Raw genomic sequence first — 144179 nt, forward strand, 5'->3', positions numbered from 1 at the left:
ACAGGTTTCTTTAAATTGGGCGGTGAGTAAACACACAATGAAAGACAGAACAGCAATTTCAGAAAAAAGCAACAGTAAGTTCTATTGTACAAGACAATATAAGGTACATTAAAAAGATAAACGAACATAACAGAACCTAAACATATCAGGAATTAATTTCCTTTTTTTAAAAGGAAAATACAAGAATTGGAGGATACAACCTTTAGTGGTGCAGAGTCCAAGTTGCTCACTGTGTTACCCCAACACTTAATTGTTCAACTGTCCATGGATGCACTCTGTTCCCCGGACACTCGTTCCCCTACAGAAGTCGTGTCAAATTGTTGAATCCCTGTCAGCGTCTCTTCGTTGTTCCTTTTTCTTCCACTCTGGGCTCCTTGTGTTGCTGGGACCTAGGCACGCCTCATTTCTTGTCTGTCAGCTTTGCTGGGTCCTTTCATGCAGATTCCCTCTCTCGCTGAACCCACATCCGGCATCTCTTTGTGGAGCTGTCTCTTCCTCCCTGGAAGTGTTGCCGTCCTTGTGCCTCAGGTTGTGCCAGCCAGGTACCCTTGTCTGCCTGCGAGCCCCTGTGCCCTGTCCGAGTGTCTTGGCAGCATTTCCTGTGGACTGTCCCTCCTGCCTTCTGCTGCCCAGGAGTTTATATTTACTTCAGTCCCTGCTGTTGTCAGTCCTGGACAAACAGTTTAATCAATGGCACATCTAAATTGCCTGGGTTTAACAATTAATGAAAACACAAGTTAACAAAATGTATGGTTACCAAACATTAATAAGTACAGATATGCTGATTAGGAACCAATATTTCCAAGCCAGGTAAATACAGGCATCCTCCAAGGCCAAACTTCAAAGCAGTGACTCCCTTGCAAGACAGCAAACCCCATTAATAAGTACAGATATGCTGATTAGAAACCAATATTTCCAAGCCAGGTAAATACAGGCATCCTCCAAGGCCAGACTTCAAAGCAGTGACTCCCTTGCAAGACAGCAAATACCATTAATAAGTACAGACAGCCTTTTAACTTCTCACCCCCCAGTCCCAACAGTGGGTGCTTAATGGAACCACCCAGTGCACAAAAAAATGTAAAAATGTCCCCCTCTGACACCTATATATATTATATAAGCTGTATAGTAGCCCTAAGAAAGAATGTGATTCCTGTTGACATGGAATGCACAGTGAATTGCATACTGTACCTCCCATACATACATAGCTGTAGTTATGTAGTTACTTGCAGTAAAGGGACTACGGTTCATGTCCCAGGTCCTCTCTGTGTGGAGTTTTTATGTTCTCTCTATATCTACATGGGTCCCTCTCAGTGCTCCAGCATCCTCTCACATCCAAACACATGCAGGTTTGGTGAACTGGTGTTGCTAAATTAGTCTTAGTGTTTGTGTGTATGTTTACCTTGCGACGGTCTGACACCCAGTACAGTGATTGATCCTGCTATGCGTGGTTAGCTTGCTGGGATAGTCTCCAGTCTCTTGCAGCTCTGCTCAGGATTTAAAGGGATTATACAATGGTATGGTAAATAAATAAATAAATGCTAGCACAGAGAAATAGCAGTTTAAAAAGTTAAAATGGGCTTAATGTGCTTACAATGGTAAATCTGTCTGTTTCGATTATATCATGCATTTACAAACCTCTATTCACCAGATAAGCCATAAATTTTCTAGCCCTTTCATCACTCTTTTTTTTTGTTCTTTTTGCCTTTGTTCTTAACAAATTCCTGCCCTGTTGTGAACGTCAAATGATATGACACACTGATGTACACCGATCAGTTTACTATTGCGCCAGTCGCCTGCCTTTGTTCAATGGATATTTCTGCCCTATTGTGGATAGAGTCACAGACGCAGGATGGATGGATGTCTTATCTCTTAATATATATAGAAATGTGTGTGTGTGTACATATTATATAAGTGAAGGTTTGCGATACGTTTTGCATATTTGTAGCTAGAAATCCACAAAGGGAGAAAATGAGTCACGTTTCTTAAAATAATTTTTTATTCCTAAGCTTTTAACAACCTGCCAGGTGTCATCAGAAAAAAAAAAATGGTTAGACATACAGGAATCAAAGGCAATATACAACAAATGATGAAAGTGGGGAGCGAGTGTAAGGGGGTGGATTAATAAGGTTGGGTTTGGAGAGTGTTGGTGATAAAGTCCTTTTATCATTTGGACGTTTTTCTTTTTAAGCCTGTATACTCACTCACTCTCTCTATCTCCCCATCTCCCCCTGCCCTGCCTCCTCCCACATAAAAGTGAAACAGAACAAACTTTCAAAAATTAATAAAGAAAAAGGTATTTCTAGCTAAGCAGAGGCAAGGTATACTCCAAAACTCAGAGGTAGACCAAATCCCCACTCCTGATGTGATGCTCACACTCCCGTCAGTCCGCAGCCTCTGTCTCGGATTAGCATGAATATATCGCTCCTGCAAGCGAACTATGATTCTTGGCACGATGAGAGAAGTCGCAAAATAAACTGGAATGTTCAAAGAAATTCTAGAACAAAACCTGACCTGAATCTGTTAATTAGTTCTCTCGTTCGCTAGCTAAGCAGATGTAATATCCGTCCCGAGGCTGGCGTGTGAGTAAGGAGGGCCGTGTCCAGCTCCCTACTCCTGATGTAACGCTTCCCCCTCCCCTTGGCCTGCAGCCTCAGTTTCAGAATAGCACGACAATATATGGCTCTTTCAAGCGAACTATGATTCTTAATGCGATGAGAGAAGTCGCAAAATCAACCGTAATGTTCAAGCAAATTCTAGAAAAAAACCCGATCTAAATCCATTAAGTAGTTGCCTTGTTTGCTAGCAGAGGTAAAGTACACGCCCCAAGGCTGGCGCGTGAGTGAGGTGGGCCTCAACCCTTCTCCCCTCGGCCCTTTGCATCTCTCTCGGAATCACGCAAATAAATTGGTACTGCAAGCGAACTATGATACTTAGCGCAATGAGAGGTTGCAAAAATCAACTGGAAGGTTCAAGCAAATTACAGAAAAAAAAAAAAAAAAATCTAAATCCATTAGTTGTTTCTCTCGTGAAAAGCAGACATGCAGACAAACACACATTGGATTTTATATTATATATTATACCAGGAACGGTGTACTGCACAATAACATGCAGTGAATACACTTGGCTTATAGTTTTCCTCCTCTTTCTCTGTATGTTTAGCATTCGTTTGCTTAGAGGTTGATACGCAACGCAGTATCAGGATTCAACTACAAACACTAAATATTCAGCTAGGGGGTGAATGTACTGTATGTGTCTGCATGAAAACAGGAGTATCTATTGAATGAGTAATATACAGTATTTAATTAAAATATTTACTTACTGTATCTACTGTACGAGGCAATGCTGTATTCTGCACATCACTTCTCTGAATTTCTAATTCAAAGTTTTTATAAATAAAACAAATCTTTTACATAGTAATGTTGCCTAACAAGCAAATGGAGTATAAAGTATAAACTACAAGGCACAATAGCATAATTTGAAAATTAAAAACAGTATGTAGATTTAAAAATACCTTAATAAAATATTTTCAAAATTAAGAAAACTATAAGGCTCAGTAACTACTGTATAAAAAGAGGAACATAATAGCAGATGTGACGAACGGCCGGGTCTCGACACCCCTGCTGTGTATGTTCCAGGGGAGCCGCCATGGACAGCTCAATACCTCCCCCGGGGCGCTTGGTGGCAGCCTCCCTGGCCTACGTTGATTCCCCAACCTCCCGCAGGGCTCCATGGGAGATGGAGTCCTCCACAGCTTGGTTGGGGCCTGGGGTGGCTGCTAGGGGGTGCTGTCTCCTTCCAACAGCCCGGCTGGACGAATCTACAGCCCCACCCGGAAGTGCAATTAGGACCAGGTGGTCAAGCACCTGGAACGCTTCCGGGTGGGTTATAAAAAGGGCCAGCCACCACCACTCGGAAGCCAGAGTTGGGAGGAGGAGGACTAAGCCTGAGGAGGAGTGGTGGTGCCAGAAGAAGGGTTGTTGTGATTACTGTGAGTGTATTGGGACTAGTTGGGCCTGTGGGACACGGAGAAGGCGTGCTCCACGGCTGAAGAGAAATAAAAGTCTGTTTGATTCAGTACGTGCCTCTGTGTCAGTCTGTGCTGGGTCAGGCACTATATAGCGCCTTTCACACATAATAATGCAAATTAAAATAAAAATCTCTTTTCTTTTTTAAAATCATCTTTCATGATAGAGCAATGTGTCATTGGTTGGCCAAATATTTAGAAGTATAATCCTACAAAAACACAGAGTAAACAAATTCTTAGACAGTACCGATCCATGAAAATCTTAACACCCAGGTTCACAGTTCTATTCCTAGTGGGGTTTTTTTTATTATGAAATAGATTTAAATCATTTAATGCTATACCACTATACTGAATTAACCAAATACTTTTCTGCAGACAGACCCATGTGTCTTGTCTTAGTTTGTTCACGGCATCATATTACAAGACAACCGGCTGCAGTTGATGATCTTGTCGCCTATGTTTGTTACATGACTTAAAATCACAGATTGCATGACTCCATTTCAACTTTCAGCATAGGTTCACATTCCCAAAGTGTTGCGGGCTTGCACCTTTTTCTAAAAGCCAATAACGTGCTGCCTGACCATGCGATGCTGTAAGAATACTTTCCAAGTACAGAAAGCTTAACCGCAATTCCAAACCTGTTTTGTTGCGGCATGTTGTCAACCTGAGTCACTGGGGATGTTAAACTACATGCCTGAAAGTCATCAGCTCAATAAAATGATGTAAATGAAGTCTGCAATTGAAAACCATTAGAAAAATTGTGTAGAATGACAGGGACTTAAGGACATCTTACTCACAAAAAGAAAAAAGAAGTGGCCTTTTATGTGGCCAGACTGCTATTTGGAGCTCTGTACAGAGAATGAAAGGTAAACAGAAGTTTCCTGGCAATTAAAAAGACAGCCAACCTTTTATTTAATCAGTTCCATCAATGGGCCATTAATCCCACCCCATGTCTCCTGTAATACTGTGCTACATCAGAACACATTTTGCTACAAAAACACTCTGTATGCCCTGGTTACATAGATATGCTTGATCACACCTTGTTTGCCACATCACAGGATACACGGTGCCTCTCTAGGTGAGGTTGTCAAAGCCGATATACTCTTTCAGTCAACAAATACATCATTTTTCTTCTTTGTAGATTGTGGCTTTTACATTTATTTAGAACACAACTTTTGTCACCAAGTTTTAATTTTTGCTTAGTATGTGGCCTTACCTTGTCTGGCAAGATTCCCATTTTTGTGAAGGTAATGGATTTTTGTCCTTATTATTATGATTGGAGCAATCACAAATTAGTTGGCTCACTGTGGGGTTACTCTGGACTTTTTCACCTTTTTTCACCTGAAATAGCTTTCAATTTTTATTTTCTTAGAACATTAGAAATAGTTTTGATGAGAACAGGCCATTCAGCCCTACAAAGCTTGCCAGTGTTATAAACTTAATTCATCCAAAATAGCATCAAGCTGAGTTTTGAAGGTCCTTAAGGTCCTACTGTCCACTACACTCCTTGACAACTTCTCTCTGTAGTTCTCTGCATGAAGAAAAACTTCCTAACGTTTGTGCAAAATTTCCATTTTCCAACTGTGTCCCCGTCTTCTTCTTCAACACATTTTAAAGTTACATCCTCAATCCAATGTACTAAATTCCTTTCAAATATTAAACACTTCAGTCATGTCATCTTTTAATCTCCGAGTGCTTAAACTGAAAGGTTTCCACTCCCACTTTTTAGTTTCAGACATTACAACATATTTTCAAATGTTTTAAATGGTGCAGGAGAAAGTCACTTAGGGCAGGATGGACTTAAACATCATATTTGTTGAATATTTATATATTTACATTAGTTGTGACTTTAAAAAATGAACAAAAAAATTGAGGAAAAAAGTACCCTTTATTGGACATTAATTTTAGTAACACAGAATTCCCAAGGATCCCCTTAAACTTCACCCATTGTCCATCCATCCATTTTTCAACCCGCTGAATCCGAACACAGGGTCACGGGGGTCTGCCGGAGCCAATCCCAGCCAACACAGAGCACAAGGCAGGAACCAATCCCGGGCAGGGTGCCAACCCACCGCAGGACACACACAAACACACCCACACACCAAGCACACACTAGGGCCAATTTAGAATCGCCAATCCACCTAACCAGCATGTCTTTGGACTGTGGGAGGAAACCGGAGCGCCCGGAGGAAACCCACGCAGACACGGGGAGAACATGCAAACTCCACGCAGGGAGGACCCGGGAAGCGAACCCAGGTCCCCAGGTCTCCCAACTGCGAGGCAGCAGTGCTACCCACTGCGCCACCGTGCCGCCGACTTCACCCATTGTGGCTGACTTTAATCAGTTAGGTAAAAGGCCCTAAGAGCAGTTCTGCGTGGCTTTAAAACATCACACGTTTTATCTGCCCACATAAAGCAACAAACCAGTACAGACAGAATTAGGAAGGAAACAAGTCCAATTAATCAAGGCATTTCAGTAAATGATTATGTGAGTTAAAATAAGCTAATCGTAGAACACATTTTATTTGTTAAATATATCTTGAACCCACCACTGCTTTATGTGTTTAACATAAATTTAAGAAAAATGCCAGGTAATTAAACTCTGCAGATATTCAGACTATAGATCAATGGTACATTCCTGTTCAGTATAGTCAGTCAATGATAAATAAATGAAATGTCATGTGGTAAAGTCGGCCCTGTGGCTCTGATTAACATCGGATCTTCTGCCACATTATCCATCTGTCTAGTATATGGCTGTCTTAGCTTTCTCCAAGAATTTAACGTTCTCTTTAACATTCTTTATTTATGGATTTTAGTGTCTACAGTCCTCTCGTTGTGACTTTATGAATTCTGCAATGTCAAAACCTTCTATTAACTCTAACTTCATCCATCCATCCATTTTCCAACCCACTATATCCTAACTACAGGGTCACAGGGGTCTGCTGGAGCCAATCCCAGCCAATACAGGGCGCAAGGCAGGAAACAAACCCCGGGCAGGGCGCCAGCCCACCGCAGGGCAGAGTTGGAGAATGGCAAAGTAATTTCTGTTGCCTGCCTGAACTCTATCACTTTTGCTTCTCCCCTATGTCATTATTATTATTGAAAAAGTTGAAGACTTCCCCAGAATTTCCTGTCCCTGTCAGTAAATTCTAGGGAACTATTCTAGTCTCTGATGTCAGCACTCATAAATACTTTGTTTTCATTGCATTCACCTCAATTCCAACTTTTTAGGCTTCTCTTTTCAGGCCTAGGTAAGTTTATTTTATGGCTTCTGCATTTAAGGCAAGAATGCCATATCATGCCATATAAAATTAAAAAAATGTAACAAGAAGTTGTTAAATGCAAAGAAAAACAAACTAAAATTAGATAAGAATAACAATGCATAAATATGATACAAAAATAATGCACTCATACATAAGATATATAATTAAGAGAAATAAAGTGCTTAAATAAATGATCTTTTTTTTAAGTCTCTAAATGACAGTTCGATGATAAGGTCAGTTGGCCAGGGTGGATAGAAAAAATTTAAAAACTCCAATTAACCTGGTGAAAAAAAAAACAAAATTTATAGGTGTTCCAGGTCAAAATAAATAGCTTTTTACAGATTTGCCCCAGGCGGATTAAAGCCAGCCCTGGTTTTACCCTCTCAATATTTTTTTAGAATAAAATACACATTTGAGCATTAGTAGATTCTGGCACTGTTGAAATTTTTATTAGTTCTTTTTACTAGTTATAATTCTATAAAACATACAATAAACACTCAAATGACAGGATTCCCACTGGTTTTGAATTTATTGAACTATTTTTTTAATTATTCCGAAATTTACTGGTATAGTTTGTGACAAAATTATTTCCTTCTCAGTGATTAAGTCACACTATCTTAAGATAATTCTGGGATCTCCCAGGTAAATTAGCAAATCCCCAAATTTAATTGGAAATTAGATTTTTTGTGTTTTCTTAGTTCTATTTCTAGATGAAAATCTACATCTTGGTTAACTTCCTTTTCTGTTAGTTCTATTCCCTAAGTCTATTTAGACTTACCTGATTTTTATCATTTGGAATCCATTTACCAAACATTAGGCTCTGTGTGTTATCAGGACCAGAAAACAATTCAATATGGTATGATATTAGGGAGAATTTAGTGATTGGATTTGTTCACCAGTTAAACAGTTCAATTGGATTTTTCTTTGACCATTGACTATATAGCAACTCAACAAGATTACCTTTAAGAAAAATTAGCCACTTTCTCTAATCACATCTTTCCTAAACCAAATAAATAATTCAACAATATTTTAAAAATTGGATATACAAACTGCTTACAATCTCATCTGCAGCAGGGAAGGTGACGAAAGAAAAACGACGTTTAATACTTCATCTGGTCATTATGAGTATTTGTGAGCCCATGTGACATTACCAGTGCTCCAGCAGTTTTTAGTGATTTGTCAATGACATATTTCAAGAACTCTTGAGTATTTATACTGTTTTATATCAATAATATAACTTTTACATCATCTACAAAGATTTGTTATATTGTCAAAGTTCAAAAGGTTCTCTCAGGATTAAAAAACACACACACACACACACACACATATACTGTATGTAGATAAAGTTAGAAAACAGAGTGTTCCACCAGTCCTATATTATTTAAGTTATGAGATTTTACTGATGGGGATTAATTATGCATTCTTACAATATGCAAGCAGTTAAGAATTGGTCTGTGCCTAGAATTGAGCAGATTCGGTATTTTCTTGGCTTTGTGAACTAGAATAGACTTTTAATAATTAAATTTAGAACCATTATAATTCAAATATTAATTTGACTAAAAAGTCACAGTAAAGCAGCTCAGGAAGCCTTCAGGAACCTTACAATCTATTTAATTCTACACTCTCATTGTTCAAGAACTCAAGGTGCATACTTCTAGTAGTGGGTTGGGTACACTCTAGTCTATCCTGAAACAGGAAAATTGTGCCCATGTGGATTTTTTTCCAAAATATTTACTTTTGCCGACTACAATTACAATATCAGTAATTTGAAATGATTAGTCATAAAGTTGGCCCTTGAAGAATGGAGGGAATAGCTGGAGTGAACAGAGTTGCTCTTCTTTATTCTCACAAACCAAAAAAAAATTATCCAATGTAAAAACAGTAAAAAGGCTTAAAAGCTTGGTAGGCTGTGTATTTAAGTTGTTTTAATATTGAAATCTCTCATTGATCAGACTGACTGCTCTCCAAGGGTGGGAGTGGAGTTGCTAGATATCTAGGGCCTCACACTTTAAGGGACCCTGAGACAGCCAAACACCATCACAGAACTCTACAATGCACAATACCTTTCCACACATTAATAAATAAAATACATATTTTAACAAATACTGTACATATTTTTACTCACTATGAAGCCTAAAATTAGTGGAAGAGCAGATGAATTATTTAAAAGTGGAGGTACCTCCACCACATGCTAACTACATCATCAGTTGCAAGCTGAAAGTTATTACCGAATGCAGCATAACTTAATTAGCTTCAAAAGTAAAGTTACCTGGTAGAAAATAAAAAAAAAAGTTATCCAGTGGAAAAAATGGCAAGCACAAGTAGAGATTTCAGAAAGGTTACTACAGTGGATGAAAGGGGGAAAAAAGGAAGCAGGATAGGAAATACAGATATGTGGAATTTAGAGTGTCTTTTGAAAAATTTATGTGAACAGTAGAAGGCAAGGGTGCTTATTTTGACAACAAGAATGTTACTGAGACATTTGAAAGTACCAGCAAGTCTAAATCATTATATTCCACACCAAAATGTCAAAATCATAAAAAAAAAAAAAAAATCAGGAAAACAAATGGTCAACACACCAGGAAAATAAGGAGAACACATACGCGCGCGCGCGCGTGCACACACACACACACACGCACACACGTACATACGTACATACACACGTACGTGTACACACGCACGCGCACGCACGCACGCACACACACACACACACACACACACACACGTACACACGTACGTACGTACACACGTATGTACATACGTGTACACACATACACACACACACACACACACACACACACACACACACACACACACACACACACACACACACACACACACACACACACACACAAGGAACCAATGCATACCACCACAAGAGCTAATGACACTGCAAAATAGCTTTGGCAGCAGGTGTCTTAAATAGGGCTTATCAGGTAATTGCTGATTTACATTGGGATGAGTCACATGCTCTTGTAGTAATTGTTTTAATTATCTAATGAAGGCAACATCTGACAACAATACATGACCAGAACCAGGGTGAGGGAATAAAGACAAGTGGCGAAACATCATAAAACATAGACTGATAAGGCAGCTGGAAAGAATTTAAAAAATGACAACTAATGAAAATAACAGAAAAACAGCTGCAATCCTGACACTCACCCATGCTCTAAGACAGTGTTTCCCAAACTCGGTCCTGGGGGCCCACTATGGCTTCTGTTTTTAATTGAACTCCTGGGCTAATTAAGTGAACTGATATTTCCCAAGTTCTGTGTTTTGGGAACAATAAAGAAATTAGAAAACTAAGTTTGGTAAAAAAAATTATATTAAAATGTACCAAGACATTATATGGGAATAATGTATTTTTTTCTTTTTAACATTATTTTCATCTTGATTTTCATTCTACTTTTCCAGTGGTTCTGTTTAATTAATCCATTATTTGCTAAATAGTGGGTCTGACGCTAAAGTACTTGCAGCCTTTGATTATTCAGTGTTGTTTGCCAGCGTGTCTGCTCTGCTCGTTTTAATTGTCATTATTAAGATACAATGCAGGGGGAAAAACTGCACAGAGAAAGGGCAAAATATAATGAGAGTTAAGCATTTATATCTATAGCAAAAGCAGAAATATTTCTAAATGTCTTATAAATATAAAAATCATGCTGCTGTGCTTTTCTGAATGTAGAATAAAAGAAAAAAAATACCAGCTAATTAAATGAGAGCAGTGCTACAAGGTGTTGTCACTGATTAGGAAGCTGGTTGGAACAAAAACTTGCAGTCACAGGGGGGCCACAGGACCGAGGTTGGGAAACACTGCACTAGGAGAAGGATATCTTTTAGGATAACACAAAAAATACTTAGTTTTTCTTTTATGTGCATGCTTATATTTTACTGTTTATTTGGTGACATCACATTCTACACTGCTTTTTTATGGGAGTCACCATTATAGAGTTTGGTCACTATGACTTTGCAGAAACATGGTGCATGTTATGTGACAAGTGACGTATTGCCAGACATATAAAACATGGCTGTATTGTTTTAGTTATCTAAAGATTATAGCAAATTAAAATTATTGACTCCAAAAATACTGTTTGAGCAATTATGTTGAAATAGAATTTACATTATGACTTTTATTTTGTTTATGACTTTAAATCTAGCAGTGTAACTTGAACATTGATGAATGATCTTTTGGCCTTTAGTGATTCTAACCTTGGCTACCTTTGACTTCCCTTCTATAGCGTTCCAAAAATCTCTTCCACTTAATCTATTGCTTATTTTCACTCAGACCTTTAAAGAAAGCTACCGGCAATCACAACAGTTGGCCCCAGGGTCATCTTGATTATATTCTTGAATTACACACTCCCCTGTTGCTTGGTGGGATGAAAACCACAAGTTCCCATTCTTTGGCTGGAATGTGACTTCCAACTTAGCAGGAATTTACTGTCTATTAGTCAATGTTTCCTCACCAGTTATGTCATTTTCATTGTTGTCCTGTATTTTAGATATTTCCTGTTCCATTTTCTTTTTAGGTTCAATTTTGTCCTGTCCTATTTTAGTCTGACCAAAGCAAGGATGAAGTATGTAATCAAGTTCCTTATACACAGTAAGACATTTTCTCATTGTGCTGATGCAGAATGAACTGTGAGCAAGGCCTCAAGAATGAAATATTTATAGATCAGAGCTGTGAAAATAGACTTGTGTGGCACTTAAAAATGTTGCGGTTATATCCGAGAAGCAAAATGTTCCCATAAGAAACAGATGTATTTTTTTTTAAATGTGTGGGGCTTGGCATCCAAGTCAACAATATACTGTGAGATGGGGTTATACTTACAACTGTAGCTTTATAGGTGTATATGTGTAAAATCCTGAATTCTACATTTGATAGTCTATTTTCTTTATCACACATGTTTTATATGGCAAGTCAGATGTGACAAGATAGAAACAAGAGATGTACAAAATTTGAAGAAACTAGTGTGATGAATGGCAGGCATGGGTCCTCACCTGGCCAAGAGGCCAAGATAGTGAGTTGTCAGTAAGAAAGGCAGGGCATTCCCTGACTTAACCAGAAGGTTGGCAGGAGATGCCAACATAGAAGTGGATATGCTGGTATCCCAGGAGGGGTGGACCAAAGATCCTTACCCAGCCAGGAGGATATATAATGGAGAGCCACCTGTCTGGATTATATGTTCCCCCATTACGCTAGATGGCAGCATCCCCAGGTAACAGTACTCAAAAGCCCACCCACAGAACATGCTGGGAACTGCAGTCTTGTGGGGCAGCTCTGCTGGTTCCCATGGGTGCTGTCTGGGGGTGCTGCAGAGATTAGCAGTCCCTACTTTGTGGGGCATCTACCTGACCGGGAAGTGCTTCTTATATGCAATGTCCTTGCACCGGAAATACTCTCAGGTCTTACCTAAGTAACACTTTATTTTAAATATCAAACAAAGTTGAATTCAATTGTTCTCTCATTCGCTAGCTAAGTGGAGTTAAGGAACATGCCCCGAAGCTGGTGAGTGAGTGAGGGAGGCCCCTGCCCTCAGCCCGCTGCGTGTTTCTTGGATTGGAGCAAGTAAATTGGTACTGCAAGCAAACTCTGATAAATGGCAAAATGAGAGAAGTCTCAAAACCAACCAGAATATTCAAGCAAATTATAGAAAAAAAACGATCTAAATCCATTAAGTATTTTACCCGTGAAAAGCGGACAGACATACAGACAGACAGACATTGGATTTTACATATTATATATTAGTAAACCTTCAAAATAATGTGCAGTTAAAGTCTCAACAGCACTCTCAGCATTTCTGGAGCTTAACTGAGCCAGATAACTATAAGAATCTTCACCAAGCAGCTCTGAAAATGTCTGCTTTGTTTGGGTCTCCATACCTCTGTGAGTCTGACATGAATGTCATGAAATCAAAGTTCAGAACAAGACTGACAGATGAACATTTAAATGACTCCATAAGAGTGAACCTAAGTGGCTCCACTCCACCAGACACCTCTCTTGTTGACTCCATGCAGTGCCAGTCATCTGACTAACTAAAAAACACATCACACATGCAACTGGACTTGTGAAGTGAAGCAGTGACATGTAACAAAATTACAAATGAATAAGGAATATCTGTGTATTTGGAATTGCATTGTTTTGTTTTGACAGCATTCATGTTTTAATTCAATAGTGTGAGATACACTAGAAAATGCATACAGACGTACAAAATGCACTTGAAGGGGAACTAAATATTTTTTGTGATGTTTTAATGCAAAATGTGAGTTGTGGACAGCACATTTTGTAAATGTTCAGGCAAAACAAGCTTATTCAGTTTGTTTGGGTTGAAATAAGCTATGAGAATAAACGTTACAAAACATGAGTAGCTCTCGGCCATTTTCATTTTGTAAAAGTAGCTCTCAGGGGAAAAAAGGTTGGAGACCCCTGCACTAGACTGTCCATTTGTGATGTGAACTGCAAGAACAAAAATACCACTGAACCCAATTCTGTTAATAACATTTTCATTCCCAACTCTAGACATTTTTATTGCAAGTTATATCATGGCAGGCTCAGCAGTTTTGAAGCAAATTCACTAACACATAGAAGACTGCTGTGACATATGGCTGATTGGCAGAAATCATTCAGTACTAAAAAGCTTTCACACTGTACTGCTCTATCAAGTGAGCAGAAGTAGAGATGGATGAGAACATAAAGATGTAGTGAAGGCACAAAGCAACGGTCAAAACAAACAAAAATAAAATCATTTCTAACATGTGTCAAAGTCAAAAAGCAGCTAGGAGGCACACACACACAGTAAAGGTTTAGAGAAGTATCTCCAATCATTGATGAAGCAATACCTGCTTAGCTAACATAGCACTTATGATGTCCTGTGAAGCAACTTCTGGTGGGCATGGCCTCACAAGAGGGATCTAAAATGGCAGCACTCACAGAAAAACAAAATCTACATTGTGGGAATTCTAAAACGTAACACTAAAATAAAACAGTAACCCTAAGCGTGTTATTCCTAAAAAATAAAGGTATAGTTTGATTCTCCATGTTGCAAAATCAGAATAAAAAATAAGGAGAAAGAATAACTTATTTAGATTAAAATAAATTCAGTTCTAATTCACATAGCCTTTCTGGTTGTATGGTTAGCATACAAAGGATTAAACTTTTTAAAGTGGGTGCCTGTTATGAATCACCCTAAGCTGAAGGTAAACACTGTTTAAAAAACACAGTCTTACCCAAATGAAACTTTATTTGTAATTATTTATTTACTAGAATTAAAAAAAAACAAAATCCAACACTCTAATTACAAACCCTAACATTCCAAAATAAAAGGCAAAATAAAGAAATGAAATTAACTAAATAAAACAAAAAAAATTAATATACTAATTACAAAAATGTAAATCTGATAAACAAATAAAGAAAATAAACTGACTTTACTATAACTCTAAAAACAAAAAAGACAAAGCCGCATTTTTAAAAATCCATAAAATATCAAACTTCAAAATCTAGATCCTGAAATTTATACATGGAGAGCACAAAGAGAACAGGAGAACATAATTGCTAAGAACTAATTACACTGCAATGGGGCAGTGGCCACAAATTGTTTATATTGCCTTCAGGGAATTGAAGCCAAGCTGACTTCATGTTGCAGTTTTTTGCTCCAATGTAATACCAACAAAAGGGAGGGAACCATAAAAAACTTTAATTATACAGGTAAAATTCTGTTACAATGAACTTCCAGGAACCTAAAAAATATTTTGTTGTAATGAAAATTTCATTGTAATGAGATTCTGTATTTGTCACTATAGTGCTTTCTTTAACTCGCTTCCAGACGTCTGCAATCATTTCAATAGCTTCTTTCGCGTTAATTTTAATCTTCTCCTGTCTACAAGTTGTGCTGACGAGAATTTTTCTCAGCATTTCCTTGTGAGAATACACTTTCAGGGTGCCAATGATGTCCAAATCCAATTGCTGAAGCACTGCTGTGCAATTGGGTGGGAGAAATTCAATGCAAACATTATCTAAATGAGGAAGCATGTTGTGGGCAGCAGAGTTATCAATCAGAAGCCGAATCATCCTTTTCTTCTTCTTCATATTGTGAGGTTTCTGAACTCTTTTGGGATCCCACCCAATGGAAACGTCACACTGAAGTGCGTCCTGAAGAGTGATTTTGCCACGTCTGTGTAAGATTGTTTGTCCGTTGCTGGGGCAGGGCAACAGCAGGCTTACAGTGGTGCAGTGAGGCACCACAGAAGCGAGTCCTAAAAGATTGGAGTCGCGCTATAAGTTCCTGTCTTACACCCCAAAACATAAGGCAGAGTCTCAGTACTTTAGCAAAACCAGCTTTATTAAGCTTTGAAACAGGAACAGCACGGTTATTTATTATAGCGGGATCTGCCACTCTCCTATAAACAGACACAGCAGCCAGGCAGGGTCGTGGCCAGGTTAGTAGCCAAGTAATCCTGTTCCCTGCATTACCCATCGAGTTTGCTTTGGCGGAGAGGGTTGTGATCCTGCTGTTGCCCCAGCAACTTATAAACAGTCTTCCACAGACATGGTGATTGCACTTCGGGACGCTCTTAGGCATGTTGTCCAGTTGGGGGAGGTCCCAAGAGAGTTTTGAAATCTCACATTTTCTTGAATGAGTGCCACATTAATAGGAATGTTTTTTTTGAATGAGCCTCACTGAACCACATAAAAACTGCTTTTTCGATTTCTTTAAATGCAGCAGTACACATACGTTTGCAACCCGAGATTTTTCTTCTTTTTTTTGCTTGTTCTTTCTATAAAGTTGACAGTGTCGATGGCGAAATTCTCAATTCACTGGCAACGTCTTTTTTTCTTTTTGCCACTTACAAGAGCTGCAAAAATTAAAAGTTTTTTTTTCTAATATGAACTGTTATCGTTTTTTTGTGTCTGCTGTTTCTATAGGAGGGTGACAATGAGTTAAATTCCAATGGATGTTTTTCAAATGTTGACGATCAATAAGCAAAGGGTATCACTGAAATCCACCAAAAACAAAAACAGCAAAAAAACAGTAGAAGCAAAGTCCGAAGAAAAATTTTTTTTTACAATGTTTCTGTTTGGGGATCGTTGTGCATAACTGAGCTGTGACCACAGAACTAACTGCTCTGTGAATGATTCATTCAGGCATTTCAAGGTCTTTTGGACACTTCGTTGTAATGAAAGTATCTGCTGAATGTACTTTGTTGTAACAAGATTTCTATAGACTTGTGTCATATGTGGAAGCTGTCGGGACCATAAAAATGCTTCATTGTAATGAAAATTCTGTTGTAAAGATATTCGTTATAACGGAATTTTGCCTGTATTACTTTTTAATTTAAATAAACAATATATTAAAAAAAAGATACAAAATATTAAAAATACCATACATCAAAACTAAACATTAATTAAAGTAAAAAGCAATAGAAAAATCAAACAGTCCAAAATCAACAAAACCAAAACCATTAACCAAGATTCCAAAACCAAGAAACATAAGCTAAATTTAAAAGCCAAGAAGTTGAAATGAAATGGAACTAACTAAATAGGAAAATGTATAGGAAGCCGAGGAACAGATCAGAATGGCACTTTAATGTCTTAGCATTGAAAACCCTGAACACTTGAACTTGGGCAAAGGGACTGGAGTACAAATACAAATAATACAAAAAAGCAAGATCAATAAAAACAACAGACTAGGGCAAAACACAAAAAGGACAAAAGACCAAAAAGTAAGAGTACAATCTCAACACAGCAGGACATAAGGTCTGTACACTAATTTTAGGTCACATTCCTCAATTAAAGAATACAGTAAAAGAACAAAAAACTACAATCGATAAACCATAATGACAAGTAATTAAACATTAATGAACAATACATTAATTTAAGAACAAGATGGAGAATGAGATAAAAGCATCAAATTAAGCTAGAATACCCAAACAATCAGACAGTCTCAGGATTTATCAAATACTTTAATAGTATGTGACCATTAAACACAGAGACAGAACATATTGCATTACCTCCCTTATGCTTAAAAGTCACTGTTTTAAGCTGCTTGAAGAAAGGTGGATCATACACTGGAAGCAGTTGTGTGATTCCCAGGATGATGAAGTATTAGGGGACACACATCAGAATACAAGAAAACAAAATCTTAATGCTCCATTGTTTTTTCCTACCATGGACTTGCAGCCCTTAACAAGCCCTTATTTCACTTATGACTGGTATTCCTTCTGCCCAAAAAAGATCTTTTCCCCAAATCCTCCCCAGACTTTAAACTTACTAGACACAGGTAATGTGACTTTCTGGTGATGCAGGTCATTGCATTAGCTATTTCCAGAGGTGATTACCAGGATGCTGCAGGTGCTCTACTGATCTACAGTAATGTAGATGTTAAACAATTTGTCATCTATCAGTGTATGAATCACATAATGTGAAATAAGCTCTGTGTGATATTAAAAATGCATTTAAACTTCAAGAGGAGTATAAAAGAGTTTATTGCATGCAAATAAACATAATTTCAGATAATGTACAAGTGTATCAACAGTACTCTACCAAAATATTGAAGCACATTCATGTTTTTCTCTTACACATACCATACAGGAACAAAAGCCAAAACTATTTGTACAGTTATTACATTTGGAAAGTGCACTCAGTATAACATGATAGCAAAAGTTTCAGTATACCTTAAGATGGTGAAGTTTCTGTCTAATCCAAGAGTACAGTATTAAGTACAACTTAATGCCAACTGCAAACAGAGTTTCAAACAGCTTGGAAACAAAGACAAATCAGAAGGTTGAAAAAGAAGTCAAAACAGTTGTTTTTTTAATAAGTTTACAGCTTCAAAGTTATTTGATTTTATCATTAGCAAAAATATCTTCATCTGTGACATGGTTTTCACATTGAAAAATTATGTACATTCCATATTTGTGAATTAAATCTGCATATTCTGTTTACTGTGTGTGTTCATTAAAAGTACACACTGTACTGTGCAAATAAACAAAAAATTTAAATTCTCACTTTTCACATTAGTTGTGTACTTTTTGCTTTGTTTTACATTGTAACTGTTGATTATTACAGTGTACTTATCAATGTAAATAAAATAACCATATAGGTAAGTACTCACGTTTCATTATGATTCCATAGTCAATTCCATACTAAGGTACTGTAGGCCATTAAAGAATATCATGTTAATAAACTGAAAAATCAGTTACACCATGTCGGTAAGTTTACAAGAACAGTTTATAGAGTTCATAGTAATTACTCTTCAAGCCACTTTAAAGATGTGACTAAACTGCTGTCATTTTACATGTTTTATGTTTAATTAAATTCACAAACTATTACATTACGCAGTCAGTACATAACATTTTCCATAGTATACTTTATGTTAAGAACTTCTGTCCCCTAATTGAATTTTTAGGTTTATTATCAACCATTAGATAGATAGATAGATAGATAGATAGATAGATAGATAGATAGATAGATAGATAGATAGATAGATAGATAGATATTTTATTAATCCCAAGGGGAAATTCACATAAACAAGGGTTTACAGTACTTAAGCACTTTAGGGCAAAGTGCTCTGATTAGCATTATCTTTGCAAACTGGAAACATTTTAATGAAATCAGATAAATAAAATGAACAACTATTGATTTTCATATAAACACACTTTCTTTAAATATTCTGTATTTTTGAAGATGGTTAAGGTTAGTAAATATGTTTTATATATAAAATCTTAAAAGTGATAATAAAAATGACAGTGTTATCGTTTATACAGTGCCATAAACACTCAGATTAGCCTCATTATAAATCTTTAAAGCACTGATAATAAACTTTCCAAACCTACAAGTAGGCTCAGTACGTACCTCCAGTATTTAACCCTTTCATTACCTGTGTTATCCAAACAAAGTACAGTAGTTCCCAAACAAGATACAGGATGTGAGATGGGCTAAACTATTCTTTTAACTCTGCTTGGTGCAGAAAACTATGTTTAATAAATGATGTTATGTAAATTATCTCAGCCTTTATAAACCCAAGCACATTCATATTTGTTAGCATTTATCAAAGTGATATCAGGCTGTTCATATGGCAGGGATCTGATGAATAAAGATCATCAATTTGAACCATCTCAATTGTTTTTTAAAAGAAAATCACCCAGCAACTTATGACAAAATCTTTTTCATTAGCTTATTCTTGATTTATTGTTGCACCTACAGATCCTCAAAGAATGAACATTAGTAATTTCTTCTTTTTACCTGAGGCTATAGACCAAAGTCAGTTTTGCATGTTTCGATATTTTGGAAAACACAAAGATGAAGAAACTGACCCAGAGTCATATCCTGAATCAGTAGTGGGAACTTAATCTCCTTGTTCTCCTAGTTGCTAGACTATCTGAAAAGGATATCATTTTGCTCATTAAAAGTGAGCTAAATGACATTTAACACATTTTAGCAATTGTTAGTGTGTCAGTATTTAAGCAGAATTCTAGAAACGGCAGTTATTAAGCAGCTAAATGATTATTTCAATAATCATTCTATTCTTGACAAGTTTCAGTCAGGTTGTAGAACACATCATAATGGTTAAAGTAGTAAATGATTGGCAGGTTAATGCGGACATTGGCCGTATATCTGTTCTTGTTCTCTTAGACTTGAGTGCAGCATTTGACACCATAGACCACAGTATTCTTATAAATCACCTTAAGACAATGGGTGGGCCTCTCTGGCAGTGTCTTAGATTGGTTTCACTTTTACTTAACAGGTAGAAAATACTTTGCTAGTTGAGGTGATTGTACTTCAGAGATACATGATATTGTATATGGTGTACTAGAAGGATCTATTCTGGTTCTGCTACTGTATTCAATCTACATGCTTACACTAAGTCAGATTATCTCAAAACACAAGTTACCACAGCTATGCAGACGACACACACGTTTTACTTATTGATAGCGCCTGATGACCCTGATGCTCTTGGCTCTCTAATCCAGTGTCTTAGTATTTACGTTTGGATGAGTAGTAACTTTCTCAAACTAAATAAGGAAAAAACATACATTTCTGTGATTTTCAAACATGGATATAATGAGGGCATTAGAAATAAACTTGATCCCTTATGTTTCAAAATCAAGGCAGGGGTACAGAATTTAGGGGTAATCATTGGCTCTGACCTAAACTTTAAGTCACATATTAACCAGATTACGAGGATTACAATTTTTCACTTAAGGAATATAGCAGAAGTTGGACATCTTATAACTTTACAAGATGCTGAAATATTAGATTACTGTAATGCACTCCTAAAAGGACTACCTAAGAAAGACATCAATCGGTTGCAATTAGTGCAGAATGCAGTAGCCAGAATCTTAACTAGAAAAAGAAAATGTAAACACATCTCACCGGTTTTAGCGTTGTTACATTGGTTACCTGTGGATGAACACGCCATACCTAGAAAGCACTTGTAAAGGCATTACTGCTGTCCATCAGCAAGTTAATTGGCTGTCAGAATGCAGCAAGCTTATAAATAAACAAAGTTCCAAGGATGATATTGTATGGTTGTTTATTCAACATAATATACAAATCTTCATTAGGAGAATTAACATTTTCTTAATACCCTAATATGTAGTTACTACAAATAGACGTTTAAAACAAATAGTATAATAATATAAACGAATAGGCCACTTCCATCCAGTTCAGACTGAGAGTACACTAATCCAGCACCCACAAACAGTACTTGAGGGTTGAAAACCGAGCATAGTATGGAAACCAGTTTATTTAAAAAGAAAATATTTTGCAGAACGTGTTTGCTGAAGAAGGGTATTGTTTGAAGTTAAGGGAGAACAGCATGTTACAGAGTTGTTGGGGCTGTGGGATTTTGTTAGATAAACAAGCAGACCACTGATTTGCTACACCAGCATGAAGAGCGAAGAGTCTTTTACATAAGATACGCATTCTAATGGAACCTAGCAACATTTACTTTATGAGCTCTTTAAAAATGTACTGATTAAAACAGCAACTAAAGTATTAACTAGGAAATAAGTATAGCGGAGTTAAAACCATTGGAAGAAAGTGAAGGACAAGAGAAAATATCTGCCTACCTCTTTCAAACAAGGGCATTTTGTTTGTCCTGTCTCTTGATTATGCTTTATCCCAGATTATGGCACTGTTGTGAACAACTGAATTTTTGGAATCTGTAATGTTTCTTTATTATGCAAACGTTCAAAATACACATTTATCAGTAAAACACAACAAAACACCATATTCAAAAACAAAACTAAGCTATACAAGAGTTTAATAACCCTTTTGAAAATGTACATTTTGAATTTTATAAATAAATGCTTCTTTTCAAAAAGACAAATCTATTAAGTTTCCAGTTCTTCACTCGAGATACAGAAGTCCATCAAAAATGAGCTTCCTTTTCAACTACTGTAGCTCATGCTTTCCATATTTCAATGCATATACGTAAATCCCTCAATATGAATATCCATGTGAGTGTATATTGATTTTTTTTAAGATTTAATGATCCTTCTTTTAATATTAAAGCTTATAAAGAATAAAAGCCAGAAGTGTATTTTTCTCTTTGGTCCTAGTATGCAAAAATATTTGACAGGAAAAAAATTACTCTACTTGGTTCAAGATGCAGGCAATTTTCTTTATATTTCAGGATGTTTGCCATACAAATTGGTTCACTCATGTAGTTACTGATAAAATTTTGAAGGAATATGTAGCATTGTTCAAAATAATTTTACAAAATATTTCAATCTGTATTCTTCCAAAAATACAGTTAGTTTCCAGGAGCCAAGTCAGTGTCAAACCGACAAATCAATGCTGAATGAACAGCATGAGCAGAAATTCAGTTAACACAGTGTATTGTTCATACTGTATAAGGCTAATTAGATTTATCATACATTTCTTTAGTTGAAAATCAACCACACTCCACAAGACAAGTTGTCCTAAAGATCCCAATCTTGCTGCAGCTTGTTTGCATTGAAATAGATTTTAAAAATGTAAAGTAAGCACAAGGGCAATGTTCACATTTGCAAACTGAAGGACATTAACAAAGCTGACAGCTGTTGACTTTATTTTTAGAAACCTGTAAAATTTGAACGGTAAATAGATATCTAAATATGGTATGTGTTGGCATCCATCATTTTTTTCTCAAGCTTCACCTTGAGTTCAGACACTAAAGCTGTGCTGATGTTGGGATTTTTGCTATAAAGTGACTGTGTGTTAGTTTTGGAGGCCACAGCTCCTGAAACAGTGGGCAAATTCAACTCTATTTTGTTGGGGTTGACCAAGTACTTTGTTGGAGGGGGCAACACAGGGGCACAGGGTGGAGGTGGAGCTGGCAATTCAACATTGTTATTGGAGTTAAGGTTTTCACAGTTCTGATCATGATCAGTAATTATAAACTTCTCTGAAAGGTTGCTGGTACGACGTAACTTGAACCACGCTGTCCTGGCTGTCCTTGGGTGTTGGTCTTTGGGTCTTTTCTTGATAATGCGACGGGCAGGAGTGATCCTGTTGGATTTTTTGTTGCGTAAGAACATGGCTGTCGAGATCAGGACTGTAATGATTACCATAAAGCAAATGACCCCAGCAAGCACACCTAGGGCTTTCAAAGGGTTATCTCTACTTTGCAATAAAAATGCTGCCATAGGGCCCCTGAGCCGAGTCTGTAAAAGAGCACAAAAAGATCACATGTAAAAGAGTCCATAGGACTGAGAAAAAAATAAAGTTAATTTGCTGTAATCTTGGTAAGTGAAGACACATCTCTTTTCAGATGGGGCTTTTGATTTTAAACATACAAAGTTAATATTTGATAGGGTGAAAAATACATTAAATATGTGTAAAACATATTTCTAACTCTCCATTGGGTCATTATATAATGGATTTTGTAAAATCAGTTTAATGACTCATATAATTCACACCTTAAATACATCAAACCCCTCTACATTTTACTCCTACCCTTACTCTGCACAATGTCTTAGCTACATTTTCCTGTCACCAGTGAGCTTCTACTCCAGTGTTGCCTCAACTCACTGACAAAGGATTTTCTAACCTTTAATTTGCTTCTGTCAGGAGTAAGAAAGTGTGCATCCTCACTCAAGACTGCTGGACACAGAGTCCAAAGTATATCTGTGGGTACCTATTGGTGTAGAGCATACTGTATATATATATATATATATATATATATATATATATATATATATATATATATATATATATATATATATATATGGGTGCCTATTGGTGGCACAGATGTCATATCACTCAAACCCATCTTATAAAACGTGGCATTCAGGTAACCCATTCATTTGCTCTCTTCTATTGCTTCCAGAATCGGACAAGTAAAGTAACAATAGCACCATGTTATTTCATTGGAAAACATTTTCACATTTAATGTTTCTTTTTGCATAGTTGAGAGATTTCATAAATCTGTTATGACTATTTTTTCCAGGTAGCACTTGAGTGCCCACAGTGATTTTTAATCTAGGACAATTTCAAAGGCCTATTGAAAATCAAAGATAGATAATATCATAGGCGCCTCTCTGTTTCCTTATAGAATTCTAGCATATTAGTTCCCCGCTCCCCATCTGAAACCATGTGACTGTGCCTATAAAAATATTCATCCCCTTGAGAGTTTTCACATTTTATTACTTTGCAATAATGAATCACATTGAGTTTCAGTTGGCTTGTTAGGCATTGGTTAACAGAAAAATGTCTCTGCAAAGTGGTCAAAATTAATTACAGATATAAAATGCTAAGTAATTGTCTGCATAAGTATTCACCCCCCGTTAACATGAATCATCCCTGCTGCAGCCAGAAGTCACATAATTAGTTCAATGGAGATCACTTGTCTGGGGTTTCTGTTGATTGTTGTATAAATACACCTTATCTGGTAGGCCCAACCTGTGGTGAGTCAGTATTATGGCCTAACCTACACAATGAAGACAAAAGAAAATTCCAAACAACTCTGTGAAAAACTAATTAAAACGCACAAGTGAGATAAAAGAGAAAATGTCCAAGTCAACAAATACCCTTGGAGTCCATTTAAATCAATCATTAAGAAATGTCAAGCATATGGTAGAGATGAAAATCAATGAAAACTCTAAAATCATTCAAAAAGAAGACCAGTGTGGGAGGTCACCAAGAGAGCTATGGTAACTCTGAAGGAGTTACAGGCTACAGTGGCTCAGATTGGAAAACAACTGTACATACAAATACTATTACTTGAATGCTTTACCAGTTGTAGCTTTATCGAGGAATGGCAAAGAGAAAGCCACTGTTAAACAAATGCTCATGACATCTCAGCTAAAGATTGCCAGAAAGCACATGGGAGATCCTGAAGTTAGCTGAAAGAAAGGTCTTTGATCTGCTGAGACCAGCATTGAGCTTTTTGGACATCAAACTAAATCCCTTGTTTGGCATAAGCAAGAAACACTACAGTATGAAAAAAACACAATCCCCACGATAAAGCATGTTGGTGGCAGCTTCATACTGCAAGGCTGCTTCTCCACAACAGGCCGCCGGAAAGCTTGTGAGGGTAGGGGGGAAAATAAAGGCAGCAAAATACAAGGATATTCTGTAGGAAAACCTGACACAGTCTGCAAGAAACCTGCACCCTAGGGAGAATGACAACCTCAAGTATAAAACCAAGGCTACAACAGAATCAGAGTCCAGATGTCAGTGCAATTGAGAATGTGTTGCTGGACATTAAAAAGGCTGTTCACTCGCAATCCCCATGTAACCTGAGAACTTAAGCAGTTTTAGAAAGAAGGATGAGGAAAAACCCAGATGTGCAAAGCTGATGAGGACCTGTTTACATAGACTCAAGGCTGTCATGGTTGCCAAAGGTGCAACTGCTAAATACTGACATGAAGGTTTGAATACTTAAGTGATCGATTATTTTGTTTTATATTTGTAAATAATTTAGTTCACTCTGCAGAGATTTGTTGTCACTTTGCCATTCGTTAGATACATAGAACTTTTTTTGTCCCCAGGGGGAAATTTGGCTTTTACAGGAGGCTTTAAATAAATAAATACATAAATAGATTGATAAATATACACACACACACACACACACACACAATATGGTCCAAAAACACACCAGAATGATCAAAAACTTAAAAACAAAGAAATGAAAACTTCTGACTTAGCAGTGTCAGTCTCAGTGAGGCACTATGCAGATGGATTGCTGTTGGTATAAAGGAGCCCCAGTAGCGTTTCTTGACACATATCTACTGAATAATTCACTGGATGAAAGTCCTCCATGTTAGTGTGTCAGAGAAAGGATGTGTAACATTTTTCATAATGGCACTCATTTTTGATTTAATTCTGTCCTTTGCTCCCATAAATAAGATTCCCATTTTAATTAGCTTGTTAATTCAATGGGCCTCTCTTGAAGTGATGTTGCTTAAAGTCTTTTTCTGTCAATCATTGTCCAAAAAGCCAAAGTAAATGTTACATTACTGTTTATGCCAATAAAATGTGAGAACTTCCAAGGGGTTGATACTTATTTTAGAGACTGTAACTGTTCCACAATGCACATGTATTTCACATGTGTTACTTAATCTTTTCCTTATTAATAATTGCTTCTATTAATTTACCCATGAAGCAAAACGTGATGCGGTCAGTCTAACTATAAGTAATAGATCAACTGCCTTTTTAATAAGAAAAATTGCCCACTGGACAGAGGTCACAGGTCAAAAGCCTCAGGCTTTGGAGGAAAACACAATAAAAATCAATAATCTAATAATCTACCTAAGAAAATGAAGTAGTTATTATTTAGATTGAGCTGCCTATGAACCCAGTAGTGAAAAAAGATCCAAATTAAATTTGAATATATACAGTATAATAAACAAATGACCCCAGCTCAATTTCAGTAACATACATAAATATATTTTACAAACTAGGTCACAACCCCAGTTACATTTACTAAAAGTATTGGTAAATTACTATATAACAGTTGTCAAGATATACAGTACATATCTATTTTAAATCCATAAATTGCAAGTGATAAAAAATCCTCTTTGTATCCCAAACAAATAAAATGAGATATTTTAGATGTTTTAACTGAGGTCAGATTCTTTGTAACTCTCAATTGGAGTAACATTTATGTGGATTGATAGCCATATAGTTTACCTTAATTTAATAATCTGTTGATAATCTAGCTAAATTGTTTAATTTGCTTAGTATACATTATAACAGGGTGGCACGGTGGCACAGTGGGTAGCGCTGCTGCCTCGCAGTTGGGAGATCTGGGGACCTGGGTTTGCTTCCCGGGTCCTCCCTGCGTGGAGTTTGCATGTTCTCCCCGTGTCTGTGTGGGTTTCCTCCGGGTGCTCCGGTTTCCTCCCACAGTCCAAAGACATGCAGGTTAGGTGCATTGGCGATTCTAAATTGTCTCTGGGTGTGTGTGTGCATGTGCCCTGCGGTGGGCTGGAGCTCTGCCCGGGGTTTCTTTCCTGCCTTGCGCCCTGTGCTGGCTGGGATTGGCTCCAGCAGACCCCCATTAGACCCTGCAGTTAGGATATAGCGGGTTGGATAATGGATGGATGGATGGATAAATTATAATATAGAAATTATACAAAGAGTTTCAATGCTATCTGAAATTCATTCTCTTTCTTATGTAGTACTTTTCATAGAGGTTTGCAGCCCAGCATACAAATGCATCTGCTATAAGAAAGAATAAAGATCAGATAACAACTTCCTTCTTCACTTATTACCACAAGAAAATGTAAATACTGAGATTAAGTATTTTTGCCGCATTAATATAATGTAAGTATATTAACTGATGTTCCTGTCCTCATCATATTAATTGTACATATTCACTGTGTACTTCTAGAAATTGAGCAAATCATGTAAGGCTTTATATCTTTCTAAATTTTAGAAATCCATCCACAGGATTATGCCAGTTCTGATATTTCTTTTGCAGCTCTTCTATTGGCAAAAAGTGAACCCCAAAATAATTTTAAATCACTGTTTGTTTTAGGTAAACAATTAAAAACATGTGCTCCTGTACTCTTTTACAGACAACCGCATTGAAAGGGAAATGCAAATTGACAATCTAAAAGCCAACAATGAATGGGTAATCTGAATTTAAGAGGCATTTTAAGGACAAGGTCTCTTGATAATTTTTCTGATTCTGCCCTTTGGATGAATTCGAGACCTTTTCACTGATTTCCAGTATATCAATGAAGAAATAAGAATGGTTAATGAAATGCTGATGATGACCAAACTCATGCAAAATCCAAACACCTTCCATGGCTGATTCCTGAGGCCCAGAAAAAATGTTCTTACCCTTGATTTGATCTAGAAACAACACAAAACAACAGGGCAGTGATACAGTACATAAGGTAAGTGCTATGTTTCACTACATAAGAAGGATGTAACATTTGTTTGACAATTGGCTTTTGTGAATTTCTTCAACCATTGCAAATGTACTTTGAACTTTTTTAAATGTTCTTGTACTTTCTGCTTTGGTTATCATCAGTTTTGGTTGTGTGTAAAGCTTGTGTTTAATATATCAGCATTTCTCTTGATATAAATGAACAGAAACATTTAAATGGAAGAGATGGTTTCCAGACTAACAGCATAACATGCCATTATTTTACAAGGAACTCATGAGATGATACAGACAACATACAGTATATGGCATGTTTTATATATTGTTGTAACATGTATATTGAGGAATTACACAATTACAGACATAATGTTAACTTCTTAAATGCAAATTCCCAGATAATTCTGTGTATTCTATATAAAATGCCCCAAGAACAAATTTGTACAATGTCGTTAATTGGCTCTGAGGCTAGGGATCTGCACTGGTAATCGGAAGGTTGCCGGTTCGAATCCCGTAAATGCCAATAGGGACTCTGCTCTGTTGGGCCCTTGAGTAAGGCCCTTAACCTGCAATTGCTGAGTGCTTTGAGTAATGAGAAAAGCGCTATATGAAATGCAAAGAATTTTTATTATTATCTTTAAAAATATGTTTAAAAATATTTTTTAAGAAGTATTATTTCAAGAGTAATACATGGTTAATCTGGTATTACAAATTAAATTTTGTACACAGACTCACTAAAAGAGTACTTAATATTAAAATTATCAGTTCACTAGAAGCATGGTGGTATTTTTAGAAAATACAAAACTTACTAAGACAATATGCTTGAAATAAAATAAATTTTTTATAACAATAACATTCATTTTGTTTCATAATTGTGTCTGTGTACAGCACTTTAACAATAGCAGCTTTGAAAACTGCTTCACTTAATGACTCTACTAGTATATTTTAGCATTTATGTGAAAATACTTTACAGTATATGTACAAAATATTTAGATTTATTATAAAACGTTCCTATCTAGACTAGGCTGCTTTAACTCCATAACTTTTAAAATAACAATCTGTTTACTTTTCAGACTTTTAATAAAGAATCTACCATCTTCCTTGCATGTCAATGAAGTGTTTCACTGATATGATATACTAGACTTACCTCTTCTGTGATATCAATCTTCACCACTGCTGTAGTACTAAAGGATGGTGACCCTCTGTCTTTAGCTTGAATCACTACAGACCATTTGCAGTCCTTTTGTTTTGTAATATTTTGGACAATATCCAGTGATTTAATGTAAGGCTTCAGCTTGATTTCTCCAGTTGCTGCATTTATGTCAAAAATATTATCTGGATCAGTTTGCATTATGGAATATTCAACAACATTATTTGGCTCCTCTGCATCATAATCTACAGCCTGCAAAAAATAAAAAAGGACAATTTTAAGACCATTAATGACAATGTTAACCCTATGCCAAGCCGTCCAGACTACACTGTTGCATGATACAAGGAACTGCAGGTTAAAAATTGTTATGGAACTAAATGGCCTCTGCTCGGCAGGGAGCACTGTTAAGAAGATTTAACAAAGATCTTCATTCTTAAAGGGAAAACTTTTCTAAATGTGATAGAAGCCTTGTGTGCACAACTGAAAAACTGGAGAAAACTTTAAAGGTGAGCCTGGGAAAAGGGCAATAGGCTTTATGTTAACTAATTTAGAAAGGATTTGTGGGTAGGTGTGTATTGTGACTGAGGAGATGATCTAACATGAAGTAGTTCCTCTAGATATTTTGATTAAACTGTGATAACAGATATCAGAGGTTGACTGGACATGACTAATGACTGGCCACCTAAACTCTTTGGTCAGGATGACAGTTCAGGTAAGGGCTCATTAGCGAAGAGGGATGTGAATTGGGAAAAATAACTGCATAAGAGGAAGAAACAGAGTACAAAACATCTATCAAACATGCAGGCTATGTAGGAATTTACCAGGACTGAGTGCATATGAGAAGAAGGCCACGTCAAAAATCCTAGGAAAATCAACTTGGTAATTTCCAGGTCAAAACTTACTACAATTCTTGGAGATGTCTCTAGCTGGCAAATTAGTGAACAAAACAGCAAAGTTACAGGGTAAAGCACGCAAAACACCATTCCTTCTCATGTATATACACAGACATTTTGAAGTAAAAAAATCATGAGAGACTTGACTGGTTAGCTTTCTTTTCCTTGTGGGGGTTTAGTTTTTCTAAAGTAAGCTATTTGGAAAGAATACATTTAATTGGTTTTAAAAAAGCAGAGCTACTCTTCATGTAAGCAACAAAGGAAAGTGTCAGTGTTGTATAGAGTACCTAACAACCATTAAAAGATGTTTTAATGGAAAGTGACTTAAAAGTAAAAATTGTCCATGATAAAACTTCTCAGGTATAAGTTTTAAAGTGTCTGATATTAAGTGTACTTAAGCATCAAACTACAATTAAATGTAAGATTTTCTCCCTTTTTTTATATACAGTAATCCCTCCTCGATCGTGGGGGTTGCGTTCCAGAACCCCCCGCGAAAGGTGAAAAATCCGCAAAGTAGAAACCATATGTTTATATGGTTATTTTTATATTGTCATGCTTGGGTCACAGATTTGCACAGAAACACAGGAGGTTGTAGAGAGACAGGAACTTTATTCAAACACTGCAAACAAATATTTGTCTCTTTTTCAAATGTTTAAACTGTGCTCCATGACAAGACAGAGATGACAGTTCCGTCTCACAATTAAAAGAATGCAAACATATCTTCCTCTTCAAAGGAGTGCGCGTCAGGAGCAGAGAATGTCAGAGAGAGAGAAAAGCAAACAAATCAATAGGGCTGTTTTGCTTTTAAGTATGCGAAGCACCGCGGCACAAAGCAGTTGCAATGAAGGCGGCAGCTCACACCCCTTCCGTCAGGAGCAGAGAATGTCAGAGAGAGAGAGAGAGACAGATAAAAACAAACAATCAAAAATCAATACGTGCCCTTCGAGCTTTTAAGTATGCGAAGCACCGTGCAGCATGTCGCTTCACAAATCAGCTGCACAGAAGGGAGCAACGTGAAGGTAATCTTTCAGCATTTTTAGACGAGCGTCCATATCGTTTGGTGTGCGAACAGCCCCCCTGCTCACACCCCCTCCGTCAGGAGCAGAGAATGTCAGAGCAAGAGAGAGAGAGAGAAAAGTAAGTTGGGTAGCTTCTCAGCCATCTGCCACTAGCGTCCCTTGTATGAAATCAACTGGGCAAACCAACTGAGGAAGCATGTACCAGAAATTAAAAGACCCATTGTCCGCAGAAATCCGCGAACCAGCAAAAAATCCGCGATATATATTTAAATATGCTTACATATAAAATGCACGATAGAGTGAAGCCGCGAAAGTCGAAGCCCGATATAGCGATCGGCTACAACATTAAAACAACATGCCTAATATTGTGTACGTCCCCCTCATACATCCAAAACAGCTCTGACCCACAGAGGTATGGGCTCCGCAAGACCTCCGAAAGTGCCCTGTGCTATCTGGCACCAAGACATTAGCAACAGATCTCTTGAGTCCTGTGAAAGTTACAAGGATCAGACTTGTTTTTTCAGTACACCCTGAAAATGCTTGATTGGATTGAGATCTAGGGAATTTTGAGGCCACATCAATACATTGAACTCTTTCTCGTGTTCCTCAGACCATTACTGAAAAATGTTTGCTGTGTGGCAGGGTGCATCATCCTATTAAAAGAGGCCACTGCCATAAGGGAACACTATAGTATAGTGTTCTGTTCTGTGTATTATATTGACCCCTTCTTTTTGGCACCCACTGCACACCCAACCTACCTGGAAAGGGGTCTCTCTTTGAACTGCCTTTCCCAAGGTTTCTTCCATTTTTTCCCTACAAGGGTTTTTTTGGGAGTTTTCCTTGTTTTCTAAGAGAGTCAAGGCTGGGGGGCTGTCAAGAGGTAGGGCCTGTTAAAGCCCATTGCAGCACTACTTGTGTGATTTTGGGCTATACAAAAATAAATTGTATTGTATTGTCATAAAGAGACATACATTGTCTGTAGCAATCTTTAGGAAAGTGGTATGTGTTAAAGTAACATCCACATGAATGTCAGGACCCAAGATTTCCCAGCAGAACATTGCACAGAGCATCACATTGCCTCTACAGGCTTGCCTTCTTCCCACAGTGCATCCTGCTGCCATTTCTTACCCAGGGAAACAACACACTCACACTAGGCTGTCCGCATGTTCTAAAAGAAAATGTGGTTCATCACACCTTCTCCTATTGCTCTATGGTCTAGTTCTGATGCTCATTGCCCAGTGTAGGCACTTTTGGTGGTGGACTGGAGTCAGCATGGGCACTCTGACCAGTCTGCAGCTATGTAGTCCCATACACAACAAGCTGTGATGCATTGTGTGTTATGAGACCTTTCTCTCATGGCAGGTATTAGATTTTTCAGCAATTTGTGCTACAGTAGCTCTTCTGTGGTATCAGGCATCAATGAGTCTTGGGCACCCATAACCCTTTTGCCAGTTCAGCGGTTGTCCTTCATTGAGTCACTTTTGGTAGGTACTAACCACTGCCTACCAGGAAGAGCCCATAAGACCTGCCATTTTGGAGATCCCCTGACCCAGTCATGTAATTTTCAAAGTTACTCAGATACTTACACTTACCCATTTTTCATGCTTTCAACTCATAACCTTCAAGAACTGACTGTTCACGTGCAGCCTAATATGTTGCATCCTTGATAGTTGCTATTGTAACGTGTACCAAGATAATCAATGTTATTCACTTCACCTGTCAATGGTTTTAATGTTGTGGCTGTATATATATATATATATATATATATATATATATATATAGTAAGGAACTGCCGGCAGCCCAACCTGGCCAGGACACCCAAGGGATGGAAGGATCAGGGAAGGCAGCCTATTTAGCACATTGCCTCCCCCAGAACACTTGATGGCAGCCCCCCTGAGTTGCAGCAGTGCCTCCGATTCCCTTAGGGCTCCATAGAATTTGGAGTTTGGCGCAGCCCTGTTCTATGAGTGATCCCAGGGGGCATTGCAGGAATGGCTGAGCCCTTTGGTGCAGCACTTCTGCTACACCTGGGTGCCCTATAAAAGGAGCCAGCTGCTGCTTCTCTGGGAGCCAGAGTTGGGTGGAAGAGGATGAAGCTTACCAGAGGAGAAGTGGAGGTGAAAGAGAGTAGAAAAAGAACGTGCTGTGTGCTGTAGACTGCTTTGTACTGTGGTGTTGTGGGGAGCAAGGGAGAAGAGCTTCCCCACATATGATAAAATGTGCGTGTGCCCTGGTATCTGTTGTGTTGGGTGTTTAGGGAGCTGTGTAGCCCCTGGAGGTCACAATATATATATTAAAAAAGTTTTTAAAAAACAAAATATAATTCATGTGAATCGTTTGTAATCAGAAATGTATGTTCGGCATAAATGCAATCTGAACGTGTGACATTCGACATGAGTGGACATCTTGATGATTGTATACTAATTCAGTAGGGTAGGTGCTAATGGGAGAGGCATGCATATTTTTCTGCCTTAAGAGGGAACTAATTTATTCCTGAAAAGTAAATAAGTACATTTTATTAAATAGAGCACTTTTCAAGGAAAAATGTTGCAAAGTGCTCTACAAACAGTAATCACACACTCTCACTCACTCAAAAATGAGATAACAAATTAAAACCAAGAATAAAATACATAGACATACACAATAAAAACACTTTTGTAAAGTACTTAATACATTTAAGTAGAAAACATTTTCAAGTACTCCCTGGCCCCAAAGGAGATCACCATTTTTCTTCAAACAACAATGAACAATATGGAAATTGATAAAGTTAGTTTAACAACATCAGTTATCAAAACAAATCCTAAGAAGATGTTGCCCTTCATTAAATAATGTTTAATAAATCACTTTACCTAGATGTTATGCCTTCTAGTTACACATTCAAAGAAATGGTATTTTAGATTTTCCTGAACTTTTCTAACAAATTCACAATCTGTTTTGGAGCCATGATGCTAAGGAAAATGTAAGAACCCATATAAGCACCACACATGACAAGGTGAATGAACCACAGCACATTAATTCACGAGTAGAAGACATCTCACTGCAGCCTGCAGATCTGTTCTGCATCCCAGATTCTCCATATATACAAATTTTCCTAAAGCCTGGGAAGTCTGTATTATACACAATTGACTGAGCATAACATTGTGTGTATTTGTGTAGCCCTTTTGTTTTCTATTTTAATAGTGCAGTGACAAATGTATCCAACAAAATGTATCAAAATAAAAGTAACCAATTGCATTTGAAAATGTAGTGAAGTAAAAGTAAAAGTACATAGAAAATATTATAGACAAGTAAAGTAGAGTCTCTTGCATTACTATACAGCACTGAAAACTGTTGCACTCAGTTTTTTCAGAAGTAGTAGCAGTAGTAATATTCTCACATGTACAGAATACAGTGAAATTCTTATTGGCATGTCTCACCAACATGCAAAACATTGTAATTTTCTGCTGCCATTACAAACAAATAATACTGTAACTGAAGCTATTACTGTTATATTTATATCAACACATAAAACTTCTGTTTTGTTTATCTTAATTTGTTGTTTAGTGGTGCGTCTAATTTTCAGTCATTTACAGCTTCTCTTGTCTTCTTTAATATACGATTCTTCATATTGTATTTCACACAAAATTTAAAAACATCTAGCTTTTTTCATAGAAATATACTTTAGATTATGTTTTTGAACAGCCAAGGGTGTACAGTGACACTGTAGGAAGCAGAGTACTTCTGGAGTGGAAACTGAGCTGTGTACAGCTTTCTGAAATATTAAAATGTTCAGATATGACCGTGTCTTATATGGTATTATTGTAACACTGTCTTGAAGGTAAGCAAGGTTTAAATCATCAGACAGTTAGGTTCAAGAGAAGTTGCACTGTCCTCATTTTGGCAACAGGGTGTCTTTCAGGTATTGTGTTTGTTCACATTAATTGATTTGAAGTTTTGAAATATTGTCCAGATCTATGTTATCCCAATGAGTAACGGCTGAAAAGAAGACACAGAATGATATTCATTCATCCACCTTCATTCTGATCCCTTACTTTCTACACAGATTCATAAGAAACAAAAGAGTTTCCTGACAGCAGTTGCCACCAAATAGGAATACCCAGGCTATTGAACTGATGCTCTGAGTGGTAATTGTGAACTTATCTCCATTGCACATATTATGATCTATAGGAAGACATCAGCTATCACATGGCTTTGTAAATTAGATTCAACCATTACTGAAAATTGCAAAATCTTCACATTTTCTGTGAGAAACCTCCCAGCAATTTTCAGATAAAACATAGATTTACATAATTTTAATTTTCTCTGAATAATTATAACCTGAATATTTTGAACATACATTTGTAATTTAAATACATCAATCTCCATTTGGTTTCTATTCATTAGTCAATTGATGTTGTATCAAAGACTTGTTTAACCCAATAAAAATGACATATTTCACTCCTATTTGGCATCACTAATGTTACAATATAAGTTATTTCCTTATACAATTTACCAGTATTTTAAAACATTTTTATTGCTTAGTAAATTAGTTTTTTAATTTTATGTCTATTTTAGAATATGTGACTTAACAGCAATGAAAACTATCTGAAGGTGTGTGTTTTACTGTAGAATTTTCTATTTTTCAGTGTTAGGGCAATGAGAACCTGTTGTCAATCTTCTTAGAGTGAAATTCAAGGACCATGGCTAGTGAAAGAAAGAAAGAAAGAAAGAAAGAAAGAAAGAAAGAAAGAAAGAAAGAAAGAAAGAAAGAAAGAAAGAAAGAAAGAAAGAAAGAAAGAAAGAAAGAAAGAAAGAAAGAAAGAAAGAAAGAAAGAAATGTTCATACCTCTACTTTTACTGGTGCCCCAATAATCATTGTTTTTTCAAAAATATTGTCGTTAAACTCAGGACAGTGGTCATTCATATCCAGTACTGTGACAAAGACCTCTGCCAAGCTATACTTCCCTTCTGTATCTTCTGCCTTTACATAGAAATTGTACTTTGATTTCACTTCAGCATCAAGTGAGGCCCACGGTTGTGTGTAAATGATACCAGTTGAGGGATGAATAAGAAATCTGTAAAAGAAAAAAGATGTGTAAAAAATTCTGAAAAATCTGTATTTTTTTAAATTCTTACAGAAAACCTTGGTCATGTTGCTGGACTGACTGAAAACTCTAAGGTGTCCTTGTGAAGTCTGGTACCTTATCCAGAGCTACTGTATATCCTCTGATATTCGGAACTACAGGTGTAGACTGTGGATACTTTCACACCTCCGATCAACAATAACTAAGATCTGATAATGGATGAATGGGTGTCAGGATCTAAGTAAGGTATTTTATATACAATTTAAGTATCATAGGCATTATCTAAATAAATATATTGTTTTGTTTGAAAGTATGATGTTTCAAGTAGTATGCAACAATTATCTTTCTAACTCCTAAGGCAGACTTTGCTTCCCCATAACCATAAAATTGTGGTTAAGTGGGTTCTTAAAACAGACTGATGGATTTGGAGTGGTAGTTAATGCATGTTTAATTCCCACCTTGCACCCAGTGTTCCTTGGTATAGACTGTGCTTCTCTGTAATTGTACACTTTATTAATTAATATTAAGAGACTACTTTATTTATTCTGCAGTGGGCTGGCGCCCTGCCCGGGATTTGTTCCTGCCTTGTGCCCTGTGTTGGCTGGGATTGGCTCCAGCAGACCCCCGTGACACTGTGTTAGCATATAATGGGTTGGACGATGACTGACTGACTGACTTTATTTATTAAAAAATACATTCTTTAAGGAACTGCATATAAAAAATATTTTATATAGTTCTAGCTTCATATTCTACAAAATCAGTTCATCATTTTCTAGCATGTTTTGTTCTGAACAGGGTTGTGGAGGGTGCTTGAACCTGTCCCTGTTAACACAGGCTGCAATGCAGGAACACACCCTGGACAGGGTGCCAGTCCCTTGCAGCATGAACAACCACACACTAGGGGTCAATTTAACGTTGCCAATCCACCTAACCTGCATAACTTTGGACTGTGGGAGGAAACCAGAGCACCCAGAGGAAGCACACACAGGCACTGGGAAGATGTTAAAGTTGCCTTTTCGAATGCTAAGTTGGATGTATGTATATTTATACAATATCATCAGAGAAGCTTCAAAAATTTTTCTGATAAAAAAGAACAATACAACTGAACTAGGAATGACGAATATTGTATTACTTGTAAACATTTTTTGTTATTAAAAATGCACAATGGGCAGCATATGCAAAGATTTGATTCACATAGTGCCATCTTTTTCATAAAAGGGGAAAATGACAAGAATCCTGATTAGCTATGATACTTTTTTGCACCAAAAGATAGATAAATTGTAAGGCATTTTCTTTTTCAAAAATTAAGCTTTGTTGTGACACTAATAACTGAAATCTAATTTAGTTAAAGGTCATTTTTCTGTTTATTGCTTATTAGAAAATATTCTCATATATAGAAATAAATTACCTGCAATTTGCTAAATTTTAGTGTGAGATAAGGCTTCATCTGGTATCATTGCCTTAGTAAATGATGGAAAATAAGACTATTTTTTCTAAAAATAGCTATATGTTTAGCACCATTTGCATTTTCATCTGTCTGTTTTCCTTTCCTTTACAGTTTGTGTCTTGTGAGACTTAACACATTGCTTAGTAGCTGTAAGTTTTCACACACCAATAATTGCACTTCTCCTATGAGGTGCAGACAGTGCATAAATTTGCATATGACTGTCTTCCCATGGTTATCAAATTCTAGAATCTTCTTATCACCAGCTGTCAGATTTCAAGTTAATTGGCCGTGCTAGGTGAAGCAACTGCATTATTCTTTCTCAATCCAATTACGAGATTAGTCAAAGCTTCTAGTGTGAGCCTTAAAATAAGCTCCTTTAAGAAGCCACAGGAACTGCCTGGTGCAGCAGAAGAAAATCTGGCTTATATAGCACACTTTAGAAAGAAGCATCACAAAGCCCTAATCAGAAGGTAAAAACAACAGACCAATGTACCGGAAAGACAGAAACAAGTACAGGGTTCAGAACTCATAAGTCAAACCTAAGAAACAACAAAGGATGTGCAGAATTGTAAATGATTTGTATTTACCAAAAATCGAGAAGTATTATTAGTCATTGATATTCTGTCATCTAGTTGTTTAAAACCAGTGTTACAGTAATAGGGTGGTGGAATCTGTCTCTACAGAATCAACCACACAATAACAGATATTCGTATCAACCAAAGAAACACTAGCATTGAGCTAATGATACAGTGGAATGAAAGTGACAGGCTTTGTTTATTGAGTAGAATCAAGCCATTTCACGTGGTAGCATTGTTGTAAAATTCTTTTAACAGCCATTTAATCTGTAGTCTGTAGACGATACAAAGGCATCGCCAATTCAGGTTGTGCTCAATCGATTAACCTCAAACACTAAAACTTAGAAGCAAATGTGTTATATAAAGAGAAAACCTTAAACTAGTTAGTGTTACAACATGTACCACACTAGATAGACGATATCTTCACCATTATTTTAAAATCAGGTATTTTTGCATCTTTTCTTAGTAGCCATATAGTGTTTTTTGAATGGAGCAACATTGATTAGAATAATTTTTTCTTACTGAAGAAAAAATTGCATCCCGTTGTTAAAATAGCAAGTAGTCCACAGTACGTATTTGTAATTTGCTCTCTGCTTATTCTCACAGTTATGTAAAATCCCATTCTTTTTGCTACAGTATATACTGTAGTAGACTCCTACTTTTTATTAAACTCCTCTCTAATTGTTATCAATAGCCAGTTTTTTGCAAAGCTAGTCAGTATCAGATGGCCCTTTGAGTAGTAGTATATAAAGTGCTTTCCAATATGGGTGTTCATATCATATGGTCAAACATGAGAACTTTTTCCAGCTCACTTTCTCACCAGGCCAGGAATGTGACAGCAAGGTTTCTGGGTCTAATGCTGGAAGTGATATCCTAGTACTATTTTTGATATCAAAATGCAAGGAGCTGCAAGCTTAAAAGAAAGTGTTACATTCTTAAGGGTGATTTTAGGACCACAATATTTCCTTTGATTAGTTACTTTTCTTATCTATTCATTTTTAAGGAATACTTTAATAAAGTCCCTTTACATCCTTTCAGTCAGTCATTGTAAATGCTTATTAGATAAAATACTCTCAACATACGACTCTAGTTACTTTTTTCTTATTATTATATTGATCACTATGTGACCTTGAAGGGCTAGAAAACTGATAGGTGGATGCATGATTATTTCTATCCTTTCGCTTATTGGTTTTTAATTTTACTTCTGTTTTGCAATTTCCTACACTTCCTAATACCCCTTTCTAAAATCCTTTAGTCTTTTTCCAGACATTCATATACTCTTCCACATGTCGTCCTAGGATGTAAGCCCTGCACTGAAACAATTTTTTATATTTCCTAGTAAGCAAACATCCTATCAAATTCTGAATGTGCCTTAGCTGTACCAAATGATTATATTGCCAATACTAATAAATGTTTAATACTAATTATTTGCTTAATTTTTGTTTAATTGTATATCATTTTCACTCTTTGTGCTGTATGCTTACTCCTAGTCAACATCTTGATCAAGACAATACACTTCTGAGAATGTATACAATTCAATACACAAAAAGAGTTATAATTACGCAAGAATAAAATCCAACAGATGTTCAAGCTTTCTTGACTTCTCTCATTGCTTGTTTTATCTCACAACCAAAGCCCCTTAAGTTTGCCCCATCATTGTTCACTTCTGCCGCCACAGCTTTATTCAGCATAACTACAACATCCTTCTTTCAGAATGTATGTTCTATATATCAATTCAAATAACAGAACTGCTTCACTATATTTGTGCATTGCAGATCTGAGTGGGAACTCAAAAGCTGCCCCAACCCAGAATGGATTATACTGTATATCAGAGGTCCCCAGCTCTGGCCCAGGAGGGCCTCAGAGGCTGCAGGTTTTCAGTCTAACCCATTTCTTAATTAGTGACCCGTTTTTGCTCCTAATTAACTTCTTTTGAATTAAAAAACAATAATGAGATACAAAATGAACCAAAACACGACCAGCAAACTGTGTTGATCATACAATATCTGAAAATAAAGAAAGGTGAAGATCTCAGGAATGCTGATCTGCTCAGGTCCCCAAAACATTTTAATAGTGCTGTTAATAAAGAGAAAATCAACAATTTCAGAAAAGTATGCTATTGCACAATGAGAGCAGCTACAAGCCACTGAATTAAAGAATGGGTTTAATTAACAACAAGAATCTGCGCCTAATTAAGCAACTTGTTGGAGTGAAATTAGTTGGAGTTTCAAGCCCTGACTTAGTTGGTCTTCTGTAGGCTCACTCACTTCACATTTCATTTCTGTTTGGGTGCCATTTAATGAAAGAAACGAGGCAATTCAAAGGAATACTTAAGAAATTCAGGGGAACAAATCTTAAAAAAACAGGTCAATTAAAATGAAAGGAAAAAGAGTTAATTAACAGCAAAAACTGGTTACCAATTAAGAAAAGGATTAGAATGAAAACCTGAAGCCACTGGAGCCCTCCAGGACTGGAGTTGGGGACCCCTGCTGTATATAAATGTATTTTATTAAATAAACAAATATAAGTTGGGGAAATTAAGGGAGGATTCAAAGTATCAAATATAAAGGGGAAAATCATAAACCTTCATGACCTCTTGGCACTTTCTAAGAAATTCTTGACCCCTTTTTATCAGAATGGGTGTCTGTTGCACTTGCCACCTCAAACACAATAAAGGACATTCTCTTCTAAAATTAACAACTTCATTCATCTCTGCCTAGCCTCCTATCCCCCAGCCCCAAGCCTATTACCACTTTTGGGGTTACTTTCGAGCCTCAAAGACATAAAGACATCAGACTAGAAGTCATCTACTGGCTCATGGTGTCCATGCATTTCACAACATCAACATGGCTATGAAAGGCAAAATGTCATGGTAGTTCCTCTATAAGGAAAGGAATGCCATTGGTAGCTCTTTCTAGTCTAGCATTCAGTGTTATGTATTGTCATCCCAACCCTTAACAAGACCACCATCACCGCATATAAATTATGGCAAAAGATATAACTGTTCTTCCAGGAAGAAGCAAGCAGAATGATTGAACAGAAGGACTGGGAGAAGATACATAGTCAAACATTAAAGCCACAACATTGATAAGAATAATTTTTTTTCTTACTGAAGAAAAAAAGAGGTAATCCACAGTCTGAAACTTTGGCTTTGGCATTCCAAGGCCTACTCAAATTAATTAAGTGAAATTACAATATACTGTAATATACTTTAGCATGCATAGAAAACTGTTGCCTAAAACATTTTTTTAATGTTTTTTATGTATTGTTTTTGAACATTAGTAATAGAACTTAACTTACAAATCGGATCCAGAGCCATAGATTGAATACTTGACCTCTCCCCATAAACCAGAGTCTGGATCAGCAGCCTGCAAAAAGAATGAATAAATAATCATAAGAAAATATTTTATTCTAGCTCAGTATTCCACGGGGCCAAAGCATGGTGGAACTGAGGTTGTCACCACTCCATCACAGGCAGGGATAGATGACCACAATGGCTGTAGGTTTTCATTCTAGCCACTTTCTTAATTAATGGACAATTTTTGCAAACTGTGATAATGGAACACACTTTGCACTGACAAACCTTTAAATTAAATAAAGTATTATGTACCATTAACAGCAAGAATTGGCCTTTAACTCTAAAACTGACTGCAACTAAAATGGAAAGCCATTACAACACTTAGAACTTAGTTTGAGACCCCTACATTGGAGCTTGGCAGTGCACTCAGTCATCAGATATTTCTAATATTGTTTTTCTTTTTTTGAGGGCATCAACCAAATGTTTTTTGACCTGAAACATCACCATATGTATTGTTACTGACTGCTTAGTAAACAAAATACAGTAAGTGTCAGTAATTGACTACTAACTAAGAAAGTGATTAGAGTGAAAACCTGTAGACATTGCTGCCCTCCAGGATCTGTGGTTGAGGCCCCTGATCACAAGGTCATGCACACACCATTTTCACACTCACAGTGCCAGTAAAGATTCCACAATTAATCCAGCACTCACATCCTTGGAACATGGAAGTAAAAGCAGAATATGAAGAGAAACAGACAAAACACTGGAGCAATTGTATATAAAGAGTCCAAGGATAATGAACTATGATGCTATCATACCAATAAATTAAAAGAAAATCAACGAAGCAGTCATTAAAAGTTAGGTAGGTTTGGTGAATAACATTCTACTTCCTCAATTTTAGGGACAATGTGCAGTGACTAAGGAAATCGAATGGAAGTCAAAACTGTACCTATCCAAGTGTCATCAGTACACTTTTCAAAATAATGTTTCTTTACTGGGTTGACAAAGCTCCATTTCATTCCGGGAAGGGTTCTTTGCATTTGAAGTTGGTTCTTTATGCTTTGAAAAACTTCCTAATACGTAGAAAAAAGCTGAAACCTTTAATGTGTGGTAGGTTACCTAGCAGGACACATAGTTCTACTAACAGATTAAGAAAACCTGAATTTAGCCTGTGGTATTGTTGCATAAAGCAAGTGTCCTTTTAAAATCCTGACCTATTGGTATTTTAGAAATCTGTCACCATCTATTCATAATTACTTACTGTATGGAGCCTGTTTTGGATCTAAATAAATAAAGGTTCTCTCTGCTCCAATTCAAATAATACAAGGTACTTCATGTCACATATGCTTTTAACGTGTTCATATGGACACATATATCTGATTTTAAAACCATTTTCTCTAGTCTTTATGTGCATGACCAAAATAATGATATCGATGATTCTGTCGTAAAATTTAATTCCTCCTGTAAAATGATTTTAGACTCAATTGCTCCACCCAAGATACGCAGTAATAAGGGTAGACCTGCTCCCTGGCTTAATGAAAATACACGATCACTGTGCCGCGCCTGTCGAACTGCTGAATGGCGTTGGAAAAAAGATGGACTGGTTGTCTCTAAACAGATTTTTAGGACTTCTCTTTTCAATTTCCAGGCTGAAGTTAAGAAAACGACACAAAATTTCTTTGCCGATTTAGTTTCCCATCATTCAAAGAATCCTAGGGTCTTATTTAATTCAATTAATGCAGCCATTCACCCCCACTCTGCGATGGGATCAAATAGCATTGTTCATTCATGTGACCAGTTTCTATCATTCTTTGTCAGCAAAATTGATACTATCCGCCGTGGCATTGTTCAAATGGGCTACGAACTTTCTACTGTTAATCATGACATTGTCTTAGAATCCTTTGATCTAGTCTCACTTTCACAGCTAAAAAGAACTATTGACACCCTTAAACCAGCCCCCAGTCCTCTGGATATTGTACCACCACGTCTCTTAGTGGAAGCCTTTGATGTGTTGGGCCCACCCTTATTAGCCATCATCAATGATTCTATTAGTTAGGGAGTTGTGCCCTCATTTTTTAAACATGCTGCAGTCTGCCCCTGTCTTAAAAAGGCAGAATTAGACCCTGGAGTTTTAGCTAATTTTCGTCCAATTTCCCAACTGCCATTTCTGGCTAAAATTCTAGAAAGAATTATTTATAATCAATTGGTTGATCACCTTAACTCTAATAATTTATTTGAGATCTACCAATCTGGCTTTAGGCATTATCATAGTGTTGAAACAGCACTCCTGAAAGTGTTCAACGACATCTCTCTTATTACTGACTCAGGTGATGCAGCAGTCCTTCTCCTCCTTGACCTGTCCACTGCCTTTGACACTATTGACCATGAAATATTGCTGATGCGGCTTGAACATCTTGTTGGGCTTAAAGGGGCTGCTCTTAACTAGTTCAGGTCATATCTAACTGGTAGACTCTTTTCAGTGACTTTTAATTCATCTTCTTCTTCTACTGCTCCTCTTAAATATGGTGTTCCTCAGGGATCCATTTTGGGTCCTATTTTATTCTCCATATACCTTCACCCTATTGGAGCAATTTTTAGGAAATTTAACATTTCTTTTCACTGCTATGCTAATGATACTCAGGTTTATATTCCTGTCTTCAACTCTACAACAAATCAACTCCACAACTGTCTGTCTGAACTAAGATCCTGGATGGCTAATAATTTTCTTGATCTAAATCAAAATAAAACGGAGGTGCTAATAGTGGGTCCATCAGCTAAAGCCCAAATTGGTCTTGGTCTTCTCGGCTCTTTCTCTGTCTTTTCCAAACCTCAAGTCCGCAATCTTGGTGTTACCTTTGACAGTAACCTCTCTTTTGAGAAACAAATAAATTCTGTAGTTAAGAGTTGCTTTTTCCAACTTTTTCTATTAGGTAAGATAAAGCCTTTTTTAACTTCTAGGGATCTTGAGATAGCTACTCATGCGTTTATTTTTTCTCGCCTCGATTACTGCAACTCGCTGTATGCTGGGATTAACAAATCCCTGATACACAGGTTACAGTTGGTACAAAATGCTGCCACTCGCTTTCTGGTTGGGGCAAGAAAGTATGACTCTGTCTCTCCTATTTTAGTTTCTTTACATTGGCTGCCTGTTAGTTTTCAAATTGATTTTAAAATCCTGCTGCTAGTTTTTAAATCTTTACATGGGTTTGCTCCTGCCTATTTATCTGAACTGTGTGTTTTACACCAGCCATCTAGAGTGCTTAGATCTTCTGGTCAGCTGTCTCTGGTTGTCCCTCGTACCAAGTGTAAAACCAAGGGGGACAGGTCTTTTGCAGCTGTCGCACCTCGCCTGTGGAACTCTTTACCTCATCATATAAAGGAGTCGTCTACAATTGAACTGTTCAAAACAAGACTAAAGACTCATTTCTATTCACTTGCATTCAGTGACCTTCAGTAATACTGATGGCTTCCTCTTTGTGATTATATTACATGACTTCTATTTTTTATGTATATAACATTACTTCTATTTATTATGTATTTTATGTTCATATATTTTATTTCTATTTATGTTTTATGTTAATTTGTTCTATTTTTGTAAAGCACTTTGGCCACAGCATTACAATGTTTGTTTAAATGTGCTATATAAATAAATTGACATTGATATTGACATTGACATGTTAAGATGGCCCAAGGAACAAATTTGTTATTGAGAAGCATGCTATAGATTTTAAAAAATCTTTTTTTGTGGAATTTTCAGGAGATTACTCAAGGATGGTAACAGAATTTGATATATACAAGAGTCATTTCATATTTTTAACACATGAACTAAACCAAACCCAAAATGATAACAATCTTATATATAAACGTCTACGCATGGAAGTGTGTGTGTCTGTTTGTCCGGCACGGGAATTAGAGGCTACAGTATAAAGCTCAAAGGGCCGGCAAGATAGGCCCCAAGTTAACGAGTCGGAAGAAGAAAGAAGGACGAGGCTACAGAATGAAGCAGAAAGAAAGAGACTCCGTTGCCAAAGTTAAACCACCGAGGAAAGACAAATGAGAGAGAAATTCGCTTAGCCACTGATAGACAAGGGGGGCGAGCACGTCCACAATACGAAACCGCCGACTCTTCATTTCAATTTTTTTTCTGACGATTTCAATAGTTTCTAGGAGCCCAGGCTTTTTATAGCATGGGCTTACACAGCTAGTACTAAATAAACTTCAAAGCCAGAATATCTTTCCTTAAGTGATTTTGTTTTTCTTTTGCTTACGTGATCTCTGCTCTAAATCTCTTGTGAAAGCCTTTCCTTTATTAGTCACATTTTAAATTCTACACTGTGTGCTCAGCCTCTTTTTCGAGTGGAATCGTGCTGAAGTCTTACACTGGTGTGTGATACATTCCTAAAGCAATACGCTGTGTCCATTGCAACAAAATGGTAGCACCTATTGAAAAACTTAGGAATACTAACAAATCAAAACATTAAAATTAGTAACACATCTGAACAAAAAGGACAACATCAGAAGTTAAATACTGTGATCCAAGTGAGAATAAAACATTAGAAACACATAGAGGCAAAGGCAAACACAACACAATAATTATCTCATCTATGTAATCCTGACATGGGTAATATTTATTTTTTGACATTTATGTTTTGTTTTGAGGGGTTATTAATTTTAAATTCTTGTTGTTTTGATTTTTACCATTGGTACCATTTTTGTGCCCCTTTCCACTGATTAAAACCACAGGTATCACCATTTTGTGTGAAGGATGCAGTGTGTTGCCAGGCAACACGATACATGCGAGAACTGCGCATGATATTGGCACAGCTGAGCTATAAAAAAGGAAGGCATAAAGAAAAAAACGCCATTAGAAACTCAGCTAGCGAACTTAATCTATGGAAAAAATATTGATTTTCATTTAAGATTTTCATTCTGGTTTTACCCAAATAATGAGTTGAAAAATTAGAAATGATTTTTTTGCACCATTTCTGCTACACTGACTGTACTGCTGCCAGTTCCTGACAGAAAACCTTAAAAAGATCTGTGCTGCTCGCTGCAGCGTTTGTTTCCTGGGACCTCTTGTTCATCCTACCATAAATGTTATTCCAGTATTCCTCTCAGATCCCCAGTGATGCACCAATAAGGGTAACACTGGTCAACAAGCATTTTGCTGCTGGGATTCTTTCACCTGTACTTTAACAAATTTCGCTTCCTGACTCCAAATCTGAAAACCGTTTTCATCCAGAACGTCCCATTTTTTAGTTATGATGTTCCAGGTCTTGGACAACTAGGGTGACTGGACAGTAAAGACGATGCGATTCAGCATTTAAGAAATTAGTTTTGTCTTGAGAAAAGTGAAACCAAAATGAAGGAAGGTGTTTTTGTGCCTTTAAATCTGTGAACTGATGCTTGATGAGGAGTTCAAAAGGAAACTGAAGCCAACTGAATTAGCACCCTCATTCGTGTGGGCTGTCCAGAATTTTCTTGATAGTCACAGAGCAGAGAATAATGCTGAGCTTGTGGAGAACCTGCTGAATGTATATTAGCTTACGGGAGCCAGAAGGTCACTGAAGATCCATCTGTAACGTTCTCATCCACCAAATCTAAGCGATGTCAGAGATGAGCATGGGGAAAGCTTTCATCAAGATACAAAGGTGAGGGAAAACCGATATCAGGGAAAATTTACTCCGAGCATGATGGGTGACTTCTGTTGGTTCACGCAAAGAGAGACAGATGTGCAGTACAAGCGCAAAAGCATGTGCCTCCAACATTTTGGGCACGCTGACCTCACTTTTATATTGAGGTAAATTGACATAAATATATTTTCACGTCTTCTGGTTTGTTTTCAGAATAAACACATTCAAACAATTTTGGTGGGACAGAGTTCAAACTCTAGATATCGTGTTGATATATTATATTGATATTCAAAAGTGTCAAAACGGCAATGATGTGTATCTCAAAAACCTGACGTGCTAGCTTAATTCCAATTTCATACATTAAGTCAGTGTAAAAAACTTTAATAAAGAGCTGCTCTGAAGTTCCCAGTAGCAAACAAAAAATATTTCTTTGTAGACCAGTGTAATTGGTGATTCCAGATTGGCCCTATTTCAGTGTGACAGTGTGTGTGTCATCCTTGTGATAGACTGGCATCATGTCCTGTCCTGTTTTTTTTTCTTATACCCAGTGTTGCCAGTACAGGATACACTTTTGTATATGTACTAAAATAATTTCAGATTTTACCTACCATGGAAGACTATATAAATTACTCATTACAAGTTTGATTGTTTTGGAATCTCAAACATTTTGTAATAATCAAGACAAACACTCATTTTTAAATGTTTACAAGTTATTTCTCCCAGATTTTAATGTAAACATTTTTTTCTTGTTATATTTTCAGTTTTATTTCACTATAAATGTAATATTTGTAAATTATTTAAATAATTTTATAGCTTACCTCCTGTGCTTTATAAATACATTACACTATATTAACACATTGCTTTTTTCCACTTAACTTGTGATATGGCATTTCTTCGTAGGTATCAAGGATATTCTATGATCATTTGTTTTGACCGACTAAATGCGCTAGTAAATAAGCATAATCATATATGAAACATCCCAGTTCTATCTGTCTATCTCTTTGTTAACACTGTTGTAGACATTACAGTGCCACTAGAAATGATAATGTTGTCAAAGTTTATAACTTTGGACAGTCAGCCTTTCTGCTTATCATGCTGAAAATCATGACATATTTGATATTTTCATTCTTTTCTTTTTCTGATTTCATCATTGGCTGCTTGTCATACTTCGTACTATAGGTTTTTGTACATGTTATAGTTCAGGGCATCTCCTAAACTCTCTGCAGTGACGACCAACTGTGCTAATCATAAGAGAAACTAGTATCAAAGGTACAATACACTAAATTGTGCCAGATCTTTCTTTCTTTAATCTAACAGCCTAATCTATAGGGTTCCTTGAGGTTTTGTGCCAGTGAATGGGGTTGGGGTGGTGGGAGCTTTACTGTAACTGATTACACCAAAGTACACAATTCAGCTTATTTTTGGAGCAAGTCATGTAACTACAAGAGGTGATCAAAATGTTTTCAGTCTGAACCTGACAGAGATATTCTGCGGTACTGATTTAGTGCTCAAAGATGAGCTTCTTTCTGCTAAAATACACTAATGACCCAAGCTGCGGAAACAGACAAAACATCACTGTGAACCAAATTGTAATGGAGAATAGAGAAGGTATGATGCATGTGATATCAGACACTACTGGGACTGGTTATTCTTCATGAACAATTAAACATGATCAAAATGATCTTGAAAAGAAGAGTCACCACATCCATCGGCCCAAAGGGACTATTGACCTAATGAATTTAGAAGACGTGTTTCATAACTGGGGTTGAAACTTTGATACAATATCATGAATTGTCCCAATACAATGTAAGAATAGTGATTTTCCAACACTGAAGAAGTTCAAGATTCAAACAAGTCCCAGTAAGATGATGTGCACAAGTTTTTTGTGATGTTGTGGGTATAGCCCACATTTATTACATGCCTTCCAAGGGCCACTTAAACTAAGCAACATTACGCTGTTTTACTTTTCCATTTGCAATCAGAATGAAGTGGCAAGTAAAGCTGTCAACTATCCTCCTTCTGGTTCACGACAGTGCTCCCTCACACAGTGTCTGGTTGTTAAATTCAGCTCTGCAAAATGTGAATGAGATGTCCCACCCTTTCCGTTCTCTCTATTCTCTAGACCTTGTCCCAGAATATTGCTACATGTTTCCCCATCTGAAGGGCTACCAACATGGGGCATGCTACGGCAATGATGATGACATCAAGCCAATTTAACAAAAGTGGATGCACAAACATGAATCAAATGTGTGAGTATAAGAAGTCCTTTATGGGGACTGATTTAAAGGGTGCACAGGGGAATAATTTAAATGTGACACAGTCTCGTAACTTTTCCCTTCAGACAGGAAGACAGCTACCTTGAAGAACAACCCAGATTTCCTCTAGTCCCATCCCTTCTAGTTCTAGGACTGAAAGAGGCATCTCGGTTTAAATATGGCTTCATTTTCAAAGCAGCATTACAGGATGACACACCAGTGTGGCAAGGATCTGAAGCCCAGTATTTGTACATCGTTTCTTGCCCTGTTATCAGCAAAATTAAAAGGGGTTGATTTTTAGTGCCCCAAAGCTTTTAACATGTCTTTGTCTCTTTCATTAATCATGGGAAAAATCTTTTGTTTTAGGGCAAAGTGGTGTTTTTCTTAATACAGGCTCAAACGTTTTAGATCACCAGTACTAAATGTACTTCTGAGTTCGACAATACCAACACCTAAGTCTAACTCTTTGTCTTGGTTTAATTTGTATTTATTTTAAAATGGTTGTAAATGCTAGTCGTACAGAAATGGACAAAAACATATTAAAAGGATACAAAATAACTCATGCAAAAGTAGGTCATTATCTACTGGTATTAAGTACATATGCCTACTTATGAGGCTAGCAAAACTGGGGCAGTTTAAAGTGCAAGTATAAAATGGGCTTAAGAGTTCAATATAAGGGCAACACTTTCATTTCTTAAAAGTGTTCATGAAAATTAAAATATGCAGAAATCAATTTATACACTTGAAAGTTTGGGAAACATGAAACAATGCAAGGCTCAAACAAGATACCTGGAATTTGCTTTCATTGGGAAACTGAAAATAACCCCAGTCTTTAAAATAACTATTTCTGCAGATAATTTTCTAATTAAACCTATTTATCCATACATACATTTATCAAAACATTTAATATAGACAATACATAATTATGGAATAAATAAAGAACTAGTAAAACTGAGCTGCATGTACAACCATTTTTCAAAACATTTCAACATCCAGTTATGGTGTCTTAGTTCATGACTGTGCTTGTTTAAAGCATTCATATGTTCTTATATGCAAAGGTGATTTGGGTAGAGGATCAAAGGTCTAAGCTCACGCATTAGTTATGTACTTTCATGTTACTAAAAAAATTAAAAGTGATTCTGCTGCCTGTGACTTCACACTATGAAATTACAGGCTGTACTCTTATTGAACACTTTTGCAATCACCATAGGTGAAATGTGCAGCTAAATGCCACTACGAGAGGGCCACAGCTGGAGAGTGTCTGATTTTTGTATTCCTAATTCTGTCTTTAAGTGTTCACCCATGTTGCACATGTGCTTCTTAGGATCACCTGCCCAGCTCATCCATGGTAAATAATACCACCCCGTTATGTGAGGGGACACTGACACTAATGGTATCGTCGATTTCTGTTCCCACAGCACCAAGAAGATACCCAGTGAGGGCAACTGACTGCTACTCTTCTAGTCTGAGGAATATAAGTGCGAGGCACTGTGGACGAAAGCTCAATGCAGAATGGTGCTCTGCTCCACACCTGACACACCCAATTAAAAGGCATTGCAGCCCTGTATTTCTGATTTTTTTTGTTGTCACCAAGTGCTATTTTTGTTGCACTTGATTCCTTTATTAAATGGGCCGACTTGGCTGGCATTTAATTATTTTATATATAAACAGTGGCGGACAGCTGAGGCTTTTGCCCAGCCAGGATGCTTTGAGGATGGAAGGACCAGAAGAGAGACAATATCTCCCCTGGAACACGAGAGGGCAGCCACCCTGGTTTGCATTGGAGCCACGGGATTGGAGATTGGAAGCTCAACCTTGCTGGGGCCCGTGGCCACCGCCAGTGGACGCCTGGACAATTGCGGAGCTGCCAGAAGAAGATCTGGGGACACCTGGACTATTTCCAGGTGCCCATGCAGCACTTCCGCCACACCCGGGAGTACTGCTGGAAGCTAAAAGGAGCACACCTGGAGCACGTCCGGGTGTTGTATAAAGGACATTGCCTCACTCCATTTGAGAAGCCTGAGTCTGGAGAAGGAGGACAAAGCTTTCAAGGAGAGGAGTGGAGGTGGCAGCGAAGAGAGGAAAAGACAAAAGAGAAAGTAAGAAGGGACTGAAGAAGCACATAAAAGTGTGCTTAACTTCCACTATATATATATATATATATATATAAATGCAATATAAATACAATTTATTATTATTATTATTATATATATATAAAATATATATTGTGGACCACCAGGGGGAGCACCAGTGCCCAAACCCAACACAGATAGGCATGGGACACAAGTTCAAGGCACACATGTTTTTTATTTTCTTTTTTCCCTCGTGGGAAATGCCTTCCCCTGTCTCCCACAAGCATATCACAGTCACAGCACAATACAATTCTTTCTCTTCTCTTTCTCTTTTTCCTCCTGTACTCTTCCGGACAAGCTTCATCTATTCCAACCCGACTCTGGCTCCCCAAGTAGTGGCTGCTTTTATAAGGAAGTGCTCCAGGTGCTCGTTGTTCCACTTCCAGGCAGCTGCAGCACCCCCTGGTAGCGCCCACGGATCCCAACAGGGCTGTATCACACTCCAACTCCCATGGAGCCCTGCGGGAGTCTGAGGCATCACTGCAACCCAGGGGGGCTTCCATCTAGCACTCCTGGTTAATACTCTGCATATACTCCCTCACAAGGTCTTTTCAGAACGGAGGCATCCTGGGCGACTGGGAGTTGTGCCCAGCCAGGACGCGTGGAAGGACTGGGAGACGAACTATGCCTCCCCCAGACCACGAGAGGGCAGCCGCCCTGGTTTGTATGGGGGCCACGGGAACTGAACATGGAAGATCAACCCTATAGGGGCCCGTGGCCACCTCCAGGGGGCACCTGGATGATTGTGGAGCCCTGAACGTCAGCACTTCCGCCACACCCGGAAGTGCTGGCGGAAGGAATACCAGGGACACCCGGAGTGCTTCATCAGAGGGCACCTGGAGCACATCCGGGTGGGGATAAAAGAGGCCGCCTCCCTCCAGTCAGAAGGACGAAGCTTGGAGAAGAGGAGTGGAGGCGGTGAAGGAAGGCGCATTGGAAGGCCCGGACTTAAGGGTGATTGGTGCAGGGGCACTATGCGCTGTGCGGGACTGACTTGTGAACTGTACATAGTGTAAATAAACGGGTGTGTTGCAAACATCGGTGTCTGCCTGTCTGTGTTCAGGGCTGGATCACCACAATATATTATTTATTTATTTATTATTTATATATATATATATATATATATATATATATATATATATATATATATATATATATATATATATATATATATATATATATATATATATATATATATATATTGTCACACACGTGCACATGGGAGGCAGCTAAAGGGTTTGAGTAAGAGCAGTTCCGAGGCATGCCGGGATGTGGCAGAGTGCACTGACTCTTTCTCTTCCTTTCCTGTAGACCATTCACGGGAGATTCCACCTGGCTCTCTTGACGTTACTTCCGGGACCAAGCCTATGGAAGGAAACCTTGCCGGCTCCGGCTCCTTTGATGTCACGTCCGGGCTTGAACCAATGGCTGAAGAACATGAGCCTGATCCATATGACCTCACTTCCTGTCTTCCCCTTTAAAAGCCTGCACCTTTTCCCTATTCCCTCAGTTCCGTCTTGGACTCGGTTGTATGCACATCAGTGCCGTATTTCATTTGAAAGCAACTTTTGCAGCCAGGAAAACAATTACACAGGTGGCTACCCCAAACCTTTATATGACTCTGTGTCAAGTTTGTGACAATATATATATATCTATATATATATATATATATATATATATATATATATATCTATATATATATATATATATATATATATATATATATATATATCTATATATATATCTATATATATATATATATATATATATATATATATATATATATATATATATGTGTGTGTGTGTGTAAATTATTCAAATTCAAAAATTGACTGACTGAAATATTTTAGATGCATCACACTTATTGCACAGTTCAAAAAGTGCACTTTCTCCCTCTCTACCTAAGGTGATTATGGCATTCAACCATAGGCTCAACAATATATTCTCATAAATCTGTCAAATGTGTTTCACATCCACTTTGAAGATAAGTTCCATACCTTAAATTGTTTTGATGAAAGAAATTATGTGTAGCTTCACATGCATTTTAATTGTTAGACCTCTTCTCAAGAAAAAAGGCAGAGTGTGAGAACAGGAGCAGAGGTGGAGAGTGAGTCAGGCTGCTACAGAAAACACTTGATGGAGTAAAGATAGCTGCACCTTTGCCCCATTATTGCTATCTGGTAGTGTTGTGAATTCCTGCTCTAAGAAGAGGAAACAGTTGGGTGGTATGTTTATTAATGATATCTGTGACACCAAACTAAAAATAAGTAAAAGTTGTACTGGGAAACATTTTATATTTTTATGCTTCTTGCATTGCCCTACCTTATGTTTACTGTAAATATTATTTAAAACAAGGCAAATATGTAGTGATGTGGGTTATGAGAATAGGAATGAATGTGTGGAACTTCTAAGCTGTTAGAAGCCATTCAGTTTTTGTGTTTCATGGCTATTCATTTTTGGGACCCATTAGTTTTTAAAAGTTATAGTTTTTTGTATTGAATTTCATGTGTTTTTAATATATTTTTTTAAAGAATGCATATTTTGAACAATGAAAATGAAAATAAATAAATTTAAGGTTTTTCTATTCATCTCTATAGAAAAATGAACTGTATATCTCAATATTTTTAAAACATTTTCAGGTTGAGACAAATCTTTACAGCAAATATTACAGATCTTGATTTCACCCTGAACCAGACACTGGCTCAAAAGATACACACAGAACTGAATAAAACTCTAAAATATTTGAGACTTACTGTCACAGAAACTACATTGGAACCTCCAGGGGAATTTTCAGGAACTCTAGCAATGTAGTAGTCTGAGGAGAATCTAGGAATGTTATCGTTGGTGTCCAGCAGATGTATGATAATATCAGCTGTAGAACTGAACCTTTCCGGGGTTTCAATTTCAACAGCTAGAAGCTGCAAAAAAAAAAGAGAAAAAAAAATGACACTGAAATCCGTCAAATTAATAACAAAAAAAGACAATCTGTCCAAGGATTATATAATCAATGGCAGTGTGAATTGAGTTTTAAATATAATCTCAGATAAAATCCAAAAATATTTAGAGAGGATTAGATGCAAATTGGAAACCAGCTTGTATCCTGTGGGATAATGGAACTGTGAAAGCCTTTTCATATTGCAAGGTCAAAAGTGCACCCTATACTGGTATTATATATTTGGTGAATCAATATACAGCAAACCTTAAAGTGATCCCGCAGGTCTGCGGTGTTTCCTGAATGTTGCTCAATATTTTGCTCATGCGTGTGTCACTAATTCTTACCTTGAATGCTAAAAGCTGGTACTTTTCATAGTCTATTGCAGCTGAATTTTCTACTATTATTGTAACTTGTGCTTCATTCAGTACAGTCTGTGGGACAACTCTAAAAATACCACCAGGTCCCACCAGCCTCAAGTTAAATTTAGCATTAGCACCCTACAAAAAGGAAAAAAAAAAACAGAAGGATAACATTATTATAAGAAAAGCAGAACATTTTCTTAGGCTAGTTCCTGTTAAAATCTTCAATATACAGTAGCTAAAATTAATGATAAACAGCATCTTTCAGAGTTTACACCATTACTTTAAGACTTTTAACATATAACATGATAGAGTGAAAATATATTATTTAAGCTTTTCTGTGCAGTAGATGATTTTTTATTTTTGATCTATGATTGATATACCAAACCACACAGGACCATCAGGTTAAGGCGTGCCCAAATATAAGACATATGTTATGATCTTATGCTTTTGAACCCAACACAATAGAACAACACAAAATAAATTTAAAACCAAACATTATGATCTATTTTATAGTGAAACACCTAATCAGATACCCTTTTGTGTTTAAGGTGAAATCCTGCTTCTTTGCTTTCTCCAAATCTCATAACATAATTACTTTCACCTCCATGATGCATAAAATGTTTCCAATCCTGATCTTGACTAAGGAAAGTCAATGTGCCATAGTCATTCCCCATAATCAACTTTTCATTGGGCATTTCTAAATGGAAAGCCTCCTGGGCTCATAATGAGAGTCAGCCTTTCTTTGAAATGCCATAAGACTCCAGTTGTCACTGTGGTCCTCTGAAAGACTAAGCTTACCAAACAAGTTAAAGAATGGACATCAAGATGAGTGCTTGAATGCACATTTCTCCTTCCTGAATATAGGCAAAATAATGTGTCTATCCAGCTTATAGTGAGTCGTCACCCAGCTTATAGGGAAGGGATTAGCTGGAACTGCAGAATATTTAGGGCACATTATTTTCTGTCCTATTTCATGTCTAGAGTTTTCACTAAACCTAATATTAACAATCCACTTGTATTAAAATACTCATTGTTCTTTATGAAACAAGTTAAACAAATTTCCAGTGGTTTGAGGTTGATTGCATGTTCATTATAACATAACTGATCCAAACTTTAAACTAAATACAAGCTGTATTTATTTGTACTTTTATATACAGTATAATTATCTAAGATTGTCAAATACCAGCTTCTGAAACCACAATCTTGTCAAAGACATAGATCTTACCGACAACTAAATGTATTTTATTTTATAATGTGTAATAGTAGAAGACATTGGACTGAGGTTCTGGTTGGGTGTGCCTGTTCCCATCCAGAGCTATAAAATGGATGGATCGGCTGCACCTATGGGACCTAGCAGAGTTGTCCAATAGGACTACAATTCCCAATGTACTCCATGGGTGCTTGCATGGGTGTACTAGCACAGGAGTGCTGCCACCTAGTATATCAGTGGACTATATAATCTATGGCATTTTCCATCCATTTTAAAGCTCTGGACAGGAACAGGCACACCCTGCATCCCTGCTGTAAACTCAGTTCAATGCCCTCTCCTATTACAAATGCTACTGTTTTATAGTCATCATCACCACCCAATTAACCTAATGAGCATCTTGTTCAGGGTCACACATTCATTAAAAGATGTAGCCGGACGGTCAGCCTTGTAGTTGCCAGTGCCTTAGTAAACAGGGAGTTGAACAAAAACAGACAGACTGCTAAATAATAAAAGACTAACAATTCATTGTGGACCTGCAAACACAGGCAATGGAATTAATAGATGGGGAAACCAGTGTAATTACCTGGTTTTGCCTCACCAAACATGCTCGCTCTTCCTCTCTGCTAGAGATCTGTTATTTGTCTCCCCCAGCTTTTTGACAAGAAATGACTATGTACAGAAGCCCCACCTAAGCATTACTTCCAGAGATATACTAGTATCGTTTCTAAGTTTGTGAGCAGCCATGTGAAACATCTGGGACACTAAGTCATATTGGTTTCCATTGGCTCCTGAAGAATCTACAGCCTTTGCTCTCTAGGATTACATTTACCTAGTGCTTCTCCATTGGATAGTGCCACTTAAATTCTCAGGTACAGGCTCTGGAATATTATGGGCCCATTCCCATAACAGCACTTTTTCCAGTCATACTGGTTACTCTGGAACTCACAACACCTTATCTATCTCACTGTCTTGTTAAATCTTACTTCGACTACCATGTCTGTCTGTCTGTAACTGTACAAGCAGCAAAGCTTGAACAAGATGCCAGTCCACAATAGAGCACACCCATACATACAATTATATGAACACATACTATTAAAGTTGCAATTGAAAAGACAAATATATACGGGGTATAGGCAGTAGATCACCTAGAGAAGTTCAATGCAAACACAGGGAGAACATGCAAATTCTTCAACAATGCTAATGATATCAAATTTTCTTTTTTCTTTTCTATTTGTTCAAGTTTAGTTTTTCAATTTATATGGTCACAATGATGCTGAACTCTTTGAAATCTAAGAATTATTAAAACATTTTTCCCATGCCTAATTATTGTATAGCAAATCAAAGTAGATATCATTTGGTTACTGTAATTTATGCTTTAAATGTCCATGCATTCAAATACACAGTCTTTTGTGTATTTACATACTCACCCACAGATTGCATTAATGCACATTTTGCACACATATAAAACAGTAAGTGAAGATTACCTAATAAGAAGCACATTTTGAAGACTTACAGTCATATGAAAACGTTTGGGAACCCCTCTTAATTCTTTGGATTTTTGTTTATCATTGACTGAGCTTTCAAAGTAGCAACTTCCTTTTAATATATGACATCCCTTATGGAAACAGTAGTATTTCAACAGTGACATTAAGTTTATTGGATTAACAGAAAATATGCTATATGCATCATAACAAAATTAGACAGGGCACCCCAACAGAGATATTACATCAATACTTAGTTGAGCCTCCTTTTGCAAATATAACAGCCTCTAGACACCTCCTATAGCCTTTGATGAGTGTCTGGATTCTGGATGGAGGTATTTTTGACCATTCTTCCATACAAAATCTCTCCAGTTCAGTTAAATTTGATGGCAGCCGAGCATGGACAGCCTGCTTCAAATCATCCCATAGATTTTCGATGATATTCAAGTTAGGGGACTGTGATGGCCATTCCAGAACATTGTACTTCTCCCTCTGCATGAATGCCTTTGTAGATTTCGAACTGTGTTTTGGGTCATTGTCTTGTTGGAATATCCAACCCCTGCGTAACTTCAACTTGTGACTGATACTTGAACATTATCCTGAAGAATTTGTTGATATTGGGTTGAATTCATCTGACCCTCGACTTTAACAAGGGCCCCAGTCCTAAACTAGCCACACAGCCCCACAGCATGATGGAACCTCCATCAAATTTGGCAGTAGGTAGCAGGTGTTTTTCTTGGAATGCAGTGTTCTTCTTCCGCCATGCAAAGCGCTTTTTGTTATGACCAAATAACTCAATTTTTGTCTCATCAGTCCAAAGCACTTTGTTCCAAAATGAATCTGGCTTGTCTAAATGAGCATTTGCATACAACAAGCGACTCTGTTTGTGGTGTGAGTGCAGAAAGGGCTTCCTTCTCATCACCCTGCCATACAGATGTTCTTTGTGCAAATTGCGCTGAATTGTAGAACGATGTACAGATACACCATCTACAGCAAGATGTTCTTGCAGGTCTTTGGAGGTGATCTGTGGGTTGTCTGTAACCATTCTCACAATCCTGTGCATATGCCGCTCCTGTATTTTTCTTGGCCTGCCAGACCTGGGTTTAACAGCAACTTTGCCTGTGGCCTTCTGTTTCCTGATGACATTCCTTACAATTGAAACTGACAGTTTAAACCTCTGAGACAGCTTTTTGTAGCCTTCCCCTAAACCATGAGACTGAACAATCTTTGTTTTCAGATCTTTTGAGAGTTGCTTTTAGGATCCCATGCTGTCACTCTTCAGAGGAGAGTCAAAGGGAAACACAACTTGCAATTGACCACCTTAAATACCTTTTCTCATGATTGGACACACCTGTCTATGAAGTTCAAGGCTTAACGAGCTAATCCAACAAGTTTGGTGTTGCAACTAATCAGTATTGAGCAGTGACATGCATTCAAATCAGCAAAATTACAAGGGGACCCAAATTTTTGCACAGCCAGTTTTTCACATTTGATTTAATTTCATACAATTTAATACTGCTTCACTAAAAATCTTTGTTCGGAAAACACCCCAGTATTCAGATGTTCCTAGGAAATGAAAGACATACCACTGTTATCTTTTTTGTTGAAAGTAGAGTAAATTATTATGCTGGCTTAGAGGGGTTCCCAAAGTTTTTCATATGACACTTTTTCATAATTCCATTTGAAATGCAAATATCCAGAGACAAACTACAAAACATGATATATCCAAAAGTAAAGCATAAGATCTCGTACATAGCTGAAAACTTGCTAGTATGTTCTAATTACAAGGAGGAAAGGGAAAAGAGGCAGGTATGGGTCATAGGGCTAATTCTTGTAAATGACCAGGACACAGTTAAAGAGTCAAGAACTGAGCAACATGCAATGTAGCATAACATTCCCAAACTTGCTTAATCCAGCCCTGCAGGACCAGAAGCTATCACCAACATCACTAGGTGCAATGTGGGAAACACACATGGCGGAGGGTCCGGTGCAGGCCACATTTGCACACTCACAAACAGTCACTCACTCACTAATATTGAGACCTTTAAGAGTTTCCCATTTCCTGAATCTGCATATCTATGAGATGTAGGATGGAAACCATTAGAAGAATGGGCAAACAGAATATGTGGTCCATGAGGTAGCAGTACTAATCACTACCCCACCATACTGTCTGTTGGGATATAAATTTCATATGCAAACAATACTTCTGTATAGTTTCATTATGCCATTCCACCACTACACTAGATGTCTATGGGCATATTTTACCATATTTTAACAGATTACCATGAATCTGTTATGTGTAGAACAAAATTTAACAATGGACATATCCAACATTTGTTAAAAACATAATATTTTACTATAAGATTGTTTTACATCTTTATATTTCAATTTTACCTAGGTATTATTACTTATATTAACATAAAAAGTGTCTAGTTTTATGTGTTTCACATTTCAAGGTCAAATAATGTTTACATATTTACAACAGTCTCAGTCTTCTTTCTACGTTCGTGAACAATTGTGTTATATAATTTAATTCAAATGAATATGTGTGCCAATAAGCTAATTTAATTGAAATAAACTAAAAACAATGAGAGATTATTTAAACCACGGAGGGAAATCTGCTAATGGAATCATCTTTGTAGTTTTAAAAGGAAAGACCTTTATTACAGGATAAGCACAGCTGTCTTTTTAGGGAAAGCGAGGCTATAACCTCCGATTAGCAACTACTTATGATTCACTAAAACTCTATTTTATTTGTATAATCCTATTTCCTATAGGGAATTATTTAATCACTTGCATAACATAATCTAGTTGCGCGCCAACAATCTGCGTAAAAAGCTCCCTTCATGTCGTAAGCAAAGGACTTCACAGCATCTGCCTTATCGAGTTATTAAAGGACCTTTATCGGACTTTTTGCTAATAGCCTTATTAAATGATCAACATCACTAGAAAACCACATACAGTATTCTACATGATAAGCGAAAAAATACAATTAGCTTAACGACTCACCAAATTAAAAATATGCATGCTACTTTTGGCAAGTGACAATATGTGTTGAGCATATTGTTAAGAAACGCAATCGCTGATCCTAAAGGTTATCTTGCAGCTGTAATATTACTAACAACAGGAGTTGTTAAATGAAAAACTCCCCCAAGGACATCTGAGTGTACAATGCATAGAGCATTATTTACAGCTTTTAAATTATGCTTAAAACTTTTTCCAGGCATTTCAGAAACCTCGGCACAATTTTAATTAAAGTTAGGGCACTCTAACACTTATATTTACAATGAATGAAAAAAATTTTAATTGAGATTTGTTTGTGTTTTTTATACATGAATAATTTTACAAGATTTATGAACTTAAAAGTATTTAAGCGAAAATGGAACATATATTTTGGAATGAGCAAAAGCCTATAAATATCCACACCTGATCGGAATCATTAACTGTAATTTTTAGGCCTCTTAATATCTCTCCTTCTGGTGGATGTTCATACATATTAAGTTCAAACTTGCTCTGAGGTCCGTTCTCTCCATAAAACGTTGGAGGGTGGTTGTTCAAATCCACTACTCGGATGGTCAAAGTTGTTGTGCAGTGAGCTCCCAGCTTCCCATCTGGGCCAGTCTCTGTAGCCTTGTAACAGAAAGAAAAAAAAAATGTTATGAAAGCCTTCGTATAGCTTTTGACTCTTCATTTCAAAGAAAGTAAATGCATATTAACTTAGGAAATATAAATCTGGTACAGTATATATGCTCAGCTTTTTAGAATTTGGTTTTAACTTTGTCCTAACACAGGCAGGGATTTTTGATTGGGTGGAATGATAGTGCAGTTGAAACGGCTCTTGTTTCATATCTCCAGAAGTCTGAACTTAAATTCATGTCTAGTGATTTTCAGTGTGCATTTCTCTGGGTTTTTTCTTTGTTTTTTGTTCAAACGGAGTGCAGGTTGTGTTGATTTGTGACTCTGAATTGTTACAGTATGGTGTGCAGGTGCCCTGTAACTGGCTGGATGTCCACCCAGGGTTGGTTTATCAAGACGGACTCCTTTCTCCAGCAATCGTGAACTGGATTAGATGTGTCAGAAAACTGAAGAATGGAGGTTTAGAGTTATGTATCTTTGTGTAGTACTTTAAAATATTATTTTTTTTAAGTGTTTTTTTGCTCTCTTAAAAATCACTGAAGGAATTTTTTAACAAAGCTCCTCTATATGTAATTAAGACAATCCTTGGGTGCATCATTTACTAAAAACCTACCTGTATTTTAAGTTCATACAGCTCTTTCTTGAGATGGATGGGGTCATCAAGAACAATAACAGAACCATTTGTGTTACTTATAACAAATGACCCATCACTTCCTAGAATAAAAAGTGAACATAAGCAACAATGTTAATGTAAACGAATTTCATATATACTGTACATTTTTATTATTGCTGAATCAATAGATTTTAAACTGAAAGATTTTCTGTATAAATAGCTGATATTATTTGAGATGTTAAATAATTCTGAAAGGGAGGCAAGTTTATAATTATGTTCTGCTGATGGCAACAGCCACATTGCACATTTCATGGAATTACTAGCTTACAAGAACAGGCACAAAAGACTAACATAACTATAAATGGCTAAGGTAGTGCAATACTTCAGAAAACCCCTGTTACTTTGTAAAGAAGAACAGCAGGAAGAAGGCTTGTTATAATGATTAGTATATCAGATATTATGGAGTTGTTTTCAAGTAAATCACCAGAAATCATTACATGAACAAAATAAAAAACAAAACCAATATTGAAATCCTCTTGATTAAAAACAATGCCTTACTAATAGCTGGGTTTACTCCTAAAGCTGTGATATAAATAGAGAAATGTTTGCAAGGCATAAAGAATGCTTTGTCAGGTTTACATTTTTTTTTTCTATTAAATTTTGGTGAGTGGCCCTTTCCCTTTATTAACTGTAATAGCAAAGAATCAATTTTAATATTATTCATCTCTGTGGCTATTTGTAACATACCCCCGTTCATTTTTTTCTGAAAATACATATTATAGTTGGTCATAGTAGTGCAATGCAAAAATAGGTGGATATTCATATAAATGCTTTTATATATTTAAATTTCTTACCATCGATAATTGAATAGTTGATACTGTTAGGGTTTCCTCTGTCTCCATCATGGGCTGTAAGTGTAAAAACTTCAGATCCCTGGTAATGAAATGAAGCAATAATTCCTTTTTAATCTTTCCTTGGACTAGCATCATTCTGAGACAATGGTATTATTATGATGGTTACATAGTGCTATTTTTCTGTGAATACAGTCCATAATACAGTCCATAAGTATTTAAATAGTGACACAGGTTTCATAATTTTTTCTTTGTACACCACCACAATGGATTTGAAAAGAAGCAATCATGATTGAAGTGTATAGACTTTCAGCTTTAATTCAAGGGGTTTAACAAAAATATTGTATGAGCCGTTTAGGAACAATATCAATTTTTCTGCATAGTCCCCCCCATTTTCAGTGGCTCAAAAGTTAATGGACAATTGACTGACAAGGTATTTCATAGTCAGGTGTGAACAGTTCTGTTCTTATTTCATTAATTATTAAGCAGGTAAAAGGTCTGGAATTGACTCCAAGTGTGGCATTCGGAAGCTGTTGCTGTGAACTCGCAATTTGAGGCTTAAAGAACTGTCAATGCAATTAAAAACCATCATTAGGCTGAGAAAACAAAACAAACGCTTCAGAGAGATAACAGAAACACAGGCAGTGGTCAAATCAACCATCTGGTACATTCTTAAAAACAAGGAACACACTGGTGAGTTCAGCTACTCCAGAAGACCTGGACAATCACAGAAGACAACTGTGCTGGATGATTGCAGAATTCTTTCCTTGGTGAAGAAAAACCCCTTTAAAACATTTAGCCAAACCAAGAACACTCTCTGGTAGGTAGACCAATCATTGCCAAAGTTTATAATCAAGAGAAAACTTCATGAAAGTAAATATAAAGGGTTAACTGCAAAGTGCAAACAACTGGTAAACCTCAAGCAAAGGAAGGGAAGATTAGACTTTGCCAGAAAACATTTCTTAAAAGCCTGTCCAGTTCTGAATAATTTTCTTTGGACAAAGGAAACTATGATCAATATGTACCAGAATGATGGAAAGCGAGGAGTATGGAGAAGAGAAGAAATAGCTCATGATCCAATGAATAAATACCACATCATCTGTGAAACATAGTGGAGGCAGTTTTATGCCATGAGCATTCATGGCTGTGAACAGAAGTCAGTCACTGGCGTTTCTTGATGATATGACTGCTAGCAGAAGTAGCAGGATGAATTATGAAGTGTGTAGGCCTCTACTATCTGCACAGATTCATCCAAATGCTGCAAAACTGATAGGTCTATGCTTCTCAGTACAGATGGACAATGAGCCAAAACATATTGTAAAAGCAAAAAAGTGCTTTTCAAAGCAAAGTAGTGGAATATTCCTCAAAGGCCAAGTCAATCAACTGACCTCATTCCAATTGGGGAATATGCATTTCACTTGCTGAAGACAATGCTGATGGCACAAAGTCCAAAGAACAAGCAGCAACTGAAGACAGCTGTAGTAAAGGCCTGGCAAAGCATCACTAGAGTCAAAACCCAGCACTTGGAGAAGGTCATGGGTTCTAGACTTCAGGTAGTCATTGACTGTAAAGGATTTCAACCAAATATTGAAAATGATCATTATATTTATGATTATGTCACTTTGTCCAGATACTTTTGGGCCCCTGAAAATAAGGAACCCCTTGAATTAAAGCTGAAAGTCTACACTTCAATCACATCTTGATTGCTTTGTTTAAAATCCATTGTGGTGGTGTACAGAGCCAAAATTATGAATTGTATCACTGACCAAGTACTTATGGACTTGACTGTAGAGTGATATTACATACCATTGCAACAAATAGCTGAATATATATATATATATATATATATATATATATATATATATATATATATATATATATATATATATATATATATAATATATATATATGTATGAGAGACTTTCAAAAAGTTTCTGCACTTTTGTATTTTCGTTGGAAACAGTGAAGGTGGGAAGAGTAGTAATTGAGCATTAAAAGGTTGGTACGATGCTGGGAAGGTGACTATGTAGAAAAGTGCTCACAATTTGTTTTTGAAATTCTTAATAAACAGAGCTAAAAAAAGTGCGGAAATGTTTTGAATGTCCCTCATACATTCACCAGCCACTTTATTAGGTACACCGGGTTGGACCCCCCCTTTCCCTTCAGAGCTGACGTTAATTCTTCATGACATAGATTCAACAAGGTGCTGGAAACATTCCTCAGGGATTTTGGTCCATATTGACATAGCATCAATCAGTTTCTGCAGATTTGTCAGCTACACATCCATGATGTAAATCTTCCCTTCCACCACATCCCAAATTTTCTGTATTGTATTGAAATCTGGTGTCTATGGGGGCCATTTCAGTACAGTGAACTCATTGTCATGTTCAAGAAGCCATTTTGAGATGATTTAAGCTTAGTGACATGACACGTTATTCTGTTAAAAGTAGCCATCAGAAGATGGGTACACTGCGGTCATAAAGGGATGTACATGGTCAACAACAATACTCAGTTGGTACTAATGGGACCAAAATGTACCAAGAAAATATCCCCCACACCATTACACCATCCTGAACCACTGATAAAGGCAGGATGGATCCTTGCTTTCATGTTGTTGACACCAAATTCTCACCCTACCATATGAATTTTGCAGCGGAAATTGAGACTCATCAGACCAGGCAATGTTTTTCCAATCTTCTGTTGTCCAATTTTGGTGGTCCTATGTGAAATGTAGCCTCAGTTGCCAATTCTTAACTGACAGGAGTGGCACCCGGTGTGGTCTCCTGCTGCTGATGCCCATCTGCTTCAAGGTTCAACATATAGTGCATTCAGAGATGATCTTCTTCATACTTCAGTTGTAATGAGTGGTTATTTGAGTTACTGTTGCCTTTCTCAGCTCAAACCAGTCTGGCCATTCTCCTCTGACCTCTGGCATCAACAAGATATATTTTGCCCAGAGAATTGCCGCTTACTGGACATTTTCCCCTTTTTCTGACCATAGTCTGTAAACCCTAGAAATGGTTGCATGTGAAAATCCCAGTAGATCAGCAGTTTCTGAAATACTCAGGCCAGCCTGTCTGGCACCAACAACCATGCCACGTTCAGAGTCACTTAAATCACATTTCTTCCCCATTCTGATGCTCAGTTTGAACTTCAGCAGTTCATCTTGACAATGTCTACATGCCTAAATATATTGAGTTGTGATTGGCTGATTAGATATTTGCGTTAACAAGCAGTTAAACAGGTGTACCTAATAAAGTGACTGGTGGATATATATACACACACATGTTTATTTAAATATACAGATGTACTGAAGGCATTTTGTGAAAGCAACAAATGTGATCAATGAACTTACAGGAAATGTGTCCTCATATACATATCCATAATATGGTGTGCCAATGAATAATGGTGGCGTGTCCTGGACATCAATTACATTGATCGTTATGGTGGTTGAAGATGAATGCACTTTTTCCTTTCCTTTGTATTTCCCACCACCATCCTACATCAAAAATTAATCTCTGTATTAGCAGTTGCACATTGTGTCTGAAAGCATAAGACATCCCAAAGCTTTTAGAATACAATACAACATTTTATAAAACAAGCCTCAGACTACCACAAACATTTTAAAGGTTATTCCAATATTTACTTCTATTTTAGTAATAAATAGAAAATATGTCAAATGTTAAAGTATTTCTGAAAGAAAAAATTGTTTAAAATGTTGTGCTGCTGTGATATGAACTTAAAATTTATTGTCAGGCAGCTTAGTTGCTAAGAATTTCTCTTGGTGTTACATCCTTACACAATGTTGTATAATGTGACTTCATGTTCATGTCCTAGCCCAAAACGAGGAATTGAGAGGACCTCTTCCGCATTTAAAACTTGCAGATCTGTCTAGTCCAGACTGGCCATGTGAACATTCTCATCAACAAGAGCAGCTCAGCACCTCTCTTTATCTGAGTACTCAGAACATACAACCATAAAAACAGATGATACAAGTATATGGCCAACTTTATATGCATACATTTGTCTGTCCATGGACTGCACAACAATGTTACATCAATTCATCCTTCGGATTCCGATGATAAAGATTATACCTCAGTCACATATGATCACTGAAGTCTCCCAGTACGTGGTACCCTATCAATCACTTAACAATATTCTTTAGTAAATCAGAATACAATAATGATTATTTGATTGATAGATAGCAAACACAAAAAAGTCAGAATTTTAATTTCTGTAACACAAATTCTATCTATAAAGCAGCCATTTTGGGGCTTAGCGGGCACTACTCCGCATATCTGGGCTTTCTGCAGCAGGGCAAATCTGAGATAGGAGAGAGACCATCCTCAGTCAAGATGTATGTCTCAACGGCCAGTGTGTGTGTAAATCCAGGTACAATTAACAACTCTTTCTCCACACAATGAAAGGGTGATCAGCACACGTACAGCCAATATTTGTTTCCAAGGTCTAGTCCATTTAAATTTGCTACATACTGTATACTGTATGTATCTGTCATTTGTCTGACACTGCTTCTATCATTCCAGTGAAAGACTGTCTCTAAGTAGGAGTGAGGTTCATTTGGTCATTGAGCACTCTCCACTAATCACTTTAGGCCTGTTTCCATGTGGCTCTTGGTATTTTTAGTTAGAATGAGGATTAATTTTACTTGATGTGGGCGGCACGGTGGCGCAGTGGTAGCGCTGCTGCCTCGCAGTTAGGAGACCCAGGTTTGCTTCCCGGGTCCTCCCTGCGTGGAGTTTGCATGTTCTCCCCGTGTCTGCATGGGTTTCCTCCGGGCGCTCCGGTTTCCTCCCACCGTCCAAAGACATGCAGGTTAGGTGAATTGGCGATTCTAAATTGGCCCTAGTGTGTGCTTGGTGTTTGTGTGTGTCCTGCGGTGGGTTGGCACCCTGCCTGGGATTGGTTCCTGCCTTGTGCCCTGTGTTGGCTGGGATTGGCTCCAGCAGACCCCCGTGACCCTGTGTTCGGATTCATCGGGTTGGAAAATGGATGGATGTTCTTTGGATTTCATGAGAGTTGCAGTTAAATGTTATAAGTAAAGCTTTCAAATTGTATATTGAGAGGTACTTTCTATAATTGTGGTTTAGTGATTAAGGGTACCTCATGGATCCAGAATCCCACACTTGGTTATCGTCTGTGTGGTGCTGGACTGTTTTCCTAGTGATTTCAGGGTCTTCTTCACAAAGCTATAAACACTAGGTTAATTTGTGACTGTAAACTAGTCACGTGTGAGAGTGGAGGTGTGTGATTGTGTGTGCGTGTGTGCATGTGAGTGAGCTCTGTGGTGGACTTACGGCCTGTTCAGTGATGAGTCCTGCCTTGTTCCCAGTGCTGCTAAAACAGGCCCAGGCCCCCTACTACCAAGAATTGGATTAAGTGTTTTTGATGATATTATGCTATTAAAGATTGGTGAAGATATTTCAGATTTATAATTCTATGGAGCCAACTGACAACAAGTTATACAGGGGAGATGGTTAATTTATTAATATTTGTCATTTTTATTTTTCAGATTTCTAGATGGATGCAATATTATTTCCAAGACTATGCATTTAATTATTTTTGGGAATATACTCTAAACCAGGGATCTCAAACTCCAGTCCTGGTGGGCCGCATTGGCTTCAGGTTTTCATTCTAACCCTTTTCTTAATTAGTGACCTGTTGTTGCTGCTATTTAACTTCTTTTGAATTAATTTTAACTGACTTGTTCTTTAAGATTTGTTCCCCAGAATTTCTTCAGCGTTCCTCTGAATTGCTTCATTTCTTTCCTTAAACAGAAATGAAGTGTGAAGTGAGTGAGCCAACAGAAGACCAACTAAGTCAGGTTCTCAAACTCCAAACAATTTCACTCCAACCAGTTGCTTAATTAGGCGCCAAGTCTTGTTGTTAATGAAACCCAGTCTTTAATTCCATGGCTTACTGCTGCTCTCATTGTGCAATAGCATACTTTACTTTTTCTAAGAGCACTGTTAAAATGCTTTGGAGACCTGAGCAAATCAATATTCCTGAGACCACTCTTTTTATTTTCATATATTGTATGATGGTCACAGTTTGCTGGTCGTGTTTTGGTTCATTTTGTGTCTCATTATTGTTTGGCTTCTAATTAAGGAAAAAGAAACAATTATTGGATCTGAGTCTTCAAGAGCAAGCCAATTAAAATTAATTCAAAAGAAGTTAATTAGCAGCCAAAACAGGCCACTAATTAAGAAAAGGGTTAAAATGAAAACCTGTAGCCACTGCAGCCCTCCAGGACTGGAGTTTGAGATCCCTGCTCTAAACCCACATATAATCATATTTTTATGAAGAACATTTGGCTAGGGCGGCACGGTGGCGCAGTGGGTAGCGCTGCTGCCTCGCAGTTGGGAGACCTGGGGACCTGGGTTCACTTCCTGGGTCCTCCCTGTGTGGAGTTTGCATGTTTCTCCCCGTGTCTGCGTGGGTTTCCTCCGGGCGCTCCGGTTTCCCTCCCACAGTCCAAAGACATGCAGGTTAGGTGGATTGGCGATTCAAAATTGGCCCTAGTGTGTGCTTGGTGTGTGGGTGTGTTTGTGTGTGTCCTGCGGTGGGTTGGCACCCTGCCCAGGATTGGTTCCTGCCTTGTGCCCTGTGTTGGCTGGGATTGGCTCCAGCAGACCCCGTGACCCTGTGTTTGGATTCAGCGGGTTGGAAAATGGATGGATGGATGGATGGACATTTGGCTAGATTAGATTTGCGGATGCTTTACATATACAGTACTGTATATACAGCAGATATCATGTACAAGCTTGTAAAAAGATGTCTTTTTCAAAACACACATTGAAGTAGCAGCAGAGCGTTACTTGTAGTATGCACAGTAGGCTTGACAAGTCATGACAGTATAATTACATCTACACAATCACACAGTATACATGCCTGCTATAATACTGTTGACCGAGTATTATATTAAACCTAGAATGTATTCATCCTCTTACACTTTACTGAGTAAAGTGGCATAATGGATTTATTTTACCTTGGCTATCACCGTTACAAAATGTGTCCTCGATTTTTCAAAGTCTAATGTTTCTCCTCGCTTGATTCGAAGCACCCCACTGTGCCTATCAATAGCAAATTTACTTGCTTGAACATTCTGAAAAACACAAATAATAAAGGCATACAAGTATCCATCTAGTTAGTGGTATGACTGAATCTTCATTCATATTATATAGTACTTTTAAGGCAAGTAAAAAACAGTTTTACAATTTGAATTATTGGCTTTAGCATTCAATTTGAGCAGATTACATCAATTAAGTAATACATTCTTTAATATAATTTTTGAAAACATGGGGACACACTGAGACACACATACACAACCTAACACTAAAAATAATGACATTACCATGAATACCAGGATCACAGTCACAGCTGTCAAAAAAGAGTTCAAGGATTTTTATATGGTAACATTAATATTATCATCCAAGTCAATCTGCCTCATCCAGATAGAATAACTCTGTTACAGTACAGTATATCCAGATGTCCCAATTATTGTAAATTTATCAAGCTCGGTTCTGGCAAGGCTGCAACAAGCAGAGTGCGAACAAATGGCATCATCGAGCATTGACTGAGTAACATGAAAGCCTCTTTTTCATCCTTTTGTAGAAAAAGTGTGTAAAAACCCTATAATTTCATACTAACTGTTTTAAACTAAATCAAAACAAATGGGTACAATAATGTATACAAATATTTATCCTTTTTTAGTCTTGGCTAATTTGGCATAGCTATTTTGTATTAAGAACATCAGAACAATAAAGCCATCAAAAATATTACTTATATTTTACTAATCAAGCATTTTAAGAGGCAACATTTGTTGTATTTATTATTTTTTGCTGTCAAGAGTTAAATATAAAGGTAAAAAAGATAACAGTAAAGGTCATCATATAAAAATACATTTCTACTGGATTGTCCTAGGCTATCATGATTAGAACAATGCCGCCTCACAGCTCTTTCAGCACAGCATCACCCTAATGCTTTCTGGGACGACTTTGGGTCTTCTCCCTGTGTTCAAATTTCTTGCCATTAACCATAGACATGTTCCTAGGTGAACAGGAGACTTTACACTGCACTGCTGTGAATATGTGAATAAATTGGACTGGTGTCCCATCCAAGTGTTAATCTATTTTTTGTTTGTGGCTTCTGGTGTACTTGAACAGGAAAAGATTTTTGTATGTCCTAAGTTTAGATAGGCCTACTAGTACAGGAGAGAGTTTTTTGTCTTTGTGATCTCCTTGGCACTTTGCATTATCACTGTGTTTATTGGCACAATTTGTTCTGGACTTATAAGATCAAATATGATTCTACTTTTTCTTCCTCTCCATCTTTTCCCACTTCTATGTGGGGTTAATGTGCACCTCCTCCTCAATCAAATCCTTTTCCATCATATTTTCTTTTACTTTATCTATCCCCAAAAAAGACACCAATATCCCACATTAGGGTTCTATATATACAGGCAAATCTTTCATAATCTAATTCTAAGTGTTTAATTTCTGTTTGAGAGCTCTGGACACATCAGTCCACCAAACTGGAAGTGGTCAAGACAAAATTTTAATTCTTAATTCCTTTGTTTGAGTTTTCTAGAGACCAGATGCCTGTCCAAGTCCATCACTTGTTTGGATCAACCAAGACAAAAAGTAAGTAACTATTAGGAGCTGACAGTTAACATAAACTATATGTCATTGAGAGGAAAGTAGTGTAGACTGAGAAAAAATATACCAGTGCAATGACTTCATGCTGACAGAAATTCAGTAAATAAATGAACCTAGAAAGCTGTAGCTGCGAGGCAGCAGTGTTTACCACTGCACTACCACACAATCATGACATACAAGTTTAATGCATTCATGTAGTAGCTATGAGAAGATTGTACAACAATACTGGGAGATCAGAATGATGGCTGAGTTTTAGTAAATTCTCCAGATTTTATCACAAAGGTCTTTGAGGTCTATGGATGCCCATTTCTATATTCTTTAAAAAAACATTAAATTCCCATATGATTGTTAAAACAGTGTAAAGGACTATATACCTGCAGTGAATATGTGACACTTCCTCCAGAGCCTGTATCTTTATCCACTGCATTAAACTTGAATATGCTGCTTCCTGAAGGTTTGTCCTGCAGAAACCAAAAAAGAAAGCCCACCAAATACAGTGAGATTGTCAAGTTAAAGTTATTACAGTAGTGTCAACAACTCCTTGATCTAATACTCACATATATTAACACCCTACTTAGCTGATCCACTTCGAGACAGGCTGGAAACGGTGGTATCAACAGGGTCACGGCTCAACAATGTGCTTTTTTTAAAAGAGATAACTGGGCACTGACTGCAGCATTGTTCAAAATAAACAGAAGTCAAGGCCAGATGTTTATGTACTTATTAAATGTGATATATGCTTTGAAATGGCTTCATGGAAGGGACTACAACAAAGAGCTCCAACCTGAGAAGAGGCATGTAATATTTTCCAAGATACTATAGGGCATATTATCATAAAAGTTCTGTGTGGGACCAGGGTATCATTAAGCCATTGATAAGCAGTTAGGAGTTACCTCGAGGTCTTCTTCCCAATAAGACTTTGGCTATATAGTTCGGAGTATTTGGCATGTGCTGAACTGGCAGGGTGAAAAGGCTAGGACTGTGGCAGAGAAAGAAGGAGATGGGAATGAAGTTATAAGGGAGATTGGAATGAATTAGACAAACCACACCATCTGTTAGTGCTGAAATGGAAACAGTGAAAGCAAGCCCAGAGAGACAGCAAGGTTTTGTTTTATTGTTTGTTAGCGTTTATACATTGTGTTGCATCCAGGGTTAACCCCTTTGAGTTTAAGAAGTTTAAATGTTTTAGCTTACTTGCATTATTTTGATTAGTTTAAAATAGTTTTATACAGTATATACTTGCAGATGTGCACGCATAGACAGCTCTTTGCAGGCTCTGTGCATGTAGAAAATGACGGGGACTGAGAGTGTTATGCCACAGTCATTAACCTGTTTTCCTTTTTTATCCCCAGTGTAGAGGAGACCACCTCTAATGTCATTTCCTCTGTGGGGCCAGAGATTCTGCCCCTTCCACCCCACACACTAATTATGAAATGGTTGGACCACTGGGGAGACCAAGTCAGACAGCTGGAGGTACAGGGGGTTATGCTACAAACTAACTTTGTGGAATAAGAAGGTAGAAGTAGAAGAAACATTTAGCTAAAAATAAGAACAAGGCATAAAAAACCTTGCACACTGAAAGGTGTGCCCTATCAGACCCTGGCAGACCCTTATGATATTGAAGATTACTTGCTAATCATCAAGCAAACAGCAGTTCAACGCCTTTGTAGGAGTTTTGCATGTCATATCTTTGATTTATTTTCAGTTAATAGATTTGGTTGCTCTCTCTACTGAATTATTGCCTTTCGATTCTATATTGGGACTTGTCTACTTTGGATTGTCCTTTTAGGCAAATACTATTGTCCTTTTTGTGCCTTTTGTCCTCTTTTTCTTTTTCTTTTTTCTTAATAAATTAGAAACTTACAAAGATTCCTGTTTGGATTGTCTTTACAAACTAGAGTTTTATGGTTTCCTCTCCTTTGTAAGATATTTTTAATTTATTTTGGGATTTTCTTTACTTTTTGAAATTTTAAAGTCAGTTCCCCGATTTGGGCCTGTATAGGCTGAAGCCTGCAGGTAATAGTTGGGGACTGCTTGATGGGGGTGACACCATTCCTGGGAAGGCAGGTGAAGGTCATGTCCTTATTTTTCGGACCTTTTTTGGCAATGTGTGGAACTCTCTATCACACCAGATATGATGTGAGGAATCCATGGTATACTGTAACTATTGATTCTAACTTTTTCACATTCTATTAAGAAGGTAACTATTCATTGTGTCTTCAAGCCATCCTAGTGGGGCTTTCATTTACTTATTTTCTTAATCAGCCACTGACACTGTAAAGAAATGATTTGTTGGCAACATTATCAGACTCACAAAACCTTCCCTGACACTATATTGAGATATCATATAACCTCTAAGATGGACAATTCCAAAGTTATGCTTCAGTTTTCCTGAAAATATGTACAGTGTTTTTGCAGTCTCTATATACAGTATATTAGCTTTGCCAAAACATTGTTTTAAAAGTCTACATTAAATTTAAAGTGGGAAGAATGACTGTCATACTGTTTGGCAAGAAAGAATGGCTGAAAGCTTGATAGGTACAGGAGATGGAAGAATGCAAAATCTAAATCAAAAGACAGGCTAAAGTCAAGCACTGGAAAGACAAAAAGATTGTGTGACAAGATTTAATACATAATACGAAATCAAAGTTCATTTGCAAAACTTAGAATAAAAAGCATACTAAAACAAAAAAAGCTTTCTGAAGAAATCCAGAATCTTAGATGGTTATACCCCATTTAAATTCTATTGCATAGGTGACATCACCAACTGCTTTTTTTCAGTAACCATACTCTAGCAACTCACCATTACGATATGACAATAACAATGCAAAATGGTAATGATCTTGCCAAAACAAAATGGTGTTGCAGAACAAACAGTAAGTAATAAACAATTAAATATAGCTTGTGCTAATAAAAAAAGTATTGCAATAATAAAACTAAGAATTCCATTAATCCTCCAAGTGGTGAAAAAATTATAACAATAGAAAAAATGTATTAAGAAAGATATAAATTAAACAACCTCAATTCTCTAATTCAGGATAATTGTGTTTAGACTAAATGCAATCAGTTATTTATTAGGATATTTGATATTGCTGTGGGGTTACAGCTACCATTTAGCACATACTACAGTAAAACAGTGCTGGGTACAATGCGATAGTGGTGTAATGTTTGCTTGTAGCCCTTTTTTAATAAACAGCTACTAAGACAATATAAACTCACTGGGGTAGCCTAGGCCATGCATAATAGGAAAAAGGAAATGTTTGATTAAAGAAAAAGTTTACTATAATGAGTGGAAATGCAACCAGGATTACCACTGTGAAATGCAAGTGTGGCAATCTGTGTGGTGCGGAGAGATCACACTGTAGTGTTCCTTGATACTTCTGACCATGAGCTGCCTCCTGCCACCACCAGGGGTAAAGACCAAATTAAATTTCAAAAACTTGAATTATGGCTGGAAAGTATCTGTGTGCCAAATTTCAAGTCTGTGACTTGAAAAACAAAGCAGGGCATAAAGAACCAGCATAAACAGTGCTTTGTAGAGACAGAGATGCTGTTCATAATGATTGTAGCAAACTGTAACCTGTAGAACTTACTTACCTCCGATACATCCACTATAAAGGATATGTTGCCAAAATGTGGTGTTTCATCATTGGTATCTGTGACAAATATTCTTATTTTTTCAACTACCTGGAATCAAACCATAAATTCTGATTATTTCAAGGATAATGAGGAATAATGAATACTAATTTCTAAAGACAAGCAACCTTTATTTTATATTATGATTAAACAGACAAACAAAGATGCATCATGAAATAAAGGCCCCGCAGTATAATGTTTTGTTCGTAACTTCCTTTTAATTCTTTCAATATTTACTCATTTTTTTGTTCATTTACTCATTTTTGCCTTGCCTTCTCTCATTTTTTAATATAATGCTTCTGGAACAATGAGTTTGAAATCTGTCTCAGGAACCATCTGTGTTTGCATATTCTTGATTTTTCTGTGTAGGTTTTTTCCCAGGTACTTCATTTTTTTTCACCCAAATCTTACAACATTCATTTTAGGTCATTTAGTGATTCTAAATTTGCTCCATATGAGTGTGAGTGTGTGGGTGTGTGCAACGGCGTAGCAAGGTTCACAGGGGCCCGGGTGCAATCATCATTGAATGGGCCCCCAAACCTGCGCGTTTTGTGCGCTCGCGCTCCCGAGGGGGGGCTCTTGCTGCTGAAATGCTTGAAGACAAGATAGATTGAGAAGGAAACCATTAAAAACGATGTTCGGAGAAAAATATAGCTTTGTTTTGTAAAGCGTAAAAACAGACATGTGTTGGTGACTTGGCGTTATTGCCTAATAGTGTATATACACTGTACTCATCTGTTGTCTCAGCCGGTACTATAGAACAATAAAAATAAAGGATTATCTATGTTTACATATCAAAATCACGATGGATAAAACTTTCAATACGGAATATAACAAGCATTTCTGCATTCCGTTCAATATTCGTTAGGGGCTCAGGCCTCACGGCAACGGCAAACGGGACAGACAGGGGCGCCGAAATACGAAATTGTCCCAATCCCATACAATACGGAAGTATGGAACGTCTATAATTATGTAAAAATCAGACAATTTTAATCTCTCATCTCTTTATATTTCGTCAATAAAAATTGTTATACAAACTTACATACACTGAATACCATTGTTATGATTATTATGATATCATAAATTAAGTACATGTAATACTAATACGTGACTGATAACCTGACAAGTGAGTTACCTGACACTGCACTGTCTGCACACATTAGAATTTTTGTTTTCTTGCTTTCTTTCTTGCAAATTCTGCTACAAGCTCATTGGTGTCCAATTTCATGGCTCGTCGACTTTCAATCGATAGCACAGCGAATGCAAAAAGTCTCATCTCTGTCATTGTACTCCGCAAATAATTCTTTATAATCTTCAATTTTGAAAATGTGCGCTCTGCTGAACATACAGTGATTGGCAATGTCAGAAACAAGATCAGAACTGTGACTATGTTTGGAAAACTTGATGATGATAAGTAATTTTCCACAATCAAAAAATCAGCCAAATCACGGACACTTTTCATTCGACATAAATCTTGTTTGAACGCGTTTTTGAAGGACAATACTTCGGTGCAATAGTCTGCAGTTATGTCCTTTGAATACATATTCACTAACTTTATAGAGGCATCATATAGCTCCTGGTCATCAGCTTGAGACATGAACTTGGGCGTCACTGACTTAAACAAGTCTGCAGTCTTCTGATGGGCAAGAAACCTCGTACGAAGTTGAGAAATAATGATATCAAGCGTTTTGTTCATAACTAAGCTATAGCCTTTCGGAGAATGAAGCGAACATGTCGCTTTGTTTTTAGCCGCCGCTGTCTGTACACAATGTTCCGCCCCGCCCGGCCAAGTCGGATGGCGCTAATGAAAATAATGTAATTGTGGGAAAATGTAAAAATGCTGACTGACGGTGGCTAAAATCGCTAAATACGGACATGTGAAAGTCCTTACTACAAAGTTACTTAAATTAATAAGCAATACGATCAGTCTAACTAATTTGACTGTGACTGATGGTCTGATGCCCTGATCACCTGATGAGAGCGTCGCAAAAAAAAAAAAATAAAAAGAGGCCTGATGAGCCCTCGCGAGGCCCGGGTGCATTGCACCCCTTGCCCCATTGTAGCTACGCCACAAGGTGTGTGTATGAATATGACGTGTGATGGACTGATGGCTCCTACCCTTGCACCCAACAGCTCTGAACTGATTTAAGCAGGTTCAGTAATGGATGGATGGGCGGACATTTGGAACATTTACAGTTTAAACAACTTGCTCTGTGGCAAATAGTAAATATGAGTTGGGAGCTGAACTGACAAGTTTGGGGTTTAAAGACCAGTTTCTTTGCCAGTTCACGCTTCCAGATGTACATGAACTGATCTAAGTTCTCTGTAAACATTACAATTAGGGATGCACCGATACCACTTTTTTGGAAAACGAGTACAAGTACTTGCATTTCAGTACTCGCCGATACCGAGTACTTAATAAAAACATGATTTAAATTTACAGGTAACAGCTTTAGTCATATAATTTAACAAAAAAAACAAGGGACTAGTTTGGAATTAAGAACATTTATTTAAAATGAAAAGCATGTTGTATGCAACATATTACAGAATAAATAAGTATAAAAAAAAATTTAAACAGTGACAGTGCAACTCAAGTATTTTTTTCAGTTTGTTGTAAACTCTGCCGCTTTGCGGCGTGAAACTCTCGTCTATCCACTGGGAGGTTAGGCTAATTAGCGACACTGGGCTAACACTTCTTGTCCTAATATCTGTGGTGAAACTAAATGCAGAGGAGGCTTGCAGTAGGCTGTGGATATGTTTTTTCACGGAGTCGTGTAGTTTAGGCAGCTCCGTGTCAGTCATGTAGTGGCAGCTTGGGACATCATATCTGGGCTCCAGAACATGGAGGAGATGCAGGAATCCCACATTTTCTACCTCCGAGAGTGGCTGGTCACTCAATGCAATGTACTCGATAATTGCCTGTGTTATTTTCACAGCACGTGGATTGTCTCTGGACATTTTCTCTCGTCTTGCAAGAGTTTGCTGCAGCGTGGGTTGTGTTGGTTTAGAAGCGTGGGTAAACTCTTTGTACTCTTTGTTGTGTTGGGATTTTTGGTGCTTGATTAAGTTACTTGTGTTAAATGCGTTACCTTTTGAGCTTCCTCTGGACAATTTTGCTGAGCACAATTTGCAGTCCGCCTTTGTTTTGTCGTCTTCATTCACTTTGAAATAGTTCCACACGGCTGACATGTCTCGCCTCGCCTTCTCCCCGCTCTGAGCTGCAGCCGGGGCCTGGGGGCGGGCACTCGGCGCCTGTGATTAACCCCTTACACGCCGCTCAAACATAGACATTTCTCAGACCGTGGTATCGGTCCCCGGTATCGGGGGACTTTTAACGAGTACGAGTACTTTAGAAAATGTGGTATCGAGGCCGATACCAGATACCCGTTTCGGTATCGGTGCATCCCTAATTACAATATAAGAAAAGTGAAGTATAAATATTAAAAATACAAATAATTAGGCTGAGTTTGGCTATTGATTTATGCTAGCCTTTACTATTATTTTGCATTCCCACTAAGCTTTTCATTATTTAAATTATAATTTAAACAATAATACTGTATATTGATGAAGTTTTTGGTATTGCTCTCAAACATCTATCCATCCATCCATTTTCTGTACCTGCGTTCTTTGACTCAGAGCTATGAGAACCAGATCTTAATCTAATTATCTTCCCATTGAACACAAAGGTGTAGCCTGGCCATTAATAAGATCGCAAGTCTGTACAAACTGCTTAATCAAACTAACAGTAGAAAAAGACAGGGCTCTTGTAAAAACTCTGAGCAGCATCATGACTATAAGAAAAATACTTAGTGTATAATGTATTAACGGTAATAGCTGGCTAATAAGTATAAGCACATGCATTTTCCTTGATGCATGAAGTCTCTTGCTCTGTTGAAATTCAGTTATCCTTTGAACAAAAAAAATGCCCTCTGATGGTGCTGCATGCATCAGATCAAGTTGCTGATCTACAAAACCTAAATTGGTTGCTTATTATTCACCGATTATGAGCTCAGCAAAAAGGAAAACTAGCAGACTGCAGAACTGGGAAAAAGTGTCCAACGATCAAACATTGAAAAAAACAACAATTAGAGAGAACATAATATATCTGCAAAATTATCTTGACAAGTTTTAGTTGTGTACTTTATAATTATTCAATGTGTGTAAACTGTTGTAATTTTACATAAGTTATATAGATTTGAGAACCAGGGGCTTTTCCACATTCATGAAGCATTTAAAGTAATTATTTTAATTAATTTTTTAAAAGCGTAAGTATTTAGTTTTATTTTTTGAAAGTGACCTCAGGCATTTGGAACATTAATTATTAAAAAATAAGATAAAAAAGGATTTTACAAATGCCACAGCAGGCTGAAAGGGAGATTGAAAAGGACAAACAGAGATATGTTTAGATTATCCTAAGATTAAATGGCTTTGCAGCCCACGACAGAAAAGATCTGATTCTCCTCAATCTGATAAAACATCAGCAGAATGAGAATTAAGAGTTATAGTAAATGACCAAAGAAGCTAGAGAAAAGTGTATCAAGTCACAGATTAAACTGAGCTGTAAGAATTAATTAGAATCTCTCTAATTAAAAGTACAAAATATTTTAATTTATAGAAAAATTCAAAGAAAATGGATAGCTGAAATGGTGTTCTTTTTAATAATTCATTAGCTGCCATCTTGATTTGAAGAATCACTATTGAATATTTGATTTGTACATCATCCTTTCAGCAAAACATCATTTGAATTAGCTTTAGAAGCAAGAAATAATTAAAAAAATAATAGGATGCATATAGTGTGCCATAAAGATGTTTGGAGTCTTCCATCCATCAATTTTCTGTTTTTTTTCTAAAACAGGGTCACGAGCAGCCTGTTTTGTCAGTAATGAATACAGACACCATCCTACTCATTCGCCTCCATACTCTTTGACATGCCAACTCACAGTGCTGCCACTAGCCAAAACCGGGGCCCTAAACAAAATCTTCTTCTTAGGCCCAACCACCCCACTCCTAAATTTTCCAGCCTCCCTCTCCCTGAATCCACTACATTAGTATTTCACATAACAGCTTTAGTTTGAACAATACATATGTAAATAAAACAAGCATAACTATGACTTTTTAACATCAAATAAAAACACCTTTTTAAAAATAATCAAAACTTGAAAGTGTTTAGGGGTTTCTTCAGTCTTTTTGTTGCATATCATAGCAGCACATGTCTACATTTTAAGAAGGCAAAGTTTTCCTTTAGGGCTTATTGCATGATATCTTCAATGTGAGGTCTGAGCTGATGCTGATGACAGCCAAGCTGCTTATACGTTCTTGTGCCATGGATGACCTCATGTATGTCTTGATGAGCTTACATTTCAAAAAACGTTGCTCAACAGATGCAACTGTAACTGGGAGGGTGGCTGCAATCCAGGGGGTAATCCATAGATGTGATAAAGTTCCTCTAAGTGATTACTAAGAAATGACACCATCTCCACAGCATTTGTGTGGTGTTAATGCTGGAAGGTTCATTATCTCCTTACATATGCCAATTGATTTGTTTCCTATATAAATTAAATCCTAATTAGTAATAATACTAAAATGGTCCAGGATATCAATATACTGTTACACTTTGTTATTTGATATAACCAACAATATCACATGTGATATAACAACAATGCAAAATACTTCTGCTATTAATAATATATAAAGTAATATTACTAATATAAAATACAACTACAAAAACTACTCTGTCACCTGCTCAGTCTGTTTCTAAGGCTCCAGAAAGTTCCACTGTTGCAGAAAACATCTTACATTGTTCCTGTTCCAAAGAAGGCAGGAGCCTATTCACTTGATGACAACAGATCAGTGGCACTTATGTCACACATCATGAAGACCTCTGAGGGACTGGTCCTGGACTATATGAGTCCTCTTTTGGTAAACCACCTGGACCCACTGCAGTCTGCCTATCACACAAAATTGGAGTAGAGTGGAGGATGCAATTTTCTGTCTGCTCCACAAGACATATTCTCACCTGGACAAAGCTGGCAGCACTGTGAGGGTTATGTTTTTTGATATCTCCAGCTCCTTCAGTACCATCCAGCCATCACTGTTAAGGGGTAAACTCAGAGATATGCAGGTGGATGAGCCTATAGTGTCCTGGATAATGGACTATCTGTTAGGCAGACTGCAGTCTGTGAGACTCAAGGACTGTGTTTCTGATACGGATGTGAGCGACACTGGAGCACCACAAAGAACAATTCTGTCTCCTTTTCTCTTTATTCAGTACACCTCAGACAATAAATATAACACCAGGTCACGTAACACCATGTCACTTGCAGAAATTCTCAGATGATTCCCCACTTACGAAGTGTATTGATAAGGGGGATGAGACAGAGTATAGGTGTCAGGTGGAGAAGTTTGTTTCTTGCTGGATAGAGAATTGTTTGTACCTTGACATCAGCCAAACAAAGGAGCTGGTTATTGACTTTTGCCCCACCAAAGAACCTCTATGTCTAGTCACTATTCAAGGTGTGGATGTAGAGGTGATCCACTCCTACAAGTACTTTGGGGTCCACATCAATGACATGGTATATAAGAAAGTGCAGAGCAGACACATTTTTCTTAAGAGAATGTGTTCCTTTAATGTGGAAGGTGACATCCTTAACATTTTCTACAATTATATATATTGTCTCACACGAGCGAATAGGGAACAGCTAAAGGACCTGACAAGCCAAGAGAAACCAGAATACGGGGGACTAAGGCAGCGTGTCTGGAATGGAATTTAAAATCTATTGCTGGCTTCTGTATGAAAATCTGCATGTTCTCTGTGTGGCTAGGTATTTTTATAACAGATAAAATAAGCGTGCTTATTTAGAGTAAGGCTGCAAGCTATGGAATGCAGCTCTTGGCTGCTCCCCGGCTTGTCTCAAGCAGTGTCTGGTTATCATCCAATTAAGATGCCAATCGTATGACAAGTTTTCTGATAAGCTTAATTAAAAATATAGAAAAGATTAGAATTTCTGCTTTCTGTTGAAATCAACAAATTGTGTAAGAACATTCTGTGACCTTTGAATGAAACTGAGCTTATGTTTTTTCTAAACTGCTTCTTTTGAAGATCTGTTATAAAATTACAGCTTCCCCCACCTTGAGGTGTCTTTGCAAGCTGACCAGGCTTTGTAACAGATCTTTGCTCACCAAGAAGTCAAAAAATAAAAAGATTTCTGCTTCTTTGAAAAGTGTTTGCCTGCTGTTGTCTCGACTTCGTCCACACGTGTTAACGCTTCTCTTTGTTTTGCCAGGAAAGATAAGGAACAAAAAACCACAGCACCTTGAATTCATTCCAAAAACGTCCTCCCGACATCCCAATTCCCCCTTATGACTTCTCCTCCGGTCGCTCATGGATGACATCACCTCCATCTCAAGATTATCCATGTCAACCCTCCTTCATTACCACTTCTGTTCCCCATCACATAAATTGCTCCGTGTATCTGCCATTCTCTGTCAACTGTTTATTGCAAACCTGTAGTGATCTATCTATCTATCTATCTATCTATAGTAATAATATACAGTGGTGTGAAAAACTATTTGCCCCCTTCCTGATTTCTTATTCTTTTGCATGTTTGTCACACAAAATGTTTCTGATCATCAAACACATTTAACCATTAGTCAAATATAACACAAGTAAACACAAAATGCAGTTTGTAAATGGTGGTTTTTATTATTTAGGGAGAAAAAAAAATCCAAACCTACATGGCCCTGTGTGAAAAAGTAATTGCCCCCTGAACCTAATAACTGGTTGGGCCACCCTTAGCAGCAATAACTGCAATCAAGCGTTTGCGATAACTTGCAATGAGTCTTTTACAGCGCTCTGGAGGAATTTTGGCCCACTCATCTTTGCAAAATTGTTGTAATTCAGCTTTATTTGAGGGTTTTCTAGCATGAACCGCCTTTTTAAGGTCATGCCATAGCATCTCAATTGGATTCAGGTCAGGACTTTGACTAGGCCACTCCAAAGTCTTCATTTTGTTTTTCTTCAGCCATTCAGAGGTGGATTTGCTGGTGTGTTTTGGGTCATTGTCCTGTTGCAGCACCCATGATCGCTTCAGCTTGAGTTGACGAACAGATGGCCGGACATTCTCCTTCAAGATTTTTTGGTAGACAGTAGAATTCATGGTTCCATCTATCACAGCAAGCCTTCCAGGTCCTGAAGCAGCAAAACAACCCCAGACCATCACACTACCACCACCATATTTTACTGTTGGTATGATGTTCTTTTTCTGAAATGCTGTGTTCCTTTTACGCCAGATGTAACGGGACATTTGCCTTCCAAAAAGTTCAACTTTTGACTCATCAGTCCACAAGGTATTTTCCCAAAAGTCTTGGCAATCATTGAGATGTTTCTTAGCAAAATTGAGACGAGCCCTAATGTTCTTTTTGCTTAACAGTGGTTTGCGTCTTGGAAATCTGCCATGCAGGCCGTTTTTGCCCAGTCTCTTTCTTATGGTGGAGTCGTGAACACTGACCTTAATTGAGGCAAGTGAGGCCTGCAGTTCTTTAGACGTTGTCCTGGGGTCTTTTGTGACCTCTCGGATGAGTCGTCTCTGCGCTCTTGGGGTAATTTTGGTCGGCCGGCCACTCCTGGAAAGGTTCACCACTGTTCCATGTTTTTGCCATTTGTGGATAATGGCTCTCACTGTGGTTCGCTGGAGTCCCAAAGCTTTAGAAATGGCTTTATAACCTTTACCAGACTGATAGATCTCAATTACTTCTGTTCTCATTTGTTCCTGAATTTCTTTGGATCTTGGCACGATGTCTAGCTTTTGAGGTGCTTTTGGTCTACTTCTCTGTGTCAGGCAGCTCCTATTTAAGTGATTTCTTGATTGAAACAGGTGTGGCAGTAATCAGGCCTGGGGGTGGCTACGGAAATTGAACTCAGGTGTGATACACCACAGTTAGGTTATTTTTTAACAAGGGGGCAATTACTTTTTCACACAGGGCCATGTAGGTTTGGATTTTTTTTCTCCCTAAATAATAAAAACCATCATTTAAAAACTGCATTTTGTGTTTACTTGTGTTATATTTGACTAATGGTTAAATGTGTTTGATGATCAGAAACATTTTGTGTGACAAACATGCAAAAGAATAAGAAATCAGGAAGGGGGCAAATAGTTTTTCACACCACTGTATTAAATACCATTAGTACTACTACTAATATTAATAAAATAAAAACGTCTAATACTAATACTACTGAATGTAGCAACCCCGGCTAAATGATAGTCAACTCTCAGACTGATGGCTTATGAATGTTACCTTTTCATAAATACACCCTGAGAGCTATAAAAGGAAAGTACAAAATAAAAAGCTTATAAATAATATAAACATTTGTAACTTTTGTTTTACATATAACACACAGAAATTAATACCAACTTCACTTTTCAGCGAGGTGCTTGTTGTTAAGGTCAATATTTCACTATTTTCCTTCCCCTTTCCCGGCGCAAGACTGCACAAGTAATTATGTGAACCAAATGACACCCAATAACTGTAAAAATAAAAGTCATGCAAACCCTGTGATCCAAGCCCAAATTTAATTTTGTCCTTCAAATAAAAGCAAAAAGCGATAAGGCATTAGCTAAATTAGTAATAATAACTACCAATAAAATTAACAATTGAGTTTAATTTTGGAGCTAATTGCTCTTTTTGTATGTCAGTGTTGCTTGTCTGGTTCTTTTCCACAGTTCAGCTAATATCTAACTAGTATGTAAGAGAGCCACGTCTGCGTTGATGAAATTTACACATGTATCCCCTATGCAACAACAATCAGAGCACTTTATATGTTGACTAACATTAACAGCCTTTAACAACATGCATACGTCCTGAGGCTTATATGGTGGTAATAAATAATCCACAACCATGTGTCAGCTATGCACTGTAACATCAGATAATATCTGTTAAATAATCGATATCAAAACTATTATATATAATGTTATTGCTGCTCCTTTGTTACTCCAGTAAGCCACTAGTTTTACTGTAGTGGTAACTGGTGCAATGTTAACTAGTTTACTGGAAGTTGGACAAATTCGGATTTCTAAAATGCACCCTCATGTGCAGCACAAGGTGCTTCTTCGTGCTTTTTTCTTTTCTGTGCTCCTGATTGGTGTTGACTTGAAGCCACCACTCTACTCATTAACGGAAAATTATCACAACAGGTAACTGTCAACAACATTAATTTAATGATTCATAAAACAAAAATAACAGAATTAGACACTCCCTTCCCCTATCAGTCCATCAATCGTGAGCCCCACACGCAATGTGTGATATTTGTGTTGGAAGAGGCAGCTCAGCCAACTCATCTACTAACATTTGAGGCATAATTCACATAACAGCTCACATCTGTGATTGGAGAAAAACAGGTTTCAAAGTAGATTCACTCAGACGAGAACAGTCATACTCCACACAAAAGAACATTGTCATGGTTATACTGTGAATTCAATTTATTTATTCTGAATTTTCAAGTTATTCACACTGAAAATTCATTTATTCATACTGAATATTTTTTTTCCACATTTGGTTTTTTGTTAAGTTTAATTGTACTTTTTTGTATGTGTTTTTGTGTCACTCTTTTTCATTACATACAGTGTGTGGCAATTGATTATGTTTTAACACCATCTTATTCATCAGTATTTTACACAAAAGTAATTGATTACCATTTCTATAAAAACATTTAAAGAATTATGTATTTTTCTACTTTGGGTATTTATTAATTGTTTCCTCAACATTGATTTATTTATTTGCCCAATATGAGAAAGCTCATTTGATCAGTTGACCCCTGCCTGTCTTTTTTCTGACATGTTTGTGCTCAGACTTCTCCGATGAAAAAAGTAAACTACCAGCAAGATGCTGTTTTTGATAAAAAGACATTCTCATTAGCCACACAGTTCACTTGACAATCAAATACTTCCTACTGATACCTAGAGTATCATAAGTTATGATTCTTCAGTCTGAGGACTGGCTGCATTCAAGGTCACAAAGTGAATCAGCAGTGAGGATGGATGAGGCAATTTTATGGTTTACAGTGTAACACCTTAGTCATTAAGCTACAGCACCTGCTATACATATTCTGAACGGATTTCAAAATTCAATAGTGCAATAGCAAAATGTCTCATAGTAGAAAATGTCAGACATACTAAATTGCAACAGTAGAATACATTACTTGAATGACAAATTAGCATTTGCCAAGTGCAGAAGGATGTGATCAGATCCAGTTGCTTACAAAAAACATCCAGTGGATCTGTATTGTCTTAAAACTATACCATATGAATGTTCAAACCCGCAATATTGAAGTATGAATTAAACAATATATTAAAAGAGGAAATTGGACTGCAAATACAAGTCAAAATCTGAACTGTGTGAGCTAATACAAACTGAACAACCCAACACTCTGGACCACCAGAACTTTAAACTTTTGAAGCTATTCTCAAACAAAATCTTCTGTTCCTTTTAAATGACTACTATAGATTTTTTTTTTTTTTTAAATATTTATTTTATTAATTTTCATTGTAATCATTACATACAAACAGATCAATTTATAACCCAACAAATTTGAAAACAAATCAAACCCCACCCCTGAGAAGGAGAGCTTAGCTAAAGGAAAATTTCTTTAAGCTTTTTAATAAGGCAACATTAGACAAAAGAAGGGGAGAAGTAAATATCTATATAAATAAGAGATGGAGAAGGGAAATGACTACTATAGATTGATATTAACTTCTGTATTTTTACTAACTTGAACCTTGTATGCTAGATCATTCTTTCAGAATCCTAAAAAACATTGTTACAAATTATTTTTGGAATTTATTATCTCGGGTAATGAGCATCAGAGTGGGCAAACAGCCTAAGAAAGAACAACACTTATTGACTATTCTTTTAACTATTATTAATTCCACGTGAAGTGAGGCCTTTAAATTTTTAATATATGGTGTGCAATGGTAGAAGAACAGAGAAGGGAACAACAAAAGAAAGAAGAACACACCCAGACAAGACATTTGAATTCCCAAAGAAATTGGCAAGACTTCTGAAGACTGAACAATATTTGAAGCAACTCTGCACTTACTCTTAAAAAGACTCATCTTCCATCGCCCAAGTTTTCAAATTAAATATTTTTTAACAAGTCTCCTTTTTGAATAAATTTCCAAACCTTTTAGGACTTTTTTAAAACATATTTGATACTTTTGCTACCATTGTGTTTAACTGTATTTTTATTAATTTTGTTTTCTCATAATATTGATTTTATACTGTTGGTTTTGGTGAAGGTATTTTGTTCAGAGCCTCTGGTGTGGGTGATTGCCATATTCCCACATAGGTTAGCAGCTGAGAAGAGACATCTGTAATAAAAAGCAGCACAGAGAACAAGCACCTGCTTTGGTGATTGGCGCAAGTGTAGCTTATGTCTAAAGACAACTGCTTGGTCATTGCTTGAAGTAGCTATGTGCAGATAAGGTTGTACACGTAGGGTGCTATAAAGTAGGAATTTTCATGATAATGTATTTAAAGTATAGTGATAGGGGCACCTGGTGTAGATGTTTTCCATATTCCCAAAAGGGATGGCTGCTGGGGTGGATGTCTCCAATAAATAGTGAGCAGACACATGCTTTGATAATTGGAACATGTGTAGCATAACCAATTGATCTTCTTGTACTGAGCTAGTAAATATTTTTGCTTGAACAAGCTGACCACGTTCAGATAAGATTGTACCCATGGGATGCTATAAAATAGATATACCTAACACTCATGCAAACAGCATAGTTAACAGTAACTATAGTGGCGGTGTACCAAAATAGCAAACATAGGAATTTCCAATAAATATATTCAAGGTTCAGTGATAGGAGCATCTGGTGTGGGTTATTGCCATACTGTATTTCCATAGGGGTTAGCAGCTGAGTGGGGATGCCTTCAATAAAAAGTAACGTGGTGAGCGGGCACCTGTATTAGTGATGTGCACAGGTGTTCCTTAACCATTTGGTCTGCTAATGCTGAGCTAGTAAGTATCCTTGCTTAAAGAAGCTATTCACAATACAAATAAGGCTGCACATTTGGGGCACTGTAAATCTGCTATATTAAAGTAAGTCTCCTCTCACTGAATCCTTTACATCTCTCACAGAATATACTCAGGTGGGATATTCTCAACTGCCCCATATTCCTGTATTATAATGGTTAAACCTGCCATAAGGAGTAAGCCTAAGAACTATGTACAACAGTCACATTCATTCAGGTCACTAATCAAACTCCAAATACACTGATGAGTGTTGATGGGTTGAGAAACTCAATTGGTTTATGAGAGGATGCGCCCAGCACTTCTCCATGACAAACCACAAAAAAGTCCTGCAGTACTGCTGCCAGTGGTCAATTCCAAATGATCATTTCTTCAGTTGTAGGTAACATCATCCCACATTAACCAGTCATTTTATGAATAAAAATTTTTATTACTGGAGGAACTGGACCCAACACCAAGATGGTTAGGGAAAAGTATTGAACCTCCTAGGCATCATATGTATCACCTACAGGACGCACTTTCCTAATATGATGTCAATTTAGAATGGCCAGTAAATCTAATACCCACATTTAAGGGATGTGAGAACTAACAAATGTTGGCGTTCCTGCAGACAAAAATATGGAAGCACAAGGAAAACATGAAAATTTGACATAGGCAGTAACATACTGAAGCTATGTTGCAGCGTTGGTAACCACTTCTCCTCTGTACTAACCCCTTTTACAATAAATATTAAAGTTTATGATAGGAAATGTATATCTTTTAATGTTTTCAATAAACAGTTGGGAATATTCTATCAGGCTGTAGTGGCTACCATGCACTGTGGGTGGTTGGGAGAGTAACAGCAACACAGAGGAGGCCAGGTGCCAGGATAAACTGATGAGAGGATGATGGCAGAATTAGAAGACACTATGACTAATTCCATGATATCCAGCAACCTCGAGGGAATCCCGTGAGCCCTCAGGATGTCCCACAGTACAGCTCGATCACTGTACAAAAATCGACAAAGACCGCAAAGAAATTCTGCTGATATTCGCGTTTGTGCTCCATGAGAGCCCTCAGTGCCAGGATGCAGTTGATGGTAGACTTCTTAGGCATGAAAACCAGACTGTTCTGGTTGCTAGTAGGTGAGCAAGTGATCACGGATCCTATTGAAGACGACCCTAGCAAGCACCTTACCCGGCACCGAGAGCAGTGTTATCCCCCTGTAGTTGCTGCAATCCAGGCGATCACCCTTCCCTTTCCAGATAGGGACAACAAGTTCCATTTTCCAGTCAGTTGGAACTGGTACTGTGAGTGCTGTGCAGAGTGGAGGCAGAACCTCTGTGTTTTTCCCAGTTGATTCTGGGTTCGTCAGGGGCGTGTTCTTGATCCTGCTCTGTTCAATGCTTGTATGGACTGGGTGTTGGGAAAGGTCATGGGGTCCGGTAGTTGTGGGGCATCTGTTGGTGAGGAAAGATTCACGGATCTTGACTTTGCTGACGATGCTGTGATCTTCGCGGAGTCAATGGAAGCTTTGATTGGGGCACACGAGAGACTGAGCGAGGAGTCTGAGTGTCTGGGCTTGCGAGTGTCCTGGATAAAAACCAAGATCCAGGCCTTTAATGACCTCTTGGGCACAGCCATCAGCAGTGTGTCTGTCTACAGAGAGAGTGTCGACCTTTGTCGAAAGGTTTACTTACCTTGGCATTGACATTCATGTCTCTGGTGACTCTTCCTATGAAGTCAGTAGATGGATTGGGAGAGCATGGGGGGGGGGGGGGGGGGTTCATGAGGTTGCTGGCAAGTGGTGTGTGGCGCTCCCGATATCTATGCAAATAGACGAAGGTCCAAGTCTTTAGAGTCCTGGTGCTTCCTGTCTTGCTATAAGGTTGCGAGACATGGATGCTATCCAGTGACCTGAGATGAAGACTGGACTCCTTTGGTACTGTGTCTCTCTGGAAAATCCTTGGGAACCATTGGTTTGACTTTGTGTCGAATGAGCGGTTGCTCATGGAGTCCCGAATGAGGCACATTACCTGCATTGTGAGGGACCGTCATTTACGGCACTATGGCCATGTGGCGTGTTTCCCCGAAGGTGATCCAGCTCATAAAATGCTCATTGTTGGGGACCCAAGTGGCTGGACCAAGCCAAGGGGTCACCCACGTAACACCTGGCTGCGGCAGATAGAGGGTCATTTCTGGAGGGTGGGACTGGACCACGTGTCTGCCTGGGGGATTACCAACCGGGATACCGAGTTGTTTCATTGTGTAGTGAGTGTGGCAACACACTGTACCAGTGCATGCTCCCCAACTTGACTTGACTTGATGACTGATTCTGCTCATCCTTTCCATGACATGTTGTCGTGGGGCAACTTCAGTCATAGACTCTTTCCACCACAGTATAGTAGCAATTGTTACTGGGACTGTTTTTGCCCACAGAAATCAGACTTTATAATGCCACCTTCCATCGTACCCATCAATACCCTTGTCAGTTATTTAACAGACATGCTGACATTGGAATAAGTCTTCTTTAAGAACACTATACACCACATTTATTAAATCACTAAAATTTGGGCACCCTTGCTTAAAATGTCTGTTCCCATGAATAGTTAAGTGAGCAGAAGATGAACTGATCACGAAAAGGTCAGTATTTTGTAATATAACCTTTTGGCACGTATCACAGCTTGTAAACGCTTTTTACAGCCAGCTAAAGATCTTTCAGTTATTACTTGGAGTATTATTGCCCATTCATCCTTGCATAAAGCTACTAATTCTGCAAGGTTCTTGGGTTGTGTTGCATGCACTGCTCTTTTGAGATCTATCCACAGATTTTCAATGATGTTTAGGTTGGGGGACTGTGAAGGTTGTGGCAAAACCATCAGCTTGCACCTCCTGATGTATTCCATTGTAGATTTTGAGGTGTATTTTGGATCATTATCTTGTTGTAGGGCCCATCATCTTTTTAACTTCAACTTTTTTACTGATGGTGTAAGATTTGCTTCCAGAATTTGATGGTATTTATTTGAATCCATTCTTCCCACTACCAATGACTTGTTCACTGTGCTACTAGCTGCAACACAAGCCCAAAGCCTGATTGATCCACCTTCCTGCTTAATAGTTGGAGACATGTTCTTTCCCTGGAATTCAACAGTCTTTTTTCTTGAAACATACCTTTGTACATTGTGGCCACAGAGTTCTATTTTGACCTCATCAGTCAGCAGAACTTGTTTCCAAAATACATCAGACTTGTTGAGATGTTCATTTACAAACTTCAGGTGCTGAATTCTGTGGCTAGGATGCAGGAAGGGTTTTCTTCTGCCTACTCTACCATGAAGGTCATATTTGTTCAGGTGTTACTGCACAGTAGAACAGTGCACCACCACTCCAGAGTCAACCTGATGGTCTTTTGCAGTCAACCGGGGTTTTTATTTGCTTTTCTAACAATCCGACGAGCAGTTCTTTCAGAAAGTTTTCTTGGTCTTCCAGACCTCAACTTGACCTCCACTCTTTCTGTTAACTGCCATTTCCTAATAAGATTACAAGTGGAGGAAACAGCTAATCTCGCATATAATTCTGAAAGGAAATGTGTCATCTATCACTTTATGACTTTTAGTGATCTTCTGCTCACTTAACTATTCACAGTAACAGACATATTAAGCAAGGGTGCCAAACTTTTTCATGCCACTGTATTACTCTTCAAGGATGAATTGTCAATGCATAAATAAATCAGGTGAGTAAGTTCATAGTGGTCTATTCACTGTATGAATACATTTGGGGCATGGAATCAATCTAATTCAGTTAGACATTCGCGTTCAATAGCATAATGATTTTCACTCTTCTTTTTAAAACTTTGCCATTACATCAGCAATTCGAAAGTTTTGCTGATTCTTAATTTTTTTTCCTTTTAATGGCTTAACAGTAATATCCTCTAAAAAAATAACACTTTATAATATTTAAAATCTAATATAAATTTGCATTTAATATTTACTTTATACAATCTATAATGCTCCGCAAACCTGTGTCAGATTAAGCAGGTCTGAGAAAATTAATATTTTAATTATATGGTACTTAACTAAAAGGAAGCCACCAGATAAGTATAGTGTCGTCTCTTTCCTTTTTGATTATTTCAAAATGATCTGCCCTGTTATCTAATATTTGTAATGAATTCAAGCTTTTGATATCTGAGTCCACCTGAGGACATGTCAGTGTATGAATGCACTACTGTAACCTGAACAGCTAACACTCAAGTGATGACAGTTAGATCGCATACACCCAATTTCACTTTTAACCATTTGACTAGGTGATGTTCTTTCTCATGTAACTTATAAAGAATTAAAATGGTTGTATTTAGAAGTAAGAATTATAAATGTAGTGAGCCAATTGGGCTTGAAATAAACTGCTCAGTGGCACATAAACATATGAGGATTCAATTAATATGCCAAATTTATTATGCTGACTCCATTGTTAACAGATCTTTGTATGAAAAGTGATAATTATCATAAGAGCTCAAAAACTGCAAACACCTAAGTGCCCAAATTTGAGGGTGATCTGTTAAAAACTGTAATTGAGCAATGGCACAACCTATTAATATGAATGGTGACACCACAATATGAGTCATGGTATTCTTGTTCAAATAGGAAGCACATAAAAAGAAACTATTTTTTTTGTCCGTAAAACTGGATGTTTTCATCATTTTCGAGCAGAGCGTGGTATGGTAGTCAGCACCGCTACCTGACATCTCCGGAAGACAAGGATTGAATACTGACTGTCCTGGCCACTTTTTCTAATTTGTATGCTCTCTCTGTGTCACCTGGGATTTTTTCTGGGTGCTCTTGTATTCTCACTTCCCAAAGATCTTTGCTTTTGATAAATTGAAGAATTCAAATGTACCCTATATGAGTTAGTTTTGTCATGTCATTTCTAATCTGCTTAATCCTGAACAGGGTCTTTGTGCTGGAGCCTATCCCACCTAGCATATCCATGTCAGAAACAAACCCTGGATAGGGCGCAAGACCACGCACTCTCACACACCAAACAAACACTAGGGCCAATTTAGCGACGCCAGTTTACCCAACCAGCATCAATTTGAACAGTGGGATAAAACCAGAGCACCTGGAGGAAACCCACATAGACATGGGGAGAACATGCAAACTCTACACAGGGATGACCCAAGACATGAACCCTGGTGTCCTTAATATGAGGCTATCGCACTACCATTGTGCCACCGTACAACCCTATATTAGTTGGTGTGCCCTGCAATTGACTGATGTCAGTCTAGAGTTGGCTGCTGCATTTGCTTTACGCTACCCAGACAGATTGTGGGTTTAGTAGGTTTGGAAATTGATAATTGGATTATTTATGCCACAATAAAAAGTGAATAAATAGTTTTTAGAGCGTGAGGTAAGGTACAGCATAGTATACTTTTGATTTTGCCACATTATACTGGGAAAGTTGAGCTTTCTTTTAATGTTTGAATTGGCTGTCTGATTTTGAACTGGCATAATTAATATACTGTAAAATTTCCAAATAATTATAAACAATACACCATTGACTGTCTACTCCATAGTGAATTTCATTGCTATTGCTCTTTGATAGCCACTAGTTTATTATTATTCTAAGTATTATCATTATTATATATATTTATTTGGCATAAGCATTTACCAAAGGCCATCTACAAGATAAAGTTACATTAGTATGCTATCCAATTTATTTTTAACAATAGTACCACAAGCAGGTTAGGTAACTTCCTCTGGGTCACATACAGTGAGCCTTGAAGTGAGAATTTATTATTTAAAGTTAAATGCATTTCCTTTGGCAAGAACTAAAAACTGCATATTTGGCAGTTCCTCCTAGCCAAATGAATGCTGAATGCTGTAGATTGTCAGATGAATGGTGGTGTGGTACTTAGCATTGCTGTCTTACAGCTCCTTATTCCGTCTTGTGCCCAGTTTAAGATAAATGTGTTCTTTTAGTGACTGTGAGGAATCAGAGTATTAGACACTGACAAAAGATATTAGTAATATTTTCCTGATGCTTAATGTTGGCACATAGAAATATGATTTGGAATGAAAATGATACTGCGGTGGGCTGGCGCCCTGCCCGGGGTTTGTTTCCTGCCTTGCGCCCTGTGTTGGCTGGGATTGACTCCAGCAGACCCCCGTGACCCTGTAGTTGGGATATAGCGGGTTGGATAATGGAGGGATGGATGAAAATGATATCCAAAATTATAAAAGAACTAATTTTCTACCTATTTTTTCACTGATAGGTGTAAAATAATTATAATCTTAAATGGTTGTCACTATTTCTCCTCCTTCCCCAAGTATTGTCCATATTATTATTACTATTATTCACTGTTCATTAATAAATGATAATAACATTTACCAAATAATGTTTATTTCACAAAGGACAAAGAGTGACACAGTAGATTTTCTTTAATCCAGTGTGGCCCATTGACTAAAGCACTGGAATTTAAAACACTGAGATGGTCTGTTTAGTCTTTAGCCTGATCTTTCTGTGCAGCTGTCCCGGTGAGGAAAGGTTTACATTTTTGAACTGCAGATTGTCTATATTACATTTGAATAATTTTGCTGAAACTACCAGGATGAACTGAAATTATAGGACTTTAATTACAGGCATTGCAAGCATCCTTTTTTATTGTACTAGTAATTTATGCATTTGATCCAGTCAGTTTCTTTTCCAATTAGTTTATGACATGGGAATGGGTAATTAGTATAGATACCACATAATCTGTTATAATTAATTTATATTGTGGGAATGGATGGACGCTAAGGCTAAGAATTACAGAATTAGTTTACAGCTTTGAGAAAGGAAGGAGTGCGGAGGTACTTAAAAGATCAAACATTTTGATCAGTCATTCATCATCAGGACAACATAGCCAACATATACAATGTCACATGTCCCATAACCCCATGTATGCATTTTAACATAAATAATTGCTTGTTTAATGGACCAGGAAGAAAAAGAAAATTGCAATATAAGGGATACATAAGAAGCAACCTCAGAGATCAACAGACATGAGACCATCTGATTTGGACATCAGAAAATGTAATTTATGAATAGCACTGACCACTAAACCAAAAGCCACCCAGGACAACATCCATCCTTTGACACTTCTGATTTTCATGTTTTTCAAGTTTTTCTAAGACTTTATATATCCAGACTTTGTTATCTATTTTATTTTCATCTGTTTGGGATTTTTATACATTAATAAATACCATGTTGCTTTTATATTTTCTAGATTTTGCCTTATATCTAAAGTGATTGAAATAATAAAAGGGTATCAAGTGTGAGTCAGATTGTTCACAGGATTGATCAAGACTATTGAAATCGCTCTTCAATAATTACCATAAACTAAGTGAGACATAGTTTGATTAATAAGTAGCAATAACTAAATGTGCTGCACTTTTATGTGTTACAACAACTACCACATGTTTTTTAGGGTGTGTCATAGTGAATCCCTATACAGATAATCTGATGCAGAATATTGTAGAGTGTCTGGCAATTGGAACCACTAGAGACTTTGTCTGGCTAGGATCTCTATATGTACCTATATGTAGCTGTGTTCCATAGGCAATATTGTGGAGTAAGTGGTAATCGGCACCACTCGAGACTAGATGAATCCAACAAATGTTCCTCACAAACTTCACGATAGTACAGCCGCCTTGAAAAAGTCACATAACCAGTCAGTGTACTATAATTTTATAATTGTAAAACACCTTGATATAATGTTAAGTACCCATCTATAAAAGTAATGTTATAAAATGAAATGTGTTTACTTGTTTGTTAATACTACCGATCCATTTTTCTAGGATAGTTACACTAGTATTGTTATTTTCTGCTTCTGAATCCAGGAATAGCCACAATTGGACTGATGTTTTTTTTAATTAGTTTATTAAATTGAGGAGACTTACATGTGTCAGTACACAATGGTTTGTACAGAACATGTTAATTACTGTGTTAAACTATGTAAATATTAATGGCACAATACTCCCAATAAGTGTTAAAGAGAGCCTCGTCTCAGCTGTAGCAAGTTCAAGGCAGGGGCAAACCTTGTATGTGGCACCAGCAAGGCCCATACTCACTCATTAATTGTGGCAATCAACTAACTGGGCAAACTGCAGGTGTTGGTCTTCTGCTGTCCTACCAGAGTTGTTCTCTGTAGCTTCTATTCAACCTTTCCTACACATCTAGAATGTTGTAGCCAGGCTAGAATTTTCTCCTCCATACGCAACTCAGACAGAAGCTACAATTCAGATCTTGTCTTCTTATCTTTGGTGCCCTACATAGTTCTGATCCTCATTAATATCTCTTTGCATGTTTGCCTGTAAAGCTTATATTCTGCATTGGTCTGCCTCCTTACTTACTCTCTACTGACACTTTTAAAATGATTGCTTATCCTTACTTTGTATTCACAAGTTTTAATTGACCTTCTCCTGACTGCCATAATTGATTGGAACTGCTAAAGCTTTTTGACATTTGGCACTACTTTGGATTTCTGGAACCTTTTTATAAGTCTATCTGCCCTCAATTGTGTTGCTATTTATAGTGTCATGGTGTTGAACACGAGAACCTAATACAGTGCAGTGATTTTTCCACCTCTGCAGTTAACAATGATATTTTTTATCTTGGCTTCAGATCTTCTTCTTCAGCTCAACTAGTTAGAATGCTTGTGTGTTTAGTTCCTCTGAGGCTGTGAGTGTAAGACAGGGGCTCAATCAGTGGTGGGGAATAAGGTGCTGAGGGTCAACTAAATCGTGTTTTCTTTCCTATTGAGGTTTTTCTGCTATGTGCAATAGTTCATTTACTGCTCTACTTTAATGCTATACTGACTGTGCAATCTTACAGAGAACTCAAACTTATTATTGTGGCTTGATTTAAGTGAGCCACCTTAGGTGAAATCATGTCACACAGCAATAAATAATATTAACACTAAGTAAATAAAATGTAAAGAATTACAACAATGTAAAATAAAATTAAGATGATTGAGGCTGAGCTACTGCAGATTTTGAATGCAGAAAGTAGTGACTGAAAGTGCAGGTTCTTCTCTGGACCTCAGAAAGCCTCAGGAAAACAAAAAATGTTTTTCTTTTTATTTTCTTCAGTATTTAAAAGGAATTTGTTTTGCAAGACAAATCCATCTATTCTTCCAATATCATTTGTCCAAACATCCAGATAAGCAATTACTGACGTAGAAGGATAGATGGACAAGTTTTTACTTATTATATAGGCATCAGATTTTAGTCTTCTTGCAAGCTAGCAAACATAACCTAGCCATCCAACCCAGAGAACAATGGGATGTTAATTGCTTAAATAACTCTGGAACCAGAGGTAGTCTTGCCTTTATTTTATTACATGGGAAAGTACAGAGAGATGATTGAAAGTGTGCTGTGAGATTTGTGTTCACATATTACCTCCCGTAGTATTTTGCGTTTGTTTCCTTTGCTTGTTAAATTATTTTTACTATGGTAATGCTTCTCTCTTTTTCTTTTCTCCTTTAACTACTAAAACGCAAGTGTGATTTTCTACAGTAATCTCCTCAAGTTTACTAGTCTGTAGTCAACCTTCCAAATTGGCAGTTTCAAAATTGAAAAAAGAAAAAACTGAATAACTGCCATTTTAAAAATAGCTGGACTAAATACGTTTTACTTTTTTAATTTCTTTATTGATATCCAGCAAGTTTGTGTTGGTTTGGACATGTGCGGAGAGATGCTGGGTATCTTGGGAGAAGGATGCTAAGGATAGAGCAGCCAGGTAAGAGGAAAAGAGGAAGGCCTAAGAGAAGGTTTATGGATGTGGTGAGAGAGGACATGAAGGTGATGGGTGTAACAGAGCAAGATGCAGAGGACAGAAAGATATGGAACAAGATTATCCGCTGTGGCAACCCTTAACGGAGCAGCTGAAAGAAGAAGAAGAAGTGATAAACTTACTATGCAGTGAGTAAGTGGTAGCTAAAATTGTAAATGAATGAAATATGAAGAAGCACCAAAAAAAAAAAAAATTAAATTAAATAAAATAAGCAAGTATTGAATGAGTTCTGAAACTAATACATTCGCATGTTTTACTTATGTGCAAGACCTTTGTTGATTTTTGATCACTAAATTCTACAGATGCACTGTGTACCAGTATTCACATTATCTATTCACAGCTGTGCAAAAACAATAAAAGCTTTGTATAAACTTCATTGGTCAGAATACATAGAGAGTGTATGGACTACATTTGCTTGTAAAAACAGTTTTACCAATAAAATGCCACAATAACTATAACACAATAATAACACAATGAAATTAAAAAGGAACAAAAACGTCCTCCAGCAATAGGGGAATTAATAAAAATTGTGGCATAATATAACTACAGCCTCACATCGGCAATTCCAGCCTTGCATGAATCATTTCTGTGAACGGTATGGAGAGAAGGTCTGCAATTCCAATAATACACAGCATCAGCACTCCATTTTCCAGCAAATTCTTTATCAACGAATGACCAGTCATCTTTAAAACAAGACCAAAAAGAGAATAAATTTTGCTGAGCTACAATACTTTTCCTTCATCACAGGGTTTGTTCATAAAAGACTTCTTGAAATAAAATTTCAGCTTTAAGTGGATCATTGATGTTTCAGGTTAATTATTTCAAAAAAGACAAAAGTATTTCAAAAAAGCATCATGTAACAAATGCGTAAAGCTACTAAACACTCTGTGGAGCTGGTTTAATTCACTGCAAAAGATATAATGTTTTATTTAAAATAAATTAAATGAAAATGTGGCAAAACTAAACATATGATGCAAGGAGAAACACAGAAGCTGGATACAAGCACTTAAATCCATGAATCATTGTAAATTAAAATCAACAGCTTGAAGATAAAGACTGCTACTCAGCAAACGTTTGGTGAACTGAATGTGGAAATGTTCTCCAAGTGGCAGCAAACGCAATTGCACGGTGGAAATTGAGAAAGGTGCCATGAAAATAATCAAAACAATAGTTATGGACAGGCGTAGGGTCACCTGCCAAAAAGATTAAACATGAAATGGTCAGAAAAAGTTGAAAACACAGACCAATAATGATGTTCCATAAGAAAGGCAAAGCTCCAAACCAAAGTTTTGTACGTAACTAAATCTAGTACTTGTGAAGTTTGTACTTTGTGTATTAGATTGAATGTGAAAGCCTGGATGCAGAGTGCTGTGTGTCGTCATCTTCTATAATGATGGCGCGATGATGTTAAACACAGCAGCTACTTAATGTCAAGTGCCACATCCAGATGACTTGCAAAGGCTATCATTATCATAAACAATATGGCCACTGCCATTAAAATGGTAGCACCCATGAGAAAACCTGAAACAAAATAGTCAGTGAAATTTATCAGTAATGTAAGTAAGTAATGACTGTGCCATGCAGCTTGATGTTAAAAATGCTTGTGACCTAGAATACCAATTAAAACACAGTGAATGTTTATGGACATTTATATTGAAGACACTTACAATCCCACATAAGCATTGACCTCATTGAGACAGCGTTACCTATGTCTACCCTCTATCAAAAGCTTGCATGATTATTTTACTACATCTGATGACATCAGAAAAGTATTCAAGCTAACTATGATTTACTGACTTATTACCTGCCTACATTTTAGTAAAATCTCAGCATTATGAAATTGACAATATTCATGAGGGTTTTACAAGACCAAAACAAATGCTTTGCACTGTATTACCAACATATAATTTACTGGCTCAGCTTTGAAAACAGCACCTTCACTGGCATAAGGATGGTTGTTTTAAACAACATGTTATTACTGATGGGACCAATTTATATCCCCCAAGATTACAGCCATTAAGGAGATATACACTAGTTACCCATGGAGAGGCGGTGTACATATCCCGACACTGAGTGCAAGACAGGGAGAAACCCTGATTTGGATGACAGTCAAGTGCAGGGTACACGCAATCACAGAGCCATACTAACTGAAAGCAGGTCAATATAAATTAATTTAATATATGTAAAATATAAAAAGAAATAAATTATCAACTGTTTGCTTTATTTTCGGTATCAAGTATACTCTGAAACATAGAAGCAAGTGTGTGCATTTTCTTCTTGGCCAAGCAAAACTCTCAATCCTCAAAACCAGGAGAAACAAGGAGAAAAACTCAATGACAACTGATGTGTTCCTAATGTTCAAATTACTGGTGAAAAGCAGAGTGAAACTGGAATTCACTTACCGCAACCTTATTGGAGATACGCAGACCTTCTGTGATTTATGGGGGCTTGGGAGGTTTTGTGTTCTGTTGAGATGGGAAAGTTGGTGACTGGGTGGTGACTTATTTCAGTGTTAATATTCATACATTGGATGGCTGAATGCGCAGAATAGAAGGTGTAGTGGTAGTGGGAATACAATGCTGTGTGTATAATAGTGATTTATTTTCAGATTAGTACTGGGGAGTAGTGGTGTAGTAAGCTGATCATGAATTGTTTATTTATTATGGACAATTACTTAAATTTATGTGTGGTGTAGGAGGCATGTACAGAGGGAGTAGTGGTATAATATACTAATTATAAATTGGTTTTTTATTATGGACAATTATATAACTTTATGTGGGGGTTAGGAGGCGTGTACGGGGCAGTAGTAGTGGAGTAATGTCATAATTATTAACTTTCTTGTGAAATTGTTACTTATTTATTAACTGCATAATACTGCTGTGTTCATGTTTTCTATTATTGTGCAAAATAAAGATTATTTTAAAATAAAAAAAATTTAATTATTCTTACAGTTATGTCTTTAAGATGTGTTATAAAATCAGAATTTATTAAAAAATACAAAATTCACATGCAGTCAACGTGCAAACTCAACACACACTGTGTCAGGGTCGAAATTTCAAACACTACTAGGCATTCGAAAGAAACCGTCAAAGTGGTAGTCAGCCTGAACAAGGTGACACCTGCGTTCTGCTAACTCCTAAAGGCTTAAGTGAGTTAATCTGGAATGACCAGTATGGTACATCATTCAAAAAGGTGAAACAGCTGATTATAAGTTGACCAGATCCTGCATTAAGTATTTTTGATTACAACAAGAAACTAAAATTCTAGGTAAATTACTGTACTTCATTTACAGTCTATAGTAAGTGCTACTTTTCTGCATGTAGGTAAGGCCAATAACTTCTCATTCATATGCTTCAAAAATAATGTCATGTTCTTGAGGACAGCAAATGCAGGCCCCTCTAAGTCTATCATGTGCAAACCGCTTGCAGTTGTGTCATGTAATCCACAGATGATTTGGTTCAGAGATTTGCTCTTATCTTCATTCACTAACTGAGTGAAATATTTCAGGTTCTGTCACCTTGTCATACAAAACATGCACCTCAAGTCAATTTTGACCAAAGTGCTGTATAGTTACCATAAAAACTACAATAAATATATAGTGTAACAGAGGCGCTATATAGGCACCTGACCCAACACAGATGGACACAGAGGCACGTATGAAACACAAAGACTTTTATTTTTCTTCACCCGTGGGCGCACGTCTTCCCCGTGACCCAATACACAGTCCTAAAGCACTATTCCACAACACAACACAACAATCCTTTCTCCTCTCCCACCACTACTCCTCAAGCTTAGTCCTCCTCCTCCCAACTCTGGCCCCTGAGTGGTGGTGGCTAGCCCTTTTATAGCCCACCCGGAAGCGTTCCAGGTGCTTGACCACCTGGTCCTAATTGCACTTCCGGGTGGGGCCAAAGATTCGTCCAGCCGGGCTGCTGACTCCATGCAGCTCCCCCTAGCAGCCATCTGAGCCCCCAACCAGGCTGTGGAGGACTCCATCTCCCATGGAGCCATGCGACAGGTTGGGGAATCACCGTCCACCAGGAAGGCTGCCACCAAGCATTCAGGGGGAGGTATTGAGCTGCCCATGGTTGGTCCACCGTAACAGATGCAACAGGGGCGTCCCTGCCGGGTATGGGACCCGGCTGTCCGCTACAATAGATACAGTAAATAAAACCGCCTAAATATATAAATAGATTAAAAAAAACAATACTCTCAAGCAACTTTAAAAAGCTAAAGCAAAAAAATTTTCAGATTGGCTTTTAAAGTACCCAAAGTTATCTCTGACCTAACAAAAGGGCAGACTATTCCATAGTGTAAAGGCAGTTAATGCAAAGGCATGGTCTCCTCTGAGTTTAAGTGTACACCTCGGCGCAAGTAGTAACTTCTGGTGAGAACATAAGTGATCTCAAGGGAAAGTAAGGATGTAAGAGGTCAGTAAGATAAGAGGAGGCTAAAGCATTCAGAGACTTAAAAAAACATTACAATTTTAAACTCACTCCTTTACAGTATCAAACAGGAACCAAGTGAAGAGAAGCTAAAATTGGTGATGTGATTCTGTTTTCATATATCTGTTAGAAGCCTGGCCGCAGCATTCTGGACCAGCTAAAGACAAGCAAGGGATGACTGATTGACTCCAGTGTAGAATTAGTTGCAGGTCAAGAAGAGACAAAAGCATGAATTAGTTTTTGAAAATCAACAGCAAAGACTGCACCAATAGCTGATTTTTTTGTACAATGGTGACTAAGTTGGTATGGAATTCAGAGTGAAGAATATTATCAGCAAGACCTAACTGTTTAGCACTGATCTGAATTACAAGGTAAAACAAATAACCAACTCTGAACCATTTCACTGCAAATGTCCATTTAAGACAAGACCACCTAAGGTCTAAAACTAGAACATTCACTGTCTGAAAAGGAGCAGGGGTCAAAGGAACTCATCATTTTCTACATCTAGACAGTGTAAAGAAACAAATTAAGAGGCCTGGTAGATACTAGGATACACAGCACAGAATTTAAACTGCAAATAAAGACAGGATATGCTTAAGATATGTAACACGCTTTTGAAACATCATCAGAACGTCATTACAAATTGGTCCCCATATTACAAAGAACACATAGTCCAGAGGAGAGTAACCAGGTTGATTCCAGGATTTGGGGGGCTTGAGGTATGAGCCATGAGGAAAAATGGAAGGATTTGAACTTTATCAGTTTAAGCAAATAAAGGTTAAGTGGAGACAATAACATTTTATAAAACTATAAAGAGAAGCAGTAAGGAGGTTCATGGCCTGTATTTTAATGAATTACTCTACATGACACTTTCAAAACTTGGCTTAATTCCCTTTTTGAAGGAGGTAGGTGAATACTGATTGATGAGCTACAATAGACTGAACGGCCTGTTCTTGTAGCAACTGTTGTAATGTTCAACACATTGTGTAGCATGTCTTTCTTGATTATTTTCAAGAATGACAATCCACAGGGCACAAGAACTCAATAAATGATATGTAGAGCAAACTAAGGATGATGTAAATCAAATTTGTGTTGTGCATCTAGATGATTCATGACATGACAAGCTATTATAACATCCATTTCAGATTCTGAAGCACCACTTTCGTTAAATTTCATTCCAAATTATGGAATTTGTCGTGGTATAATGAAGTAACATTTCCCAGGATAGTCCCAGACAGTACCAGTACCACTAAAGCTGTTCTGGAATCTTCTGGTTGCACAATGCCCTGATTCAAATTTAAAACTGAGGTTTTATTTTGTCAATTATTTGTACATAAAAAACAGTTTAGACTTTTCAAGCTGTTGTGAATTGAAAAGTGTATACTACTGCCATAGATATGGTCATTTTAGAAAACCTACACAGATTCCAAAGCTTGAAAACATTTCAGTGAAAGACTTAGTCTCGTAGAGTAAAACACACATGAATTTCAAATCCCCAGTGCAGCTGTTCATGTGTGTCCAGCTGTGTCTAGTTCTATTAGGGGCAAACCAGCAACTTTAAGGAAAGGCATATGAATGGAAACAGAAGCCGTAACACCCAAACGGACAAATAGGCCCCATCAACCAAACCACAGCTACATAAAGAATAAGCCATTATTATCCATTAGAATGGCTACTGCAGACCATTAGTTAATATCCAGCTCTTTGACCCTCGTATCACATGCAAGCTACAAAATAACTGATGTACAGCAGAAATCCCTGCCACTTGCTCTACACAAAAGAAAATGAGTGTGATATATGAACTGGTGTGAGCTCTGACAGTGATAGACAAACCTCCTTATCTATTACAACATACACTTCAAAACATTCAAGTGAGCATGGAGAAAAAGTCAAGGCCAGATATATTCTGAATTTAGAGGTGTATTAAAGTGTAAGCGGATATCTGAACACTTAAAAGATGATTTTTTAAACATTTAATTCATATACATGATCCATTATCCATTATTTTTATAATATTATAAATTATCAGGTGATCTGAAGTCAAAGATAAGATTACATTTCTCAGAAAGTTCCAAAATGTGAATAAATCAATATTAAAAAAAAACATTGATTTGTCAGAACAGGCAAGAATATATTTTTTTCTTTTGAGTAAACCTTTTCCAGATTTTAAATTAGATATCTGATATTGTTGTTGCAGTAAATGTCAATTTCTATTTTGAGTGCTTGGTAGATGAGGATACAAACAAACTGAAGAAGGATTGAGGCACAGCAGACCTATTAAAGAGCTGCATTTTTTTATTGATTGTTGTGAAATAATTTTGTCCTTACGGTTTTTGCCATTTTTATACTTTTATTTAGTACACTTGTGTACAATATTTATTTCTTGAGTTTTATATAGTTCAAATTTCAGCATATACTCATATACTATGAAGAGTTGTATACTTCTTGTATAGTTGCATACTATACATAGTTGTACACTGTAAGAAAGCAAGCTAACACAATTTCAAATAAATTGAGTTTGAAAGGCCAATTTCCAATTTTATTATACAGTGGTTCTTTGTTTAACAATTGGTCTGTTGTTCCTCTAATTTTTATGCTTGCATTTGCATATAAAAACACCCAAAATCCAGAATGCGTTATTCACTAGTTTCTACCAAACTTATCAATTTAATTTAATTTTACTTGCATATTTCTTTGTAATGATATATAAATTACAAACTTACTGTTGACTGGGCATACTATATATATTAAGAAATACTATAAGTTACATTTTCTATCATACAGTATGTTTTAATTAGTATCTGCTGCTTCAAAACCAGTTTACACATTATTATTATAATCATAATAATAAACTAATTTCAAAAATGAAGAAATACAAATTAATTGTATAGTATTATATGATAAAACTGTGACAAAAATAAATATTATTTTAATTTTTTTACACTGGCTGGACTGGACAATGTGAGCAGCAAGTAGCTTCTTACTCTAAAATCTTATTAAAAAAGGACATTTTCATAGTCAAGCAATAATTTATCAAATACTTCTAAAGTACACCACACATGAATTTCAGTGTATTCTGTACACATAACAATACTCTTTTGAATAACAGTATTAATTATTTGAAGATCTTCCTCATAAGGAAGTATATATACAGTGCACATACCTTATTCTGGCCATCAGAAATACTAACAAGAACTTCAATTTCATCCTCCTCCTAAAAACAAATTTGAAAAATATATTTAAAAAACAATCTATAGAAATGATGCAAAATATATTAATCGATATAATTGTTTAATATCAAATATAAGATAATTACTACATATTATATGTAGACAAGTAAACTAGATTATGAATGTGATATTTTACCGCCAACTTAGTTTGGTCTAAGACCCTGCACCCATCTATTTTCAGCTCAGTACAATATTTCATAATTTTACAACTTTTTTTCAGCAGCATAAGGTGCAAGGTATGAACTGTCCTAAAATGGGATGCAAGTTTTACACACATCCCACACTTAACTACCACCAGTTGATCACACATGCATGACATTTTTGATGCAGAAGTAACCAGATAGATAGATAGATAGATAGATAGATAGATAGATAGATAGATAGATAGATAGATAGATAGATAGATAGATAGATAGATAGATAGATAGATAGATAGATAGATAGATAGATAGATAGATAGATAGATAGATAGATAGATAGATAGATAGATAGATAGATAGATAGATAGATACTTTATTAATCCCAAGGGGAAATTATAATAAGAAAAATACTACAGAAATCTCCACACAGACAGTGAGCAGGCAAGAAATCAACATAGGGCACTTGAACCATGACATAAATAGTAAAATGGAAAGAAATTATTTAATTGATCATCTAAGTAACAGTGAAGAACACCAAACTGTGCAGTTCTGAAAGTAAATGAGCAGATTTAAAAAGCAACATTACACATTTCATATGTCATTTAGTCATAAAGTAAAAGTCATAAACATCCATCCATCCATCCATTTTCCAACCCACTGAATCTGAACACAGGGTCACGGGGGTCTGCTGGAGCCAATCCCAGCCAACACAGGGCACGAACCAATCCCGGGCAGGGTGTCAACCCACCGCAGGAAAGTCATAAACAATTAAAATAAAATAATTTTCCTTTGGTCAATCTACACAGTTGAAAATTCTTGTATTAGTGAAATGTCACTGTTTTACAGTATATACTAGAGGATGCCACAGGATTAAAAATGAAAAAACAGCACCAGTGCCCACCACACTCAAACCCCTAATTGAATTAATATGGTTTGATGATATCAAGTTTTCTGAAAAGTAAACCAGATATATGTACCTCTCTGTCAAGTTCTCTTATTAAAGTTACATTTCCAGATTGAGGATCCACCTTAAAGTATTCCTTCTTTCCTGGTTCAAAAGATATACCAAATGTCACCAAATCACCTTCTGGATCAGTTCCATTCAATATATACACTTGAGTACCTGGGAAATAAGATACAGAACAATCATTAACAGTTACTGCTCTCCCTCCCTCTTTGTGTACTGCATATATAAATTTGTAAATGGATACACCTTATGTGTGCAAATATACTGTATCAAATAGATTTTTACTGCACCCTTTTAAGATGACATGGCTTTGGTCCCACATCACCCATGTCCCCACTCCTCTCCTCTTCAAACAATATCACTGTGTGTTGTAAGGTCCTTCACCCTGCAATGGGCTGGTGCCCCATCCAGAGTTTATTCCTGCATTGCTCACTGTGCTAGATGGAATAGGCTCCAGCACCTCTCACGACCCTGTTCATAATTAAGCAGTTTAGAAACTGACTGACTGACAGTAAGGTCCTTGGTTGGTTTATAGCTGTGCGGTCCTGGGTTTGAATCTTGGACCAGGCCCTATATGTATAAAGTATGAACATCTTCTTTTAGTCTACTTGGCTTTTTCCTCAGGTGCTACAGTTTTTCACAATGTGAATAAACCAACTATAAGTGAATATTCCCACACTTTTGGTGCCTGATCCACAGCTGGTTTCTGCTGTGTTCCAAATACTGCCAGGCTGGGCTCTGCTCTGTACCACCCTTAACTGTGTTAAGAGGCTTTGATGATAAATATACACTGTAGCTGGCAAACAATTTCTATATAAGGTTTACAAAATGAAGGGGGAAGTCACATTATAAACCTCCATAAGTGAAAGAGTAGCTCATTAACAATAACAGAACTCGTCTACATGCCACTGCTGGGAAACAAAACATGTTCCATTAAAACACAATAGTCTCTGACATAGCAGGCTGCTCTGGAAATTGAACCTACATCCTTGAAGAAGGCAACATTTTATAATGAACACCATTCCAAAGTGCTTTATAAATACATGTATATAGTTCATTTTGGATCTTAGGTAAGTTAACTGACTTACTCATGTTCACACAGTGAGTTGGAAGAGGGAGCAAAACTAACAACCTCATTATTTAAATGTTATTTTCTTATTTAACATGTTAAACCTTAGTAGTGGAGAGTTTGCAGAGGGTCAGAATATGAAATGCCCAATAGTGGGAATAACATGGTCCCAAGTCACATGGGAGTACAAAATTAACCTTGGAAGGGTGGTTTAAAACTGACCCTTGGTAGAGGTCCATGTGAGTCTATAAACAGAAGGAGAGCTGTATTGAAGGGTCACAGCAGGACAAAGAGGACAGTGTTAAGAGAGATTGAGACAGAGAAAACAGATGAGAAAGCAAATGTTTTGAAGTACTTTGGGGTGAACAAGTGTGTATACCAGTTTACCAGATAAGATTTTGTTCTTGTCTAACATTTTTGTGCTATGCATTCTCCCTAAATGATCCCTTTCATGTGTGTTTTATTTTATAATAAACAGCATCACTCTTTACCTAGATTCTCCAAGAAAGTTGCTTGAAATTAAACAGGGCAGAAGCTAGAAATACCTGCTATCATCCTTCTAGTAAGATCACAATGGAAGGACTTTACAGAGCTTATAATCTGCTGAAACAGTTCACAGCAGGCCCATTATCACACCTTCACTCTTAAAAATAAAAGTGCTTTGTTGGCACCTTACTAGGTTGTGTGGTTCCTCAGAATTATTGTTCCGCAAAGAACCATGTCATTCAGAGAAGGGTTCTTTACATTTCAAAATCGGTTCTTTTGGCTTTGAAAAAGTTCCTAACATGTGACAAAACAGAAATCTTTCATATTTAGTAAGCTACCAACCAATATATTACCAAGTCAAAAAAGTCCTTTTAAAATTAGAGATCCACTTGTATTTCACAAATTTGGTATCATCCATTTATACTTATTTATGGAACCTGCTAAGGGATCTGAATAAATAAACGTTATTTCTGATATCTTCATATGGCTGGTGTTTTTCTGAAGCCTAGGGGCACAGGGGATCCACAAATCAGTTTGTTTCTTAGTGCTGGTCCCAAGTCTGGATAAATGGGGTGGGTTACGTCAGGGAGGGTATTTGGTGTAAAATTTTGCCAGATCAATATGAGAACAACAATACAGAATTCCACACCAGATCAGTTGAGGTCTGGATTAACAAAGGCTGCCACCAGAACTGTTAGCCAACAGGGTGCTGGGACAAATTGGGCTACTGTTGGCTGAAGAAGGAGAAGAAGAGGGGGAAGGCATGTCCATAAGCAAGGGGGAGAAGAGCAAGGTAAACAGAGTGGAGGTGAGGGTAGGAACTTTGAATGTTGGCAGTATAATTGATAAGGGGAGAGATTTAGCTGATATGATGGAGAAGTTTGATATATTGTAAGTGCAAGAGACCAGGTGGAAGGGGAGTTAGGCAAGGTATATTGGAGGCGGGTTCAAATTGTTCTACCATGATGTGGATGGAAGGAGAAATAGGGTAGGGATTATCCTGAAAGAACAGTATGTCAAGAGTGTTTTGGAAGTGAAAAGAGTGTCGGACAAAGTGATGATTATTAAGCTGGAAATTGAAGGTATGATGATGAATGTTATTAATGCATAAGCCCCGCAAGTTGGGTGTGCGAAGGATGAGAAAGAAGATTTCTAGAATGACTTGGATGAAGTGGAGGATAGTGTACACAAGGGAAACAGAGAGTGGTGATTGGAGTGGATTTCAATGGACATGTTGGTGGAGGGAACAGAGGAGATGAGGAGGTGATGGGTAGGTATGGTGTCAAGGAGAGGAATGAAAAAGGTAAGGTAGTGAATTTTGCAAAAATAATGGACATGGCTGTGGTAAATAAATTTTTTAAGAAGAGGGAGGAACACAAGGTGACATACAAGAGTGGAGGAAGATGCACACAGGCAGATTATATCCTATGCAGGAGGGTTGGTCTGAAGAAAATTGGAGACTGCAAAGTGGTGGCAGGGGAAAATTTAGTTAGGCAACATAGGATGGTGATCTGTAGGATGACATTGGATTTAAAGAAGAGGAGGAGAGTGAGGACAGAGCCAAGGATCAAATGGTGGAAATTGAAAAAGGAAGACTGCAAGTTTGAGTTCAGGGAAGTGGTAGGACAGGCACTGGGTTGCAGTATAGAGTTACCAGATAGCTGGCAACTACAGCAGAAGTAGTAAGGATAACAGCTAGAAGGGTGATTGGTGTGACATCTGGACAGATGAAGGAAGAAAAGGAAATCTGGTGTTGGATACTCTGTATAAAACAAAGTATACAAAGGAAAAGGTTTGTGAAGAAGAAGTGGGATAGTCAGAGAGATGCAGAAAATAAACAGGAGCATAAGGAGATAAGGCATAAGGTGAAGAGAGATGTAGCAAAGGCTAAAGAAAAGGCATAGGATGAGCTGTATGAGATACAAAGGGGGGAGAAAAAGACCTGTGCTGATTGGCTAGACAAAGGAACCAAGCTGGGACAGATGTGCAGCAGGGTGATAAAGGATAAAGATGGAAACATATTCGCAAGGGAGGATAGTGTGTTGATCAGATGGAAAGAGTACTTTGAGAGGCTGATGAATGAAGAGAATGTGAGAGAGAGAGAAGGATGGATGATGGGGAGATAATGAATCAGGAAGTGCAACGGATTAGCAAGGAGAAAGTCAGGACAGCTATGAAGAGGATGAAGAATGGAAAGGCCGTTGGTGCAGATGACATACCTCTGGAAGCATGGAGGTTTATAGAAAAGATGGCAGTGGAGTTTTTAACCATATTGTTAAATGCAATCATGGCAAGTGAGAGGATGCTTGAGCAGTGGAAAAGTGTTCTAGTATCGATTTCTAAAAACAAGGAAGATTTGCAGACCTGTAGTAACTACAGAGGAAAAAATTGATGAGGCATAGCATGAAGTTATGGGAACGAGTAGTGGGAACTAGGTTAAGAAGGGAGGTGATGATTAGCGAGCAGCAGTATGGTTTCATGTCGAGAAAGAGCCCTACAGATGCAATGTTTGCTCTGAGGGTGTTGATGGAGAAGTATAGAAAAGGCCAGAAGGAGTTGCATTATGTCTTTGTGGTCTTAGAGAAAGCATATGACCAGGTGTCTAGAGAGGAGTTATGGTACTGTATGAGGAAATGGAGAGTGGCAAAAATGTATGTAAGAGTTGTACAGGATATGTATGAGGGAAGTGTGACAGTGGTGAGGTCTGCAGTAGGAGTGATGGATACATTCAAGGTAGAGGTGGGATTACATCAGGGATCGGCTCTGAGCCCTTTCTTATTTTCAATGGCAATGGACAGGTTGACAGACAAGATTAAACAGGAGTCTCCATGGACTATGATGTTTGCGGATGACATTATGATCTGTAGCAAGAGTAGGGAACAGGTCGAGGATGCCCTGGAAAGGTGGAGATATGCTCTACAGAGAAGAGGAATGAAGGTCATTAGGAACAAGACAGAATACATGTGTGTGAATGAGACGGAGGTCAGAGTAATGGTGAGGATGCAGGGAGAAGAGTTTGGCGAAGGTGGGTGAGTTTAAACACTTGGGATCAGCAGTACAGAGTAACGGGGAGTGTGAAAGAGAGGTAAAGAAGAGAGTGCAGGCAGGGTGGAGTCTGGGGAGAAGAGTGTCAGGAGTGATTTGTGACAGACAGGTGAAAGAGAAGGTCTACGAGATGGTAGTGAGACGAGCTATGCTATATTGTTTGTAGATGGTAGCACTGACCAAAATACAGAAGACAGAGCTGGAGGTGAAAGAGTTAAAGATGTTAAGCTTTGCAATGGATGTGACGAGGATGGACAGGATTAGAAATGAGTACATTAGAGTGTCGGCCCAGGTTGGACAGTTGGGAGACAAAGTCAGAGTGGTGGGATTGCATTGGTTTGTACATGTGCAGAGGAGAGATATTGGATATATTGTTTGAAGGATGCTAACAAAAGAGCTGCCAGGCAAGAGATAATGAGGAAGGCCTAAGAGGAGGTTCATGGATATGGTGAGAGAGGACATGAAGGTGTTGGGTGTAACGGAGCAAGAGCAGAGGACAGGAAGATATGGAAAAAGTTGATCAGCTGTGGCAACTCCTAATGGGAGCAGCCAAAAGAAGAAGTCATGTGTAATGGTTAGAGGGGAGATGACTGAATCTCGTCACAATGCTGATAGTGGTGCATAGATCACTGTTGAAAGTGTTCCCTGACAGATCAGTGGAAGTGAAGGGAAGATATTTTGTGATCCACACAACCAAAAGATAAAATGAAATGGATACCACCCACTAGGCTCAAAATGGGTAATTGGCATGAGTTACCAGACAGCACAGAAATGTTTCCTGACACAGACAGCCAGACTGGGAGAAGAGGTCACCACAGACCACAAAAATGTGCTATGTACAAAATAAAAAGAAAGTATTTTACTTTCATGTAGGATTATCCCTGTAAAGTAGCAGACTATAAACAAGTAATATATACACTTCCAGCACCATCTGACTTTCAGGAAATCTGCAGTACCATTAGTAACCACCAAAATGCCACAAAAAAACACTAGCATTATGGTAGTAGAACCTGAGTGCCAAATTGGCTGCACTATACAAAGTATATAACTCTACATAATACAACAGAGAGTTCACTCCTGTGATACCATGTGCCTTTATTGAATGCCAAGAGCTGGGACTGGTAAGCTCATCCTCTGTGTCCTTAACTGTTTGAAAACTCACTGTCCAGAAATCATGCCTGCATTTGGTTTATCTGCTGCTGAGTAATCACAAGAAAATTACTGAAGTGCTGCTAAACAGACATTGAAGCTCCTTGCAGCCACTACCTCTGCCCTGCCTCTTTTTGTCCAATGATCACCATGTGGGGCTTGTGCACCACAAGACAGCCAGTTCCTTCAAACTGTAAACAGGAAGCAGCTAAACTGAGACAATTGTGCAGCAAAATGGTGGAACAAGAGCTAGTGTTCAGAGCACCATTTAACAGACACACCAGCCTTTTTTTAGAGCTTAGCAGTCCTCTCCCACCCCACCTGACATTCAGTATTGTGAACATACATTTGCAACACTGCATCCAGCTTTTCCATGTTGCATGTCATCTGATCTCTCTCTTTGCCTCATGGAGATTAAGTGTCTGTATAATAATAGCATACGCTGTTTTAAAAAATGTTCCCATAAGATTTCTCTCTCTCTCTCATTGTCTCATGGAGAGCAAGCTTGTCTATATGGAGTATACTAACGCTATGTTATTAAATGTATGTTTCTCTCTCTCTCTCTCTGTATTATACACAAATATAAAATGTTTACTTTCAAGTACCCTGAAAGTTTTTATAAGATATTCCCTTAAAGATGAGCATGAAGCCTATTGTATTTAAAGTAGATTACCTCTGCTTCAGATTGCTTCTGTTCTTAGCTTTGCTAACCTTTGTTTAAATCATTTCCAAATATGGTTATTTAGATTTGCATGTCAAATTGATTAAATGCTCAAAATCCATTAATGAATAATGTAAACAAACAAAGCCAAATCAGGCTCCAGCCCCTGTGACCCTGACATGAATAGAGTTGGGTAACAGTTGGACACAGTACCTTAGGCATTACATTTGTGATCAATAGTTGTCTTTCAATAATAACAGTGCAAAATAGCATCTGGGAATTTTCAAGTCAAAAAAAAATTAATACCCTAATTAAATTTCTAATAAGCAGTGCAACCATGGAAATTACCAATTATAATTATTATTCAATTCAATTTGATTTGTTTTGGGTTATTATACCTTACAGTACAATTATATAAGACAACATACTGTGTCATACTGCTGAAAATCAGAAATGAATTAAACATTCGTAGTTTACACCTAATTTAAGTGATGTCATGTAAATATGTTAAGATAAAAATAACTGCAATAATTGCATACATAATTTGGAATTGAGATTTACGTCATCTAAAGAATTGTATTTTATTTATATAGATATTTTTTTAATAATACATATGCATTTTAATATCCTAAAAATTTTACTTTACTTACCTATAGGCAAATCTTCTGAAAGACTAATTAAAGCCATGTTTCCATTGTTACTGTAAGGTCCATTATCAAAGAAAAAGGGAGCATAATCTGCTTGAGCAGCTGTAAAAAAAGAAGCCAGAAAACAGTTTGATTTCTTCTTATTGATGTCCTAAACCTATAATTAAACATCAATTTAGTTTTAATTCCAATTCTGAAAAAATTAATATTTAAAAATTAAATTATCAGTATAAGTATTTATCCAACAACTATTTCAAATATACAATATATCAAATTACAAATAAAGAAAATACATGTAAAAAGGGCAAAAATATATTCTTTAACATTAATACAATTAGTTCATTGACTGTATTTTAAGTTACATTCTTCTAATTGCATCTGTGACTTGTATGGTTAAGAAACATAACATGCACTGATTCATCTTCACAGCTTACTAAGCAGATTAGAGCAACATTCCATGTTATAAATATAACATGCCCAAGGATCAGCAAGTAATCTATAATTTCAAAATTTCATTTGAAAGCTAACTTACCTAAATAAACCTGAATTAAAGTCAGAAAGAGAAAATAAAGTGTCTTGATATTCACCATTCTTGCAGTAATAGACACAAACTCCAGTTCTAGGATTATTTCTGCTCATGTGATTTCGAGGTGCCCTTCAGGGGAGTGTTATGGCTGACTGTGTAAGGAGGAATAACAGATGCTGAGATGCTAATCCAATGACACTTCTTTATTCTGGTGGAATTTATAGACACTTCTGCTACACCCTAATTATACCAGTTCATTTCAGGGAAGCAGGGGGACCATCTTGACTCATGAATGTCTCATATCGTGGCACATGCAGATTTTAAAATCATCATAAAATGTATCACATTTTAACAGATAACTAACAAAAATGTTTTTAAAAAAAGTAAGACATTTAATTCCTAAAGAAAAAACAATCAAGGTGACTGGCTTTATAACAAACAGGCTTTCATGCTGCAAGGTAAGAAAAAGCATTTTCTACTTTATTGTAAAAATTGCTTATATTACTGCAAATTGTTGTCTGCAGCAGCAAATGCCAAATAAATTAAGTAATATTTAATTCAGATACGCTTTTACTTGGTTGATTTGGTTACTAATACATAAGTAACTTATGCTCAATCATCTTTAATTCACCAGTCCCTTCTTGTTTTTGTTTTCATTTATGCTGAATTAACTTTAAAAAGTTACTACTAAAATTGAGCTCCTTTTTTATAAATCGTGAAATTGTTTTAAGGGGATAATAGGTCTGTCTAATATCCTTGGTTAGGAAATAATCTTAACAATAATACAATTTTTAAAGTATATCTCAGTGACGCTTTCATAAAAATAATGTGAGCATAAATCAAATTTTCTCTCTTCAGGAAAGCATCAAGCATTTGTTCAAATACAAAAAAAAAACAGCTTAAATACTTCGAGACTAGTATTTTAAACGTCCAAAGTGTATTATTTTGTGGACGTGTAAGTTTAGAATATGTTTCATACGTTGATGTATGATTATCATCAACATTTAATTAAATGAAAATTTTAATTAATTGTAAGTCAACTTTGTGTAGTAAAACGTTTTAGAAACTCCCAGCGCTTAAGAGCGTAATGTATAAAAATAATGGGAAGGGAAAGAGAAGGAACCCAAGAGACGCAAACTGGGAACTGAGGAAACGCAATGGCCGAAATAAGCAAATTAACAAAAAATCACGCCATGCCTGGCTTAAGGCAAGTGAGAAAAATAAATTTAAAAACAGGGCGTAAAATATTATCGCGTATGTCAGCATTTGTTCTTGCAAATATCACGTCAAGGGATAATTTTGATGTAAACATTTAAAAATTTTCTCTAACACAAAATTAAATTGAATGCACTTTTGAATCTTCGTGACCTTCCTTATAGCGCAGTTATCGAGACCCTCGCATGTTAATACTGTCTCGTACACTTGTAGTATTAAGGATCGCTAAACCCGGGTTCATCAATACACCTGTATCTATTGAAAACTGTCCGGACACTCGATCGGATGCAGGTTTGTATCAATCACTGATCAATTCGCTAATGCCCCTTGTCCAATTAAGTATCACGAGAAGTTGGAATCTTCATTCGAACGATCTTGTGAAATTCCACGCACACGACGAGAACTCTACAATTCCACACAGATTGTGTCGTGTCGGGCCAGCTCTTGTTTTGGACTCACTCTGGGGTATCAGGTAGTAGTGGTAACCTCTGCCTCAAATGCACTTAACTCTATGTCATATTTTGCGTGAGGATTGTACTGTTCGTTCTATGACTGACAATAATTGTTTCGCTCTCTAAGTCGTTTTGAGATGAAGTTTACTGTCTACGAAATTCAGTGAAACAGACCCAATACACATGAAAAGTTTTTTTTTTCACTGTCTCTCTCAAATATGTGCTTACATAAAGAATAATCTGAAATCCGTTTAACCTTTTCTGTCGCTATCTGTGATTATCTGAGTCGCCTTTCAAGCCTTCTCGTCTGTCTTTATTTTACCAGCTATCACCAACACTCGGTTGCAGCTGATATAGAAGCCAGAATGGCACACTGAGTCAAATCACCGCACTTACAAAGCAGTGTGAGTTTAATAAATAAATCAGTTAAAACTCATGTTACCATGTTTATTGTGTTATAATTATACGTTCATCAAAACCAACACCTAATTAATTACACTTACCCGCCCCAAACTGTTGGAAATCCGTCCATGCTTGTTAGATTTTTGAGACATTAACACACCACAACCCCCAAATCCCAACCTATAATGCCACACCCATCCCCAAACAATATTTCAGGTGCTCCCGTGTAGAACCTGGGCTTTCTAAATAAGTGCAAATTAATTTAACCTGCCTGTCTTTGTTTTGTGGGAGAAAACCTGATTCACTCAGGGGGAGAAAGTTTCCACAGATGATTATGACAGGACCAGGACTCAGACCAATGAGAAGGAGCTGTGAGCATTTCTAACCCCTGATTTAAAAATAAAATGTACCCGTCAATTTATATTAAGGGGTCACTTGAGGCTGTAGCCTGATTGCAGGACTACTGGGTACAAGTTCACCTGGATGGGAAGACAAACTGTAACAGACAGGATCAGTCACACAAATATCTTGTAATATGGAAGGAAAATGGAATACCTGGAGAATACCTACTTGAAAACTGGGAAAACACACACAAATTCCTCATGGCCAATGAGTATGCCATGACCTGAATGCATTTCCCTGGAGCTGAATGGTGACTGTGTGTTCTATATGCAGTACCACAGAAGGTTACATTGATTATTCAGTTTAATAGCAGTCAATAATAAATTTAGAAATCCTAAGCATTTGACTAGTTGCATTGAAATGTTTTAAACTGAATTTTCAGTATGCTTTTTACCTCTTTCTTTCTTTCTTTCTTTCTTTCTTTCTTTCTTTCTTTCTTTCTTTCTTTCTTGTGCACCAAATATTCACAAGTAAACTGAATGAAAAAGAGGGTGGATGACAGCAGGGTGTTGACGTTTCTATTCCATGTAACCTTTGTTTGAATGAACTTTAGCGGCTGAGGCAAGAGATGAACAGAAGACACTTGAGTAACACTGTCAGGTCAGGTCAGGTTGGGAGCATGCACTGGTACAGCGTATTGCCGCTCCCACCACACGACGAAATAGCTCAGGATTCTGCTTGGCAACCCCGCAGATAGACACATGGTCCAGTCCCACCTTCCAGAAATGACCCTCTATTTGCCACAGCCAGGTGTTACGTGAGTGTCCCCTTGGCCTGCTCCAGTCACTCGTGTCCTCAACAATGAGGATCCTGCAAGCCGGATCACCCTTGGGGAATTGCATCACATGGCCATAGTGCCGTGACTGACGCTCCCTCACAATGCAGGTAATGTGCCTCATTCGGGACTCCATGAGCAACCGCTCATTCGACACAAAGTCAAACCAACAGTACCCAAGGATTTTCCAGAGAGACACAGTACCAAAGGAGTCCAGTCTTCATCTCAGGTCACTGGATAGCGTCCATGTCTCGCAACCATATAGCAAGACAGGAAGCACCAGAACTGTAAAGACTTGGACCTTCATCTATTTGCATAGTTATCGGGAGCGCCACACACCCCTTTGAAGTGACCTCATGACCCCCCCCCCCCCCATGCTCTCCCAATCCATCTACTGACTTCATAGGAAGAGTCACCAGAGACATGAATGTCACTGCCGAGGTAAGTAAACCTTTCGACAAGGTTGACATTCTTTCCACAGACAGACAACTGCTGATGGCTGTGCCTAAGAGGTCATTAAAGGCCTGGATCTTGGTTTGTATCTAGGACACTCGCAAACCCAGACACTCTCGAGAGCCCCGACCATAGCCTCCATTGACTCCGGAGTGATCTTTTCCAGGCTGGTGGTAAGGCTGTACTCCTGGCATTGCAAGTAATCTGGAAAGGAATGGGTGATCACCTGGGGCCTCATGTATAACGCCGTGCGTAGAACTCACACTATAACATGGCGTAAGCACAAAAGCGGGATTGTGCGTACGCACAGAAAAATCCAGATGCAGGAATCTGTGCGCACGCAAACTTTCACGTTCTTCTACTACATAAATCCCGATTTGCGTGAAAAGTAACGCACGTGCACGCGCCTTCTGTCCCGCCCCAACTCCTCCCAGAATTACGCCTCTTTGAATATGCAAATCAATATAAACAGCCTTCTGTGAAAAGACAATGGGAAAAGCACGGGAGAAAATATAAGAATTTCAGCGAAAACCAAGTGGAGGCAAAGGAAAAACGTACTATTTGTTAGTTTAAACAGTGGTATCATCAACAAAAGGAAGCTGATCGAGTGACAGACTGTCGGAGAAACTCGAAGGCTCAACTTCATAAAGTCGCACAGTGCCCGAAATAAAAAAGAAATCACATATCAAAGTCGCCGTGAAAAAGCGAGTCGTAGCCCACCGTCTGAGTGTCATATGAAAGCTTATTAGGGTACAGACAAAAAAAAGGCACACAGTGGGGAAAAAGCACGAAATGTCAATTTTAATCTCGAAATTTCCACTTTAATCACGTAGTTTATTTTGCCATTAAAGTAGAACATCATAAAGTTCATCTTAAAATCGTTTAATTTACTAGTTTCTCAAATTCCATTGTAACTAAAGTGGCATGTTAAATGCTTTGTTCTGTATTTGATCTTCTATGTGCTCTATGTGTATGAATCACTACCTGCTTTTTAAACGAGCTTTCTCTTTCTCCGACAGGACACATACTCCATTACATTCTTGATATTACAGCTCTCTGAATAATTAAAATACTGAGATGTATACGTGATATCTTTTTCATGATGATAGGAATGAAAGCATGTTATTAAACATGGGAACACGGTGGCGCAGTGCTTGTTCATGTCTCACGCAAGAGGCTTGCTGCGCCATGCGCGACCTTCAATGAAATAATTTATCACAGCAGTACTGTCTCTTTCAAACGTACTAACCTCCAATTCCTGTCCTTACTTTTCTTTCTCCAAAAACTCAATCGCCACATAATAAGCTATGTAATAGACGTGAAGCCATCTGTAAGCTTAGAACTTCGATTCTTCAAAACTTTTAAGGAACATTGAAATATCTTAGTAGTACGTGTTTAATTATTATATCCGTCTATCTTTCCAGTGTCGCGTCAGCACCAGCAAGAATACAGCGCAAGTCAGGAACAATTACTGAACTAGCTAGCGCTGCGGCACAGTGTTCTCACATGTTTAATTATTAACAATACAGATTTTTAAATGAAGTTAAAGTTTTATCTGTATAATATAATCAACATGTTTTGCTGCATTTCGTCTTAGAAATGAATACCGTCATCACATGTAAATACGCGCTTTATAAAGTGGCGCAGGTTGTGCAATATTATAACTGTAGTGCAAGTTTACAGTGGGGTAATTGTACTTATAAGTCCAAACATTTCTACAAGGAGCACTTGATGGACTGATTTAGTGTGTTTAGAGTTCTTGGGATGAAACTGTTTCTAAACCGAGAAGTCCGTACAGGGACTAAAGCGTTTGCTGTGGCTCAGGCAGCGTCTGCTTCATTCTGTATACCGATAATTCTCTTTCCAATCAGCTGCTGCTGTGATTTCCCACTCAGATACAGTGATATAAATACTCCGAGTGGTGCAGTGAGAGTAATATGGAAAAAGATGATCTACTGTGGCAACCCTTAACGGGATCAGCTGAAAGAAGATGCATTGCGAGTAACAACGCTAAAGCAGTTATGGTATTTGGAATACTATGGCTATTCCCTGGACCATTATATTGCTACAGGTTAATTACAATCAGATGCATTACACTAATAAACAATATGCAGTTAATTTCAGTGTATTTATAAAGCCGCGCCAGGAATGTGGATTTAAGAAAGAAAGGGTGATCACACAGGAACAGTAGCACTGCTTTGACACTGGGTGCCGCCAGTCTGCAAAACCGGGCGGATAAATTGCGTACGCCAAGGAATGAGTTACCGTGGAAATGTGCGTGGCTTTACGCCAAGTTTAGGTTTTATACATCGCGATTTGAGCGTGGAAAGGTTCGTACGCAACATTTCTATGCGTACGCACCGTTTATACATGAGGCCCCTGGATTGTGGCAACTCCAGGGGGATAACACTGCTCTCTGTGCGGGTAAGGTCCTTGCTAGGGTCACCCTCAATAGGACCCGTGATCACTTGCTCACCTACTGGCGACTGCAGCAGTCTGGTTTTACGCCTAAGAGGTCCACCATCTGGGTAGCACGGTGGTGCAGTGGGTAGTGCTGCTGCCTCGCAGTTAGGAGACCCAGGTTCACTTCCTGGGTCCTCCCTGCGTGGAGTTTGCATGTTCTCAGGTGGTCTGCGTGGGTTTCCTCCCACAGTCCAAAGACATGCAGGTTAGGTGCATTGGCGATCCTAAATTGTCCCTAGTGGGTGTGTGTGCCCTGCGGTGGGTTGGCGCCCTGCCCAGGGTTTGTTTCCTGCCTTGCGCCCTGTGTTGGCTGGGATTGGCTCCAGCAGACCTCTGTGACCCTGTAGTTAGGATATAGCAGGTTGGAATATGGATGGATGGAGGTCTACCATCCTGGCACTGAGGTTTCTCATCGAGCGCAAACACGAATATCACCAGAGTTTCTTTATAACCTTTGTAGATTTTTGTAAAGTATTTGACTCAGTTGATTGAGCTGCCCTGTGGGACATCCTGCGACTTCACAGGATACCCCCAAAGTTGCTGGATATCATGGTTGTCCTGTACACTGGTACTGTGAGTGCTGTGCAGAGTGGAGGCAGAACTGCATTTTTCCAGTTGATTTTGGGGTTTGTTAGGGTGTGTTCTTGCTCATATCCTGGTCAATGCTTGCGTGGACTGGGTGTTCAGCAATGTTGTGAAGTTCAGCAGCTGTGATGCATCTGTTGGTGAAGAAAGATTCACTGATCTTGATTGTTCCGACAATGCTATGATCTTTGCTAAGTCAATATACCCACCAAGACTCATATTTTCCCCTAAGGATATTCTACATTAATTTTACTGTAAATTAATGAAGGTGACAGTGTGGTACAATGACTGATGCTTCTACCAGTATATTCTCCCAGTGGGCTGGTATGAATTCCCGTGAGCTTGAGTGTGAATTGAGATTGGTTGATTTGTTTTATACCCAGTAATGCTAAAAAATCCCAAATCTGTTAAATCAAACATGCTTTGTAGAGTGGAGTTCTCCCTTAGTCTCTGCCAGTTGTTTTTTAATTGCATCATCCTAGATCATGTGGATGGAAAAGAAATCCATGTCTGTGACTTCTAGAAACTTCACAGGGCAGACCTTGGTGTGTATGACCACTTTGGTATTCCTCCTTTGGCAGACCTCTGGTTCCCACCTGTGGGTATAAAAGAACACAGCAATAGAACACATCTTGAATTGTGTGGATCCCCTCAAGTTGGTCCTAGGATTTTCCCTGTGCTTCTGTGTCAGGTATCAAATGGGAGATGGTATGAAGTGTGATAGCATACATGTCTTTGGGATGAGATCTTGAGTATTTGGAGTATACCCCATGTAAAACATGGAGAGAATAGGAAAATATACAATAGAACATCCATTGCATGGACTGAGATTCAACACAAGGACTCTGAAGCAATGATGCAGCAGTGATAATCACTGAGGCAATTGTTTACTAGATAATACATAAGTACAAATATACTGTTTGACTATAAAATTTCAATCAAAATATTTAACTAAATGTAGTGTAGAATAATTAAATACATTTAAAAATGATAGGTCCTATAAATGATTTGAATGATTTATAAAAACATGCTTGCCTTTGCTGTCTGACATATGGGTAGAATGTGTCAGATGCTCATCATAAAGTGCAACAGAATGTGTTTTTGCTTAGTACAGGCTGCATATGCCATGTGTCTGTGTGAAGAGGTGGCTTGCATAAACTGAGACATTTTCCAGAGTCAGCAGAAGCAAATGGATACATGCCTCTCTTAGAGTCCTGGCATCCTTGCATAAAAAGATGTTTGAAAAAATAAGAAACTTGTTTCCTTGCAATTGTGCAGTTTTAAAAATTTCAAAAAAGTAATTAAGTGTACATTTCCAGTAAAAAATTTTCATTTTCATTGTTTGGCATTATGAGATTATATTTGCTATCATTCCAATGAAATGATATTATTAGTAGTTATCAATACTATAGCAATGACCAGTAGGTAGCAACTGAGAATACTGGAAGTTTAAAAAGCTTTATTATCATCAGTCTAATGACTGAAGGTAAGACTTACATCAGATCAAACTGAGTCAGTATTTATAGAACTAAAAACAGCAATAATTTTTTATTTGCTTTTTTAGAGTGTGATACATAATGAAACTTTATAACTTTATTGATTAGTTCTAATGTAGCCCTAACCACTGTTGAAAAAACATTTATTAAATACAAGGATGTTTCTGGGTAAAATGACAGACTGTAAACTTTGTAAAATAGGCTAAATGGCTGGATATCCTAGAAGAGTGTATTATGTGTAGACAATTGAACATTGGATCTGTATAGTGTCGTGGCATGTTATTCACTTCAGACTATCTAATTAAATGAGCTCCAGTAACTGAGATTTCACATGCAGGCCTGTGTTTTCATTCCTGGACCTTGCCTGACAGAAACACCTCTCAGTCAAGAAATCAGTACTTCCAAATGACTACTGAATAACTTACATTTTATTTACTTCTACAGTGAGTTTATTTTGCTCTTATTTTTTAAATATATATTGTGGGAGCTATTATGTATTATAGGTGTCTGTAGCAAATATATACATTATTCATTTGACTAGCTGAAATACCCAGTGTTGCCCAGGAGGAAAATAAATTGTTTTTTATAATTGTTTGAGAAAAATATAATTAAAAAACCCCACAACTTTAAAAATAAAAATAAATTAACAAACAACGAAGACTCACTAATGTGCTTGTCTTGCGGTCTTGTATGTATGTTATCATCCAGTTGACGCTTGGAACTGGCCAACTCTATTTCATTAAAAAAGCAACAGGAACGCGCTAGTGCTCAAACATAAAGAATGCTGGCAGTCACCTCCATTTCGCCCTCTGGTGGTCGTTCCGAGTGTCAACTGGATGATAACATGCATACAAGATCATCCCCCACTCTATCCAGAAGGGAATGGGTTAGGGTTGATTTCACCCTACAGTATTTTTAGTCGACCAATGAGAAGCATGAGTACTAAGTTTCAAGAAAATCGGTCCAGCTGTTCGGAAGTGATGCTGGAACATACATACATATACACTTTTGCAGCTGGAGATCCACAAAGGGAGAAAACATGAATCACATATCATAAAGTAGTTTTTATTCCTGAGCTTTCAACCCCTGCCAGGGGTCTTCATCAGAGGATAATGCTTAGACTTACAAGAATCAAAGGCAATATATAGCAAAACATTACGTGGAGGGGGTGGGGGGGTGGCTAAGTCAGTGTGATGGAGGAGGGGGGGGGGGTATTGGGTGTACAGTTTATTTATACACACACACAAACATTGACTTTTATATATATAGATTACTGATAGGAAGGGTGGACTGTGTTGTCTTAACTTAAAAAGTGTCATATAAAATAAAGGATATTTGATTATAAACAATTTTTATTTCGTTTTATTTTGTGTGATTTTGCCAAAATAACATTTATTTATATCTTTTAATTCAGTATTGCTTCTTTTCTACTAACACAACGAACCAGAATGAGGCAGATGTGCTTCTTTCAAGTGTTTGTCTATCTTAAGTAATAATTCAAAAGAGGGCATTTGTTTTGTCGTGAATGGCCCTATGCTGACCCTATTTTCTGCTTTATATTCTACATTGTGTTGACTTAACCAAAATGCCTGAAATCCCATAAACCTACCACTCTGTGGTCAGATACACTACTTCAGTTCAGCATTTCCTCTCCACTGTCCTTCTATAACCACAGGCAATTAGACAGAGTGAAAAAACTAGCAGGAGAATGAGTTACACTTTTAACTATGTATGATAGGTAATATATTTTATTATATCTAGCACCACAGAAGCAAATATAATGTGGCTTTATAAACCATGGGGCACAGTGGTAGCTCTGAGGCTAGGTATCTATGCTAGTAATTGGAAGGCTGCCTGTTCGAGTCCCATAAACGGCAGAATACAATACAATACAATTTATTTTAGTATAGCCCAAAATCACACAAGGAGTGCCACAATGTGCTTTAACAGGCCTTGCCTTTTGATAGACCACCAGCCTTGACTCTCTTAGAAGACAAGGAAAAACTCCAAAAAAAACCAATGTAAAGGGGGTAAATACAATACAATACACAGAACAGAAAACAAGTAATCCTCAATACAATATACAGTAATAGTGCAATAGAAATATTACAAGTACAGAGCACAATCCAACAGTAGATGGTATCACATAATAGGATTCAGATTTGTTGAGACTTCTGGGGACCTCAGCCATCAAGCTGCCTCCCCCTATTGGCCATTCCACAGCTGAGTCAGCCAATCCGATGAAAGGACCCCTCTACCCAACGATTCCTGTGATCCTCCATCAGGGATGACTTTACCTTAGGCAGGCAGAACAACTTTGCAGGTGGGCAGTGGCACCAAGTGCCACATTTGAGTACCAAGAACAGAATAGGTAAGGGTTTGTAACAAATTACAATTATCATATTACTTACAGTATATGGTACTAGAAGTAACTCTAATCTGTTGGGACCTTGGGCAAGGCACTTAACCTGCAATTGCTTTGTCCTACGTAAGACATTAATCTGCATCCAGACTTGCAACCGGGTCCTCCAATTTGTAATGAAAACGTTTGGGTTGGTGGCAGGATTGTTCACTCATTGCATGGCTACACTCAGGTCCCAATCCAGGTTGTTCGTCATGTGGTGGGTACAGCAACACACTGTAAAATCGGTGAATTCTTCCAATCTCTCTCTCTTTGTAAACCAAGACTATGATAATGCTATATGTGTAATTTCAGGTGGCGCAATAACGAACAGTTGCATTTGATTCTTCCTGGTCAGCTCATCATTTGCACAGACCCTGGCAGTCTGCTTTCTTTAGGTCATCATCTAGTCTGCTATCATCAGGATGCAACAAGGCAGTTAGCATGCCTTTGCAAGCCTCACTCTTTCTTGTTTCTCTGTAGCTCCTGACAAACACACCTTCCTGTGCTCCAGCTGTTCCATTGGTGGACCATTCACCAATGGAATAGCTAGAGCACAGCCCCTCGCCTGAAGTAATTTTGATAATTGTCAGCATCCTTCAAACAACCAAGAAAGGAAATGCAAGTTATTAACAATAAAAATAGACCTTTCTGTCACAGGTAGCCAGCAATTTAGTTATAAAAATCAGTATTCCTAAAGTTTTGGAGGTAGAGAAAAAATGGTCTGTCCATTTTCCTTGCTCTTTAAATATTATAATAATTAAAATGCTAATTCTACAAACAAAGATATACAACATATGCAACAATATCACTCCACCACAGTATTATTTGTATATTGTTTGTGTCCAAAGAAATGGAAAAGAAGATATTGGAAAAATTATTGCATTGCTACCTCATACATATATAATGAACCAATTTACCTGTAAGGTGAGAAAATAGCAAAAACAGAGAAGAGAGACAAAAAAGCAAAAACTTTAAAGAGTGCAGGATAAAAGTTCTCATCTCTAAAGTAGAGGCACACAAAGAACCATTAATTGGTAGCCTAAGTACGGGTGTCAGCAACAAGTACAAATATATTGAATAACATGTTCCAGCTGATGTGAATACTGTGAGCTCTACCAGCTGCATTATGCCAGAAATTTAACAAAAAAAAAAAAAAAAAAAAGGTCCAATCAAAGGCACCAGCTGAGTGTAAGTTCAACAATAGGAGGGCAAAGCACATCTACGCCCTGACTGCCTTACAGTAAGGAGTCCAGGGTTTGTGTCCCAGGTCCTCCCTGTGTGAAGTCTGCATGTTCTCCCTGTGTGTTTCCACTGGGTGCTCCAAAGACATGCACGTTAGGTGATTTGGCAGCTTTAAATTGGCCCCATTGTGTGGATATTTGTGTGTGTGTGTATGTGTGTGTGTTCGTCCTGCGATGGACTGGCCCTGTCCAGGGTTTGTTCCTGCCTTGCACCCTATGCTAGCTGCGTTAGGCACCAGCCTCCTCGTGACCCTGGTCTGGATTAAGTGAGTTAGAAAATGACATGACCTGATACTCTCTGATTTCAATATGCAAATTGTATCAGTAACTGGAGATGCCTTATTATGTAGCATTATGCCAGAGCATTTCCTGCCGGTCTCATCTTGGAATCACAGATGACATTTACATTAATGGAATATAACTTCTTACAGTTAACAAAAGTAGCTTCATTCTCACTTGGTGCCCTTATTGCAATATGAATGGCCGATGCCTTTATCCAAAGTGACTTACAACATTTATGATACAATTGGCTACATTTCTTTTGGTTTACCAGCTGGAAAACAGCCAGGTCAAGTGACTTGCTCGTGGGCACACAGTGTCAATCCCAGGATTTGAACCCAAAACTTCAGGATTTGAAGTCCAAAGCCTTAACCACTACACCACATTGCGTGCCTTTCTGTATGTTGGCCTGTACGTCCACACCATACAGAAACTGAATGCAGTGCCTTGTCAGTTAGTTTATGACGTCCTGTACAGCAGAATGGCACAGCTGAAGCTTGGCTGAGATATTACTGACCAGTCAGCCAGTTCTCTCTGGTAAGTAAGTGCCTTTTGCCAGAAAGCCAAGCACTATGAAAACCTGGATGAATGCAGGTGTGGTCTGATTTTGGGCAGTCTGTCTTTCTAATGCTGGGCCACCTCAACACATACAGTATAATAATTCCAAGATAATGACTTTTGGGAGCCTAAATTGGCTCATCTACCTGTCATCATCATGTGCAAAAAAATCCTGCTAGTCCCTAAAAGCTTGTTCCGTTTGTATATGACCATTTGCATACTCTTCAAGTAGCACCAAACAAGCCATGTTGCTGTCAGACAATTACGCTATGAATTGGGCATTATATTTAAAGCTTTCTGTATTCCGGGAGTGGATCATATACAGTAAATGCTTTTACTTAATGCAATTACTGACAACAAGGGATAGATAGATAGATAGATAGATAGATAGATAGATAGATAGATAGATAGATAGATAGATAGATAGATAGATAGATAGATAGATAGATAGATAGATAGATAGATAGATAGATAGATAGATAGATAGATACTTTATTTAAGGGATTGCATTGGTTTCTAATCCTCAGAAGTGAGAACAGGAAGCTAATATAAACTGAATAAGTTCTTTACTATAAATATGCAGCATTGGCCTTCTTCACAGGCAACTGCAATAGACGATATAAATGATATTCATCAATTTTTAGGTTTAATATATTTGTCACATCATTATAATAAATGCTTGGTGGTATGAATTACTACATATATGAGTCATCATTTACCAGTGTTGAGTCGTCATTTCACACTTTCTCTGAAATGTTGTGTATACATGGGTCAAAGTTGCACTAACTATACACACGTTCTCCCGTCAAGTTTTCTTTTGTAAATCCTGTCTTTTGCAAGGAAAGTTGCATGTGCATATTTATGGCCTCTTTTTGTGCATACACAAGTTTTTAAAATCTGATTCCCGGGCTGGATCCTGCCTTCTGGTCAATACTAGCAGGATGGGTTCCAGCCCACCACAGCCCTGATTCAATGGAACCAATGGATGAATGGATGTTTCTTTCTAATTTCATAGTCCTGATTTAGTTTCCATTTTCTTCTCAGCATCGATTTATAATGTGCAGGCTGATCTTATTTTCTGATTCTTTGATGTTTACCTTTATGTTGCACTTTGGTATTGATCAAAGCTTCCAAGTGGAATTGATCACTTTTAATAAGTGATTGCATTTCACCCTTCTAGCTTAAAAGCATGCTTATTATTTACAACAAAATAAAACCAAGTAAAGAGAATTTTTATAGACAATGTTGAAAACAATAATGTTTAGAGTATAATCTAGACATCTGCATGACAACACAAATGCAGGAATTAATTTGTAATTGTAGTATCATGGCCTTGTTGAATGTTTTTTCATGTTATTAGTTAATAAATCCTCATAATTCTCCTCTTTGAACCTCCCAGTAGACCCAGTATGTGTCGACCAGTTAATGCCTTTGACTGATGAGCACTGATAATGTCTGGTCAAGAGAGTGAGAGTAAGCTGGTTGAGTGCACCTTAATACTAGAAATTAAATATTTCAAAACCAAATAATTTAGTTCAGAAAATAACTGGCAATTGAAAGATTTTCTATACATAAAATAAAAATGTTGGATGTTAAATGGTTAAATATCTATTGCTTCTCAGCTGTGCCGGTTACACTTCAATAAGTACTTGTTCTTTTCTTTTATTGCAACTTCTTGTGATACGTATACCCAATTCTCAGTGTTCTGACCAACATATCTATATATTTTATCCTTTAAATTTCCTTAACAACTTAATAGAGCAGTTTAATTTGTGCTTACTCTTATCAGGACAAATCAAAAATTACATATTAATGAGTCATGTTAAAAAATACAAGTTTACAGAGGACTATGCTTGTAGAACACCTGTTAGTCTTTGTCATCTGTGCAAATTATTGCAAAAAGGGCAGCACAGTGGTACATTAGAATCAGCACTTCTTGAACCTAGGTTTGATTCTCGGATTGTTCGTTGAATATGTCACATCAGTAAATTCTCCCATTGTTTAGACAAATTCTCTGCCCTACTCTCACTTTGTAAAGTCATCCATGTTAGATTAATTCAAAGTTCTAAATTGGGCCAGTGAATTGCTCCTAAAAATGAGTTGGCCTACATCCCATTCAGAGTGGTATCTGTAGAGATGGGCTCTAACTTCCCCAGGTCTTGTTCATAAAGGCAACTTTTGAAAACTCTTCTTCATTTTCAGAGTCTTAATAATAATAATAATAATAATAATTCTTTGCATTTATATAGCGCTTTTCTCAATACTCAAAGCACTCAGCAATTGCAGGTTAAGGGCCTTGTTCAAGGGCCCAACAGAGCAGAGTCTCTTTTGGCATTTACAGGATTCGAACCAGCAACCTTCCAATTGCCAGTGCTGATCCCTAGCCTCAGAGCCACCACTCCTTAAAGTGCTGAAGCCTACCTCAGCAACACTGACCACAAGGCAGGAACTAAGAGACACACACACATACACATGCACTCGGCTCAATTAAGAGTTACCAGTCAAAATATATACATGCCTTTAGGTTGTGGCAAGAAACCAAAAAACAATGCACACACAGAATGGATGTACAAGTGCCACATAGATAGTTACTGGGGTTCAAATTCCACCTAGGTGTTTTGGAGGATAGGGGTGGAGCATACTCTGACCTGACAGCACCAGGTACAAAACAGGAGCTAACTCCAGACAGAGAATTAGTCTATCACATAGCACATAAGGTCGCAATCCCACACTCACTCACTCACTTTCTCATACAGCAGTAAATTAGAAATGCCAATAACTGATCTTTGGGATTTGGAAAGAAGCACACAGAGTATGCAAACCTCATCCAGACAGACCTCAAGCTGGTATTTGTACCCATCTGAAACACCATATCACTCTCACCATGACAACGTAAGGAAAATGAGTTCATAATATGAGTGCATAAATAGATTATTATAAAGACATCCTCAAAATGACTAATATAAGTTCAATGGTTCACTATTCAGTAATCACCTTATGCACTCTTTACACCATGTATATAGTAAAGGAACTGAGCAGCACACATTCCTCAACTCTGATTTCCTATAATTTATTCATGTATTTATTCAAACTCTTTAAACATGTCTTAATTCTCTCTGTCTTTGTTCTTTTATCTCATCAACAGGAGGTGCAAAATAAAAAGTAACTCCAACTATCCAGGATCATCTCAGATGTCAATCCTGCAGCATGGTGTGCAGTTTTCATACTATCCTAACAGCACTTTTAATTTCTGCTCTTAGTAATAAACTAACACTGAATTTCATTATCTGTGTACTAATATGCTATTTGGGGGGGCATGCTATCATAATACTCATAAAATTAATTACGTGAGATTTTATACACATCAATGAACAAATACCAGGAATACGTGGTAAATGTAAAAACGCTAATCATATTAAATTTCAGTACATTTTATAAAGAATATTAAATTAAATGTCTCAAAATGCTCTGACAAACTCTGTAGTGAACATTATTGAGTAAGTCAATGCAGTTAGAATTTTGATTTCTTAGCAGAAATTCCTCTGAAGATTACTGCGTGCTCAGAGGACAGGAGTATAAGCTACACTTTTTTCTCCTAAAATTTCAATTTCTTTAGTGGAAATTGCTCTTCATTTAAGTGGATGGCCTGTGAAATTCCAGAACTGCTAAATCAAACATTTATTTGTCCAAGGACCGGTTGTTACAGAGGTGTCAATGAAGCTGGAGGCAAATAAACATGTGGAGGGACGTGAACAGTTTAAATCTTCTAAAGGTGAAAGATTCATCCCCAAAAATTAAACAATAAAACTTAATTAATTTCCCTGTTTCTTTAAGTGCCAGATGAATTTTCTGCATTATGGCTGTAATAGAAAAGAAGTGTCAATAGGCAATTAAATCAGATTTACTAGGAAATTAAGGAGAGAGAAAAAAATGTACAAGCACAGGCTGTGGTAAAAAAGAGATTAGAAAAACCAAGTGTCAAACCACAAACATTACCTGAAAAAATCCAAGTCAAAAATACCCTGGAGTTATATTTTTCCCTGAGTCCTAACATAAAAAATAGTTGAGAGAAAAATGGTGGCATATTAGACCTAATACATGGATACTAGAAACTGTGTGCCTCCATCTTTTATAGGTGGGCCATGGTGACACGAGCTTCTATATGATTTCTGGGTCACATTACCGGTAACAGGCATATTGATTGTAAATAATATCAGCAGACCAATGCAGAAATAAGCTTAAGCTAATTCTGAAGTGATGTCAGAGTCCAGAAATAAGCTGTGGACAAGGTTTAATGCCACATCATGTCAAAGGGTTAATTCAGTCCATCAATGAGCTAGAAGCTGGAGAGAGAAACAGAAAAGGAGGTGAGAAGAGAGAGAGATTATTTTTGACTGTGGTTTAGGGGTGTGCAAGTGGATAAGTTGTTCCACCCGATAAACATGGGTTTAAGCCTGTATGGTTATGGCTATGGCTAGGATAGTGTTTCCCAACCTTTGTGGTGTCACAACCCAGGTTTTTACAGTACATGTCAGTTGGTTCGTGATCCACTGAGAGTGGGGTCCCTCTCAAAAATTTAGTGCAATTGTCTGAGTGGGGGAAGTGGAATGGTCCCCATTGGTGAATCGAGTACAACTGTAAAAGCAAGGGAGGGTGGGTACCGCAAGATCATCAGAGCATTAGAGCATTAGATGAATCAAGCATATCATCAGTGGTTAACCTCCTTGGTGAATCATCAGAACAGTGGTTGGGGAGATCATCCAGAATCGGTTGTGATCCAACTTCTATGCTGCTGCTGTAAATTGAGCGCAATCGTTGGAGAGGAGAGTAGGGGTGGGGTTTTGTGCAGGGATGGCCATTTCCTATCTGTACTTCCACCAACACTAGAAAATAATCTAGATAAGCTTAAATGAATCTTTTTTCTTTGATATTTGTGCTTCATTGCATTGGTAAATCCCTTGTGTGGTTTACCTTGATAATACTTGTATATGTACCTGTTCTGATATATATGGCATCTCTCTTTTTACTTTAATATGATATGAATTTTTCTATAGACATCAGGTCACTAAATAAGGTTTTATAGTAGGTAAAACTGTTATGATCTAATTTTAATTATATTTTCATTATATAATTTTTAGAGTATAAAATACCTCATCCCATCATTTGAGTTTTGATTGAATTTAGTTCATTCTTTTGAATTTTATGATTATGGATTGTTATGGTTGGTGATGTTATTATAACACCACTTCATTTTTCAGGCTATATTGTTTACTGTTGCTGGACATGTGACATATTATGTCATTACGTTTCACCTATATAAGATGGCAGTTCACATGTCTTGGCACCCAGGCTTTGAATCTCTCTAATTACTTACCAATACCATCTTTCTCTCTTACTCTCTTTGTAGTGTAGAGAAGGCTAACAAATGTTTCCACAAATAATTAAGAATTTTGAATTGGTACTTCTTTTTTCTTAATTACAATTCTGCTTATTGGTTTGGCTTTGAAATTCAGTTCTCTTTGTTAACTCTTGGTTCTGTTTTGGACCTGTCCCCCGACTATGGTAGTGCTTGTACCTTCTCTTAACTTCACCTACTGGTGTTTCCCACTCTCACAAGTTTGTAACAAAAAAAAAAAAGAAACAAATTAAACTTGCTTGCATTTATTTTAATTTGTAAAAATCTATTAAAAAGGATAGTATATCAATTATAAGGATAGTGGCACAATTTTTATAAAGGGTATATTAATAATTCACAGTGCAGCTTAGTAGCTAAGGAATAAACTTCAAATCACAATGTCCATAAATATGTACAGTACCTGTCACTTTAGCAGACTGCTTTATATACAAAATAGTTTTTGTCAGATTTAATCTACAAAACAAGTATAAAGAGAAGAAAGCTAGAAAGCTGATAACAAAAATGAGTAAAAATGAAGTTTCAAATCTAGACAAACAAACTTCATTGTTTAACACCATAGCTTTGATGTTAACCACAACCCTGTCAGGTCAAACCCACTATTTTACAATTCATTTCACTTTTTTACACACTTACTGTAAAAGAAATGTGTTTCATTGTACTTTTGATTTTTTTTGTCAGTTTGGATGAAAAACATCCACTCATCCATTCATTTTCTGCATCTACTTTTCTAATTGGGGGAAACAGGGCAGGAGTTTATAAATAACATCAGCTATACAAAAAGTATTACTTTTAGGCCAAATTAATAATTGGACCCAAATGCTGAAAAATAATTTTATTGATTTCCCATATGCTGTGTATCAAATTGGTTATTTTAGGCAATGGAAAGTGTAAATTAAATATAAAATCTAATGGTTAGAACAACATACTGTTCACAGTTTGTTAGTTTTAATGAATGTTACAAGAATAAAAATAACATGTAATTAGCAGAAATGTGTAACCTTTTCATTCTTGCACCTGCTTTCCAAATAATATGCAGAGATAAAAATAAACTAAATTCTAAGATGACTAGACTATGGGGGTATAGCTGAAATCTATTAGTGATGAAAAAGATAATATGGAAGAAGCTCTATTGGTGCATTGTTAATTACAATGTTTGCTTATAACACCATAACTACTAAATAAAGGTGGAACTAATTTGTGTAAAATTAATTTAATTAAGTAAAAATGCGTGAGAAGGCCGCATCACATAGACTTAGACAAATCATAGTTACACGTCTTTAATTTTAAACTTACTGTATAGTTACTCTGTATCTCATTTAGTTTTTAAGAAAAACTTTCCTAGTAAATAATATGCTGTGTTACAAGGGGGGCAAATTTTTAACGAAACTAGAAATTATTTACCAGATGCTCTGGAATAAAGATGAACTAAAAGTAGTCGTGAACATTTGGCATTATTAGCAATAAGAAAATATTTCCCAAAACAAATACTAAAAAATTTTTTTTCTTGAACTATTGACCTTCCATTTGCTACCACCTGATAAACACCTTTAAAAAATGAATGGTTTGATATTTCTTCAATTCTTAGCAAATATATATTTCAACTTAACTGAATTTAATGTAATTGATTAAATATGATAATAACTTTATGCATAAAGACAAATGAAGTTCTATCTGTCTATCTATCTAACAACAATTAAGCAAAATACTCTGTACCCACTGCAGTGGGCTGGCGCCCTGCCCGGGATTTGTTTCTGCATTGCGCCCTGTGTTGGCTGGGATTGGCTCCAGCGGAACCCCGTGAACCTGTAGTTAGGATATAGCGAGTTGGATAATGACTGACTGACTGACTGACTATATACCCAGGGAAGATTAATGACAAATTAACAATTGCAATATAAAGGAGCCACAGTAAAATAAATGCTTCTAAATGTTTCTAAATTGTAAAATCCATCTATTCATTTAAACCATTAGTTGTGCTATCCATCTAAGACAGGTTGAAATCTAAGCAATCAACATACCTCAGTGTTAATGTTTGTAGTACATCATGCAATGCATTTTTCTCTGTTATATATCATTTGGTATGGGATTCGTAAAGGCAGCGTTAATGTTTGTGATGTGCAATCTTTTGCAATGACAGAGGCAAAGCAACTGGAAGGAAGGACACACAGACAGACAATTATCCTTTTATTAAAGTGGATAAATGACTATATGTTAGGTTTGAAAAAGACATAGTGGGCACGGAATTAGCAGGCCACCATAAAAATATTCTGGTGATTCATTTTCTTCATTCTATTTAACTATCTGCCTGAATTTATTTTTATCATCTTCTGACTTTTATCTTATACAAAACTGTAAGGAAGATGCTAGCCTGTAGTCATTAGTGGTCTTCACATTCATAATCTTTCCAATTATGTACTGTATTCTGAAAGCAAATTTTACTACAGTACAAGTATAAAATTGCTGCAGGAAATTTTTTACCACATATTTCCCATTTAAAATGGGAAAACTGGACACAAATATAATTGTGACAATTTATTTATTATGCATTTCTTTGTGTAAAGAAATACACATATTTTGCTATCATTGGTCTTAGTGTAAAGCTTAAGTACCTCTTGAGAAATCCTAGTGCCGGACCACAGCATGTAGCAGTCTTGGGCATGGATGTATTATGGGCACACTGATGTGCCCAAGAATTATTGTGGGTAACTGATTACAAAGGGTCCACTTCTTCCATGGCCACTGAAATCCCTCAATGTCCCCTGAAGACAACAAGACAAAGCATGGCCACCAGCGCCTGTAAAGTTATGAACATCTTTATATTTTTACTTCTAATACTATTTATGATCTTTTTATTCTTTCTGTGCCTTAAGATGAGTAATACATTCCATGATGGGTAAATCTTTAGCTTTTATATGGTTCTTACTTCTTTAAAATAAGAAAGCTAAACACATGAAAGTAGTGACCCCTTTCCACTGAGCTTCAATGCCTCACACTGTCTCTAAAGCCATAGACAAATAAGTCCACAGATGCAAGCTGAAAGGAAGAATATAGCTATTAGAAACTTAGGAACAAGGAAAACATTTACTTATTTAACTGGCTAACAGACCAAAAGTCTTGCAAAACCATTTAAAAGGTAAACGAATGAGGTTTTGTTGTACAATTCTTTGGACAATAAATAAATAAGCACAATATACTGCAAACATTTGTGCCAAATATAAAGCAGAAAGAGGTAGTGAAAATAGATCAGTTTAGTGACAGAGTTTATAAGATATTTGCTTGGATTTCTGAACATTCTTCTCAGATTGATGTTTTCTGCACTGAGACAAATGACAACATTACACATTTATGAAAAAAAGTATCCTTTGATGTTTAGCAAGCAAATGTAAAACAAACATCTGTCAGACATCAGAGTGCCATTTTAGCATGAAGTATAAGCTCTGAAACTTAGAATCAGTGTTACAATACTAAACTGCTCAAAAAAATTAATGGAACACTAATGGATCTCAACGGGAAAAAATCCTGCTGGATATGTCTACTGATATGGACTGAGTAATATATTAGGAACGAAAGGATGCCACATCGTTTGATGAAAATGAAAATTATCAACCTACAGAGGGCTTAATTCAAAGACACCCCGAAAATCAAAGTGAAAAATGATGTGGCAGGCTAGTCCATTTTGCCAACATTTCATTGCAGCAACAGCAAATCGTACTCAGTAGTTTGTATGGCCCCCATGTGCTTGTATGCATGGCTGACAATGTCGGGGGAGGTGGGGGGGCATGCTCCTAATGAGACAACAGATGGTATCCAGGGGAATCTCTTCCCAGATCTGGACCAGGGCATTAGTGAGCTCCAGGACAGTCTGAGGTGCAACCTGGTGGTGTCGAATGGACTGAAACATAATGACCTAGAGGTGTTCTATTGGATTTAGGTCAGGTGAGTGTGGGGGCCAGTCAATGGTATCCATTCCTTCATCCTCCAAGAGCTGCCGGCATACTCTTTAACATGAGGCCGGGCATTGTCGTGCACCAAGTGGAACCCAGGACCCACTGTATGAGCATGGGGTCTGCCAATGGTTCCAAAATTTCATCCCGATACCTAATGGCAGCCAAGGTGTTGTTGTCTTGCCTGTAGCGGTCTACGTGTCCCTCCATAGATATGTCTCTCCAGACCATCACTGACCTACCATCAAACCAGTCATGCTGAACGATGTTACAGGCAGCACAACATTCTCCAAGGCTTCTCCATGCTCTCTCATATCTGTCACATATGCTCAGGGTGAACCTGCTCTCATCTGTAAAAAGCACAGGGCACCAGTGGTGGACCTGCCAATTCTGGTATTCTATGGAAAATGCCAATCGAGCTCCATGGTGCCGGGCAGTGAGCACAGAGCCCACTAGAGGACATCAGGCCCTCAGGCCACCCTCATGAAGTCTGTTTCTGATTGTTTGGTCAGAGACATTCACACTAGTGGCCTGCTGGAGGTCATTTTGTAGGGCTCTGGCAGTGCTCATCCTGTTCATCCTTGCCCAAAGGAGCAGATACCAGTCTTGCAGATGGGTTAAAGACCTTCTACGACCCTGTCCAGCTCTCCTAGAGTAACTGCCTGTCTCCTGGAATCTCCTCCATGCCCTTGAGACTGTGCTGGGAGACAGAGAAAACCTTCTGGCAATGACATGTATTGATGTGCCATCCTGGAAAAGCTGGACTACCAGTGCAACCTCTGCAGGGTCCAGGTATCACCTCATGCTACCAGTAGTGACACTGACTGTAGCCAAATGCAAAACTAGTGAAAAAACAGTCAGAAAAGATGAGGAGGGAAAAATGTCAGTGGCCTCCACCTGTTAAACCATTCCTGTTTTGGGGTCGTCTCCTTGTTGCCCCTCTAGTGCACCTGTTGTTAATTTCATTAACATCAAAGCAGCTGAAACTGATTAACAACCACCTCTGCTACTTAACTGACCAGATCAATATCCCAGAAGTCTCACTGACTTGATCCTATACTCTGATTAAAAAGTGTTCCTTTCATTTTTTGAGCAGTATTTATACCTGGTTTTAATACCCCACAATAAATCATCTTTACTGAGGGTCTACATTGATTTTCCTGTTTAACAACTTGGTAAAAAAATATTGCAATTCATTGTTCTCATTTTCTGAACATAAAAGCGTTCTTTCTTATTTTAATTTATCTGTTGATATAACTTAAAATATTTGAGAATTGTTAAAAGATTGAATAAATCAAAGTATAAAACAAATAAGTGCTAGTAATTAAAACCTCTCCATTCATCCATCTATCTATCCATCCATTTCTGACCTCACTTAATCCAAAAGATTTAAAATGAAATATTATTGCTTTTTAAGATCTAAACAGTTAAATAAAGTACTATTATTGAACGTATCAAGTAGTTGATCACTTTTATAATCTTCTGGATACTCATATAAAAGGTCCAAGGACGGTTTTGAGAATTCAGACCAACTCTGCCAAGTAGCACAAAATGGTGTGTAGTGTTGTCAAACTGTATGAAAGAGAGAAGTCAAGCATTCAAAATTCTTTAGTAGACACTATAGGCGGCAAGATAATTCTAGTCACCAGAATAATTTTATTGTACTTTAACAAAGATTCTACAAGGGTCTGGAATTGTACTTGTAACACTGTCACAAGTCAGCCTAGCCCCACATTTTTGTCCAATGTGGATGGATCCTCTTATTACTGTATGTATGTATTTGGCTTTTCTATGTTCCCAGGCTTGCCTGCTGAAAAGATAGATAGATAGATAGATAGATAGATAGATAGATAGATAGATAGATAGATAGATAGATAGATAGATAGATAGATAGATAGATAGATAGATACTTTATTAATCCCCAAGGGGAAATTCACATACTCCAGCAGCAGCATACTGATAAAAAACAATATTAAATTAAATAGTGATAAAAATGGGGTGGCACAGTGGCGCAGTGGGTAGCGCTGCTGCCTCGCAGTTGGGAGACCTGGGGACCTGGGTTCGCTTCCCGGGTCCTCCCTGAGTGGAGTTTGCATGTTCTCCCTGTGTCTGCGTGGGTTTCCTCCGGGCACTCCGGTTTCCTCCCACAGTTCAAAAACATGCAGGTTAGGTGGATTGGCGATTCTAAATTGGCCCTAGTGTATGCTTGGTGTGTGGGTGTGTTTGTGTGTGTCCTGCGGTGGGTTGGCACCCTGCCCAGGATTGTTTCCTGCCTTGTGCCCTGTGTTGGCTGGGATTGGCTCCAGCAGACCCCCGTGACCCTGTGTTCGGATTGGAAAATGGATGGATGGATAAAAATGCAGGTAAAACAGACAGTAACTTTGTATAATGTTAACGTGTACGTGAAGAGTTGCATAGTGTTGGGGAGGAACGATCTCCTCAATCTGTCAGTGGAGCAGGACAGTGACAACAGTCTGTTGCTGAAGCTGCTCCTCTGTCTGGAGATGATACTATTTAGTGGATGCAGTGGATTCTCTATGATTGACAGGAGTCTGCTCAGCGCCCATCGCTCTGCCACAGATGTCAAACTGTCCAGCTCCGTGCCTACAATAAAGCCTGGTGGGAGCAGAGGATGCCATCATCTATATGCTACACCGATCCCTCTCCCACTTGGACAGAGGCAGTGGTGCTGTAAGAATTATGTTTCTGGACTTCCAACCTCTGCTCCTAAGGGAACAGCTGACATAGATGGGAGTAGATTCATACCTGGTGGCATGGATCGTGGACTATCTTACAGACAGACCTCAGTATGTGCGTCTCGGGAAATGCAGGTCTGACATTGTGGTCAGCAACATAGGAGCACCACAGGGGACTGTACTTTTTCCGGTCCTGTTCAGCCTATATACATCGGACTTCCAATACAACTCGGAGTCCTGCCACATGCAAAAGTTCGCTGATGACACTGCTATCGTGGGCTGCATCAGGAGTGGGCAGGAGGAGGAGTATAGGGACCTAATCAAGGACTTTGTTAAATGGTGCGACTCAAACCACCTACACCTGAACACCAGCAAAACCAAGGAGTTGGTGGTGGATTTTAGGAGGCCCAGGCCCCTCCAATACCCCGTGATCATCAGAGGTGACTGTGTGCAGAGGGTACAGACCTACAAATACCTGGGAGTGCAGCTGGATGATAAACTGGACTGGACTGCCAATACTGATGCTCTGTGCAAGAGACGACAGAGCCTGACTATACTTTCTTAGAAGGCTGGTGTCCTTCAACATCTGCAATAAGATGCTGCAGATGTTCTATCAGACGGTTGTGGCGAGCGCCCTCTTCTACGTGCAACCAGGTTATGATCTGCTTTCCCAAGCGCAGGCAGCTGGGTGGTGCTGTATGCATCTTTAACGTTTGCATAATATTTCATTATTGCATACATATTATTGCATACAGTAGGCCAATAGTCCTATTTCCTATTTTGAGCAAGAGCTTAAAAGAGCATGGTCTCCAATTACTTTGTTCTGGAGGTGCTGCCACTAATTATGGTTGAATTACTAAGTGAGATTTTGAAGAGACAAAAGATGGCGCACTGCTGTGGTGTAATTGTTTTCTTGTGGAGGGGGGGGGGACACACCATGATTCATTCCTGTCCAAATATTTGCAGAATGGTACCTGCCAATGGGGAGCTTCAAACACATGAAGTTTGGATTGCAAAGGCACTCAGCAGCTGCTCCTTAATACCACTGTGGTACAGAGGTAAAGCAAGCTATTGTGTGATCCATAGGTTATGGTTTCAAGTTTTAAAGCTGATGCGAACAGTGACACCAATGTGAAAAACACCCTCGACAAAGGAGTTTCTTGTATTGCTCAAAGTACTTATCTAGCAGTGCTTAGTCAATACTGTGTTTCCCATTAATAAATTCAAGCTTTTATTGTTTTTGGGTTTTTTTGATTGCTTTAGAAATTTATTCAGGAATTTTGAAAAACAACTCGGTACACATACAAATCGGTTTACAACCAAAAAGTTTCCCAAACTTTTGCCTCAGTTCACGACCACACACTCGGTATACGAACAAGCCAGTTTCCCTTTCGGTTTGTACATGTTCAGTCTCTCATTTGTGCATTTCCTGTGCAGTGAGCAAGAGAGAGAGCGCGCAACAACACACACACACACACACACACACACACACACACACACACACAGGTAGCCGAGAGAGAGAACTGGAGGCATATGGTAGGAAGGCAGTTAAAGAATGCACTGGGCTTGATTTTGTTTTCACTTCTGTTTACAGCGATCGGTTCGTAGCGTGCATTGTTGCAGTGTTACTTTTCTTGGTGGTTTATTAAATTACGGATTTTTTCAAATGTTAATTTTTTCCCCTGTGCTTAAAACTCATTAAAAAAAAGTGTTTTTAGCCAGCGGTTGGTAGCGCTATAGCGCAAACTATTGCGGTGTTAGTTTTCTCTGTTGTTCAAAGTTTTCTCAGTGTTATTCAATATTTTAACATTTAGTTTACTATTACGCTGTGCATTCTATGGTTTAATTAACTATATTTGTACTTAAAAACTTAAAAAAATATATATTTACATACAGTTCGTATGGTCTGGAACGGATTAATTGTATTTACATACAATCCTATGGAGAAATTGCTTCGGTTCACGACCAAATCGGTTTACGGCCAGAGTTTTGGAGCAAATTATGGTTGTGAACTGAGGTTCCACTGTATTTTGGATCTTACAGTAAGACCAGTCAATTTGAATCTAGAGCTTTAAATGTGAGATTGGAATTAATATTTTCTGGAATTTATATTTGTAATTTTGAGGAAAATCGTGGGTTTTGTTTCCTCCCTGTTCCTTTATTTCTTTGAATTTCTTAAAAGATTTCTAATGGATTGCGTTTTGGGTACTGAGAACGCTATAATATGCAGCTTATGCTGATATCACACTTATCCAACAATTCTTTGACTTCTAGTACCAAGTGGAAGGGGTCATTGTCCTCCTGGACAATTCAACTACCTTAAGGACAGAAATACTTCACTACAGGATTAATATGATCATTCAAAAGTATCTATTAAAACAAACCTCCTCCTTCAGCTTGTCTGTACTCTGCATGCTGAATTGCGGAGCCCCAGGTCATGTCCAGCACCTCTGAGTGAGGACATGCAATTGAGAGGGGTGAACCCAAGAAAACTTCTCGCCATCCATCCATCCATCCATCCATCCATTTCCCAACCCGCTGAATCCGAACACAGGGTCACGGGGGTCTGCTGGAGCCAATCCCAGCCAACACAGGGCACAAGGCAGGAACCAATCCCGGGCAGGGTGCCAACCCACCGCAGAACTTCTCGCCAGTAACAGCTATTTATCTAGACAGAAATTCATGTCTTTCCACTTTTAGGATGGCCAAGAAATAACGCCTTTGCAATTATTTCATTATTATTATTATTATTATTCATCAGTGCTCTCACCACCATGAGCAGCTTGATTCATTTGTCTCCTTGTTGCCACCATAACCCTTGATGACTCAATGATACATTTTATAAATATATTTTGCAAAACCACACTTATGTAGAAACAGATGCTTATAATAATAGTTAGATTTCATTTGTTGAAGTGTTTCTATTATTTTGTCACTTATATTTTGTTTTCTTTATAGATCAGAGCCTAAGAATCACAAGAACATTTGTAAAAAAAAAAACTGACAAAAAATATTAGTTCCAGTTTATTTCATCTTTGCAACTGTATTTTCAGTTAATATTTTCAAGAACCACTTGACTTTTGTTGTAAATAGATTAAATGATCGATTAATGGTATTCCAGTTTTGATTTAATGCTCAGAACGATCTTTCATCTTATAAGAACACTCTGAGAAATAAAAATTTGTGTTTTTTATAAAACAGTAAACCTCTTATTGCTACATATTTAAGCTGCAACCCCACTGTGTTACAGAGTTTCATTTACCAGTCTCTGAAGGTGGTGCGATCTCTGCATGCTCTTCCTTTTACTCACCGCTCCCTCTTGAGCTACAAAGAAAGGTGTTGATTAGTCCAACACAGACAATTAAGCACAGAAGACTACAGAGAATTAATGAAACAAAAGTGTAGAAAGTACACATATATTATATGAGTCATCAATAGAGCAACAGTCTCCTTTTTTACCACTGTTACAAAATGCAGTACATTTTACTAACATCAGAGCATAAAGTGCCTGCCAGTAGTACTATTATTTACTGTGATTACATTATGTAGTGTTTAAAAGGCAGTATAAGCAAACAACACTTTTTATTTGTTGATTACTTCTGTAAAGCACTTTAGCAATAGAGCAGTTAAATACAAAATAAGATGTTATGTAGTTTACAAGGGACCAGATAGGCAAGTTAAATGAAAAGCAAAGAATAGGGATTGAACCTTCCACCTTTAATCTATAGCAATCTCTTCAATTTGTAGGCCCTAATCACATATAACAAGGCAAAACAATCCTGAGAGTAAATAGTTCTCCATTTAAAATGAACTAAATCATAACTGCCCTAAAACTGCTTGTATCTTCCCATTTAAGAAGAGCAAAATCCCACTAAAAGTCAGTCTGAGGCCCATGTACTTTCACATTTCTGTGTTCCTAATCAGCTGGTCAAGAAAGTAAAAAATAAATTTGCTGTAAATTTGCTTATGTCCATATGTTCATAGTTTATTCCAAGTACAATTGATGCAAAATACTTATCTTATTTCTTAGCTCTATTTTTTCATCAAATTTAAATTTGTTCCACAAAGCCATTTTGTGTCATAATTACTCCTGGCGATCTGGAATATTGCCTCGCAGTTAGGTGACCCGGGTTCGCTTCCCGGGACCTCCCTGCATGGAGTTTGCATGTTCTCCCTGTGTCTGTGTGGGTTTCCTCCAAAGACATGCAGGTTAGGTGCATTGGCGATCCTAAAATTGTCCCTAGTGTGTGCTTGGTGTGTGGGTGTGTGTGTGTGTGTGCGCGCCCTGCGGTGGGCTGGCGCCCTGCCCGCGGTTTGTTTCCTTCCTTATGCCCTGTGTTGGCTGGGATTGGCTCCAGCAGACCCCCGTGACCCTGTACTTATGATATAGCGGGTTGGATAATGGATGGATGGATCTGGAATATGTTTTATATGTTTTATGATATTCACTTTTATTTTTTTATTTTGAATTATAATAAACATTTTTGATACTGCTATCTTAAAGCCATTTTCTTTGGCATAGATGCTGCCATATTGTTTATCATTGCTGTGATTGTTAGGGTTGTTGCCTGTCACACTTCTTCTATATACAGTAAGATGCCTGCAAACAGCTTTGGACAAAACTCTTTATCTTTCTTTAGTGAGGTGAAGCTAAAAGGCTCTATCAACAAACATTTAGTGTCAGGACATTTCTGCTCTGTTTTCTTAACTTTGTTATGTGCCTTGCGCTTTGGGATTTGTTTTACAATTAATGCTCTTTTCGTGAATTGTGTTTGTTCCTTATTGGTGCTCTCATTTCCTGTCATTTTTTTGAAGACGAAATTATTCATTCACATACTTATTCTAAACAACATTGTAACCACTTAGTCTTTTTAATTTTAGTTTTTTTTTTTTTTTGCTCATCTTTATTTTTCTTATCACCACAGTTACTATAGCAAAAGCTGGGAGCATTAGCATTAATACACATTCAGTGTTACTTGACTATATTCATCTGACCCTTAATTTACAAATTTGCTCTGATAAAAATGCCAACTTTATAGGAGGCAAGAAACATCTTACTTCAGATTAAAATGAATAAAATTAATTCCCAGATCCTGTTAAATTGAAAGTAACACAAGTCTTACTGAACACATAAGACATATAGTTTTGTGTTTTTATTGTGCTATTTTTGGGCATGTGCACATGGGAGGCAGCTAAAGGGCTCTGAAGAAGGTAATTCCATGCCGGACCAAGGGGTGGTAGAGTGCACTGATCTTTCTCTCTTTCTTCTGCAGACGAGCTATGGGAAATTCAGCCTGGGGCCAATGATGTCACTTCCAGTTCCAGTCCCGATGACATCACTGCCGGTTCCGGTCCAGATGACATCATTTTCTCTAACTGGCTTTAAAAATACCATTTTTTGTTTTCAAATCAGTTCTGATTTCTTTTGGACTCAAGTCTGAAAAGACCTTTGTTGTTATTTTTGCTGCTTCATTGACCAACTTTCAAGGGGGTGGCTACCCCAAATCTTTTTGTGGTGTCTTTGCAACATTTGACACTACCTATCTATAGATCTGTCTATCTATTTATCGTTGATGTTCTTCATTGTCTCTCTTTCTCTTTCTGAAATGTTAATGAATAAAAATATACAGTAAAATTTAATTAATATGAAAACAATTAGAACAACTTTCAGTGCATTAAAACAATAGAAATATGCAATTGTTTTGAAATGTCACATACAATTAAGTAACATGC

At 37.5% G+C, this 144179-nt stretch overlaps 1 protein-coding gene across 3 annotated transcripts; it reads right to left on the reverse strand.

The window, feature by feature from the left end:
- Window positions 1-21786: 21786 nt before the first annotated feature.
- cdhr1a (cadherin-related family member 1a) lies at window positions 21787-113837 on the reverse strand. 3 transcript variants are annotated; one of them, XM_051923909.1, is made up of 17 exons: window positions 113727-113837; window positions 113143-113241; window positions 106093-106238; window positions 104909-104959; window positions 74428-74517; window positions 71205-71291; window positions 69162-69278; window positions 65511-65654; window positions 62159-62237; window positions 61305-61405; window positions 60482-60685; window positions 54347-54499; window positions 53821-53985; window positions 41050-41117; window positions 35490-35718; window positions 28750-29004; window positions 21787-22932 (listed from the first exon to the last, which is right to left on the reverse strand). In XM_051923909.1, exons 1-17 carry the CDS (start codon window positions 113776-113778, stop codon window positions 22378-22380), a joined length of 2595 nt encoding a protein of 864 aa, XP_051779869.1. In that variant the 5' UTR covers window positions 113779-113837; the 3' UTR covers window positions 21787-22377. The 3 variants fall into 3 exon arrangements, with proteins under 3 accessions (XP_051779869.1, XP_028651318.1, XP_051779870.1); XM_028795485.2 differs by having other exon boundaries at window positions 113672-113822; XM_051923910.1 differs by lacking the exon at window positions 21787-22932 and adding an exon at window positions 27020-27571 and having other exon boundaries at window positions 113672-113830.
- Between the last annotated feature and the right edge of the window lie 30342 nt (window positions 113838-144179).

This window comes from Erpetoichthys calabaricus, chromosome 2, assembly GCF_900747795.2.
Source record: "Erpetoichthys calabaricus chromosome 2, fErpCal1.3, whole genome shotgun sequence".
Taxonomy (NCBI): Eukaryota; Metazoa; Chordata; class Cladistia; order Polypteriformes; family Polypteridae; genus Erpetoichthys; species Erpetoichthys calabaricus.

Coding starts and splice junctions, on each gene's coding strand:
- cdhr1a (XM_028795485.2), bottom strand. CDS start 113,729: ATGGTGAATATCAAGACACTTTATTTTCTCTTTCTGACTTTAATTCAG. Junction 54,500..60,481: donor CAGTTAATGATTCCGATCAG/GTGTGGATATTT, acceptor TCCTTTTTGTAG/GGTGCTAATGCTAAATTTAA. Junction 22,933..28,749: donor AGATTGATATCACAGAAGAG/GTAAGTCTAGTA, acceptor GCTCTTTTACAG/ACTCGGCTCAGGGGCCCTAT.